The following is a 143,221-nucleotide window of genomic DNA, read 5'->3' as shown; positions in this document are numbered from 1 at the left end:
ATATTTTCTATTGCTGTCTTCAAATCTACTGATTTGTTCTTCAACAGTTTCAAACTGGTTGTTCAACTTTGTTTCCCCTCCTTTTTGATCATATGAAGCATACTTATAATAACTGTTTTAAAATCTTTGTTTTTCAAATTTTCCTAAATTTCTGGATCATCTATTTATGACCTTCTGGCATGAACCATATATTTCTATTTTCATTGCATGCCTGATTTTTAAAAAATGTAATGACACACATTGTGAAATTTTACATTGTTGGGTGTTGGATTGTGCTATGTTCATTTTAGCAGCACTGAAATTTGCCTGGGTATCCAGTTAGAGCAGTGGCTACCTCTGGGCAGTGATGAGATTAATGTTCATGGCATTTCAATGTATCTACATTGCTTGTTACATGGATATGAACTTGTTCCAAAATACATCAAAATGTGTACATATGGTGTGTACATTTAACTCTAAGTAAATTGCACTCAATAAAAACATTTAAAAATGTTATATATAACCATTTACAATTTTTGAAACAGTGCAATTATATAAAGAATAAAAGCTAAAGTTCTATTTACCCCTCCTAAGTTGTCTTCCTCTTCATTACTTCTTCTCTAGAATATCACCACTCATATAACCATTTAAACAATTCCTATATCACCTTTAGAACCTTTTGCTACAGATTTACACATATACCACCATGATTACAATCACTGACTCTAGAAACCAGATTACTTGGGACAGAATCATGGCTGTAGTACTTCGTAGATTTGTTTTGCCTAGCTTTGAACATCATATAAATGAACTTACAAAGTAGCTATTCCTATGTGTTTGACTTATTTTCCTCAATGGCATATTTTTTGAGATTCATCAATGCTGCTGCTTGTATCAATAATTTATTCCTTTTTGTTGTATTCACCATTCTACTGATCACAATTTTCTTATTCATTCTATGGTTGATAGACATTTATATTGTTTCCAGTTTGGACTATCAAGATAAAAGCTCCTAGGAATGTTCTTGTACAAGTCTTTAGTGGACACACATTTTCATTTCTCTTATAAATATTTAGAAGTGAACTTTCTGGGTCATATAGTATGTTAAATCTGGAAAAAATCTATTTTTGTTTAATTTAAGGTTCTCTTCAGCAAAATATGAGAGTTCCAGTTCCTTCACATTCTGATTGCACTCGGTATGGATTTTTTTTTTTAAAAAGACTGTATCCATACCAATGGGTATGTATTAATATCTTTTGTGGGTTTAATTTGTATTTTTGTGATGACTAATGATGTTAGACTTTTCATGTACTTTTTGAGCGTTTGTGTATCTTCTTTTGTGATGTATTAGTTGTTTGAGTTCTTCAACTACCAGTTTTATAATATATTGCAGTGTAACACAAATAGCCCCAAATTTGTCTTAAATAACAGTTCCTAATTTTGCTTACAAATCTTCCTTTGCGGCAGATCAGTTTGGACAGTTGATTTCTGCTCCACCTTGGCATCAGTGGGAGGCACTCAACCAGGGCTGGGGCTGTTACCTCCAATATGGTTCACCTGCACGCCTGCATGGTGCTGTTAGCTGGAAACTTGGCTGAGGTTGACAGCCACAGACCTTGGCTCCTCTTCATGTGCATCTGTCCATTATTATGCCTGTTTTTTTCAAAGCATGGGTGACTGGGTTCTAAGAACAATAGAACCCAGTATCTGTTCCAAGACAACAGAAGTGAATGTTGACAGTCTCTTTAGGTCTTGACCTGGAAAATGGGTTAGCATCAAGTCCATCATACTCCATTGGTCAAAGCAGCACAGCGCTCACCTAGATTCATGGGGGTTCTAATTTTTATGGGGATATGGAATCATATTACCTGCCATTTTACATTGGTGGTCAAACCGAGTGGTTGGAATGATTTGCGTTCATCTTGTAAAAAATAAACTCATTCCCTCTCAAGACCTAAAAAAGTTTCATTCCTTGCTTTCTGTCTCCCATACACTAAGAAAACTTGAAGCTCTTGAAAATACAGTTATGTGTGAATCTTACCTAATGATTTTTTTCTTTATTTCCAAGGTAGAACCTGCTCATTTTTGCCTGCTTCTAATGCTCTCCACTGACTTCCAGTAATTGTTTTTTATATTTTGTGGATACTTTGACATTGTTTTTGGAAATAAAAGTCTAATAAAAAGTACTCCACTATTGCTGGAAACAGAACTTCACTTAACAGCTGTGTATAGCATATAATATTTAAAGTGGTTAAAAATAAAAGTAACCCTAAACAATTTAATGTCAAATGTGAACATCAAATAAAGAAGTATTCACATGGGACATTATATATGGTCTAAAATAATTTATTGAGAATTTGATATTGGACAGCTATGATGCAGAGAATACTTTATATCTTTGAGAACTGTGGTTCTAGTCACTTTATAATTTAATGTGTTACTTGATCTCAATTTTGGCAAATACAAAGAAAACTTAAGAATTTATAATTTATATGGTCAGTGTGAAATCAGTAAATATAAAAAAGAAATTCTCTCAAACACTAAAATTCTGTTTTCAGATGGAGATTATAGTTCCTCTCTTCTCAAACAGGATTCATAAGCTCAAGGGTTAGGAAAGAATCACAGTAAGCAAGACCCATTTTCTCAGGGTATCAATTTTACCTAAGCAATTTTGGGTAACATCATATTCATTTTATATTAAACTTAGATACATTATGGTATAGAAAATAAAATCACATGAATATTTAAAATTAAAAATAAGAAAGTGACATTGTCTCTTGGAGAGAACCCCTAGGGCAACTCTCTCAGATGTTGGGAGATGAAGTCTTTCTGTCCTGGTATTTTGACAGAAAAAACTTAGGAAGTGTCATAAACTCACCGGCACCGTGTTGATCTTTGTGTAAGCTTTGCAACCATCATTGGATCTGCGCCATGTTTGTGATCTATTTACCCAGACATCTGCTGTATTTATTTAGCTTTAGCCACTGAATAGCATTTTTATCCTATATGAAGTGCTACTCTCAAAACTGTTGATCTGTTCTTCAATATGTTTTTGGTTAATGGAGTTTGGATGAAAGATCTGTTTCTCTGACCCTCTACCAAGGCAAAACATAGATGGCAGCCTGCCCTTCCTTCCCATATGTAGACAGAACTGAGATTGTCACAAACCATTCCTTCTAGCTGACTTCTGAACGGTACCCTAAGAATACTTTGCAATGTGATTTAGGAGTTCCTTCCACCATGAGCCATCATAGTGCCTAAAGCACTGATCCTCTGAGGTAGGACAGTAGCAATCTTGATAGGTCAATACTATGAGAGATGAGAGGAAAAGTGCTTCTTAAGCCATTTTCATTCACAAACACCAAGACAGTTAAGCCATAATTTTAATGTATTCTTAAACTCTTTAATACTTTTTATATCAAACAGTAGAATTTTATTTTCCCTTCCCATTAATATAGGTCAGCCATAGTGGCTTGCTTTTACCAAACACAGTTGGGCCATACTGACACTGACTTTTCAGTGTCTTTTCAGCTAGGATAGAGAAGGCAGCAGAACTTCTGCCTAGAGAACTCTTTCTCACTCTCAGTTATGCCTGTTGGGAGCCACAGAGACAACATATAAGGAATTCAGCTACTCTGAGTCAACATGTAAGCTATTCTAAAGCCACACATATTGGAAAGACCATGTAGAAGACTCAAGGACACAAAGAAAGATGCTTGTGGGCTCCTGATATTCAGCCCTCAGCTGTTTGGGACTCCCCAGTCCAACCCCTGGGATGTGATGCACGTGCTTTGAGATGATTCCAGTTTTCAAGCTGCTCCCGTGGTTGTCAAGTGGAGCAGAAAGCCGCCCCTACTGAGGCCTGCCCAAATTGCAGACTTATGAGCAAACAAGTGCTATTGCTGTTTTAAGGTATAGAAAAAAATGGGGCTTAAGTAGAGAACATTTCCATTGTAGACAAAGGAAAAAAGCAGAGAGAGTTCAGAATTCAGTGTACTAAAAGAGACAAAGGTTTGGAGGTCTGGAAACTTACTTTCACAGATATTGTTTGCAGTAAGTATGTGTGTCCACAGTACCTTGGTAGTTTTAAATTAGAAGGGATGTTAGGAATCATAACACTCAACTCATTTTTTAAAAAGTAAAGTTCAGGGAGTTAATTCATTTGATCAGGTTTCAGAACCAGAATACAGCCCAGTCATCCAACCCTCCAATGACTTTAGTGTCTCTTTTCTCAGGGCACATGTAATAAAACTCATCAATTTAGCAAACAAACAAAAATCCAAAACAAGAGCAAAATATAAGAAACAAAAATCAAAGCCATAACAACAAAATGCCACACAACCTGAGATTATTTCTTAAAGCAGTTGCCCTTGGTGTGCCTGAGCCTGCCTTTGTGGAACAAGTGTCCCCACCCTCAAGTCCTTAACAACGGAGTTGGAAAACTGGGGAAGAACTTGCAGTTCCAGTCCTTCAGACGGAGAAGATAACAAGTCTCAGATAACCTCAAGTTTTTTCAGCATGGACTATAGTACATTTGTGGAGGACTTACCAGGTGATAACAACTGTGCTAAGTACTTTATCTCATTTTATGCAGCTATGAATTTAATAAATCAAATTAATTGAGAATAATTTACATATACTAAAAAGCACTCACATTAAAGATAAGTCAGTGAGTTTTGACAGATGTGTACACCTCTGTAACAATGACCATATTCAAGATAGAACATTTCCACCCTCTGATTCCCAGAAAGTTTCTTTATGCTCTTTGTAGATAATCCTTCACCACTTACTTGTGCCCAAGTAACCCCTGATAGCTTCTCTGTCACTATAGATTCTTTGCCTGTTCTAGAATTTCATATAAATAGAATCACCCAATATGTAATCTTTTGTGTCTCATTTCTTTTGTTCAGCATAAGGTTTTTCAGATTCAAACATATAATTGTGACTTTATTGTTGAGTTGTATTCCTGTGCACAGACATACCACAATTTGCTTATCCACTCTCCAACTGATGGATATTGGGGTTGGTTCCAGCTTAGGGCCATTGTGAATAAAGTTGCAATGAACCTTCTTGTATGTCTTTGTGTAGACATATGCTTTTATTCTCTTAGACCAGTCTCTAAGTGTGGGTCATATGAGTGTATGCTTAATTCTGTATGAAACTGCCAAAGTACTTCCCAATGTGGCTGTCTCATCTACTTTCCTACCAGTGTTTACTCCTACTAAGCATTGTGGTTGCTCCACAGATTTGCCACTCTAGTGAGTGCCTGGTGGTGTCTCATTGAGGTATTAATTTGCATTTTCTGATGCTTAATGACAACAAGTAAGTTTTATGTCTTCATTTGCTGTACATATAGATATATATGTATATACATATATATATGATGTTTATTATTAAATACATCCCTTATTTTAAAGTTGACTTGTTTTTCCTCTTATTGTTGAATTGTAGATATTCTTTATATATTCTGGTCCTCTGTTAGATAGGTGTATTGTAAACTATAGATGCATGCATTGTAAAGGCCTATCACTTGCCTTTTCACCTTCTTTATTTTTTGTCATTGCTGGAGTTTGAATTTAGAGCCTCACATTTGCTCCACTACTTGTGTCATGTTTCTCACCTTTTTTTGTTTTTGAAATTATTTTTGGAATTGGGTCTTACATTTATCACTGGGCTGGCCTGGGCTGTGATTCTACTATTTATGCTTCTCGCCTAGTTGGAATGACAGGTGTGAACCACTACCCCAGCTTTTATTGCTTGAGATAGGATCTCACTGTCATTTTTTGCCAGGGCTGGCCTCGAACCACAATCCTCCTGATCTCTGCCTCTCGAGTAGGCTTTTTCACTTTCTTAATAGCATTGTTCAAAGAAAAGGGGTTTTTAATTTGATAAAGTCTTAATTGTCTTTTCTTTTGTGTATGATCCTCCTGGTGTCCTGTTATTTTAAATTTTTAAGTTGAACTATTGAGAGGAAAAAGAAGGCAATTTGAGCAGATAATCTGAAGAGAGCATGAGTTCTCAGTTCTGAGTACACATCAGATTATCAGGTAAGGTTGAAAAAACACATGCCTTGGAATTATCTCCAGAAATTCTGATTTAGTGTAAAACCTAATCACTGATCATTTTTAGAGGCTCCTTTGGTGATGGTAAAGTGATGCTAAGGGTGAGAATTACTGAAAAGGAGTTAATTATGTGCAGTATGTGAAATTTATTTCAGAGTCATAGGGCTTTAATGAATGGGATAACTGAAAATTCTAAAGAAATCACATGTCAAAGTATACATCTGAAACTTGGCACACAACAAACATTTATATTCACTTTTTGAGACAAAGTTGGCAGTAATACAACAAATGGTTAATATCCCAGACATCACAGTATCATGGTGTGTTTTGTGTAAATAGAGACATGCAAAGAAAAGTCCTATAAAGAGGGGCTGGGCTGTGGCTCAGTGGTAGAGTACTTGCCTAGCATACATGAGCCCCTGGGTTTGATCCCCAACACCAGAAGGAAAAAACAAAACAAAGAAGTCTCAGGAAGAGAATAAAGAAATGCTAAATAGGATAATTCCATAATCATCTTATGATGCCTTTTTAATCACTAGGGTTAAGAAGCCATGAAAAAGCATTTTTTAAAAAAAAGCTTTTTAACAGAAAATGTATAAAAATTGTTGTGAGAAAGAGTAAACAGAGTAAAAACTGCTGATACATGTCAAAGCAATTGACTTGAAAGGTTTATTTACAGGCAGAACTCTCTGTTGTAGCAAAGTGCAGAGTTTAGCAAATCTTTTTCCCTATAAACACAAGCATGAAACTGGAAATGCTAATAAAAATAACTGTTTCAGGGCTCTGAAAATCAACCAGAGACAAGTTGAGAAATGCTTATTCATGGAAAACTGCTGGAACATTCTTAACATGAGTTCTACGAAGGTCTTCTTTGGGACTTGTTTTCCTCTTTAGCCTTTCTGGAAACCAGATCAATGCAGGGCTGATGGTGAAGACCTGCAGTTTTATAACTAGAGGAACTACTTGATTTGGACTGGAGAACCAAAGCCCGTTACTGAAAGAAAGCATTATTGATGAAAGCTTTATTGATGAAAGAAAGGGTAGGAAATGAATTGGAGGGGAGGGGTGGAGTCCTCACAACTCGGATAATTGAGTTTTTAGTACCAGTTATAGAAAGTGACAGAGCAGTCAAAAACCTAACAGGGATGCCTGGAAACAAGAGTCAGCAGAAGGTGGAGGCTTTTAGGCCCCATTGTGGCTTTACCACAATCCTCATCTTAATCACTGACTTACCAGTGAGCTAGGCAGACACAAGGCAGCACAGAGAGAGCTAGACAAAAAAATAAAAATAAATAGGAACTTAAGAAAACTAAGCAAACACATCAGTAGCTGCACATCTGTAAAAATAAGTCCCTAGAAAATTAATGAAAACAATTACTGCCTTATGCCAAATACCATAATCCTCACTTGTTATAATATATGATCTAAAATGGCCTGTCTCCAATAAACTATCAGAGGAACAGGGAAAGGTGACCCATGCTGGTGGAGGGGGAGCCTATAGAAACTGACTCTAAGTCAATCCAAATCAAACCAAAACAAAAAAAATCAAAATATAGTTGGGCTCCATGGTGCTTGCCTGCAGTCCCAACTACTCTGGAGGTGGAGATAGGAGGACTGCATTTCAAGGTCATCTTGAGCAAAAAGTTAGCAAGACCCTATATCAAACAATAATATGGGTATGGTGTCACACACCTGTGTCCCAACTACATGGGAGACACTGGTGGAAGGATTGTGGTCTTAGGCTGGTCTGGGCAAAAAGTAAGACCCTCCCTGAAATGTAACTAAAGCAAAAAAGGGGTGGAGGTTGGGGGTGGCTAGAGTGATAGAGTACTTGCTTAGCAAGCATAAGGTCCTGAGTTCAAACCCCAGAACTGCCTCTTCAGAAAAAATCAAAACACACACATAAAGATTTAAAAGAAGATCATACATTTTAAAATTAAAGGAAAATATGATGGTAATGACACTCAAATAGGAGTTCTTCATAGAGAAACAGAAACAATAAAAAAGAACCAATGGAAATTCTAAAACTTTAAAGTACTGAACTAAAATAAAAAATTAAATGGACAGGTTTGAGATGGCAGAAGAAATAATCAGTGAACTTGAAATAAAATCATAGAAGTCAACCACTGAAGAAAAGAGAGAAAAGCAGATTGAGGAAAATGCACAGAGTCTTGGAGACCTTTGGGACCACATCAAATATACCAACTTACATGGAATTAGAGTTCCAGAAAGATAAGAGAAAGAAAAAAAGGCAGAAAAATTATTGAAGAAATAATGGCTGACGGCCCAATGGATTTGATGGAAAATGTTAATCTGCACATCCACAAAGCTCAACAAACCCTAAATCGGATAAATATAAAAATCCCCACCTATATTCATCATAGTAAAGATACTGGAAATGAAACCTGAGTAGAAAACCTTAATGGCAACAAGATAAAGACAACTTGGCCCACACTGAAGCGCAAGAAGCAGCGAATTCCTGAATTTTCATCTGAAACAATGGAGGCAAGATAGCAGTGGAGTGGCCATTGTGGAATGACAGCATAAATTCTATACTCAGCAAAACTACCCTCCAGATATTAAGGTGAAATGAATGAGAGGAATTATTGTCAGCAGACTGACTTCCAAAAAATTCTTTGAGAAACAACAGGAAATATACCATAAAGCAAATTCATAGGAGTACCAGAAATGGTAACTACATGGGTAAATATAAGACTGTATAAATATGTATTTTGTTTTTTAACTTTTTCTTAATAACAATCATATTGTGTAAAACAATTATAATCCTTTATTATTGGATTTCTACCATTATATAAATATATCTGACAATAATAACATGAAGGAGAGGAGAGGAAATTAAGCTATGTATAATATCATGCAATACTTTGCTGAAATAAAGTCAGTATTAACTTGAATTATATTAGCAAATTAAAATTTATATTTCAGTCTCTAGAGAAAACCTTAAGAAAATAACTTAAAATCAACAGAATAGGAAACAGGAGGATCACAAGCTTAACCCCAGCTAGCAGGGGATGGCCTCAAGCTTGCAAAGATAATGAGACTCTGTCTTAAGAACAAAATAGCTGGGTGTGGTTGCACACGTCTAGAATTCTAGCTGCTCAAGAGGAGATAGGAGGATCGTGACCCAATCCTGGCCCAGGTAAAAGTAAGAGACCATATATGAAAAATAAACTAAAAGCAAAAGGCCTGGGGGAACATGGCTCAAGCAGTAGAGCGCTTAGGTACTAGATCCTGAGTTCAGTCTCCAGTACTGAAGAAACAGGCAAACAAACTCAAAGGGCTACAGGTCTAGCTCACATTGTAAGTGCTGATGTAGCACGTCAAGGCCCTGGGTTTAATCCCTGGAACCACAGAAAGAAGGAAGGAAGGAAGGGAAGAAAGAAGGGAGGGAGGGAAGAAGGAAGGGGAAAAGGAAAAGGAAAGGAAAGAAATCAACAGAATAATTAAAATGATACGCCAAAATTTTGTTCAACGTAAGGGCAACCATAAAAGAGAAGAACAAAAAGATATGCACCATGTTGAAAACAAACAGAAAAATATCAGACATAAATATAGTCATATCAATAACCATATCAAATAGGCCATTAAATTGACTGAACACTGTAATGAAAATGTAGATTGTCAGATGAGATACAAAAGATTTATTTATGTGCTGGTTAAGAGACACTTTAGACTCAAAGATACAGCTGGATTGAAACAGATATGTATGTGACTAAATGAAACAAAACAGTTGGAGTGGATATATTAATACCAAAAAAGTCATTTAAAAAATAAATATTACTAGAAATAAATAGGAACTTTCATAATTCTATATAAAAGGGTCAATATATCAGGAAGATAGAATGATTTCAAATGCATATGTACCTAACAACAGGATTCTAAAATACACAAAAAAGTAACTGAGAGCATTGAAAGGCAGTACAGACAAGTTGTAACTGGAGTTCTAGATCACAGGTCCAACTCCAGGGGTTCCAATATGTCAGGTCCAGCCACTCACCCCAAAACACCCTATTAAAGAGAAGACTAGTGGTGAAGGTCAGAGAGAGAAGATTTATTATGCCATGTGGCTATGCACAAGAAGAGGAAAAGTAAGCATTTCAATCCATCTTTAGCATAAGGACATAAGTTTTAGTTTTAAATAGAGGAAGAATTGGGGCAGGAAGGTGAGAGGTATGTACAATTAAATAGTCCTGTCAAAATGTGGTCAAAGATGTGTTCTGGTTGATTACCATCTCAGGATTGGTCAGGTGGGGCCCTGTCAAGATAAGAAGGTTATTGGTGTCTGAGGGGTAGTTTTGACTTTTGCCACAAAATGTTTTCCATCAGTCCTGTGTACCTGAAATCCAGGGTGACCTTAGAAAACAATGGCTCAGAGCAAAGGACAAAGACACAAAATGGAGACTGAGATGCAGATTTTTTATCCAGTATCCTTTGAACACTTGTGGGTTCAAGTGAAGAGCAAAGTCAGTTTCTGAGTATCTGTTATATACTCAGTAATTACAGTTCCCAAATTCAAGACCCTTGGTATTGGTAAAACAAGTAGGCATAAAATTAGCAAAGATAGAAGATTACAAACACTGTTAACCAACATGATCTAGTTACCAGTCATAGAATAATCTGTAGCAGCATATTACATTCTTTCAAGTACATGGAACATTCTTCAGGATAGACTATAGAGCATATGGGAGTCCTTAAAACGTGTTTTAATAAATGTAGAAGGATAGGAGTCAAATCACAATGGACTTAAACTAGAAATCAGTAACAGAAAAGTTAAAACTACTCAAAAAATTAGATAAGTCAAAGAAGAAATTGCAAGGGAGATTAGAAAATATTTTGCCCCTAATGAAAGTGAAGAGGCAGGTAAAACTTTGTGGGTTGCAGCTAGTGCAGTGTTTAGAGGGGAAGTTACAGCTCTAGACTTGTATGTAAAAAGTTATATCTATTGCTTGGATAAGTCACTTTTACAAACTAGAAAAAGTTTTATTGTGTGAACAAATTTTAGACTTTGTTGATTTAGTGTTGGTAATGTTGTCAAAGTTTTCCAAAATTTTAAATACATATAAATGCATTTGATATATGTATGCATATAAATGTATAAAATATATTGTAAAATGCTTTATGTAAAAAATGTCTTGAAGATAATCACCATGTATTAAGCTTCTATTCACTTGTGAAGCACTGATCTTATTGAATATTCACAATAGTCTAATGCTGTATTTTTAAGAAAATCAGGTTTATGAAGTCTATAAATTTCCTATATTAAAATGTCAAATGTGTGGCAGAGCTGACTTCAAACCCAGTTCTCTCAGAAGTAGAGCTGGGGCTCTTAACTTCTGCTCTACCTACCTCCCTTTCCAATCTCAGTGTTTTGCCTAAATTCTCAACTCTCTACATTTTACATGTTTTTCTTCACCCATTAACACTAAGATGAGAAATCACTCTCTCTCATCTGTGGAATCTTTGATATAAGTTTTCAAAATCCCATGGGCTCTTGCCTTGCCAATTGTCCATTCTTCAACATACATAGTTTTGGATTACTCTGGGAGAGTATAAAACAGATTGTTTGCTCTACAAAGCTTGTACTACATTATGTATCCCTTTGTACCTTCCATTCAGATTTTCATGTATCCTAAAAAAGATATTTAAAAAAGTATCTAAGTCAGTATGCATGATACTGAGGCAATATCTTAGCATTCAGGTATTATCTGAAACAGAGGTTCATTTTTTAGTGTAGAAAACAATGGAACTATGCTATTCCGATTTGATAGGAAAATGATGTGTGACTAGTAGTTAACTAGCCATATTGATTAGGCACAAACATAGGACCAGATAATGTTATTTTGGACAATATAATGAAATCAGAGCCTCTTTCAGATTTTTGGGCTGAATGGAAGTCACAAACTTGTGTATGTGATGACTCTCAAATTGCTAGCATATATATAGTATTGCCATTGGTAAGAATAATTATTTTTCAAATGATGGAAAACATGGATTTGATTTTCTTTTTGATAAGTGAGAATAAAGACTACAGCAAAACTTATTTTATATTGTTTCCCTAGGCTATTCTTTGCTAGAAAAAGGGACTTTGGAAGGACTTTTCTCTCCAGTTCTCTAAGCTTACAGATAAAATGGAGGCCTAATGCAGAGTTCTCAAAAGCAAGAATAGGGTATTTTATTTATCCCTGTATTCTCTGCACCAGTAATGGAGCTGGCACCTAAGTTACCTCCTGAAGCAGGTGGAAGGAGTTATCAAAGAACATCCAGTTTAAACCTAGAATGAAAAACCAGTTCTCAGATTTCTCAGGCTAGTTTGAAACATTTACCTTAACAGATTGCATACATTTATTTTAGAAATAAAATTATTTTTAAGACCCTGAAGGCCTTTTGCCTCTGTGAGTGAAATGCTTGATTACACTGAGTAGAGACCCTAGGTTTTTCCACCTGGGTCTTCATTTGTAGTTTTAAATTCCCAGAGACAAGACAGAAGAGAAGCTGCAGTTGATACCATGTTCCTAATGGAGAAATAGAGGGTCTCCCTTCTCCTCTTTCTCTTGTCCAGGGTGACCTAAAACCAAGGTCGCTGAACAGTCCTTCTATTCACCCAGGCCCCTGATATTTCTTTTTGATTTCTTTTGAAAATAGCCACTTTCTAAGGGTGACTGTTCCAGAAATAGATACCTGGGAGGGGACAGGAGAACTGGGTGGTATCAAATTCCCAGCTTCTCTCTCTCTGGGTTCTCTTCCTTGTCCCTGTGGCTCTTTCTTCCCTCTCCTTCAGCTTGCTATTCTTGGCTACATCTAAGGCTGGAGTACTTTGCATTTATATGGCTTATCTGCACCTGAGAGTATTCATTTCTTCCCCTTTCTCACCTCCCAGAACACCTTTCTCTGCTGTTCCCTGATCATCTTTCTTTGACACAATTGACCCCCAAGGTCTCTCAGGTTATTCTAAGTCTGAGCCAAAATGCGAGAGGAATTTGTATGGCTATTTAGATGAAATCCCAGATTGTATGGGGCAAAAGGAAAGGCTGTGGAGCAGCATAGGAGGAAGCTGCTTCTGCCAGATAATTCATTTCTCCAGCCCATCTTGAGAATGCTGGGCAGTTACCCTGGTGCCCTTTACCTTGGGATGCTGGTGTGGAGTGGAGGGCTGTTTATGGTTATAATGCCCAACCCACGTCCACATACATTTTCTTGGTTGGTTTTCTCTGGGATACTCTTGAGAAGTCATTAGATTCTAAAGGAAGAAGAAAGATTATTATCTGAAGCAAGAACATCAAAATAGGTTGTGTTCAGGAAACTGGTGAGTTGTGAAGACCACGAATTAGAGGGAGCACGAAAACATAGACTTGCTGATGTGGATGAGGCAAGATAGTTGTGGTGGAGGTGGGGTAGGGAGAATGAGTCTAGGTGTCAAAGGCAAGTAAGAGGCAAGGATGGCAACAAAACAGGCCCCACTCTAGGGTTTCTACATGCCAGGTCTGGCCACTTGCCCAAACATGCCAAATAGACAAGTAATGGGGAAGGGCAGAGAAAGGAGGTTTATTAACATGACACTGGTGTTGAAGTCGCTGATGATTCTAATCAGAATATTTTGGTCCTTGTGCTCTGGTGAGGAAGAATCCAAGCAGAACACATGGATATGGTGAGAGAAATAGTGGAGTGGGAAAGAGATTATAGGTGGGATCTCTGCCAGGTAGAATGGAGGTGCTGTGTACAAGAAAAAAAGGAGGGGAGAATTATATTTTTGGCCATTTTATATTACCCTTAACTTGAAGGTGGGGAGAAAACCTTCATCACTTCCCATTTCCAGTAGCCTTCAGGTGCCAGGTTCCCCACCCCTTGGCCCGCCAGGCCCCAGCTCCGCGTGGGCCTGCTGCATCTCTGTTCCTCTGAGACCCCCACTCTACAGGCCCACCAGGCCCCTGCTGGATCTCCACTCCACCAACCCTGCCCAGCAGGCCCACCAGGACCCCTGCTCTGCAGGCTGCTCCACCAGGCCTCCACCCTGCAAGCCCGCTGGACTCCACCTGCCCGCCACCCGCCATGGGAGGGCTCCAAACCTGCCTAGGAGACACAGACAGGACTGGATGCTAAAGGAGTAACACTAGAACTACTAAGATTGTAATTCTACTGTTCCAGAACTGATTTTTTTTTTTTTTTTTGCCTTTCTTTAGGGGTTTGGCTGTCTAGTTTGCTGTTTGATCGTCTGTCTCTCCCTGTTGTTTTCTTTGGTTCTCCATTTTTTTTCTTTTCTTTTCTCTTTCTTTTTCTTTCTCTTTTTTCTCCTTTCTTGGTTTTGTTAGTATTAATGTTGTAACTCAGCTAATACTAAATTACACATAGTCCAGGGACAGAAATGGTACCTAGTGGAAATATGGGAGGACAAAAGAGGGATAGAAACCATTTTCCCCCCAAAAATAAGTTAGTACAGGATTCAGAGAGAAATGAAGAAAATGGATACCCAGATCCAGACTCTAACAAAACAAAGACAAATTATACCAAGGAACCCAACGAAGCCCAGAAGAACATCCTGAAAGAAGAAATCCACAGGTAATCAATGAGAATTTCATAGAGATGTTACTAGACATGGTCAACCAAAACATACAGGAGGCACTCAAGAAATTCCAAGACAGCAGAAATAAAGAATATGAGAAAACCAATGGCCTTCAGGCCAGGAGAAGGATCTGGTAGACACATGCATACGCCTATGCTAATTCTCAGATATCCTAAGCCCAGGTAGAAAGAAAGTTCCACTCTAATTTAACCTAACAAAGGATTTGCAATTGGAATGGAGATCTCTAGGCTCTGAAGAAATGGGTAAGGGAGGTGTGACTGAGGTGCTCTAAATCAGGCAGTGTGGTTTTTAAAAGTCCCAAACGTTCTCCAATGTCTAGTCTGGCTCACTGGCAGGAAGAGGCAAATTAAGCATTTCAGCCCATCTTCTGGGTACAAACATGAACTTTAGGATTAAATGGAAGAATTAGGGTAGGGGGTGAGAGGTAGGTATAATAACTAAATAGTCCTGGTCAAAGCATGGCCTGGTTTTGGTAGGGGTTCCAGAGAAGTTGTTATGCTGTCATCACTTGAGGGGAGCAATCTGGTAAAGATAAATAAGTCATTGTTGCCTTGTGGGTGGTCTGTCCTGTGGAGGCTCTGCTCTTTCTTTCCTTGGGGAGAATTTTCTCTGTCTCTCCTTGGAAAGATGTTATTGATCAGTCCTGTCCTTCCCGGATTCCAAGGTGGCTGCAAGGTGAATAGCTCAGAGCAAATACAGATACAAAAATGGAGATAGGGATGCCAAGTTTTTCTCCTGCTTTCCGCTAATTCATAGGCCTAAGTAAGGAGTCAGTATTTTTCAGAAAAAGCGGCTTAAGTACCTGTTACACGTATAGGTGAACACATGGCAAAGCCCCTAGTCAGAGGTCAGAGTCAGGACACATAGTGCTTTGAATCCTGGGCTGAGGTAAAAGGTCCAGAACTAGGTTCAAGTGCTGGAGGGCCTCCTTTACCTGGTGTCTGGGGTGCACAACAGCAAGGAAACCTTTATGGCTTATAGAATTAAATGGGCTCCTCTTCTTCCCTGCCCCCACACATGGGCTGCCCACGTATTGGGATCAAAGCAGATACCCGTGGTCTGAAGGAATTGGGCGAAGGTGCAGCTCAAGAAGTGAACCTGCCCCTTTGTTGGCAGGAAGACTGAGGCAGGAAGCCACTGGATCATCCAGCAAGATCTGATTAAGAGGGTTGACTGTGCATAGCTCAATAGTGTGTATCCTTGGGTTCTGGTTGAGTCTATTTGGTGCACTCACAACCTGGAACTTTTTGGAGGAATCACCCAGACTGGGAGTGGAAGGGAGGATAGGCAAAAGGAGGCAAGCATAAAGCCATCATGTTTGTCCCTCAGGCCTTCTGTGCAGCAAATACTGCTTGTCCTTCCTGCATCCTACACTGGAAAAAAGCTGGGATAAGAACAGAGTGAGTCAATAACACCACTTTTTGAGTAGGTTTTGGGGGAATATATCCTTCTCTATCTGCTCCAACGGAAAATGGTCAACTTTCTCTTTTGAAGTTTTTTTTTTTTGCAGTACTTGGGTTTGAACTTAGGGCAGGCACTCTACTGCTTGAGCCACTCTGCCAGCCCTTTTTTGTGTTGAGTATTTTCAAGATAGGGTCTTGGGAACTACTTGCCTGTGCCGTCTTGGAATCATGATTCTCCTGATCTCTGCCTTCTGTGCAGTTAGGACTACAGGCATAAACCACTGACACCCAGGTCATTGAAGGTTTTGGACAACTGAACCATCATGGGAGAAACAAAACACAAATGATGGGGTGGGAGAAGCTGGGATTTGACCCTTGGTTCCTTCAGTTACTGATGGGGAGAATGTGAAGCCCCCACAATTTTTTCAGGCCTGAGTTTTCTGTCATTTATAAAATTTGGTTAATAAATAACTCCACGAAGCTCTTGAACAAGACAATGAATGGAAATGTTATATGAAAATGTGCGGAAGTATCGGAAGACATGACTCCCTGATGTCCCTTGATTTACAGAGGATTTGGGGCTGATTCTTTCTCCTGTCTGTCCTAGCACTGTCGCAATTAACACCGGCCTGCATGCCGGGACCACCTGGCTTTGTGGGCACAAACCTCACTGAAGTGCCTTGACAGAGTTTCTGTTTTCACTCCTTCCAGATCCTTCTTCTCCAGGGCAACCACACACTCAATGTCATTGTGCAATTTATTTTCATTTTGCTGCAGAGAACCTTCCCTCTTCTTCCTGGCTTGGCTTCCATGGCCTGGCCATATTAGTCTTGGATGGCTCTGGGCTGTTTTGACCTTAGAGCTGGCATGGTCTTGTTATGCCAGCTGGAGAAGGACAACACACCTGCGGGTGTGCTAGGCTGGGTGTGCGAGGTGGCTGGGCAAGGGTCCTAATTACTGAAGGGTGACACAGACTCACCAGCATGACTTCATCCACTTCCTTTTCCCCAGGTCCTCTAAGCTCCAGGGACAAGCTGGGGTGTTTGTGCAGCTGCTCTAGTCCTTGTGGGAAGGGCCTATCTCACCTGTGGGTCACCCCTTCAAGCCGCCAGGTAGACATCTGTGCTCTAGCTCCAGTTCTGACCCTTCTCTGTTAGCTGGCTCATGGAACATTCATGATGCTGTCTTTTCCTGCAGCAAAAGTCACATAAAATAGCAAAAGGTGCTATTTTAAACAAGAAAACTTAAAAACAGCTGAATTGTGATTTCTAAACATCGCATGATCAAGAAGATGATAAAAAACCAGGAATCAACCCATCAGAGTCTTTGGGACAATGCTTAACATTTCTGACAAGGCTCCCAGTGAAGACAGAAAGGCCTCCAATGCCAGTTGGGGAAGAGCCACTGCTTCCTGCTAGATGCAGGTCTCCCTCCTGTCACTGCTCTTGCTGCAGCAGGACTTGGGACAGAGACTGACTAAGCCTCATGTGTTGTCTGCAGTATAGGAGAAGATGCTGACCCATTGTCTGGAATATGTCCTTGGGGTTGTTTTCCTGGGGTGGTACCAGGAATGCTGAGTCAGTAGGGGCCTCTCTTCCAGTTTTCCTGAGAGCCCCAGGCCCTTCTTTGGTATGGAAGGTTCAGTTGTCTGGGACAATGAAACACATCTTTCTCTGTGCAAAGTGGCTCTTTCCAAGGTCTGAATGTGCATTCCAAACACCATCACCTGCTTTAGAGAAAAAGGATGAAGTATTCCCAGTGGACTGAGCAGCTAAATGTGACATAAAGTAACATGCCAACATAGAACTGGGGACAGAACCCAAGAGACTGAATTCTGCTTCCACATTACGTCCAAACAAGAGATCTGGGTAGGAAGTAAGTCTTGTAACCACCAGAAAAACATATTTAGAGAGAACATAATATTAGTCATGGACATTTTCATCATAAAGTAAAACTTCTCCTAGTAACATGGATTTGCTGAGGACTCGGCATGTCTGCAGTTACTCTTAAGTGCTCTTTCCTTATAGATGCATGAAGCCTACAGGAGAGCACATTCTGGAATGTGGGCCTTTAGCATGGTATTTCCCAAAGCATGCACCATGAGCACTGGCCTTGGAAGTCATTTTTATAAGGAAAAAGTTCTATTGTTTATCATCAAGTAAGTTTGAAAATAAAAACCCTGGATTGTCTGCTTGCAGATTCACAGTGTACATTTGAGTCTCGGAATGTAGTGGAAGAGAACTCAGTTTATCCCTGTGTTTCTGTGTTACTCAGCTTTGTGTAACTACAGTGAAACACCCAAGGCAGCTAATTTACAAAGAGAACATTTCGTTTGGCTCACAGGTTGGAAGGTTCACGGGCATGGTGTCTGCACAGGCTCAGTTCTCAGCTGCATCACGTCATGGCGGGATGGCAAGGGCAGGAGCAAGCAAGTGATAACACTTTGGAATTAGGAGTGGACAGAAAGAGAGGGTGCATGAGGCCAGACTTACTCTTTTTATAACAATCCTCTCAGGAGAAGTACTTAAAATACCTCACATCCCCAATGTCCTTACACTCCCACTGAGCCCCACCTCTGGAAGCTTCCACCACCTCTAGCAACACCACCCGGGGACCAAGCTTTAAGTCAAAATGAAACCAAGGGAGATGCAAATAATATTCAAACCATTCCAGTTTCCCAAACTTATTGACAGAATGCTAATGTTGCAAAATATCTGCTAAGCATGATTTGATTTGGGGAGAGCTGTTTTCACAGAAAACATTCACCATGCCTCCAACTGACATGCCTCCCCAGGGATCATCACCTTGACTCATTTAAATGATGAGTGGTTCCTGCACTCCAGGCTGTGTTTGTAGGCTTCTCTTGCATACTAGAAATTAGTGTAACAGAGGCCATAAGATGGATGGAGAAGGAACATGGAATTATTACCAATAAAAATGAACTTTCTCATGTTGATGGTAAAAAAACTTTAGGACTACAAAAATGTTTTAATCGTGCTCTGAGACTAGAAGGTTAGTTCTGTTGGCAGTTTTCCATCAGGATCTGATTTTCTGGCATGGCTACTTAGGAAGTCTAGGTGGAGACAGGCTTTTAAACATCAGAGAGTCGAAGACCTTTTCTCCTATTGTTCCCCACTGTAACCCAAGCTTGTGGCTATACAAGGCACTGAGTCTGTATTTTCTGAATGGAATCCATGGGGCATAGTTTTATACATGGTCTTGGAACTTAGTGAGTGTGGAGTCCATAGTCTGGTTCATTCTGGATTTATTTTTCATGTGTTGGGTTTTCTATGCTCAAAAATGTATGACCTGAGGTTTGGAAATGCTTAGTCAGAGCCTTGAACCCTCTGCAGACTCCCTTTAGGCAGAATCCCTGGACTCACAGAGGTTTTTTAAGACCTTCAAATGGTATTCTTAATTCACCTGCTGTTCTTTGGATCATTGGTCCTGTGTGCTCTTTATTGTTCTGTTTTCCTCCTGGTCAAAGTTTTTCTGTGCCATAGTCACCTGCAGTACCGGCAGGACTCCAATCAGCTTCAAAACCCTCATTGTATAATTTTTTTAAAATTCATATGTGCATACAATGTTTGGGTCATTTCTCTCCCCTTCTCCCACCCCCTTCCTTACCCCCCCGCCCCCTCCTTCTCCCCCCCACCCCCTCCATACCCGGCAGAAACTATTTTGCCCTTATCTCTAATTTTGTTGAAGAGATAGTATACCTTATGCTTATAATTGACAGTGGGCCTTAGTGTTGGCTCAGATGCCTTTGTCACCTGCTCCAAGATGAGAAGTACCTAACTCACAACTCACCTTTTTCCTCCTCCAACCCTCTCCCCTCTCTAATATCTGGTATAAATTTGCTTTCAAAGGAAACCAGGTGAAAGGGGAAGGCAGAAGACCTTGCTGAGTTCTATGGTTGTTTCAGTTTCTTGGTCTGGTTAAATTTACCAAGTAAGAAAACATTCCCCCTGGAGCCATCTCTGCTGACCCTACCATGACTCCTCTGGGATTAGAGGGCAAATCAATGGTGCCTGAGGTCAAAAAAAGTCTGTCTTCAAAGGGAAAATGTCCAGCAGTGGTGCCTGTGTTGACTCTCATTCCCTCTCTGGTTTCTTTTGATTGATTCTTATGCACGAAAGGAGACAGAAGGGGACTATTCCCGTCACCCCCGACACAAGCTTGTAATTACAGTGCAATCCCTCGCTGTCTGTGTGGCAAATGTGCACTTGCTTTTAACTCTCTTCCTTGAAGGTCAGTGCCACTGTACGGAACAGTATTATGTGACTTGAAGGAAAAGCCATTTGACTGAGTCTGCGTTTACGTGATGTGAAAAAGAGAAACTTCATTCACTGTTTTGTCTACATCATGACAATTATTTGACTGAGTTTTATCCCCTGAAATTTCCAACTGGTTGGTGCAGTGGAGACCCAATCTGAATGTGCTCTCATGGACGGAATTAGTCCATCTATGAGAATTGTCTCTGCATTCATTTCTTAGATGAAATTTTTATCAAGTGACATTCCTCCAGTGTGCAGAAATGTCTCTAACCATTACTTACCAAGGACTGAGCTGGGATGGACTTAGGTGGTGCTTAAAAGCAATCACCCAACAGGAACTCTGCAAAAACCACAAGATAATTTGCAAAGCGCATAGAAAAACAGTTGCTTCAAATGTGCCCTTGGCACTCACACACATTTACACGGCTGGGGGAGTTTTGTTTCTTCCGTGATGAACTCCATATGTGTCTGTTTGACTTTCTTTTTTTTTTGCATGGGCCACTTTGTTCTGGACCCATCCTCTCTCCCTTTGTCCTGTTTTCATCTACAGATCACACATGCACACTACCTCTCTAGATGGCACCTGGAGAAACAGAAACCCACCCAGAAATAACATGGCAATGGTGAAGCAAGGGGAAGAGAGCTGCAGAACAGTGCCGGGGGCACTTAGGGGCATCTCTCAGCTTCTCAAAGCCCACATGCATGTATGGCTCTAAAATTCCAAATTTAGAAGCAAACAGGAAGTATAGCTCCGAGGTTCACACCTTCTTGTTAAAAACCTCTTTTCTCCTGCCTGATAACTTCCAACTTCAACATTGCCATGGGGGAGGTGAGTGTGAACAGAATTTTCAAATAATTGTGTAATCGACCACCTGGCTTTCATAGTATCTAGCCCTGCACTTTGTGTAAGACCTTAGGCAACTCTTTTAACCTGGGAGGTATCTACTTGGAAGGCAATTAAAATAAGGTGTTAGCTGGAGACACCTGGAAGTGAATTCTGACTCACTTTTAATGGCAGTCATGGCGGTCCAGGAGTATTTTACAGTGTTGCCTGTCGGGCCTGAGAGCTCATGGGGGATTTGATGGTGAACTGGCAGAATATAATAGCGACCACCTTTTTCAGAGAAAAGTAGTCCTTATCATGTTCCAAGCATAGAGTCTGATGGCATTTAAAAATTCAAACTCATAAGGACATTGCTGGAAGGAAAACAAGGGTGAGAGAAATGGAGTGTCCTGTCGCAGTGTTCCTACGAGGTTGCAGAGCTGCCCCTTGACCCTAGCAGAGACTGACCCAAAGCCCTTTGCTCATCTGTCTCCTAAATGCAACAGATAGCAGGGGAGGAAGTGGGCTGTCTGAAGTTCTTTGCATTACTGGTGTTGGGTCTTGGTTCTCCTTGCTGAGGTGGAACCTGGGCGAATTACCATGGTTGATAATGGTTGTGATTCTGACGGAGTCTGACTAGTTTTTAGATGGTAACACATACCTCAGAGGGTTGCTGTGGTTGAATGAACGCTGTTTACAAATGCCATGTACCCAGAAATAATGGCTCCTATGTAGATTTTTTTTTCCATCTGTGAAACTGTAGGTACTGGAAAGTATTTAAGCCATTTCACAATGGTGATCTCTATCATTTTCCCCTTTCACCTTCCCCAAATCATTTCTGTTTAAGATTGGAATTACTCTTTCATGTTTCTTACAGTTCAGTTTATGGAGTTCTTTTTTTCCAACAAGAATAATGTTCTTTATATGTGAAAATGATAATTTATATTAGGACATTTCCCATCTAAGTATTTGAGGGGGTAATTCCAAGTATCCATGGGGCAATAGTGATTATGATTGTAATGATAACTTCCACTTATTTAGTATCTGCTAAATTCTTTGATGTGTATTTTTCAATTACTCAAAAAATAATTCCATAAATATTATTTTACTTATGTTAAAGCTTAGCAATGTCATCTACTTTCTCTAAGCAGTCAGTCTGTTTTTTTCCTTGTCACAGTTTACTGTTGCATACCCCAAATCTGTGGGTATCACGACCCCCTTCTCCTTCTCTTTTGCAAGGAGCAGTGTATTTCCTGGCAATCATCAAACTCAGTATCTGCTGACCACAGGCAGTCTCCTAACTTCTCAGTTATCATGTGATATCAGTCTTTGTATCTGGGTGTCCTCAGACTCCCTCTACTCTTTGTTTTCCATAAAACAGTTTCCAGAATATCCCTCCCTCCACACTTCCTGTCTAGTGAGACTGCCTGTCCACAAACTCTCACACTCAAAAAGCATGTCCCCAAAAAGAAGAAAAGCCACAGGACATCATGGTGCAATGTTTTAGAAAGCCAGTTTTACTCCAAGATCTGACTAATAAAATGAAAAACTTTTAACCAGTCGTTTAACATTTTAAAAATTTAGAGCAAAGCATTCTACAGAGTAGAACACATATACATATCTTTTAAAAAATGATACAGTCTTGGAGTTGCATGGGTTCCCAAACATCACAGACACATATATGCTCAGTCACGTGCCTCTAGCAGGTCCTTTAGTGGAAAACACCAAGAAGTTATTGACTATGACCTTTCTTTTTTTTTTTTCTTTTATTATTTATATGTGCATACAAGGCTTGGTTCATTTCTCCCCCCTGCCCCCACCCCCTCCCTTACCACCCACTCCACCCCCTCCCGCTCCCCCCCCATTACCCAGCAGAAACTATTTTGCCCTTATCTCTAATTTTGTTGTAGAGAGAGTATAAGCAATAATAGGAAGGAACAAGGGGTTTTGCTGGTTGAGATAAGGATAGCTATACAGGGCATTGACTCACATTGATTTCCTGTGCGTGGGTGTTACCTTCTAGGTTAATTCTTTTTGATCTAACCTTTTCTCTAGTTCCTGGTCCCCTTTTCCTATTGGCCTCAGTTGCTTTAAGGTATCTGCTTTAGTTTCTCTGCATTAAGGGCAACAAATGCTAGCTAGTTTTTTAGGTGTCTTACCTATCCTCACCCCTCCCTTGTGTGCTCTCGCTTTTATCATGTGCTCATAGTCCAATCCCCTTGTTGTGTTTAACATATGTTTGTAGGCGATGCATGGTTTAGGACAAAGAATAAAGAGTATCTCTGAGCCTTGCCTAATAAGAGCTGCTGTAGTCACAGATGGCATATGTGTTAAAAACAAGTTAATTCTATGGGCAGCTGTATTTGTTTTCTGGGGTGTCCATAACAAAATACCACAGCTAACTGGCCTAGACAACAGAAATTTATTTTCTCATAGTTTCGGAGCACGGTTGTGTTCTCCTAAGGTTTGTCTCCTTTACTGGCAGAAGGTTGCCTTCTTGCTGGTCCTTACATAGCCTTTTTTTTGGGAAGCACACACTGAATCTCTATGTCTACATGCACTTTTCTTATAGGGACACCAGTCAGATTGGATTAGGGCTCACCCAACTGGTCTTTTAGCTTGATCACCTTTTTATAGGCCTATTTTTAACAGCAATCACACTTGGGGTTACTGAAGTTAGAGTTTCAACCTATGAATTTTGGAGCACACGATTCAATCCCTAAAGCCTCTAGGGCAGTCTCACCCATGAGGTGACACCTGCCTGGGCTCTGAAGGAATGCTAGGAGCTCACTGGTCCCACAGCAGGCGAAGGTGGGGTGGGATGGAGAAGGAGCCATTCCTGATGGCAGGAGCAGTGTGGACAACAGGCTCTAGAAAGTGCTGTGTGTCAGCAAGTCCCAGCGGCCTGTAGGAGGAAGTAGAAAGTGGGAGGAGGTGAAACTGGAGCCAGGACAGGGATCAAACCAGGTGGGTCACTGAATGTCGTGTCAGTAGCTGAGAGTGTATCCTGTGGAGAGACAGATGTGAGAGGCCCTAAGGAAGATAGTGACAGTCAGGTCTGCAGGTTAGAAAGATGATTCTGGAAGCTCTGTAGAGCATGTACTGGTGACAGCAAGGCTGGAGACAGGGAGAACTGTCAGAGAATGATGAGAGCCAGGAAAGGGAGGAGACTCAGTAGGTTTAATGATCTAACCCAATTTCCTTTCATGGTAGGTGATACCCTACTTTCTCCCCACCCAAAAAAAACATTAGCCAGTATTTTTTGCAGAGTTACTGTGCTCCAAGCAATGCTCTAAGCCTTTTGCCTGCATAGTCTCATTTAGTCTTCTCAGTGATTATCACCCTATTTTGCAGATAAGGAAATTGCGGCACATTGTGATTACCTAACCTCTCTAAGGTCATAGAACTAATGAGAGTAGAGTCCTAATGCACACTTAGATAGTTTGGCTCTAGATCCCATACTTTTACCTCATATTCTCTATATTGAGCGTCTGATAGCCATCTTTCACATAACTACTGAATCCAGGAAGGCTTGTGGCAATCTTTTTGTCTTGTCTGTTTCCAGGAAACAGTCTGTTCCAGAGGAATCCTGAGGTTTTATAATAGATATCATTAGATTAACTAAACATAGGTTTGAACCTTTCCCATCCTACTTGACTTCCTTTGTCAAACTGTGTACCGAATGTCCTCAGCATGCTGAACTTTTGGGGTGAGAGGTACATAGGACATATTTTCTGTCTTAAGAGGCTTATAGTCTAGACTGTCGGATGTCTAGAAAGAATTGAACTATCACTGTAGTGGGGATGAGAAATAAGTGGAACTCTCTCTATTAGAAGGCTGCATTCAGAGGAATAACATTGGGTGGGGGTAAAAAAGGGAAAATCTTTTCTACAGGGCTTCTTACCACATGCTTCCAAAAATAGCACCCCAGGGACATCATGGCAGAAGTGAGCATCCAATAGTTAGAGAACTTGTCCCTAGGAAGATATGGCTACTGTGTGCAGATGAGGGACATGGAAATGAGGGACAAGTGGGCACCTGACTCAGGGGAGATAGGATGGAATTCATCCATCCATTCATTCACTAATGACCTATGCCAGGCAGAATACTAAGTGATGGCTGAGCATCAAGTTAAGCCATACATCAGTAATTCACTTCACACCCTTCAGCTTGCAGTAGACAGCTTTTGTGACTGAGTACCAAAGTGCGTGTAGGCCTTAGCACTTATTTGAAAGACAGAAATCTTTTAACATACTTGAAATTTCATTTTTCTCCCGAGAGAGCCAGTGAGCCTTCTTAGTGCTACATTTGGTTAAAAAATCAAAGAGATATCATGAGGAAAAAACTCTCAAGCTGTCTTCCTGGAGGAGGGTGGAATATCATGTTACCTCATTACTTGTATTTAAACAGTACTGAAAGACAAAGTGCACAGAAGCAGATCATTGCTGTCCTCTTCTGAAATGCAATCACTTTTACATTCACCTAGACGTCAGAGTTTATTGTTAACAATATTTTATTTAGAATCATCACCGAAACACACTTTGGGAGGGTGTAATTTCTGGGAATCTTATACTCACCACTGGCCAGAGAATGTCTTCCGCATCTTTGTGTTTACAAGCTGAGGGAGGGAAAACTGAGGCAGATAAACGCCAAAAGGAAATGGACACAACGGAAGAGCAAACACTGGACAAACACAAATAGATAAGAGTAAACATTGGCTTTGTCTAGAAGCCAAGAGAGTGGTGCATTCCATCACATTTTACAGAATAGAAATTTGTTCCCATGGATAGAAAGCCATCGATTGTCCCAGACTCTTGGATTTGGCAGACTGAAAGTCTCTGGGATCTGGTGTGGGATGTACATGTTGGAAAGGTTAGCAGGTGTGAAAGGCTTCCAGGCCTTTGTGGAGAAGCTGTGAGAAGAGGGAAGAAGGGCAGGGAGGGCTGCTGGTTTCTCATCTGCCTGGAAAGGTGGCTCCTCCTGAGGCAGGGGGCTAGAATTGTCACTTGCAAAATCCCTCTTGTTCACTGGTCCTCTTATTGGCATTTTAACATACACCTTTTGCGATGGAGACAGAGTTCACTGACCTCACTTTCCCACTGCTCTGCCTTGGTGGGAAGGGATGATTAGGAATAACTGATTCACACATCCCCAGAGAGAAGGAGGTGCAGAAAAAGCTTGCCTCAGCCAAACATTCAGATGTCTACAAAGCAAAACATGTGGATATTTGGAAATATCTGGATAGCCAGTGGACCTGAGCCAGGTTTAATTCTCATGCAACAAGTGTATTTTGTACACAACACACCAAGTTTGTATTTAGAGTCAGGAGACACTAAGTTAGTAGCCAAAGGCCATAGGGCAAGTATATATACACGAGTATATGTTTGTGTGAGCATGTGTCAGTATGTGTGCACCAAGAAGTGTGAATGTGAATGAATATGTGGATGTGAAAGTCAGTGTGAGTTTATGAGTGTAGGAGTTTGTGGGTTTATATTATTATATGTGAGAGGGTGTGTGATTGCATGAGAGTGAATTTATGAATTCAAGTATAGGTGTATGAGTGTGAGTGTGCCAGTGTATGGGGGAATGTTGGGTTATGTGTATACGTGAATTAATGTGTGAGTGTAAATAGGTAAGTGTAGTGAAAATGTCAGTTTGTGACATGACCATGGGTGTGTGTGAGAACTTGTGGGTATGTGTACACACAAACACATGTGCATGTGTCTGAGTGCCCTTGGAACCTGGGTTCCAGCTGGTGACATGGGCAGCATTTCCTGAAATTGCTTCTGACTCACCAGTACTCCAAGACCAGAAAAAATAATGCAAGAACAATTCAACTATGTAGAAACTTGGGTTTGCTTTCTTTTGGTTTAGTTTACACAAGGGAAGTTGTTATTGGAGAAGGGATTTATTCAAAGGTTTCCTGAACACAGGAGAGGTGCAGGCTGTGTCCTGACTTGGTGTGACCTTTTGCTTCTCTTCCTTGCTGGGCTGTATCAGGCTGTATTTGTCAGCTGTAGTCTTATCCAACTTCATTCAAAGTTACAGGTTATGGAGCTATCTGCCTGACCTAGCTGTGGTTTTCATGCCACGGCATGAGTGTCTAATGGAAACCACACCAGGCTGGAAGTAATGCATGGTCCTATGATTCTGGGAGGTCAATGAAGCTGTCAGAGCCTAAATCTGCTCCCTAGCCAACCTGGGATCAGCATCATTGGTGTTTCTGACTCAGAGACTGATAGGGACAGATGAGGTGAGGATAGGAGGAGATGTAAAACAGCACTAACCCTATTACTTGGCAGTTACCTTTCGATCCTATGCAAGGAGTCAAGGGTCTCTGAAAGCCATCAGCTGTGGACTCTGATGTCCAGTCCTAATTGCCTAAGATTTCCATGGCTTCTTGCATTATAGCTATCTACAAAGAAAGAGAAAGGGAATATTCTCTCTTTTATCAACTGTCCTCATTCATCAATTAAAAAGAACTTTGTAAAGTAAAATCTGATTTTACAAATTCCCGAGCTTGTCTCTTTTGCTCCTACCTCAACCATCTTTTGTCCTGCTGGGAAGAGCTTGTCCTATACAGGCTTCCACTTGGCCTGCTTCCAGTCCCTTCCCCAGGGAGCAGGCTGCAGTCGCTCCCAAGGGCCTGAGGACAGCAGCACATGTCCGACCCCTGCTGGCCTCCATCCTGTGGTCTTGGCAGTTTTCTCCTTGGGAGAGAAAAGTGAGGCCAGGATCCAGGTAGATCTGGCAGACAAGAATTCCACAGTGAATAATGATTTAGACTTTCTTTCTCCAAAGGGTGCATTCTGTGGGCACAGATAATCTCTTTGGAAGGTCAAAGAAGAAAGAGTCAAAGATAAAAGTTTCTTCCTCGTGTCCATAATGAGAGCCTTTAGAGTCCTCCTGTCACTTCCCTGACTTTTCCTTTGTATCTTAGCTGTGTCCCTTTGGCCTGGGGATCCCTTCCCTCTATGTGATGACTGTGCATGGAGCTCCTCTCTATGCCAGCTGGTAGGTTTGGCGCTGGAGGATGTAGGCAACAAAAGAGATACCTGGGCCTACCTATATGGAGTCTCAGTGGAACAGAGAGAGTTCCAAACCAGTAACTACAGAAAAACATAACTCATTACAAAAGAAGGTGTGTAGGTAGCTTTGAGTGAGGAATACAAGGAGTCTTTTTTTTTTTTTTTTTTTTTTTCTGCTGTGACAAATACCTGACAGAAACAGTTTAAAGGAGGGGAGACTTGTTTTGGCTCATGGTTTCAGTCCATGCTACCTGGCTCTCTTGTTTATGGGCCTATGTTTCCATAAGAACATCATGGGGGAAGGTGTAATGAAGTAGAGATCATTGCCTCATGGGTGCCAGGAAACAGAAAGAGGAAGGGGGCAGGGCCAAGCTAAGCCCTTTAAGCCCTCCTGATGACCCACTTTCTCCAACGAGGCCCCACTCTACTTAGTTCTACCACTTCCCAATAATCTATTCAAATTTTGAATCCATCAAATGGATTAAGCCATTGGTTAGGTCAGTGCTTTCACAGACACACCCAGAGTTGTGCTTTACTAATCTCCTAGGTGCTTCTCAATCCAACAAATTGACAGTCAAGATTAACCATCACATCTGGGGTCAGGGAAACCATTGTTGCAAGATGACTTTAAGCTGAAATGTGGAAGGCTTAGAAGATGACCTGTATGAGGACCATCCCCAGAGGGTGCCTGGCATTGAAACTGTTCACTAAATACTTGTGGAAGGAATAACAGAGGAGACAACCCAGGGAGATGGTCTGTGGAGAATATTCCAGGCCAAGGGAATTTCATATCTGATGGTTGTGTGATCTGTTCAGTACAGCACAAGAGGCCCTCGTGGCTACATTCAAGAGAATAAAGGGAGACCCTCTAGGAGATGATGCCAAAGAGAGTGGTAAAGACCAGATGGTAGTGGCCCTTAAACCTTGTTAAGGAGTTTGGGCTAATTCTGGGGTCATGAGGAGTCCATGAAAGCTTTGAGGTGCTCAGATACTCAGAGGGGTGCTATGCACACTGAGTAAGTCCTTCTCAAACTCTAGTGTGCAATGGAATTGCTTGGGCATCTTATGAAAAAGGCAGGTTCTAAATCAGTAGGTGGAACCTGAGATTCTGCACCAGCTCCAAAGGGACCAGTGCAGCTGCCTCCAGGGACTCTACTGTGGGCAGTGAAGGCACAATATGTTGTGTCAATGTTGACTTACTGGTCCCATAACAACCACATCCTTCATGCCGGTGCATCTGTCAAGTTCTATTGTTTATTTTGGTGCCTAGGATAATTAATTATCAGAACTGGCAAGGATCTTAAATCTAAGATGCCTAGACTAAGGAACTAGCACATCAGACTGGGTCAGACACCTGTCCATGGTGTCCCAGTTTATTTATTAGCAGTAGTAGTGGGTCTGGAACTCAGGTGTCCCTGAATATCAGCTCAAGATTCTTTCCACTGTACTAAACTCTCTCTCTTTTCCACTTGTCCTTTCCCATACCGTGTCCCATCAGGCTATGGGTGGAGGCCGGCTGTGCCTAGAAACAGGCATTCGGCCCATACTGGAGAGGATTCTGGATACCATCCGAGTCCTGGAGGATTAACTGCAGTGCTCTGTGGCCTTGGAGTTGGGCCAGGCCCAGAAAGTTTCCCAAGCCCAGATTAGCCACGGCCTGAGATGTGCTCATGGTAAGTGTATGGGTTTTGTCTTTCCTGGCTTTCAATGAAGTCTGGTAATTTGTCCATCAGGTGATCTCTTCTTGGTGGATGTATAGCCAATGCTTCTGACCATCAGAGTTGGTCCTAGGAAAACTTGTAGTGATAGAAGAGTACCTGTGTAGAATCACAGAAGGGGCTATAGAAAATTCTACAACTAAAATTTCAACTAAAAATATTGTTTCATTGTTGCCCACCATTCCATCATTAATTATTCATTCTTTGGGCTCATCACTGCCTTATCTTCTGCCCCTTTCTAAATAAAACTCAAGAAGGTAAGCTATTAAGTCACCAACATCCATCAGTTCTTCCACAGACCAGAGAAGGCGTCCTGGATGAAGAAGGTCCTCAAGATGGCTATGGGGAGGAGGGAAAGGCAGAGAAAGGAGAGGCAGGAGATACCAGATGAAATCTGCTCACTTCACCATCTTGCCCAAGGTCAATTGCGGTCTTGCCCTCCAGATGCCTCCTATTTTTTATGGCACCTAATCAAAGTTGGTGGTGATGTAAGGAATTGGAGTAACACCAGGCTTTCAGATCCAGGGTGGAGTTTACAGTAAAGATATGAGTAATACCTGAAGCTTGCATGTGCCTTTCCGTACCACAGTTAGTGTGAATACCCCAAACCATGTATGTCTCTCTTCTAGGGTGGGGAGGGATGAACTTAAGGTCAAAGTCAAAAGGTATAGGATTTTTGAACAGACATGAAAAGGTACCTTGGTGAAACACATACCACAGTCCTTTCAAAGCACTGTCACATGTCTATCTGAACTTTATCTTAACAACTATCCACCAGGAGGGAAGATAAATATTCTACTATGGCATGAAGGTCACTAAGGGACTTGTTTAAAAATGCAGGTTTCTGGGCTGTGTACTGCAGAGTCTCATGCAATGGATTTGCAGGTGGCTTAAATCTGAATTTTTAAAATTATGTGGGATTAGATGGGCCACTGTTGACAAATCTGATTCCTTCATAACAGAGTTGGTCAGTTACATATAGATTGCTGGGTTATGATGTTGGGTGGAAATTGAGTCCCATTCATATCAGTGTCCTCCTTCAAGCCTAGCACAGTACTTTGTACATCTTATGTTCTTAACAAATGGCAAAAGTTTTAATGGTCAGGGAAATATTCACAGAAGTGGCATCTGAGATCTCTTTAGAGGACATAAAGTGCAAAGTCCAGAAGGAAGAACTATCAAAAATATCAAGGATATGGGGCATTCCAGGGACTGCCAAAAAAGCCCTATGATTGATTGAAACATAGACTATGAGTTGGGAACTATGACTAAGAAATGAAGTTAAGATCACATTGTGGAAGACCATGAATGTGAGGATTTGCACAGTTCAGAAGCAGTGGGGACATGCTAAATATCCACAACTTTGTGTATCAGAGGTACAAGATGGACAAATGCAGATGGGATTTATTTCTGCACCACAAAGCCACCTTCTAAATGTCAGAACAAAGCAATTCAGGAGGTTTTTATGCAGACTCATAACAACTCCTAAAAGCCTGAAGATTCTAAGGTTCTGGTCTGCAACCATCCCCAGGGGGAAGTCTGTACACTTACTACCTGAGGGATGCTGGGTCTGAAATTGTTTTCCTCAGCCCATTTCTCTTTGGGGTTCATGATTCCAGGTGCCATGAGACCTCCCCATAGATGTGCAATAAGCTCCTCAAATCCAGCATGCTACAATGCCTACCACTCCTTTTCCCCAACCTTCCTTTTGCATTTCCAGTTCTAGTATTGGAATTTACCTACTCTTCAAAATCTGAGACTAGAAGTCCTTTAAAATTTTGTTTACTTATTTATTTTACTTATTTACTTGCTTCGAGACAGGGTCTTGCTATGTAGCCTAGGCTGATCTCAAACTCACAATCCTTGTGCCTCAGCCTCCCAAGTTCTGGGATATGAGGCGTGTGCCACCACACCCAGCTGGAAGTCATTTTTTACTCACCTTTCACTCTCATGCATCAGAACAAAGAGGCTTGGCATTCTTTTGCTCAGCTATTTCCCCCTTTCACACCCTTGGAAAGTTTCAAATAATTTTTGTTTCTTTTTTTCACTTTTCCATGTATATGATTTGCCCCAGTTCAGCTAGCTATGAGCATCTACATCCAAAGTGACAGTGGGGAGGGAATTTTTATTATAACAGGAAAGTGGAGAAAGGGGTTCAATTTTTGTGATTTGGCTACCAAAATAGGCTTTCTAAGTTCTCTCTCTATCTCTCTCTCTCTCTCTCTCTCTCTCTCTCTCTCTCTCTCTCTCTCTATCTCTTGGAACTGGGGTTTGAACTAAGTGCTTGCACCTGTTAGGCAGGCACTCTACCACTTGAGCCATGTCCCTCAAAAGACTTTTTGAGTTCTTAATAAGTCTTCAAAGTGGGACTTTACTGGGAGAAATTCCTTTCTAAATATTGATTTTTTTTCACCTTCATAGGGGTATAATTGACAAATGGCAATTGAGTATATTTAAGGCATGCAATTTGATGTTTATTTGCACGTGCAACAATCACAATAATCGAGCTAACTCACACATCCGTTGCATTACATTGTTACCATTTTTTCTTTTTCTTTCTCACTTTTCTTTGTGGTGAGAGCACTTGCTTAGTAAATTTCAAGTTTACAAAACAATGTTATTAACTATAGTCACCATGTGTGCATGGAGTCTCCAGAACCTACATTTTGCATAACTACAACTTGGTACCCTTTGGCCAACATCTATCTCCCCATTTCTCTCTCCCTCTAGCCTCTGGCAATCACTGCTTTGCTCTGAACTTCTAGGAGTCCAGCTATCTTAGATTTTACAGATAAGTGAGATAAAACAGTAATTTTCTGAGTCTGTTTGTTTCACTAAGCATTACGTTCTCCAGGTTCATCTTTGTTGTTGCAAATGGCAGTTTCCTTTTTTTCCATACTGAGTAAAATCCCACTTTGGGGTATATATCTGAAGGAAATGAGGTGAGGATCTTGAAGAAATTCCTGTACTCCCATGTTCCATTGCAGCATTGTTCACAATAGTCAAGATATAGATGCAACCTAAATGTCCCTCGACAGATGACTGGCTACAGAAAATGTGACATATCCAAAAGTATTAAATTTACTATAAATCAAGTTTAAGAATACTCTAGGGATCCATATTCTAAAGGAAGACCCTAACCCCATGAGAGGAGAAAAAGCCCAGTCCTGTGGTCTAGCAAGGAATGAAGTGGGGAAGAGGTCCTGAGACCTGTGAGTCCTGATCTCTCTCCAGAAGGCAAAGGCATTGAAGCAGCTGAGGAAGAAGCACAAAGCAGTGCCTCAGCCCTGGGAGGAGGCAGCTGTAGCGAGGCCTTGTATCAGCATGGGGAGACATCACACAACGCTCCTGGGCTTCCCTTATTCCTGTGGGACAAGGAGTGATCCAGAAACCCCACATGCCATGGGAGGGTGCAGAGTACTATGATCTGGATATGGTTCTTTCCTGCCAAAGTGCACACTGAGGCTTGGTTCCCGGTGTAGCAATGTTGGGAGGTGGTGGGATCTTTAGCAGGCCCTTGGGGGTAATGAGGGATCCACCCTCATGAGTGGACTAATGTTTTTCTCGTGGGAATGGGTTCACTATCCCAGCAGTTCAGCCCCCTCATTCTGACTTTCATAGGCACTCTCATATGTGGTGCCATCTTGCCATGCTATGGTACCACAGGAGGCTCCTGCTGATGCAGCCCTCAGATCTTGAACTTTCCTGTCTCTGCAAATGTAAAGGAAATAAATATTTTTTCTTTATATGTTACCAATTCTAGGTACTCTGTTACAGTAACAGAAAATCGTTTAAGACACAGAGTCATCTGTGTGGAAAGATGGACAATGTGAGTGAGACTCAGACAGGTCAACAGAAGCCAAGAATTGGTCAGATGGGGATTCTCCAGGCCCCATCTGAGTCAAGTAAGAGGAGCAGAGAGTGGGACAGATGGCAACAGCGAAAGGCAAGCTGAGTGCCCAGGGTCCAGGTAGGTAACAAAGGCTACAGACCTGCCAGTCAATCCACAGACTTCCTGAACACCTAGACACCATCTCAGAAGAGGTGAGGAGATGAAGAGGAAACCCAGAAAGTTGCACAAAAGGCTGAATTGCCCCAGGGAGACTGCTGGAACCAGAGGAGACCACGGTACTCTTAGTTACAACTATTATTTAATTCTGAGAGGAATAAAGAGTTAACACATGCTACAGCCTGAAAAACCTTGAAAACATGCTCAGTGAAGAAGCAAGCCATTAAAAATTACATATCATGTGAGCCCATTTATATGAAATGTCAAGAATAGGCCAATTTATAAAGACAGAAAGTAGAGGGAAGAGCAGAAGAGGGTGTGACTGCTAACAGGTAAGGGGTTTCTTGTTCAGGTGATGAAAATGTTCTAGAATTGATAGTGGTAATGACTGAATGACTCTGAATATATTAAAATGTACTGAAAAAGTGTATTGAGTTGCATACCAATACATATAAGTAAGTGAATTGTACAGTATGTGAATTACATCTCAATAAAGCAGTTATTTAACAAAATTCTCAGTGTGCAGTTTAAGTGTTTTCCCCATCCCCAAGGTCAGGGGGAGAGTGAGGAGGATGAGCTCAGGAATACAATGCAGCATACAATGCAGAAGGAGGAGCTTTTCCCCATGCTGAGTGCACAGCCTTAATTTCTGATGCTCTGTCATTGCTCCTCTTCAGTTTACTGCCTTTAGTTGACTATTCAAGATGGCTGGAAGAAACAGCCCTTGAAATCTCTTTGTTTGCAGCAAGAACACAGAGGGAGACGTTATTATTTATATCACATGTCCTCCCTGTGTAGACTCTCAGGAGAGATTTGTTTTGGCTCAGATTTAGGGATCATTGTTCTTCCCAACAACTGCTTAACTTTCATCATCTAGGCATTGAGATGAGTAGAAAGGATTCTTCCTGTTGGTGCTGACTGTTAGGGAGCTGAGAGCCAATGTGTAACTCCTTCCTTGTTATCACATACACACACACATACTCGTGTGCATATACACACATTCATTTAATGTGCTACTTGCATTCCTGGCTCTATTTTATCTCTATCTTATCTTCATTTTCACTTTTGTCTAATTTAAGAATAAAATTTTCTTTTGTGGTGCAGGGAATGGAACCCAGGGTCTTCTGCATGCAAGGCAATCTTATAATCCAAAGGGAAAAATCTTGCTGTATTCTGTATATATTTGTATAAGAATTCTTTTTTGGGGGAGAAGTAGGAGATAAGGCAAACCTCCAGAACATGTCCCAAGTCTGCCCCTGCCCCTTTGCTCAGGTCTTCCATGCCTTACCTGAGTCATCAATAGGCTCCTGAGTGTTCTCCCAGACTCCTGTCTCAGGCCTCTACACATTCATTCTCTACATTCCTGCTAAACATATTTTTAAAAATCACCACCATTTATACATCCTTATGTTACCCCATTGCTTTTATTTTTTTTTTTAAATTTGTAAATTTTTTATTAGCATAAATTAATTATATACAGGGGTTTCCTTATGATATTTACATACACGCATATAATATACTTTGATCAAATTCACCCCATGGGATGTTACGGTTAAGAAAAGTTTTCAAATGTTTTTCAGAACTGACATAGTGTTGCTTTTTTTTTTTTTTTCATTTTTCTTTTATTATTCATATGTGCATACAAGGATTGGTTCATTTCTCCCCACTGCCCCCACCCCCTCCCTTACCACCCACTCCGCCCCCTCCCTCTCCCCTCCCCAATACCCAGCAGAAACTATTTTGCCCTTATTTCTAATTTTGTTGTAGAGAGAGTATAAGAAATAATAGGAAGGAACAAGGGTTTTTGCTGGTTGAGATAAGGATAGCTATACAGGGCATTGACTCACATTGATTTCCTGTGCGTGTACCCCATTGCTTTTAAAATGCAGTTTGAGTTTCCCTGTCAGGCACCTGAGCCTGGACTCTCTCCTCCATCAATTTCATGTTATAGCAAAGAAAATATTCCTTATCATTTAGATGAGATGTTTATGGGTGAGATAATACATTGTGAATTTACTTTAAAATACTTCAACCAAAACAAACAAACAAAATAAATTGTGAGCAAGGGGCAGAAAACAGGTGAAAATAATTTCCAAACATTTACAACTGTTGAACTGTGCAGTAATAGGTATCCAGAAGTTCAGTACGCTATTCCCTTGAATATTTGATATGTTTGATATGTTCCATAATAAACTTCAATAGAAAGGAATATTGAGTAGCTTAATCTCTAAATTGTCTACAAGCCAGGCTAGGAAGAAGTCAGGAATGACACCTCTAATGTCCACACGCTGAAGGCACTACTGCTACCCAACATTCACGCCAGTGACACCAGCCCATGAATGTGGCTAGCATCTCTACATCGGCTATATTGTTATGTCCAGAAACCAGAGGTAGTGGTTCCTTTTGTCCTCCTGCAGTCAGGATGGACATGGCACAGTCTCTCCTCTTCAGGTGATGGGGCAGGAGCATCTGGTGCTCAGCCTGGGTCACCACAGCCTAGCTCCATGCCCTGCACTGGGGATGCAACACTTGGCAGGTAGGAGGTGTATGTGCTTCATACTGTGAGGGATTCCTTCAACTTACGAAGGGGACTCACATCATATTTTGAAAGAAGGACAAATATCAACTGTAAGTAAAAATGGTTCTTGCAATACTTTGAAGTATGTTAAAATTTTTATTAGTTTTCTGCCAGGTGCCAGTGGCTCATGTTTGCAATCCTAGATACTTGTGAGGTTGAAATCAAGAGGATCATGGTTAGAGGGCAGCTCGCACAAATAGTTCTTGAGACCCCCATCTCCAACATAACCAAAGCGAAGTGGCCTGGAGGTGTGGCTCAAACAATAAAGTCCCTGCTTTGCAAGCACAAAGCCCTGAGTTCAAACCTCAGTGCTACCAAGAAAAAAAAATATTAGTTTTCACTGTGGTCTATAGCTATTTACAGTTGCATAGTTCTTTACAGTTTGCAAATGCTTTCACATACATTCTCATCTAATTTTAATATCTTATAGTTTACAAGGTTTTCTCACATATATCCCTTGTAACAACTTTCTAAGTCAGAATCCTCTTTATATCCCAGATAAGAAAATTATGGGAAAGAGAGGTAAAGTGACTCATACCCAAGATCCCCAAGCTTTTAAATGGTGGCCTCAAGATCGAAACCCAGAGACAATGGCTCCAAGACCAACCAGCCTGTGTCACTTCCATGGTGATGTCACCAAGATCAGTAATGACATCCATTCAGTTTCAGCATTTCTTCTTCTTTCTTTCAATCCAATAAAGAACCAAAACTTGGTAAGTGGTTTCTCTCCTTTGCTAACTTTTTTGGGTAGCTTTACTCAGGTTTTGAATTGCTCTAGGCAGACACAAGGGCACCAAAACTCTATCAACAATTCAGTTGTTTCCATGAAGCTGTGGACTTGTGTTCTAGGACTTTTAGGCAACCCAGTTCAAGTTAATTGTGGATGAGGTGTGTTGGTGGCTCCAAGAGAAGGATGGTGAGTTAACTGTCAAAGAATCTGAAATATGAAATAGTTTTAAAGGCAATTAAGCCAGGAAAGTAAGTTGGTGATGCAGTACACTATTGAGTCCCAAATGTAAAAAAACCAAGTGAGATGATTGCCTGAGACTCACTGCAGCCTCCCCAAGAAGTGTTTATACAAGGGCACCTGGAAAAGGGTGCAGATCTGCAAAGTGTCAGGGAGGAGCAGCTTCTCTGGATGCAAATAACTGGCCTCAGCACATTCCAAGGGCGAAAGTGGGAAAAAAAATATAAGTGTGACGCTATGTCAAAAGAAGGCCCAGGCCCAGCAAGCTCTCCCCTGCTGCTTAATACAGGAAATACCTCCCAAACATCTCCACTAATCCCCCACCAATACAATGAGAAAGGAGCACCTCTGGCAGCCAAGCAGTTATTAAGCCAGGACAAAAAAATATTCCCGCCCATAGCAACAGAGCCAAAGATAACAGCAGGGAGTAGCCAAGCTGCAGAGAAATGGCAGATAGAAAACATTCAATCCTGGGCGCCCTCCCAAAGCAGCTGACGTGTGAGAAAAAGCAAGGGCCGCATTTTTACCTAGGAAGCTCAGTAATATGTTGCAAAGTTCAGGACTTGGTGTAGAGCCCGGACCAGGCTGAACACAGCTTCATGAATGAGTCATAGGTTGTAGAAGTGACAGGCAGGACGAGGACGACCAGCATCCTGAGGCTTTCTAGTTTGGTTCCTGGTCTGTTAATGAAGCATACGTGAGAGGCAGAATATGGGCTGCACTCCCATTTCAACAGTCCTGAACACAGTGCTTCCGCAAAGACTCCATACACAGCAAGATATTTGTTTTCCAGCATATTCCTGCAAAGTGCTCACTCTCCCAGTGTTTTTCCAAGTTCTCTGTTTGTTCTAGGAGGGAGCCTTTCCTAGGCAGGCAAGCTCATCCCAACAATTTATGGCTACTGATTGTCCCCCATCCAAGGGAAGCAGTTCCACTCACTATTTAAAGAACGTGAGTACCTGGTTTGGACTTTGGTTGGTGCTAGCAACAACAGCTAGGGAGAGACAGCCAGACACCAGACACAGGGGAAAGACAGATGAACTTGCAAAAGTTCTTTAAAAATCACCCCCCACCCCCTTGTTTTTTGATGGTGGTACTGGGAATTGAACTCAGGACCTAGTGCTTGGTCTACTACTTGAGCCACATCTCCAGCCCTTTTTTGCTTTAGTTTGTTTTACAGATATGGTCTCCTTCTTTTGCTTGGGCTAGCCTCAGACCATGATTCTCCTTCTCCTTCCTCCACCTCCACATTAGCTGGGATTACCAAAATATACAACCACGCTCAGCTAAAAATACTTTTCAAACATGCTCTTTGCAACAAACTGATGAGTCATAGAATAGCACAACTGAAAAGACTTTAGAGCTAATACAATAGGTTTGTTTTACAGGTTGAAGGAAGTTTGAGGCCGAGAGTATTGGGACAGGCTTCAGCCTGTGCTTTTGCCTTCTGGGTCAGTGCACCTTCCCCTCCTTATATCATCCTACAGACTCCGCCTTGATCTAGGCAATATATAAACCAGTCTGCTTTTTATTGTGGAATTCTTTTAGGAAGAAAATAAAATATTTTTCCTTATCTTGGCAACAGTCTCAATTTCATAGCTTCCTTGATTCCTAGCAAAATTATCCAAGTTCCTTTAATTCATCTTTGCAAAATTTTAAGTTTTTATTAACTTTGATTAAAATAAAATTAAGTCACAGTAATTCTCGATGAAAGTGAAGTATCTACTGGTTACACTAATGCAAATCCACCCACTCCTATTTCAACATCAGCATGCTCCTCTCTCACTACCACTTTCACCCTCCTTCTCAAAGATTTGTCCCTAGGACGACACAGCCATAGGCTGGAAAGTCAAAGTCATATCAGTTGTTGACCAATTACTGTATGGCAATGACTGTATGTAGTGACGAGTATACCTAGACATAATGGGGAACACAGGTTCTGGAGTCAGACTACTCTCATCCATGAGCTAATTATCACTGGGCCTCAGTTGCCTCATCTGTACAGTAGAAGTCAAATAGTTCCTACTTCAAGGATAATGAAATATAAATGAGACTTTAATGAGAGAATCCATTTAAAGAGTTTTAGAAGACCGGTACATAGTAAATGCTAGCTATCATTCTTTGGACTATTAAAAGAGCCCCTGCTCTGTTCTTATCTTTTAAGAATGTTAGCTTATCTCAAATTGTTAGGGATAGTTTTACAGACATTGAATCAGTTGCTTTCCCTCAAGCTCCACTTTCAGTCTCATGTGCACAGGAAGGGAACACATGGGTATGTTGAGGATTCTCTCCTCCTACCTAAGTGCTGTGAACTCCCAGATTTCACTGATGCGTAGGAATAATAATAATAAAAAAAATCCTTAACCCTTCCTTAAGTCTAGGTTTAGCAAAGATCTTCATTAACATTTTCAAAAGGAAAACACACATAGAAATAATAGAGCAAAAGCAGCTCAGATTTCTCAAATTTCATAGGGTATAATCATGAACTATTACTTACAGCTTAGAAAGTACCCCCATCCTTACCTTTTGCTCTTGATATGACCTGGACAAATGATAGTCAAAGGCTTACAACACGCAAAAGATTTGGGTTGGTCCAGCTCCCCAGTTGGGTAAGAATTTGATCCTGTAGGTACTTTCTCTGCACCCTCTTCTCCAGCTGGGGGACTCCGGTCCATCATCTCTTCTGGACCTGGCCTGCCATGAGTTCCCTCTTCTGGTCCCTTAGGTAAGTGGAACACCTTCTGGGTATGACTGGGCTTTGAGCAAGCATCTTTCTTTACTTCTCTTCTGCAGTTTTGCATTGCTCCAGATTCTACCTCTTCTTTCGATTTTTCCCTCTCTGCCTGTTTTATTTCTGTGCAGTTGTTTGACTGAAGCACGTCCGCCAGTCAGAAATGAATGCTGGCTCTACCCTTCTCTACAGCTCCTATTTTCATCCATCATTTTAACATGGCAGCTGGATCTGGCCTCTATGACAGCCACATCTTTCTTTAAAGTCCGCCTGCCTTACATCACCTTCTTTCAAACCTTAAGCTTCCTTTAGGACCACCCTTTGGGTTCTTGTTTCCTATGACCTAATTTGTTGTGAGCTAATTTACTGGAAGTTGATTTGCTGAACCGAAATGACTGATAGCTCCTTTGTTCAATCACTGATCAAGTCTCTCCAGTTTTTCAGCACTACCCCCTTCCTCAAATTCCCTTTGTTGACTCACTCCTCTGGAGGCCATGGGATCTTCCAGAGAAATTCTGACATAAGTTTTACAGAGTCAAACATGTATGTATAATACTGTTTTCTACACATAGTAGATAGGAAAAGATACCATTTCCAACTAAAGAATCATTTTCCTTGTGGCTTGGTGAAACACTTGGGTAAAAAAAGAGGTGATTTATTTACTCCTCTGGTTTCTGAAGCAATAGATAGGAACTGTTATTTTCTTAGGTAATCCCAATTAATCTTTTGCTTCTAGTTGTAACCAGTTGCTGAAAGAGCCATAGGCAAGACTCCCAGTATTGTTCAGGTCATGGCATGTGTAAAAAGTCATAATTATGTTATGGCCCAGAGATGCAGATATGCTAACCCCCAGGCCTCTGTCTTCTCCAGACTCCATGCAGTCACCCTCAGAGCAGCTGGACTTGCTGAGAGCATCCTTAGCACTTCCTGCTAAGGCCCCATGCTGGGGAGGCTTTGCCTGAGATTTCTGGAGGAAGTACTTAATTTTATATTTGCATCACTGCTTCTCACACTTTCTCTAGCCATTCTTGTTTCTCTAGTCTGAAAAAAAATCCTCAGCAATATCTTTGCTTTCAGGCCTATCCTCATTTTCCATCTTATCAAAATCAAAATGTGACCATCCGTCCATTCCAAAGCTTCTCTCAGTCCCAACATTACTCAGAAACCCAGCTCAGCATGGGGAGTCTGTGATGTTTTTATCTCCTATTACATTTCCCCTGCTCTCTTACCCCAACCACTGCTCCCTGAGATGAGGGTAAAGGAAGGTGTTAGGGTAGAGCCCAAGGCTTAGTTGGCTGGTGCTGTTGTTCTTGGGGGTTGGTGCTTGTGTGTAGCAAACAGGCCAGCACCAGATCTTTGTGTCCTTGGGCAGCAGTGCACCTCACACCCTTTCTTATTTACCCCAAGCCCTGCTACCTTCTGTGCATACCCCCCAGTCACAGGGAGAACTTAATCATGTGGCCTCATCATGGGCATAAATGCACAGTGCTCCCCAGTCTTCCCATTCTCAGCCTTTGCGCCACAGGCGGCCCAGTACATCTTGGATTGGGGGTCACAGGATAAGCTGGTCCACTTATCACTTATAAGCTCACTCCAGGCCTGGGTAGCACCGGAGCTCTGCATTTCCTATTCTCAGAGCCCCTCAGCTGACTCACAGCCAGTCTCATACAGGAGGAGATCTCACAGGATGAACAGGAAAATCGGGGAATATATGAAAGCGGTCGCTCACAACTCTCAATGAGAGTATTTTTGCATTTAACTTTTAAGGATTAAAATCAAGCTTAACTTTTTAAACTATCAGCAGGTTGCAATTAATATTGATTGAAGTGAACAAACTACATTATTGCTTCTGACATCACTGTCCGAGTCTGTTTGGAATCCAGTGAATCTCTTTGTGATGTTTCGGGAGTACCCATGACTGTCTCCTTACATAAAACCTTTCCCAGAGTCCACGAGAGCCCTTTTACTACGATGTGTACCCTGGACGCTGCAGCCTGTCTTATAACACATCATCAGGGGCCCTCAGGACTCTCAAATGATTACATTTCAAATGAGAGAATTTTAATGCCTTCCAGGAAAATGTAGATGTTTTTGTTAAACATACTCAGCAAATCCCATGCCATATTTTAAATGATCTGCATGAAGATGTTTGGGCGGTGCATTTCCTCAGAGGGTCGGTCACCACATTCCTTACATATGAGCAGAGCTTTCTAGGTGGTATGAAGAGGTAATGCCCAGCCTTCTGCTTGCCACCTGCCGGTGCCAAATTTTCTCCTGTTGACGTTCTGCTCACAGCTGCTGAGAGCATGTGGAATTGGCACCCACTGTCACTAAAACAGAACTGATGCCAAGGTCAAGGGCATTGGTGGAGTGACTCTCTTCCCCTTTCTTAAGCTCTTGCAATGGGAGCATTTTGAAAACATTACAGAACCAGTTGTCCAATACATAAAGAAGCAAGAAAAATATAAAGCTGAAAATAAAAATTTACAGACAAAAAAGCGACACACCTCTGGCACCAGAAATAGAATAAATCCCTTCATCAAATTCTGCATCTTGATTGATATAAGAGTAGAATGTTCTACCAGAGGCCATTAAAGGCACTTAGAACAGCCTAGAAATGTAATCATGAAGTAAGTAACCTTATGAGACTGGCTTCTTTCATTCATTATAATGTCTCTGAGAGTCATGTGAGTCTTTGTATGTATTAATCTAGTTTATTCCTTATTTCTGGGCAGTATTCCATGGTATCCGTGCATCACAGTTTGTTTTTCCATTTACACATTGGGACATTAGGGTTAATTTCAGTTTTTGAATATTCAGCTTCATTCTGCAGAGAGCTACTATAAATATTATGTTACAGATTTTATGTTACACAGACTTTCATTTCTGTAGGAAAATGTTTCTTAGTCTTAGTTCCCCTCATATTTTGGACTGGATAATCCTTTGATGGGAGGGTGTTATTCTGTGCTTGTTGGGTGTTTAGCATTATCTCTGGCAAGTACAACTAGATGCCTGCAGCATCGACTCTCCCATTTGTATCAAAGAAAAAATATTTCTGGAAATAGCCCTGGGTGGGAGGCAAGGGGTGGGAGGGAATCACCTTCAGCTGAGATCAATCACTGTGCATCCGTGTAAATACCCAGGAATGGAATTGTTGAGCTATATAATAAGTATATGTTTAATTTCACAAGGAAGTACCAACTGTCTTTCAGAGTGTCTACTGTTTTATATCTCTGTCCACAATGAGACTTCCAGTTGTTCTATATCCTCTCCAATACTTGATGTTGCTCCAGAGCACCTTCCTCTGGGTCCTCAGAATGGAGGAAGAGGTGAGGTTTATTTGATCCTTGGCAACCAGGTCTTTATGGTATAATTCAGGACTTGGTCCTGGACTAACCCTCCCTCTCCCAACATTAGGTCACCCTGCATGGAGTCATCAGCCTTCAGAAGGAATCACCCTTCCCCTGGAGGTATGGATCAGCTTCTCTCCTCCAGAGCTTCCATGGAGGCCTGGTATCAGTTCTTTAGGGCCAAGGGGAGGTGATGCATGTCTTGGGGTTCCTAGGACTTTCTGGTGGGGAAAGATGAGTTACTGGAACAGAGCCTAGGAATCCAGGTGGCAACACCATCTGCTTGATCTTGTTGGAATAGCCTGGTTGTTTGATCAGTTCCTTTTGAGGGCTATTTGGGATACCCATGATGGAGGTAAAGTTCTCCTGGCCATTGATACCTCCTTTTCTAGGGTCCTGTGGGCTCTTACCAAATCCATGCTCCCTATAAGACTGGCCTAAACAAAAGGCAGTTTAGAGATACAGCCTTATCAGATGAGCGTCTGACCCCTCAGGCTCCAGGGTCTTAATATACAGAGCCTTATTCATGGAACATTCTTCATCTAGTGGAATGAACTTAGGAGTGTGGGATCATAGGACTCAGATCTGGTTTATGAAGATTTTTCTCATTTAGGAAGAATTTATTAAGGATCCCTTTCTCCCACTAAGCCTGAACGTATCACTTCTAACTACAGCTTCCAGAAGGGACAAGATGTAAGGGCAGAACCAGGGCTGGGCCTGTTCAAGCATTCTTTTCCACATTGCCAGGTGTCAAACTCTAGACCAATTTAGATGCATGTCAGTAACATAGTGTCTCTCACTTAGCTAGCTAGTCAAAGTCTTGATCTTATTCACATCTACTTGTTCAATTTCTTCAGGTTCAAAATACAAGTATTCTCTCAGTTTATCCCCATCTGTGTGTGTCATCTTCTTGCCTTTGACGGTCAGTTTTCTGGGCTCTCCAAGAATCTCCACTTGCTTTGAATTCAGATCCTTTGACTTCAAAGAAGCTGATTCCATGAGCTCTGGGACTTCCACAAGGGATGCTGGAGCCTCAAAAGGAGACATTAATTCAAGGGAAGGAGGTTTGGTTATGCTTGGTTCTGTGGTTCCTTCAAAGAGCTTAACTTGGCAGTTGGAAATGACAGTACCTCCTTAATTTTTATGCCTGAAGTAGGGACTGGAATGGAGCATCTAGAAATCTCAGCCCCTTCTCCATAGGTTGGAATGGAATAATCTTTGCTGTGGTGTCTTTGTTGGTGTCAGATGCTATGTTGAGTGGCTTATATTTTTTCTTTACTGAGGGAAAAGGTTAATCCTAGAGCAGCAGCAGATCATTGATGCTTAAGGAGAGTAGGTTTAGGGATGTACTTGTCAGAAACTACCATTGTTCCTGAATTTTTCTTCCCAGTCATCAAAGATAACATCTGCAGCTCTAGTCCAGTGGAACAGAGCTTGACACAACTGGGTTCAAAGAGACTCGGGCTTCTTTTTATCTGGGACTTCTTCAGTAAGTGTTGCTTATGATGAGGGACTTGATATTTTCCCCCTCTTCTTCACATCTCTTATCTTTATCAGTGAGCTGGGTACCACTGCTCTTGAGAGCAGACAACATCCATCTAGTTATTTTACTGTTTGGCTCTGCTACTCTGTTTGAGGTGGTCCACAATGAACAGAAGGTGCTGTAATATTGGTAAAATTTTCTGCAAGAGGGAAATGTTTATGACTGTGTGATGACTTTCCATTTATCTGTGTCTTCTTTAATTTCTGTAATCTACTCAGTACCTAATAGACCTTTTACTTGGTGAGTTTGATCTATTTATATTTGAAGTAATTATTTATATGTGAAAACTTACTATTGCCATTTAATCAACTAATTTCTTTCCTGTGTTGTGGTTTTATCCCTTTTTTACTCTCTTGCTTTCTTCCTTTGTTATTTGATGATTTAATTTATGTATTGCCATTGTAATGTCATATTGATCTGTATTTGTATGAATCCTTTTACCAATGATATTTATGCTTTCATATGCTGTTATGATACTGTTTAGCTTCAATTTGAAGAGCTCCTTAAGTGCTTTTTTGTAAAGCAGGTCTACTGGTGATAAACTTTCTCAGTTTTTCTTTGTCTTAGAAGTATTTATTATTCATTTTAAAGATAATTTTTCTGTTATATTGTTCTGTGTTTGTATGTGTGCATACATGTGTGCATGTGTGTGTGCTGGGGATTGAACCTAGCACATGCTAGGAATGTGCTCCACCCCTGAGCTTTATCTCCAGCCTGGTATTCTTGCTTAACAGGCTTATTTTTATAGTGATTTCAATATATTATACTTTCTTCTTGACTGAAGAAATGAGAAATATGGGGATTCCCTTATATATGATGGGTCTCTTTTTTTCTTTCTGCTTTCAAAATTATTTGTCCTTGACTTTTGATAATTTGATTATAATATCTCTTGGTATAATCTTATTTGAATTGATCCTCTTTGAAGATCTTTAAGTTTCATAAATCTGGATGTCCTTTTCAGTCCTTAGATCTGGGAAGTTTTTAACCATTATTTCTTCAAATTTTCTCCCTGAACCTTTTTCTCCTGTTACCCTTAGGCTCCCATAATGTGTATACTGGTTTGCTTGGGGGTGTTCAAAATATCCTACACATTTTGTTCACTTATTTTCATTCTTTTCTCCCCTCTGAATGCATAATTTCAAATAACCTATCTTTGAGTTCACAGTTTTTTTCTCTACTTTATTGAATGTACTGCTGAGGCTCTCTATTGCAGTTTCCATTTCACTCATCATAGTCTTTAGCTCCAGAACTTCTTTTTAGTTTTTTTGATATATATCTCTTTGCTGAACATTTCATTTTGTTCATATATTTTCCCCTGTTTTTCTGTGTTATCTATTTGTATAGTTTTCTGAATTTCTCTTTATCCTTCTTTTTTTTGGGGGGGCAGCACTGGGTTTGAACTCAGGGCCTCATATTTGCTAGGCAGGCATTCTTACCACTTGAGCCACTCTGTCAGCCCTAATTTTCTGAATTTCTTTAACACTATTTTAAATTTTTTATCAGGCAATTTTTAAAATTTCTGTTTCTTTGGGGCTGGTTATTGAGAAGTTATTGTATTCCTTTGGATGTGTCACATTTCCTTTGTTTGTTTGTTTGTTTGTGTGTGTGTATTTCTTATGGCATTTCATAGATGGCTATACATCTGAAGGAGCAGCCACCTCTTCCAGACTTTATGGAATGGCTTTGCTGGGGAAGGACCTTCATCTGTGGGTAGGTATGAGAACTCTGGCTGGGTGGGGTATGGCAGTTCTGGCTCTGGGGAAGGTGCAGTGGTTGCTTTTTCTCTAGGGTATGCAGTGCCACAGAGTTCAGTCAGCTTCATCAATGAGGTCACTGTTAACCAGGACTGTGGCAGTCCTTGGCAACTAAGGCTATAGATATCCACTGTGGTATTGAGTGTTTCTGGGATCTTCCTATTCTCTTTGTCCCTTATGGAAGGAAGTCATAGTTGAGGCAATGCCTGGTGACAGGTTCAGGTATGTGTTTGTAGTGGTGCTGGTGGGTGGAGGTGGATGTGGTCCTCAGAAAAGGAGGCAAACAGTAGCAACTCGTCCTCTGGAGGGACACAGTATTATGGACTCCAGACAGTTCTGTCAGCGGGGGTAGACATAATCAAGACTGTGTGAGTCCTTGGTTATGGAAGCTGAGGCTGTCTGTGGTGGTGCAAGGGCCACTGAGGTTTTGTGGAGTCTTTCTCCTCTCTTTACTTTATGTGTGAAGGTCATGACTAAAGGGATCACACTTGATACTGAGCTGAGCTGGACTAGAGGATGACAAGACATGTATAACATGCTTCCTATGCTTTTTTATGTGGCCATCATCAGTTTTTGAGCACCACTGAGTGGCCATAGCTTTTTAATTGTATTATAGATCTTTCCCAGAGTTATCTTAGTCATTAATTTGTTACTTGATCATTAGTTTTTGTGAGGAGGGAGAGCTGGAAATTCCTAATCTGCTATATTGGTAATATCACTCAGAAATGTCTTCTCTTGACTCATGGATTATTTGGAAGTGTATTGTTTAATTTCTAACTATTTGGAGATTCCTCTGTATTTTTAGATTGTGGACTTTGAGTTAATTTCATTAATATCTAAGGGCATTCTTTGTATGGTTAGAAATATTTAAAATGTTATTTTTGATTTATGATCCAGAATATAGTCAATCCTGGTAAATGTCCCATGTGCACTTGAAAATAATGAATATTCTGCTGTTATTGGATGGAATGTTGAATAAATATCAACTTAACAGTTGATTGATTATGTTATCCAGTTCTTATCTGCTTGTTTTATCTAATACTGAGAGAGCAGTACTGAGTTTCCTCAAGAGAAGACTTACCTCTACCTGTTTGGGATCATTAATAGTACTGTATCACCTGACCAATATCTCTATTGACTTGGGTTGCAGCTGAGATCTATTTTATTTGAAGCCTGTGATGCTGCTTTTTTTCCTCACTTTTAGGGTGAGGCTTTCCAGTATTCATCTCTTAACAACCTGTGTACTCTAATCTCTTTCTTCCCATCCTAATGAGTGTTAATAGAATGTTTTAACTTCTTCAACTTTTACATTGGGCAAGAGTGTCCATTAGGTAGATCTCACTTCATTGTTTCCTGTTTTCCCTGTATTCTTACTGGTAATTTTCCTAGTGTTTTTAATTCTTCAGTGCTTTCAAGCATATCCTTTTAAGTATTTTTTCCAGTTCTATAATTGATGTTAGCTTAAGGTCTATACTGAATTATTAATTCAGTGATCACTGGAAATGGAAATTTTGATTTTGGAATTAAAAGAAAATCATTAAGTTTCAAATTCTTTCTTAAAATGAATAATCAAGTGTGAAAAATCAAAGTTTAGAACTTATAATTCTAGTTTTGAAATTCATTTTAAAGCTATAATAATCAAGATCATGTAGTGTGGTAAAAATATAGAAAATTAGGTTAATGGAACAGACATGAGGATTCAAAAACAGGCCCATATGCATATTGCCAACTGATACTGGACAAATGGGCCAATGTAATTCAATGATGGAATGTGAATCTTTTCAACAAACAGTGCTGGAAAAAATAGTCATCTGTGGCTGGCAGAATTCTAAAGATGCCTCCCCTAGTTTCTGTATTCTGGCGATTCAATCAAACAGTAATATAGGTTCCATTACAAAACTGACTTTCCAAATCTAATTAAGGCTGTAGACATTAAGATATGGAAATTATCTATGATTATACACATGGGCCCAATTTAGTCATTCCGGTCTATAAAAGCAGAGAAATTTCTCTTGCTGGCATTAGAGAGATGTAATGGAAGTAGGCAAAAATAGGAGGCAGAGAGAGCTGAAGTGTAAGAAGGACACACCTGCTCTTACTGGCTTTGAAGGAAGCCATGGCCTAGGACATAAATGTAGCCTTTAGTATCTAAGATCAACTCCTGCTATAGACTGAATTTTGTCCCTGACCCATTTAAATTCATATGTCAAACTTCTAAACCCAAATGCAGTGGTATCAAGATAGTATAGTGTTAGCAAAAATATAGAAGGTAGGGTTTTTTGCAATTTTGTTATGGTATTACTCTTTTTAAAGAAATTACCTCAGAGAGCTCTCTCACCTCTTCTTTCATATAAGGACATAATGAGAAGATGACCATCTGTGCAGAAGCAAGCTGACCTCCAGCAGACATGAAGTCTGCTAGCACCTCAATTTTGGATTTCCTAACCTCTAGAACTATGATCAATAAATTTCTATTGGTTATAACAGTCCATGGTATTCTATAATAGCAATCTGAATGGAATAAGACAATTTCCAATAGTCAGCAAGGAAATAGGGACTCCAATCCTACAATTTAATGTACCTAAATTTTTCTAACAAACTGAATGGAAATCACATTTGTTCCTTGATCCTCCTCCTTGACTTTGGCCCTATGAGACTTGAAGGAAAGAACTAGTTAAAGCAAACTGTGGCTAAATTCTGACCCATAGAAACTATGAGATAATAAATGAACATTAACATTTGTAGTTATTTATTATGACAGAAACAGAAAATTAATGCATTATCCATCCCCTCAAAAGACCAGTGATTCTATCCTCCTACCATATATGATAATTAAGTCACAAGTCATAGATCTATATGTAAAACTTAAAACTTCCATAAGAAACCATTTGACCTTGAACTAAAAAAGACTTCTTAAATAAAGCACAAAACATAAACTATAAAACAAAAATCAAAAAATTGGACTTCACCAAAATTAACTCGTTCTTTTCAAAACATACTGTCATGATGTGAAAATGTAAGCTGTGAGCAAGAAGAAAATATTTGCTAGCCATATATCCAATGTATCTAGAACATGTAAAACTAAATAATAGGAAGCTGATAGCATATAGCCAAAAAATTTGAACAGATAATTCACCAAAAAAGATAGCATAAAGCCACATGAAAAGATACTCAGTATCATTGGAGAAAATGCAAATAAACTATAATGAGATACAATTGTAGAATGGCTGTAGAGCAATTGGAAATGACATATTACTGGTTGGAATTCAAATTATATTGTCACTGTGATAGTTAATTTTATGTGTCAATTTGGCTGGGCTACAGTGCCCTGGATATTCATTAAAGCACTATTCTGGATGTTTTCTAAGGGTATTTAGGATGAAATTTACATGTAAATTGATGGACTTAGAATAAGGAAGATTGCCCTCCATAACACGGGTGAACCTCACCCAATTAGTCAAAGGCTTAATTAGAACAAAAGACTATAACCTCTCTGTCCTGAGCATAAAAGAATTTTGCCAGGAGATGGTCTTTGGACTTGAACTGCAACATCAACTCTTTTCTTGGTGTGGTGGTGAATTTAATTTGTCAACTTGACTGGATCAGAGTGCCCAGATATGTGATTAAACATTATTCTGGGCATGTCTACTACTGGATGAGATTTGGATTGACAAAATGAGTAAGGCATATTACCCCCAAATGTGGGTGGTCCTTTTCTATTCTACTGAAGGCCTAAATAGAACAGAAGATAATGAGAGAGCATTCACTCTTCCTGACAGCCTTGAGCTGGGATATTGGTCTCTTTTGCCTTCAGACTCGAACTGGAACATACACCATTGGGTCTCCTAGTTCTCGGAGCTGAGGATCTTGGGACTTCTCAGCCTCCTCATAATCATGAAGGCAAATATCTATAACTATATAAATATCTATATTTATTTGGTACCACCTGTAGTATCAAAATCTGTATTAGTCAGAGCTATCCAGTGCAATAGAACAAATATATAGTTAGGAATGGGTCCAGAAACACAGAATATTAATGATAATTTTTCTGAATTACCCCTGGGGATTCTGAAATTGGCTCTCTTATCTGATTTAGATTTATAGATGCTGATAGCTCTATTTCCAGTAGTAAAGAGAGCACTCATAGTCCATGGTGCAAATTGGGGATAGATATATCCACAATATTACCATTGGATACTTTGAATCAACTACTTATAAGAACCAAGGAAATAGATGACTGTATATATGGTACATTTTTTGAAAAATAATTAATATAATGAGGTTGGGTTGCTTCTAATGTTGCTGGAAAAGGGTGTACAAAAAAAGGATGAGCCCAGGGACACAAATTCCTTTCTCAAGTAGTGCATAAATAACATTACCTGTTTCTATGTGTACTCTGAAGGAGGCCCCATCTCCTGTACCTGGAGGGATGAGAATGCAGAATCTCATCCTGCAACTGGTTAATTACAGTGCAAGTTGAACTCCTAGCCTCTCAGGGTGCTACACCTAGGTTGAGGATATTAATTGTGAAAGAAAGGGATCCTACAAATTGAGTGGAAAATGGCTAGGGTTATTGAGTCCCTAATTTTTTTTTTGAGACAGATTCTCACTATGTAGCCCAGGTTGGCCTTGAACTCATGGTTCTCCTGCCTCAGCTTTGCAAATGTTAGGATTTAAGGTGTGTGCAACCATGCCTGATCTAAGCTCCTAAATTTTCTTTCTTTTCTTCCTTCCTTCCTTTCTTTTTCTTTCTTTCCTTTCTTTCTTCCTTCCTTTTCTTTTCTTCCTTCCTTCTTCTTTCTTTCTCCTCCCATCTCTCCCTCCCTTGCCCCCTCGCTCCCTCCTTCTATCTTTCTCCTCCCCTTCCTCCTTCCTTCCCTCCCTCCCTCACCTCTCCCTCCTTTCCTTCCTCCTTCCTCTCTTTTTGATTTGTTCTTTCTGTGTCTATTTCTTTTCTTTCTCTCTCTTTCCTTCCTTCCTCTTCTTTGTTTCTTTCTTTCTCTTGCCCTCCCTCCCTCCTTCCTTCCTCTCCTCCCCCTCTCCCTCTTTTCCTTCCTTCTTCTCTCTTTATTTCTGTTCTTTCTGTCTATATTTCTTTTCTTCTTCTTTATTTCTTTCATTCATTCAGTGGTGCTGGGGTTTGAACTCAGGGCCTTACACTTGATAGGTATGTGCTCTATCACTTGAAACACATCCCCAGCCCTTTTTGCTTTTGGTTTGTTTTTCATATAGGGTCTCCTTCTTTTTCCTGGGCTGGCCATGAGCCATGATCCTCCTACTTCCACCTCCCAAATAGCTGGGATTACAGGCATGAACCACTACAACTAGCTTGTTTTGGAGATAAACTATTACTAACTTTTGCCTGGGTTGGTCTCAAACAATGATCCTCCCATCAACACCTCCCAGGTAGCTAGAATCACAGGTGTATACCACCATGCCCATCCCCATAGCCCCTAATTCTGATAAGTCTTGTTTACCAGTGGAAGAGGCATCCTTATCCCCCAGTGAAAGTGGTCTCCACACTGCCATCTGAAGGAATTAATTCTGCATTGTCTGAGGACAGTAATGACCTCAACTAAAAGAGCTGCCATGCAAAATAATGCTGATTTTCCCTAGGACCCACACCTCTTTTTTCTAGCACTATAATTAGACTCAGTCCCAGAAGAGCCCTAAAGTGAAGTACAAAGTGTGTCCCAGAATGAGGTGTACTACAGTCCAAAAGAACTACTTGATTTTTTCTAATTTATACATACAGAAAATTGAGATGTGTATGGGAGTCAATACTAAGAGTATGGGATAATACTCTTAGTAGAAGAGTTTAGTGGAAAAAACATAAAGTTGTATCAGGTTGAATTTATTGATATGGGCTCATGAAGCAAAGATGCTGAATTTAATGTTGCAGCAGCTTGGGGATTTAGGAGGGGTTCTCAAAGTTTATTTGATTGGTTGACTGAAATATGAACCAAAAGGAGGCCCACAGGGAAAAGATGGTAAATGCCAACCTGCTTTAATTTAATGTAGAGAAGGGATTCAAAGATTTGGGGAAATTGTAATGTTAGGATGAATTTGTAATTTAAAACCTACTCACCACATCAATAAATCCCAAAGACTTCCTTTCAGTCATACAGTGAGAAATAAAATTGTAAGGGAAGTTCCAGCATTATTGAAGAGCCTTCTCCATTCTTTATAGTGTGAACTGTGGCCACTAAATTGGGAAACCCAGATGCAGCAGGAGTATTGGATCCCATGGTGTCAGAGGGCAAGTGGCATCATCACTCTATTGCCAAGGTGGGTGTGGTCACTGTAAAGGACAATAGAGCCAGCAGTCAGAACAAATTGACTAGTGTATCCCTTGGTAGTTATGTTGATCATGGTGTTTTTAGAAGTGAAATAGTTAGGAAATCTACTAAATGTTAACTCGATCTGCAGGAGCAGAAGAGTTTTCTAGGTCAAGTGACCAAGTGAATCATAAAAACAGTCAAGACCCAAAATCAGTTCCCAGATTGATCTTGGTTATAGACCCAGAACCCCTTGGATAAAGAAGAGGCAGGGTCACTTTGAGAAAGGACTCAGGTACAGTGCTAAACATTTATACTGTTACTCTTTCTCCCAGCGTTCACAAAAGGGACTGATGGAGCCGGGTGGAACCGGGGCCTGCGGTGTGGCATGGGGATGGATGCGCAGGAGGTCATCTGGTGCAGGACCTCCTGACCCAGAACTGTGCTCTGCGCAGGGCGAGCAGGAGCTCACGGACCAGGTGCGGCGCCTGCTGTGCGAGAAAGCAAACCTGCTAGGGCAGGTGCCTGCACCTGTCCGCCTGGGCAGCTTTTCTCCCTCTAGACGTTTAATGGCTACAGAGCCGACTGTCAGGGTATTTGATCCAAGCGGCCTCTTACATAAACTTCTTCCAGGCCAGATTCTCCAGCGACACCCTGAAAGGTGGCGTTTCTAGTCAGCCGCCTGGTGGGGTCCACAGAGCAGTGGAAGGTCCCCTACATCAGGAGGGAGAGCCCCATCCTGGCTCAGGGAGGGTGTCGTGCACGCACTCAAGCGCGCCTTCAGTAGGGATGCATACAAAGCCGTCGGACCACACTTGCCCAGACAGGGACAGCAGGGACCCTGGCCTGCTTTGCTTGTCTTTCCTCCACAAATAGCTTCTCAGCTCCAAGCTGCTGGGCCCGACCCTGCTCACCCCTGTGCCTTTGCACCACTTTGCAACCCAGCTCTTGCCTGGGTGGGGACCTACCTGTAAGAAGTCGAAATGACCCAAAATCACCACCCGGGCGATCTCTGTCAACTGCTTCTGACCGCTTTGAAAATCAGAGCCAACTTAGGAAGGACCTGATGGTGTCTGTCACACAAACCATCTCTTGGACACTGATTGGAATAGCTCCGGCCCCCAGCTTCTAGGGTCAGTGTGCCGGGCAGCCAAAGGTTAACATTTTCCTCTCTGGAACTATGTATCGCTATACATTTCTTCCTTTCACAGCTGTCTCGCAGATTGTGCCTTTTGGTTCCAGAAGTCTAGGCACTAGACACTACCTGGGAAAAGTTTACTTTTATAATTTCAATATGTGTTTGTACATACGTATTTTTTATAATAACATACTTGGTGTTACAGAAGAAACAAAGACGATTAAGACAACATGTTTGTCTTCAAGTACACCATTATGATCTGAGAAAAAAAAATCCCAGGTGCATTTTTTGATGTCTGGTTGAATAATGCTTTTATGTGTAAATAATGAATATTTGATTCTTATTTTAGGGCCATTTTTATCTTTCACATCCCAGTTCTTTAGAAAATGTTAAAAGTATGTGCCTCTTAGCAAGGAAGACAGAAAACCCAACTTGAGCAGTTAGGTGTTAGCTGCTAAAGTATTCCTCTGGTGACAATGATGTATTTAAATTTGTGTCTTAACTCCTGCAAAAACAAAACAAACAAACAAACAAAAAACAGTGATAGTGGGTGGGGCAGTGTTTGATCTATGTCCACTTGATTTTATATCCTTGTACGAATTAGATTATTAGCTCCCTCTCTTTATGTAAGTCATTTTACAATTGGAAGCTGTAGTTTTTCTCTTCATTAAAGACTTTACTAGATGGTTAAAGTTTGGTTTGAAATTCTGTGATTCTCTTTTATGGGGCTAAAGAAGGCAAGAAAGAGGAGGATTTTGTACCCTTTGCTTAAACATAGTTTTTCTTGAAAGCCTCTAAGGAAAACCTGTAACTGAAATGTTACAGATTGAAATGTTCATGGGTTTGCCATTTATAGTCAATGTAGTCTCCTAGAATTGTGTTCTTGAATACCTATGTTAAGTTAAACTGATCACTACTTCCTTTGTGGACAATTTATGTACCTGAGAGGATCATGGGGGCAAATAAACACTATGTTTTTGCAAGAGTTAATTGAAAGGTAGGTTGTAGTAATTATTTTATACCCAGTTAGCATTTGGAATGTTCCAAAGAGTCTGAGCCCCTCAGCATGACCCTGTATGTGCCACACTTTTGCAGCACACATATTCTAGCAAAATAAATTGAATCTTGGTCTTACTTGCTGATAATTTCAAAATAGCATTAAAAAACACACCCCACCAAAAAAAGTACAGTAAACCTCATGAGCACATATCTGATAGAATACAAAGACTTTCCAATGAAAGATTGGTATCAACATTTAATAAGTCAAATATAGCATAGAAAAGATTAATTTAAAAAAAGGGACTGATAGCATTTTACTGGGTGACTTTCCCCAAGGAAAAGGAAATGACAAGACTTTTCTGGAGTTATTGAACACTTGTTCCAAACAGTCACAATTCATCCACCCAAAATGTTACTGTGATTCAATTGTCAGAGGAGGGGCTTATGGGGGCCAGGTGATCAATGGAATTTAGATCAGGTATGTATTACAGTGAGCCAGTGGAGTTCCTGAATTCATCCTGTGATTATCTGCCCAGTTTCACCTTGACATCAGATGGCAGAATCTTACTATTGATTCCTTGACTTGTGAAAGTTACTGTGACGGGAAATGCCAAGCAGAAGCTACTGGAACTACTTATAATTAAGAAAATAATAAAGCAAAACAGCAATATTGCATTCTAGAGAGATTGCAGAAACCAGTGCCCCCATCAAGCACTGGGAAGATGCAGGGGGGGGTGGTTCCCATCCATGTGCACACTCTACTCTCCAGCTTGGCCTGTGAAGAAGATAGAGATGCGCCTTGGAAAATAACAGTAGTTTTCAAAAATGTAACCAGGTATTCACCCCAATTTAAACTGCTGTACCAGATGTGGTTTCACTGCATGAGCAAATGTATACATCCCTTGGTACCTGCTATGCACCTAATCAGGAAAATGCCCTTTTGTCCATTCCTGTCCACAAGGCCCACCAGAATTCATTTGCTTTCAGCTGGGAAGGCCTGCAATATACTGTCACTGCTCTATCTCAGGGCTTTCCAGCTCTACTGAACTTTGTCATGATTTACTTCACAAGGATCTTGATCACCATTTTCTTCCCCAAGATATCACACTGATCCTCAACATGATGCATTATGCCAATTGGACCTTGTGACCGAGAGGAACCAATACTCTGGGATTTGCATTAATACATTTTCATGCCAGAGGGTGGACATTAAATTTGATGAAATTTGAAGGTCCTTCTACCTCAGTTAAATTTCTGGGGATCTACTGGTTTGGGGCATGTTAAGATATTCCTTCTGAGAAGTACAGGCCTGTCCCAATATAAAACAAAACAAAACAAAGCAAGACAAAAATCAAAACAAGAAAAAAGATATGCCTAGTGGGCTTTCTATGTTTCATTTGGCTGTGTTACTCCATCCCATTAATCTAGTGATCAAAAAGCTTCTAGTTCTGAGCAGGACCCAGAAGGCTCCGCAATTCTTTGTAAGTTGCTGTGAATCCAACACATCCAAGGTGCTTGGAGCATTGGTGACATGTAAGAATACTGTTTAGAGACTCTGGCAGGCACTCACAAGTGAACCGCAACATATATATCAAGATTTTGGAGCAAAGTCCTGCCATCCTCTGCAGATAACTATTCTCCCTTTGAGCAATAGCTTTTAGCCTAAGGCTATGTGGCTTTAGTAGAGACCAAACATTCAACCACTGGCCACCAAGTTACCTTGCTATCTGACCCAAGGTACAAGTAAGTTCGATGAAGAAGTGGGTCAAATGGCAAGGGTTTCCCAGCCTGCACCTATGGCATCATGGAATGATGCCCATGGTCATTTGAGAGATGAAGAGAAGACTCAGGCCAGGTTTACAGATGGTGCTATGTCGTACATAGGCACTACTCGAGAGTGGAGGCCAGCAGGGCATTCCTGAACAAGAGTTATGAAGGGAAACCCTCCCAGCAGGCAGAACTTTGAGCAGTGCATATGGCTTTGAAGGAGAAATGGACTAGATGTGAGATTATAACCAGTTCAGGGTCTGTCACCAATGGTTTGTCTGTATTGTCAGGGATGTGAAGGCATAATCACTGAGAAGAGGCATTACTTTGACCCCTCCACACCTCCAGCCGGTGCAGAGAATCTCCACTTCACATTAAACGGAGAAACAAGGAGGGCCCCTGGGCCGCCAATTGCCGGCGCCCAGATGGCTTGGGAAGACGCAGACCAGGTGAGCTTCACGGTATGCGGTACTCCCACAGACAAGCCTGGGACAGAGCAGCATAGCCCCCTGGACAGACCAACCTCCACCTGGGGAAAAAAGAGAAACTGAGTAATAAGCAATAAGAGCAATAAAGACACGCGGGAAAGAGGGTGGGGCGCACTGAGCGCCGAAGATTGGGGGAAGGGAATCCTTCCCGGGACTGTAAATAAACAAGCCGGGCGGGCCGAAGAGGCTCTGGTGGGAGCGGGGTGTGCCCAGCAACCAGGAGCAGGAAAGCTTGTGAGAGTGGCAGAGGGAGGAAAACTCCACAGGAGAGGAGGGAAGACCCACGTCCCATGTGAGCTGTAAACAAATGTGGCAGCTGGCAGAAGCAGCAGCACCTCCCAGTAATCAGGAGCAGGAAAGCTTGTGAAAGTGGCTGTGGGAGGAAAACTGCACAGGAGAGGGGGGAAGACCCACCTCCCACATGAACTGTAAATAAACACATAGGCCTGACAACGTGGGTGCAGTGTCAACTTTCCCAGTGCTTGGAAAGGGGAAAGCTTGTAGCAGAGACTCATGCACAGGAGAAATCTGAGTAAACAAGGCCTGCAGGGCCAGGTGAGTGCTAAGTTCACCCCTGAGATCTGCATAAATAACGCCTCCAGCAACAGCAGGCTGACAGCAGCGGGCAGGCAAGCCACAGCTGCAGATACCATTCTCAGAACTGTCTCCAGACTCTTTTTTTTTTTCTTTGTCTCACTACCTTTGATGAGAGAACAACCGAATTACACGTGCAAGCTGAAAAACTTACTGAAACTGTATTGCATTTGAACTTGGGACACTTGGTGGGGTTCTTTTTGTGCGTGTGTGTGTAGTTTTGTTCTACTTTATGCATCCTATTTGATGAGACAACTACAGAACAACATCTGAGGCACCATCTTCAGGATTGGAGACTGAGACGGACACCCAAATTATTAAGACTGAAACTTCATTGCATTTGAACTTGGAGGTCTTTTGGTTTTTTGGTTTTTTGGTTTTTTTAAATTTTCTATTTTTTCATTTTATTTTAATACATTTTTATATATGGATTTTTCTACAATTACTTATTTTTTATTTTTATTCTTATCTTTTTTTTTATTTTTGATTTTCAATCCTCTCTCTGTCTCTCTAATATCTGTTCAGCTTACTGTCCGATTAGTACACTAAAGCTCCCTGTTTATACCTTTGAAACCTTCTTGTCTGATATCTTGTTCTGTTTTCTCCTTCCAGTCTGTGTATTTATTTTTCCCATTTCTTTAACTTCTTGCTTTCCATCTCAGCTCACCCTTCCATTCTAAATATTACCATTGTTATTATTACAAGCTAGAAAATACTTAATTGCACATAGTACAGGGACAGTAACAACACCAAGGACAATGATGGGAAGACAGAAAAAACAGGGAAACCAGTTTCCCCACAGCAAAAAATTAGTACAGGAACCAGAGGGGAATGAAGAGAACAGAAACTCAGATCCAGACTCCAACAAAATGAAGATAAACTATGCTAAAGGACACAATGAAGCCCACAAGAATAATTTAAAAGGAAGACATACTACAGGTACTCAATGAGAATTTTATAGAGATGATACTGGATAGGGTCAACCAAAATGTACAGGAGACACTCAAGAAATTCCAAGAAAACAAAAATAGAGAATTTGAAAAAGCAAAAGAAGAAATAAAGGAAACCATAGAAGCACTGTATAAACACCAAAGTGAAAGAGAGAACACGATGAATAAATGGATAAATGAACTCAGGACAAAAATAGACAACATTAAAGAGGGAACCAGCCAGGATATGGAAAACCTCAGAAAAAAGAAGGAAACAGAACTGCAAAACAAAATGGAAGGCCAGTCCAGCAGAATAGACCAAACAGAAGACAGAATCTCAGAACTTGAAGATGAAATGGTAATTAAAGGAAAAACCAAAGAACTATTAATTAAACAACTCAAGACCTGTGAAAAGAAAATGCAAGAACTCACTGACTCCATCAAAAGACCAAACTTGAGAATCATGGGCATTGAAGAAGGAGAAGAGGTGCAAGCGAAGGGAATGTGTAATATATTTAACAAAATAATAACGAAAAACCTCCCAAATCTAGAGAAAGATATTCCCATACAGATGCAAGAGGTCTCCAGGACAGCAAACAGACCATATCAAAATAGAACTACCCCACGACATATCATCATTAAAACAATAAGTTCAGAAACTAGGGAAAGAATATTGAAGGCTGTAAGAGAGAACAAACAAGTAACATACAAAGGTAAACCCATCAAAATCACAGCAGACTTCTCAACAGAAACATTAAAAGCAAGAAGAGCGTGGGGTGAGATCTTCTGGGCACTGAATGAAAATAACTTCAACCCCAGGATACTCTACCCAGCAAAACTATTATTCAAAACAGATGGAGCAATAAAAGTCTTCCGTGATAAGCAGAAACTAAAACAATATGTGACCACAAAGCCACCACTACAAAAGATTCTTCAAGGGATTCTGCACACAGAAAGTGAAACCCAACTTAACCATGAAAAGACAGGCAGCACCAAACCACAGGAAAAGAAAAAGCAAGACGGTAGAGAGTAACCTCAACTTAGGTATACACAATAAAACCTTCAACAACTAAGACAACTAAATGACAGGAATCACCACATACCTATCAGTACTAACGCTTAATGTTAACGGACTTCATTCACTCATCAAAAGGCACCGCTTGGCGAAATGGATTAAAAAGGAAGATCCAAAAATTTGTTGCTTACAGGAGACCCATCTCACAGACAGAAATAAGCATAGGCTAAGGATGAAGGGCTGGAAGAAGATTTACCAAGCCAATGGCCCCCGAAAACAGGCAGGAGTAGCAATACTTATCTCTGACAAAGTAGACTTCAAACCTACATTGATCAAACGAGATAAAGAAGGACATTCCATACTAATGAAAAGGGAAATAGACCAAAAGGAGATAATAATCATCAACCTGTATGCACCCAATGTCAATGCACCCAATTTCATCAAACATACCCTGAAAGACCTAAAAGCATATATAAATGCCAACACAGTGGTTGTGGGAGACTTTAACACCCCATTATCATCAATAGATAGGTCATCCAAACAAAAAATCAATAAAGAAATCCAATATCTAAAATATGCTATAGATCAAATGGACCTAGTTGATGTCTACAGAACATTTCATCCAACTTCTACAAAATATACATTCTTCTCAGCAGCCCATGGAACCTTCTCCAAAATAGATCATATCCTAGGGCACAAAGCAAGTCTCAGCAAATATAAGAAAATAGAAATTATACCGTGCATACTATCTGATCACAATGCAGTAAAAGTAGAACTCAACAACAAAAGTAAAGACAAAAAACATGCAAACAGCTGGAAACTAAATAACTCATTACTTAATGAAGAATGGATCATCAATGAAATAAAAGAGGAAATTAAAAAGTTCCTAGAAGTCAATGAAAATGAAAACACAACCTACTGGAACCTATGGGACACAGCTAAGGCAGTCCTGAGAGGAAAGTTTATAGCCATGAGTGCATATATTAAAAAGACTGAAAGATCCCAAATCAATGACCTAATGATACATCTCAAACTCCTAGAAAAACAAGAACAAGCAAATCCCAAAACAAATAGAAGGAGAGAAATAATAAAAATAAAAACAAATAGAAGGAGAGAAATAGAAACCAAAAAAACATACAAAGAATTAATGAAAAAATAAACAAGATCGATAGACCCCTGGCAAAGAAAAAACCCAAATTAGTACAATCAGGAATGCAAAAGGGGAGATAACAACAAACACCATGGAAGTCCAGGAAATCATCAGAGACTACTTTGAGAACCTATATTCAAATACATTTGAAAATCTTAAAGAAATGGACAGATTTCTAGATACATATGACCATCCAAAACTGAACCAAGAGGATATTAATTAACTGAACAGATCTATAACACAAAATGAAATTGAAGCAGCAATCAAGAGTCTCCCCAAAAAGAAAAGTCCAGGACCTGATAGATTCTCTTCTGAATTCTATCAGACCTTTAAAGAACTGATACCAACCCTCCTTAAACTGTTCCAGGAAATAGAAAGGGAAGGAAAACTGCCAAACACATTTTATGAAGCCAGTATTACACTTATCCCAAAACCAGGCAAAGACACCTCCAAAAAGGAGAACTATAGGCCAATCTCCTTAATGAACATTGATGCAAAAATCCTCAACAAAATAATGGCAAACCGAATTCAGCAACACATCAAAAAGATTATTCACCATGACCAAGTAGGCTTCATCCCAGGGATGCAGGGGTGGTTCAACATATGAAAATCAATAAACGTAATAAACCACATTAACAGAAGCAAAGACAAAAACCACTTGATCATCTCAATAGATGCAGAAAAAAAGCCTTTAATAAGATCCAACACCATTTCATGATAAAAGCTCTAAGAAAACTAGGAATAGAAGGAAAATACCTCAACATTATAAAAGCTATATATGACAAACCTACAGCCAGCATTATACTTAATGGAGAAAAACTGAAACCATTCCCTCTAAAATCAGGAACCAGACAAGGATGCCCACTATCTCCACTCCTATTCAACATAGTACTGGAATTCCTATCCAGAGCAATTAGGCAAGAAGAAGGAAAACAAGGAATACAAATAGGTAAAGAAACTGTCAAAATATCCCTATTTGCAGATGACATGATCCTATACCTTAAAGACCCAAAACACTCTACTCAGAAGCTTCTAGACATCATCAATAGCTATAGCAAGGTAGCAGGATATAAAATCAACTTAGAAAAATCATTAGCATTTCTATACACTAACAATGAGAAAACTGAAAAAGAATGTATGAAAACAATTCCATTTATAATAGCCTCAAAAAAAATCAAATACCTAAGTGTAAACCTAACAAAAGATGTGAAAGACCTCTACAAGGAAAACTATACACTTCTGAAGAAAGAGATTGAGGAAGACTATAGAAAGTGGAGAGATCTCCCATGCTCATGGATTGGTAGAATCAACATAGTAAAAATGTCGATACTCCCAAAAGTAATCTACATGTTTAATGCAATTCCCATCAAAATTCCAATGACATTCATTAAAGAGATTGAAAAATCTACCATGAAATTTACATGGAAACACAGGAAGCCACGAATAGCCAAGGCAATACTCAGTCAAAAGAACAATGCAGGAGGTATCACAATACCTGACTTCAAACTATATTACAAAGCAATAACAATAAAAATAGCATGGTACTGGCACAAAAACAGACATGAAGACCAGTGGAACAGAATAGAGGACCCAGATATAAAGCCACACAACTATAACCAACTTGTCTTTGACAAAGGAGCTAAAAATATACGATGGAGAAATAGCAGCCTCTTCAACAAAAATTGCTGGGAAAACTGGTTAGCAGTCTGCAAAAAACTGAAACTAGATCCGTGTAAATCACCCTATACCAAGATTAACTCAAAATGGATCAAGGATCTTAATATCAGACCACAAACTCTAAAGTTGATACAGGAAAGAGTAGGAAATACTCTGGAGTTAGTAGGTATAGGTAAGAACTTTCTCAATGAAACCCCAGCAGCACAGCAACTGAGAGATAGCATAGATAAATGGGACCTCATAAAACTAAAAAGCTTCTGTTCATCAAAAGAAATGGTCTCTAAACTGAAGAGAACACCCACAGAGTGGGAGAAAATATTTGCTAGCTATACATCAGACAAAGGACTGATAACCAGAATATATAGGGAACTTAAAAAACTAAATTCTCCCAAAACTAATGAACCAATAAAGAAATGGGCAAGTGAACTAAACAGAACTTTCTCAAAAGAAGAAATTCAAATGACCAGAAAACACATGAAAAAATGCTCACCATCTCTAGCAACAAAGGAAATGCAAATTAAAACCACACTAAGATTCCACCTCACCCCTGTTAGAATAGCCAGCATTAGCAACACCACGAACAACAGGTGTTGGCGAGGATGTGGGGAAAAAGGAACCCTCTTACACTGTTGGTGGGAATGTAAACTAGTACAACCACTCTGGAAAAAAATTTGGAGGCTACTTAAAAAGCTGGACATCGACCTACCATTTGATCCAGCAATACCACTCTTGGGGATATACCCAAAAGACTGTGACACAGGTTACTCCAGAGGCACCTGCACACCATGTTTATTGCAGCACTATTCACAATAGCCAAGTTATGGAAACAGCCAAGATGCCCCACCACTGACGAATGGATTAAAAAAATGTGGTATCTACACACAATGGAATTTTATGCAGCCATGAAGAAGAATGAAATGTTATCATTCGCTGGTAAATGGATGGAATTGGAGAACATCATTCTGAGTGAAGTTAGCCTGGCCCAAAAGACCAAAAATCGTATGTTCTCCCTCATATGTGGACATTAGATCAAGGGCAAACACAACAAGGGGATTGGACTTTGAGCACATGATAAAAGCGAGAGCACACAAGGGAGGGGTGAGGATAGGTAAGACACCTAAAAAATTAGTTAGCATTTGTTGCCCTTAATGCAGAGAAACTGAAGCAGATACCTTAAATGCAACTGAGGCTAATAGGAAAAGGGGACCAGGAACTAGAGAAAAGGTGAGATCAAAAAGAATTAACCTAGAAGGTAACAAAAATGCACAGGAAATTAATGTGAGTCAACTCCCTATATAGCTATCCTTATCTCAACCAGCAAAAACCCTGTTCCTTCCTATTATTGCTTATACTCTCTCTACAACAAAATTAGAAATAAGGGCAAAATAGTTTCTGCTGGGTATTGAGGGGGCTGGGGGGAGAGGGAGGGGGCAGAGTGGGTGGTAAGGGAGGGGGTGGGGGTATGGGGGAGAAGTGACCCAAGCCTTGTATGCACATATGAATAATAAAATAAAATAAAAAAAGAAAACTGATGGTCATAATTTCCAGGAGGTAGGTGTGTGCATGGACTTTAGTGAAAGGGCAAAAAAAAAATGACAATATATTTGTACCATGTGACTGTTCACCAAAGGGTGACCTCAGCAGAGAAGGGTTCTTATTATCAAGTAGATAGGATTATACTTTCTGGATACTTAAGTCAGCCTGTTTCCCAGCCATCCTTGTCATTGCCCAGTGGGTTCCTAAAGAAAATGGCCATGGGAGCAGTGATAGATGGTACATATTGACTTGGCAACCTGGATTTCCACTTACCAACTCCAGTCCTGCCATATCTACTGATGAGTCAACCAAGACCAACACCCAGTCCCTGATATGACACCATTCTCCAGAGGGATCAGCCTGCTGCTTGATGGCAGGTTGATTACAGTGGATTTCTTACATCATAGAAGTGGCAGCATTTTGTTCTTACTAGGATAGGAACCTGTTATGGATACAGATTTGTCTTCCCTGCATGCAGTGCTTCTATCAGAACTATCATCCGTGGACTTAAGAATGGTTCATCTGTTGTCATGATATTCCATACAGCATTGCTTTTGGTCAAGGAACTCTCTTCACAGCAATTAAAGTCCTGCAATGGGTGCATGCTCATGGAATTCACTGTCTTACCATGTTCCTCATTGCCCAGAAGCATCTGGCTTGAAAGAAGAGTGGCATGGTCTTTTGGAGACTCAGATGCCACACCTATTATGTGACAGTACCTTGCAGGGATGGGGCAAAGAGAAGACTGAATCAGTGTTCAACGTAAGGTGCTATTTTTCCTGTAGTCAATATGCACGGGTTCAGAGATCAAGGGATGGAAATGGATGTGGTGTGGCACTACTTCCTAATACCCCTAATAACCCATGAACAAAACTTTTGTTCCCTGTTCCCATAGCTTTGGTCTCTGCTGACCTAAGAGATCTTAGTCCTAGAGGGAGGAAGGCTTCCATGGAAGAAATGACAATGATTCCTTTAATTGGAAGTTAAAAGTGCCACTAGTCCACTAGGACTCCTCATGCTTCTGAATCAGCAGATGAGGAAGGGAATTTTTACCATGATGGTCCCGAGTACCAGAGGAAATCAAACTGCTACTTCATAATGGAGGTAGGGAAGAATTTGTCTTTAGGGGAGTGCAGGAGATACCCTAAAGTGACTCTCAGTATTACCATGCTCTGTGATTAAGGTCAAGGGAAAACTGTACGAACCCCATTCAGGTAAGAATGACCCAGCAACTTTAGCAGTGAAGACTGTGTCACCCACCAGATAAAGAACTATGATCAAATGAAGTGCTAGCAGATAGCACAGAGAACATGGATTTGATAGCAGAAGAAGGTAGTTATAATATAAGCTATAACCTCATGATCAGTTAAGAACTGAGGATTTTGTTATGAATATTTCTTTTTATTTTGTTATGAATACATTTGTCTGTGTATTTTCTTCCTTCTCTTATCCCCTTATCATATAACACAAGATGTGTTGACTTTAGGTCATAATAGTTGAGTATTGCTAACTTTATATAAGTGTTTAAGGTAGGTCTATCGAGAAGAGCAAACATCAACCAAGGATCTTGCAACTGTTCTTGGGGAGTAGGTTTCTTACTACATTTTAATTTGTATGCATAATAGTTTTATCATGTTAAGTAGAATTGTGAACTGGTTATCACCTTTATTTGGAGATTAAATGCAGTTTAAAGAGATACACGAGAACCAGGGTGACAGGGGATAGACTTGTGATGATTAGTTTTAAATGTTGACTTGGCTGGGCCTTGGTGTCCAATATTTGTTCTATTAGACGCCTCTTTGAATGTGGTTTTGGGGTGAGCTTAACATTTAAATTGGTGTATTTTGAGTAGGGCAGATTATTTTGCAAAGTGTGGGTGTGCTTTGTCCATTAGTTAAAGGTCTTATGTTAAGTATATTTGTCCCCCCAAAATGCATTTGTTGAAACCTAACCCTCCATATGATGGTGTTGGGAGGTGAGAACTATGGAGAGTAATTAGGTTTACTTAAAGGCCTGAGAGAGGATCTCCCATTATAGAATTATAAGAGGAGGAAGCTGTCGTTCTTTCTTTGCTATGTAAGGACACAGCAAGAAGATAGTCATCTGTAACTAGGCACCTAGACAGAAGGCCCTTAGTAGAAGCTTCCCAGGCTGGCAACCTATCTTTCCAACTTCTTGACTTCAAGAACTGTAAGAAATAAATGTCTGTTATCTAAGCCAGCCTATGATACTTAGTTATAGAAGCTTGAGCTAACTAAGAAACTTGACTAGAAAAGACTGACCTCTCACAAGCAATAAGGAATTTGCCAGCAGACAGCCTTGGGCTTGAACCACAATATCAGCTTTGGCCTGGGTCCCTTGCCTGTCTACCCTGAAGGTTCTAGACCTGCCAACCTCCTGGATTGCATGAGCCAATACTTAAAAACTGCCCCCACATCTCTCTCTCTCTCTCTCTCTCTCCTCGGCCACCACAGACACATGCATATATGCATGCACACACCCTGTTGGCTCTGGTTCTCTGGAGAATTCTGATTAATGTTGTCAATTTGCTGGCTCACTTATCAAACAACCTAGCCATTCCATTTGCCTGAGAGAAATTAACCATATGTTCATAAAAGAACTTATCCATGCATGCTTATAGAATCTTTTTTTTCTGATCGCCCCAAACTGGAAACACCTATAATATTCATTAGTAGGTGAATTAATAAATTCTGGTATATATGTGGAACCCAACAATATGGAAGAAGAACTACTGATACAGCAATGTGATGAATCTCACTGATTATGCCAAGTGAAGGAAGAGTAACAAGAGAACTGATGGTATGGTTTCTATTACACAAAGTTCTAGAAAATTCAAACTTATTTGTAGCATCAGAAGGTAGGTTGATGGTTGCCTAGAGATGTGAGTGAGGCCAGAGATTATAAAGGAGGATAAGGAAACTTTTGGAAGTGATGGATATGTTTATTATCTTATAACAATAATTTACAATGTCAAAGCACATCAAATTGTATCTTTTAAATATGCGCAGATTATTGAATGTCAGTTATACCTCAATAAGCTGTAAATTCCCCAAACAACAATAACAACAAATAGATATATACCATACTTCATGGTGCTCACTTTTTAGTGGGATAATAATTGCTAATATTTACAGTGTAATCCATGGCCCGGCAGTGTCTTACATGTGATATAGGTCATTTTTAATGCACAGGCAGTATTATTACCTCACACTTATGGAAGAAGGTAAATTTCAGGTAACTTGTCTTAACCTTTCTAATCAGAGAGTCTCTGACTCCATTGGCATTCTCACAAAGGGCACAGTACAGGGGGAGAGTCAAGTGTGAGGAGAGACAGGAGCACAAGGGAACCTAGAGATGGAAGAAGAGCCTTGTACTCCATATTCAGGAGCAAACCATCTTGCAGGTCTGAGGATTTGTCAAAGTTTGTCATCCACCAGTCAGATAAGATAAGAATCAGCAGAAATGCATCAAAATGAAAGGAAGATGGGGGCAAGGGAAAGAAGAAAGGAAAGAGAGAGGAAGGAAGGGAGGGATGGAAGCGAGGGAGGGAGGATGAGGGATATTTTGTTTTTTCCTTCAAATAAATAACAACCCAGGTAAATCCACTTTAAAGCAGCAGCGCATTATGCTTGCTTAACTTGTGGCTTACCAGAATGTTAAATGTTAACCTTGCCCTTTACCTTATCTATAGTTAATAGAGAAAGATGTGAACCCTGACTCCTACTAATCAGAAAAGGGGGCAGTGTTGTCTCAGGGATAAAAACCCCAGTGGACTTCCCATTTGGTGTGCTTGCTTATCAGACCTATGTCGATGGCACACCCTTCTGCAGAAGTAAAACTTTTAATCATGTTGACTGTTTCCTGAGTCTTATTTCTAATAAAACTCAACCTAAATCTGCACAAATATCAAATCATAATGTCAGGGTGAACAAAAGGAAGTCATGTTAGAACTTGACCCCCACACACACCTTGAAAGTGACTTACTGGAAACTCTCCACTCAGCTCTAAAGAAAAACAAACTTCCACATTTAGCTATTTACTAGAAACTCCCCACCTGGCCTAGAAGAAATGACCTACCCTTAAGCCATTATCTCAGAGGGCCATTGAGAATTTTCCTGCCCAGTGCCCTTCCCGAGACTTCTCCCCCCACCTCCTATACCTATTCAAGTCTGTAAGTGGCTGTGGGCACAAGTTCTCTTGCTGGGGACCCCTCCACAGGGCTTCTTCTCCAGATAAACCCTGAGCTGACATTTGAGCTGTCTCTCCACCTATCCATTCTGTGCCTTTTTCAGTCTAACAGAAGCTATACAAGAAAATGAGTTCTGGATTTTAGAGGTGCTTTCTTGTTGTTAGAATTGTTGCAAATTTCATAAGAATTTTGAAGTCAGAGTGGTATATTTGGCTCATTTCCCAGTATTTTACATGAAGCAGTTGGACTGCCATTCTGAGAAGGAAAATGGTATCGTTAGCTCTGTTAGGCAAGTAAAAAGTGTCCTCTGAATATTGTTTAGTCTGACTAATAATAACAATTAATAACCTAAATGAGATATTGTCTCTGCTTTAAAGCTTCTTTCAAAAAAATAATTCCTTGAAATGTGTTATTTTTTTTTACCATGACTTTATGATAATTATTCAGTCAATTCCATAAATATTTATTGAGTAATCCCAGGCATTTGGGGTAGCTAGCAGAGGCGCATGAGAGAGGGGCAAGGCGTTAGGGAGAGTTAGGAATGTAATGATCAATAAGAACCTCATGGATCCTAAAAACTAGTATCTTTCCATGTGTTCTAAGAGGCAAATGCTCAACGCTAAACTACACACCCAGCTCTCTCCTTTGTTTATAAGAAGCACACTTGTCTTCGCTGTGTTTTTTCCAATACTCAAAGTAGAAATGAGATCAAAGAAGCTGCACTAGAGTAGTAGAAGCACTGGCCCCCAGTGTTGCCACTCCCCATTTGGTACAGGCCCCAAAACTGCTATGGCTGGAGTTTGGATATTTGGTTGTCCATGAGAAAATGAGCATTTGTTGCACTGAGTCCCCAAAACAAAAATGCCCTGTGCTACTGCAGGAGATAAGATCCACAGAAGACGGGAAGTTAAAATCAACTAACCAGAGTGCTGCAGACTGCTCACATTAGCCATGTGAAAGCCAGAGGAACAGCCAGTCATTTAGCTTTTAATTTGGATGGGGATGCTGCTGATTTGGAAGGGCAGATGACTGAGTGACAAGTGCTAATCAGCCCAGGAAAAGGTGTGAAGGAAGCCACAGGGATGCCAGGAAATGCAAATCACTTGGACAAACAACTGAATTGGAGCAGAAGGAGGAAAATGGAATTTTTAGATTGAGTTCTTTTTTAAAAAACAAACAGCAATAAACTATATTTTTACAGATGCCGTCTTCATTTTGAAAGATTTCTAAGTCCTCCTTCAGTTTATTCTTAAAAAAGAAGGGATAGGGCTTCTGGGACATGATACAAATGAGAACTGCCTAGGTGAACATGGTGAGTAACATCCCCACATCTCAGAAATCATTGGCTCGTTTCCTATGTTGCATTAAATATATAGACATGGTATAATTTTCTAAACCCAAATACAGGCCATCGGAAGTAGTCAATCAATTAAAACCTATTTCTAGTATGTTGGGATTAAAAAAAGAAGAAGAAATATTCATTCCCTGCCATTTGGAAAAGAATGATCAAGGAGATGAGTCATACCATTTTAAATATTAAAATTTTTCATTTTGAAACTATTTGCGGAATGAATGTACAAATGAAACTATGAACTGAATGAATATGCAAATGAAACTATTTCTTGAATAAGTGTATGAATGAAACTGTTTGTAGAACAAATGTGTGAATGAATGGAATGGATTATGCATTTGTATTTGGCACTGGATGCTGAAAGTAATTCCCTAATGACATGGTAACGTAAGTTTCACAGCAATGCAATCATACAAGGATGCCCTTGAGGCTTAAATGTGAATTGAGACCACACTTTCACTTATGGTGTCTGTCCTCACCCATGGAGTTGGAAATATTGGAGCAATTCTAAATGGTCAGTGGTATCAGCCAGTGGGCACTGAGGAGTCTGCTGAGAGAGCGCTGCCTAAGTGTGAATGATCATACACACCTAAATTTTGCTGCAATCTTTACATCACCTCCACCTCTGCCTTCATCTTTACATGAGGCTCCCCATGTGCTCATGTCTGTGCTCAAATCCCCCTTCTTACAAGGACACCAGTCATATTGGATTAGGGCCCACCCTCACCCTGTAAGATCTCATGTTGACATAATTATAGGAGAGAAAAAAATAAATCCTCCCCCCTGGTTCTGAGTTCTGAATCAGGACCCCTATAATAAAAGACAAATTGATAAGAGAAAAAAATCAGTTTATCAACTATATATTTCCTTTGTACAAGGGAGAAAACTCAGGGAATTAGTAATTCTCCAGAAAGTGACTTAGGGACTGGCGGAGAGGCTCAAGTGATAGAGCATCAAATGCTAAAGTTCAAATCCCAGTACCACCAAAAAAAAAAAATCCCTACAGAAGGTGACTTACAGCTCTAGTATATATGCCACCTTCAACAAAAAATCAGAATTTTTAGAGAAATGATGGTTTCTAAGGACAGGTGTTTTAGAGGAGACTATGGGAGAGGTAAAGAAGAAAAGAATGATAGAGACTGAATAATATTGAAACTCATCACATCTGTGTGAGAACAAGACACAACAAAATATACTGAAAACTACTGAATAATACAGGCTTGGGGGGAAGGGTAAAAATATAAATATATTTATAGGTAAAATACCATGGCAAAATCCCACTGAGCAATGAACAGAGACTAAACAACGGAGGACAGGAATGTAAAATAGGTCATGTTAAGGGGCGGGGAGGACTGAGAGGGGGAGGGTAAATGAAGAGGGTAAAGGAGGGTGAATATGGTTGATATGTTCTACACATGTGAAAATGGCACGTTGAAACCTATTGAAGTCATTTTAAGAAGGGGAGTTGGGGAAGAGGGAGAACAATGGCAAGGATGAACCAAATTGGCATATAATGTATGCGTGTGTGGAAATGTCACAATGGACCCCCACATAATGCTAATACAATATTTTAAGAAGTAAATAAAGTTGACTTCAGTGACCAGCCTTTGTCCTTTGCTGGTAGAGAGGAGTGGAACACCCACCTTCATATGTTTATGGCAAATATGGGATGGGCAGAGAGCTTGTCTTGTGTCTGCTTCTCCTCAATGTCATCAGCTCAAGACAATCCTCTGGCCAATGTGGCATATTTTGAAGGTGCCAGAATGCTACCTTCACAGTCTAACCCACAGGACAGGAAGAGACTGGTGGGAGCTGGAGCAGGAGAAGCAGGAATGAGAAGCATCAGATTTAACTGGAAGGACATGTTTTTGAGTTCCTATGAGGAAAACCCATGGAAATTCCCAGAAACCTTGGTGCAGGTCTTGTGAGTGGTGGGAAGTCACACCAATAGAGCCAAGGGACTGAAAAATACTATTGTATTTCCTGAAAAATTAAAATACTGTTGCTATTAAGGAAACATGATTCATATGTGACTCTGTTTGCCTCTAGTTCTTCATATATCTTTAGGTTTAACCCTCTGAACAGTGTCAACCTCACTGCAGTACATAGAGTAAATATAAATCTAGGGCCAGGTGTGATGACTCACATCTGTAATCCCAGCTACTTCTGAAGCAGAGAGTGAGAGAATCACAGTTCAAGTCTAGTCTGGGCAAAAAGTTAGCATGAGCCCATGTCAACAAAATAAACCAGGGGTGTGGTGGTACACACCTGTAATCCCAGCTATGCAGAAGGCATAAGGAGGCTGATTGCTGTCCAGGCTGGCCTGGGTAAAAATATGAGACCCTAATTCAAAAATAATGAAAGCAGAAAGGGCTGGGTATTTAGATTATCTGCCTAGCAAGTGTCAGGCATTAAGTTCAAATCCCAAAACTGCCAAAAAATTGACTTGATATGTGAGTCTTTATTGTAAGCAAACATGAATTCTCAAATCAAAATGTCAACCAAATCCATCCACACCTTCCGCCTGAGACTACCAAAGAATCTGCTCCAAGAAACAGCAAATTAGAAAATACCATTTTGATAGAACTCAGTTAGTACCCAATATTCTTAGTGTAGCCCTGTGATGAAGCATGCATCTAGGGTCTTCCCACTGTTGGGGCTCAGAAGACAATACCCCCAAAATGTGGTGCTTTGACATGCTGAGCTGGAGAAACAGTGTGGGAACCAAGGTTTCTGGGACCCTCCTTTATCCCCAGTCTGTATCATCTTTGATCCTTTCTCTCCTGAAGTTCCCTTATTTGACTACACAAATTTCCTCCCTAGAAGGAAGGTAATTGCTGTGAAATGTCATTTACAGAAGAATTAACTGCTTTCAGAAGAGACTGAAACTCAAACACCACACCTAGAGCCCAGAGGTCTTTGTATGGTCTTTGGGCCCATACATTTCCCCTAAAAATCATTCCCCACCTCTCTAAAAATGTCTACACCCCTTATTTCCTTCTCCCTTTATGAAGACTGCATTGAAGCCTCAACCATGTGGCCCTTCTTCACATTTCATATCTTATGTAGTTCCCCTGCTCATACATATGTTATTAATTTGTATGTTTTTTCTCCTGTTGATCTGTCTATTGTCAGTTTATTTCTGCAGCCCCTATGTGACCAAAAGCCTGTACCCAAATTTTCAGAAAATATCATTCTCTCGCCAGATGCAACACACAGCAAAACAAGGATCTGCACCTTTAGATGTTTGTACAGAGAAGAAAGAGATGTGGCAGGTGTGAGTACACTTAGCATCCAGAACACAGGAAGCTCAGATGAGGCAGGAGGCAGAGGGAGGCCAGTTAAGAGCAGAATTACCCAGTTGTCACACAGTTCCTGCTTTATCTTGCATTCATTCTATGAAAAATCAGTTATATTCTCCTGGTCAATTTGTCTTCCTTTAACCCAATTCTATCATATTTTGATTTATGTTCTAAAAGGATTTGATATGATAGAATGTATATTTAATGCAAACATATATGTATTTATGGATTTATATTCAGCCTTGTAGATCTCTGGGTGACTAGCAAATTATCAAACTATTTTCTATTGTTACAACTTCAATTGATAATGCATCAATGATGCATAAACCTATGCACTATGTTTAGTTGAGAATTACTGTGTTTTTTGTTTAAAATTCTCAACTTGGAGCAGTCCATCTGTTCAGCTATTCTTGTTTTATTTTAGGATTTTATTATTTTCTTAAATGTATGTTTTGAGCTAGCTCAGTAATTCAATGTTTGCACACACGAAAACAGACTCTTGTTATTATATGTTTTAGTATTCCATAATGTATGTACAAATAAAGATAAATCTTACAGTGTGTTTCACGTACACAAGTAGGAGAAATTATTGCTTCTGATAATTTTTATGGTAGTATTGGAGTTTGAATTCAGGGCTTCACTTGCTAGGCAGGTGCTCTACCACTTGAGCCATGCCTCCAGTCCTTTTTGCCTTAATTATTTTTTGAATAGGATTACACATTTCTACCAGGGCAGGCCAAGACCACAATTCTCCTTTTTAGGCCTCCTGAGTAGCTGAGAAGGTAGGCATGTGCCACCACACCCAGCTTAATTGCTTGAGATGAGGTCTCACTAACTTTTTGTCTGGGCTGGCCTCACAGTGATTCTACCAATCCAAATAGCTGGGATTATAGGCGTGAGCCATCACACCCAACTCCTCTTGTAATTTTTGATAGATTCCTTTGAATTTTCCAATGATAGGCTATTAAAACTGGCAAAAAGTAAAATATTTATTTATCTCTTTTATTTGTTATTGTTTTTTCCTTCTCGACTATCATCAGAATTTTTTAACTATCTCTGGGGCTTTACTTTTCTAATCATTAGACTATCTCTAATACTAAATGAAGCAATTTCCATTTCTACAAATCTTAATATATGCTGCTTTTAAGATCAAAATAGAAGGAAGAATATATAATCAAGAAATTCAAATGCTATATATAATTTTACTTCTGTATTCAGTGAGACCCCACCATTTCCCTGAAGACTGTCCTCTAACCCTCTGCTTAAAGCAGTTGCAAGAAGATTCACCCCACTAAAACTAGGATTGATTTTGTTGTTCTGTCATGGGCGAATGTAGAGGAACTCGCCCTTGCCCCTTAAGGAGTGTGGTGGGAAAATGATATGCCAGTCGCCCAGTGGATGAGGAAGCCAGGGCTGAAATGCTGCAAAGAGCACTTGAAATGTTCCCACTTGCTCGAAATTCAATCCGTGGTCTGAAAAAGAAACACCAATCAACAAGGCCCATGAGAAAGGAACAACTATCAGCGAAATCCCAAGTAAAGTCAATAAAAGTCTGTCTGTCCCCACACCGATTTCAGCACAGCAATAGCAACATTTCTCTTGCTGCCTACCTTTCTCTTAACAGTATGATAAAACCATCTCTGCATTTCTTACAAAAAAAAGGGGGGGGGGGCGGCGGCGCAGAGAGACCTTGAAGAGGGCTGAGGTGGATGGGCTGCTGTTCATGGTGGGGGTGGGGGTGGGGGTGGGGGGACATATATACTCACGGGGTATCAGAAGGCCCCACGGCAACTTCAGCAATCCTGGAGAAGAATGGAAGGAAAAAAGCTGATTGGACCGAGAGCTGCTCTGAGGGGAAGGGGGTACCTCGGCGGTACCATGAGATCAGAAGCTGGGAAGTAGGAGATGAGACTAGATCTGGCTGGGAGGGGTCAGATACACTATCAGGATCAGGAACTCTCCAAGGAAGGAGTGTGTGTGGGTGAAGAGGGGCTGTCTGGAGGGCTGGATGGGGGATACCCTGGAGGTGATTCTACACTTTGAAAGTATGGGACAGCACTGTGTGGAGTCAGGGAAGGGACTTTATAGTGATGTGCTGTCCCCTGCTGCCTGCCCCTCACCCACCTCCTGAACCCTGGGGTCCGAGGGTCTGAGCAGCAGCAGGAGGGCGGCGTCCGTCTTAGGTCCTCCAGATAACTATAATTTTGTAATGGACACCCAGCAAGAACCAGGCCTGCCCCACCCCCCAAGTGGGTGGTGTTGGTCATTGTTATTACACTTGTCCCTCAGGGCTAGCACGGGAGCTGACCACACCCCTTTCCCTTTCATCTTTCTCAGTGGCCAATGGGATGGGAGCGTTTAGGCCACGCCCACGTTCCAGGTTGCCTGGCATCCAGGGATCTGCGTCCTCTGGCTCACAATGCTGTGAGTGATCGTTGGAGGTAGTCGCAGTGCTTGCTCGATCCGATTATCGTAGTGATATGGTCCCCCCACCTTCCCAGTCCCCTCCCCGTGATGTCAGAAGAGACCCGACAGCACAAATTGGCTGTAGGCAAGAAAATACTTCTCGAACACCAGCAAAAGAGAAATCCTGGAGCGAAGAAAAAGAATAAAAGTCAAAATGGCAGTAAAACAACCACGGCCAAGGATTGTCATTCATTTGAGGACATCCTTAAGGTCCCAGTGTCTGACCTTAATGAGGCAGCGCTCCCCTCACTGGAAAGTGGAAGGCGCCCAAAGACTACTCGACCACTGCACCATCTGCAGATGGTGTCATCTATGTCATCTACCAGTGTCATGACATCTCAGAAATATGCTGACAATGGCCCTAATATTGAAGACAAAACCAAAACTTTTTCGACAGCCGAGAGCCTCCTACAACTTTCTCGTGGGTCAGCATCTATACCCAGTGCCAACCAGAAGGGCCTCACATCTGATGTAAAGAATCTGGAGAGCCAGTACCACCGGTTAGTTACTGCCCTGGACTCCAGCCATTTAACGAATAACCAACTCAGGAAAGAACTAGAAGAGTTGAAAAAGGAACATCAAGAGATAGTTAATCAGCTAAAAAAGGAGAAGAAACAATGCCAGCAGGCGCTGGAAGAAGAACGAAGAACTCTGAAGCAACAGCTGCAGGACCATGTTCGAACTATTGGAATCTTGGTAGCTGAGAAAGCTAATTTTCAAACAGCTCTGGCCCATGCGCAACAGACAGTGAGGCAGAAAGAGGCGGAGTGTGAAGATCTCACCCGCCGCCTGCGGCCTTCTGAACCGCTCATGGATGAAATGAAGAGCCAGCTGCCTCCACAGCCTCCAGCAGGACCATCCGAGGCCGACCAGCTGCTGCAGGCGGAGGCCCAGCAGTCACCAAAAGAGCTGGAGGACCTAACAGCACAACTGCGGGCCGAGCAGCAGGAAAACGAGCGCTTAAGTCGCCTCAATCAAGAACAAGGAGAGCGGCTGAGGGCGCTGGAGCGGGAGGCCGAAGTATGGAACCAACAGGCCGAGAATCGGAAAAAGATTCTCGAAACCATAGACAAGGACCTTACCAACACTAGCCGCGCGCTCCTGCAGAACAGCCAGCTGAAGGAGCAGCTGGCTGAGCTGCAGGGTGGATTCAATGCGCTTACCAACAAGAACACTGAACTCACCAGCGCCCTGCACGGGGAACAGCATATCAATACCCAACTGACTAAGCAGGTGGGCCAGCTGCAGGACGTGCTTGGCAAACTAAAGGACATGGTGGAGGGGAAGACACAAGAAGCTAGGGGACTGCAGCAGCAGAAAGACCAGTGCCTGGCCCACCTGCAACAGTGCGCGGCCGCATATCAGCAGCACCTGGGGGCGTACCAACAGCTGACATCCGACAAGGAGGACCTGCACAGGCAGCTGCTAAAACACACCCAGCTCCTGGAACAACTGCAGCAGGGAGAGATCCAAGGCAAGATGGCCTTGGAGATGGCCCTGCGGGAATTAAAGGAGACCCAGGAGCGGCTGGAAGTCACCAGTCTGCAAAATCAGCAGCTACAGGCCCAGCTGAGCCTCGTGGCTCAACCTGAAGAAGAAGATGAAGTAGTGGAGCAAAATGATGAGGCAGCGTCTAAGTCCACTTTAGCTACCCCACAGGACCTAGACAGTGCCTTGGCCCCTGGGAGCAGGGGTGACTATCTTTTTGTAAAACGCCACCAGATCACACAGGTGGCCATGGACAAGCTTCAGAAGTGCTTCCTGAAAGTAATGCAGGAAAAAGTAGACCTCAAGGAACGTGTTAAAGAATTAGAGCATAAGTGTGTCTTGCTCTCGGGGGAGACAGACACGATTGGAGATTACATAGCCCTGTATCACAGGCAGAGGGCAGTGCTAAGAAAACGATATGAGCAGAAAGAGGAATATGTTCGCCAGCTGACCCAAGACAAGGAAGACCTGAAATTGAAATTAGTGGAGCTGCAGGAGCAAGTCATCCGGCTTGAAGGCAAGCATAATAAAGGAGAGGGAACACTCCTGACAGCTGCTGAGTCGACCTCAGGCCCCTGGGAACTTGAAGATACCACGGAACAGGATAGCTTTCTAGAGGTAAGCCTGGATGTTAGCGTGCAGAGGAGGTTGGGGTGACTTTGCCCCACAAGAACCTCACTGAGCAGCACATCGTGGAGCCGTTGTGTGCTACACAGCAGAATGCAGAAAACAACCTTTGCATCCCCTTTTTCTACGGGGCCCACAAAAATGGTGACAAGATGAAGATCACAATTATTTAAAGAGATACGCAAAGCCTGAAGAAGAGGGGCAAGGCAGGGACAGGGTGGCAGGGATGGAGGGATGATGGGGACAGGGATGGCAGGGTGAGGGATGGCAGGGACAGGGATGGTGGAGACAAGGGGTCAGGGTGAAGGATGGTGGGCTCAGGGTGTCAGAGTCAGGTGGAGAGGGAAAGGGTAGCAGGGATAGGGATAGTGGGGACATTGTGGCAGGGTGAGGGCTGGCAGTGACTGGGTGGCAGGGTCAGGTTGGCAGGGTGAGGGATGGCAGGGACAGGGTGGCATAAAGCAGAGGAAGGAGGCAAGGACAGGGATGTGGCACCCTGGTGATGTAACTTTTTATCTTTCTATTGTGAAATAGAAATATTTTGTCATAAATGAAAAGGAAATTTAAAAGCTAGATAGAACAGATTTTCATTACTTTTAATGAGTTGCAAAAACATCTCTAGAGAATAGAGGGGAACCCTCAGGAGTCATCAACTTTTGGGGGCCATTACTTGCTTTCACTTTTCCTAAAATTTTCAGGAAAAATACAAGCCTATAAGTAATGAGTTAGGGGAAGCCAGGGGAGGGGAGGGGATTATATGGTCATGGTTGATTTGTCCAGCAAAAGGGAATGTGGCAGAAAGTCGCCTTCCCGACTCCAACTCCAATGCCTGTGAGTTTTTCACAGTTCATGGTCACCTGGTAAAGAAATGGAATCTGGCTTGTAGCATAAGTGCTTGAAAAACATATCTTCCTTAAAATTATTATTTTTTAAATTATTTTAAAAAATCATTCAAAAAATTCCAGGGCCAGGAGTGGAGGTACATGCTTGTAATCTCAGCAACATAGAAGGTGGAGGTACAAGGATTTTGATCAGAGGCCCACCTGGGGCAAAAACACTAGACCCTATCTGAAAACAAATTAAAGCAAAAAGGGCTGAGAACACAGTTCAAGTGTTAGAGTGCTTGTCTAGCAAGTTCAAGGCCCTGAGGTCAAGCCCCAATGCCACCAAAAATAAAAATAAAAAATCCAACATCAGGTATTTGCAGCAGACACAAAATGAGTATCCACTCCATCCACACGAGTTTTCTAAGGGCCTTGTTTCCATCTCCCTCCTTGGCCACAGATGTGCACACCTGAGCCAAACTGGACCAATCACAACACTTGAACCTTGGCCAGAGGAAACAGTTGCATAACCCAAGCCAGGACATTCAAAATCTTTCCCTACCATGCTTCAAAATGGAGCTGCACAGGAAGAACTGCATCCTCTCTGTGGCAGAGCTATTAGGAGCTCAGCCTACCCCACCAGCAGCTGCATGCCCAGAAACAGAGAATGGTTTGACAGGGTGGGATGGGAGAGCAAAGGACAAGAGGAAGTCCTGGTGACATGCACGTATCTGATTCCTGTCATTCCTGGGGTCAGCTTGAGCCTCAGCCTTCCCAAAGTTCATATTTGCAGGCAATAAAGTCTCCATCTGCTTAAACAAACTTGTAAATTCTTTCCCTATAGTCCAAAGAGTCCTGAATTTACAACCAAGAGTCAAGTTTTAACTCAACTGTTTCTGCATTCTTTCTCAGCTATCTGGATTCCACTGGGATAGCTCTGACTAACCAGTGGTGATTGCACTGTCCTTAAGGTCAGCTACAATTTCTCATTTCTCGTAGAATTGCTAGGTAACAGTGGCTAAATGCATAGACACTGGAGTCAAAAGGCCCATGTCAAATCCCAGCCTGAGCACTTTAGCTGGAAGATAAAAGCCTAGTGAGGCACCTGGAGAAAGTGGACTGTATAAATGGATCCTATAGAGTCAGGCTGCTTTAGGTTGCATATCACACAAACATCCACACTGTCGGGGCCATAGTTCTTTACCATTTTCTCCCTTCCCTGTTCTATTACAAAATAATTCAAGAAACTAAAACCCAAAGATGGAATAACACAGAAGCAGCCACCAGCCTAAAGAAGACACACGTGGAGAGGATTAAGAGGAGAAGCTATGAATTCTAGACACTCAGAGCTTTCAAGGAGAGAAATGTGTCCATTGTTTTCTGCTAATTAAGTACCTGTTTTATGTTTACCCTAATATTGGCCTAGGAGCTTTCAGAGGAGACCATAATTCATGAGATTCTGCCAAACTCTGGAAATGAAGAATTCTCTGGTGAGCCAAGGGTTGCCATGCTAAGGTTTACAGATGAGAGAGGGCTGTCAGTGACTGACAGCAGGGGCTGCCTGTCAGGACACAGTGTCAGGATGGTCCCTGACAATGCTGCTTGTTTATTACATGTGAGTTTTCCAGGGCTCCATCTAAGATGAAATGTTTCACAATCATAGCTATGCTAGGACTTACCAAATCACTGTCATTAAGGTTTATGACACCTGAGACATTTCTTAGGCAGGGGACACCTTGGGCCTAAGTAAAGGTCACTTGTTAAAGTCCTGGAGTTGTGTTTAACATCCATTTCAAACAAATTCCCCACACAGAATCAGGTGATCACACCTATTATCCTAGCCACTTGGGAGGCTGAGATCGGGAGGATCAAGGTTTGAGGCCAGTCCAGGCAAATAGTTCACAAGACCTCATATCAAAAATAACCAGAGCAAAATGGACTGGAGGTGTGGTTCAAGCAATAAAGGACCTTCTTTCAAGTGAGAAGCCCTGAATTCAAACCTCAGTCCTACCAAAAAACAAATTCTCATGACAGATTAGATATCCTAATTGTAGGTTTTGGAAAATATGTTTTAAAATACAGTCACTTTAAAAATTCAAAAGGAAAATGTTGTTGTTCCTCCTTTCTCTTTCTCCTGTCCATGCCCTTTCTAAGCACCCTGGGATTCTGTGTGTACACATGTGTGTGTGGACAATTAAAAGAAAGGACCTAAAGATAACCTTTTGGAAACTTCTGTGGCCATTAGCTGTGGGACAAAGGCTTATAGGATTTTGGAGCCTGGATCCTGGCCTTAGAACTTAGGAAGGTCAAAGACAGAAGCAGAGCTGAGGAAAGACACTTGGTTCAAGGACTAGTTCTGAGATTGACAGGACAAATAAATCACATAACCAAGCAAAATTGTTCAGTGTGGGGAACTCCTTGGTAGGCTCTAACTGCCAGGCGTTCATCACTGTTCCCATACCTAACCACATCATTTCCTTTCTTCTCATTATGAAGATACAGGTTTGATTTGTTTTGGTTCTGCTTGATCTCACTGTGAAGATCTCCATGTAAGATCTGTACAAGTTCTACTGAAAGAGTAGATAAATTGTCCCATCTCCCACCCCTAAGACATGACTGGCCCTCAGTGAGGTCGCCTGCCCTGCCTGGGACACCAGACAAATGTGGTAGAGGAGAAAGAAAAAACAATAGCATTTATCTCAAAATGATAAAGAAGGATTACATAGAGCCTCAACTTCAGTACTGTGTCCCCTTTCCCATCCAAAAAATCATTAGTTCCCTTCTATCTCTAGGGGATCTCTGAAGGATGATCTCTAAGATTCCCCCAAGTTAATGCTCTATCCAACTTCAGTGGTCTGTGCCCACCTCCCAGGCTAAAGGGAAGAAAATTCCATGAGTGTTTTATTATATTTTTGCAAACAGCTTTTCCTACCCATGTGCAAGTTCTGAAGACTGCTTCCTGTAACCAGTACAGGAACAAGCCCCTCATTTCTTCTATGTAATAAGTTCATATTATAGAAAGTGTCCAGTCTAATGACTTTGGCAGTCAGATTTGACTTCAGTGGTAAAATTTGATTTTATGTAAGATTCCAGATGACTAAGGATTGCCAAAGACAAGTGTCTCTCCTGACTCAGTCCATGTTCTTATTTAAATATGATCAGTGATACTCAGGATAATCTAAATACAGCCCTATTCTTTCCAGGGTCTACAGGGTAGTTACGTGATTGGAAAAAATGCAGGAACTTGAGGCCATTTTGAGCCCTTAGGTTAAATAGTGTTTACTCTCTCCCTAATACTTAAGAAAGCATATTAACTCAATTTCCACAGGCACCAATTGACTCAAAAGAGGGAAAGGAAGAATATATGTATTCCCTAAGTATTAGGGAATGATTTTTGCCTATGAAATGTGGTATTGTTAAATCCTATGCAAAATGTGAAATTTTTAACTTGAAACCACACATTATTAAATACATTAATAAAGTCTGGATGTACAAAATCATAATGCTGTGAAAAATCTCTCATTTAAATTCTTCAACAATCTCATCATTTTAAAGCTATTTTTGTCCATATGAATTGAAAACTGATTTTATTGTAAACATAAGGCAGTACAGCTCTAGCTGGTTTCCAGAAATACCCTTTGTTCCCATCAGTCAAAACTGGACAAAACAAATAGCAACACAAAATTACCACTATAGGCCTCACTAACAGTTCACTACCTTAAGGGGCATGGGACCACAGCTGGTATGGGAAGATTCTGCCAGGCCCCTCATTCAATGGGATCAAGACATTCCCTTGAAGGCACCTTGTCTCTCTGTTAAAGGACACTGACAACTGTTGAATTATACCCACTAGTTAATTACTGCCTGGAACACATATCTTAAATAACCACAGGGACCATGGAAAAAGAACCAAAGGAAGACTCCCGGTGCAGGTAGCACAGCAGGTACTGGGTCATGACAGGCTGAGATGGGCCCTCTTCCCCTCTCACTTTAAGGACAATGATGTGGAGTTCTTATGTAATGGAAAAAGAGGAATGATTTGCTAATGATATTAGAATGCTAAGTAAACTGTTATATGCTCCTGTCATAACCTTCAGAAACAACTACAAAACAAAAATCCACGTACTTTCAAAAGCTTAAAGCCTAAGCTGGGTACCAGTGGCTCACTTCTGCAATCCTAGCTACTTGTGAGGCTGAGATGGGGAAGACTGAGGTTCGAGGCCAGCCTGGGCAAATAGTTTGTGAGACTTCATTTCCAAAAATAATAACAATAAGCAGCGCAAAATGGACTGGAGGTGAGGCTCAAGTGGTAGAGCACCTGCTTTGCAAGTGTGAAACCCTGAGTTCAAATTCCATTTCCACCAAAATGAAAAAGTTTAAAGTCTGAAGTAGATAATAAAAATGTGGATCCAATGTAGTTACATGATATTAATGACTATCATCTTACTACGGTGTGTGTGTTTATACATACTCATTCCTTTGTCCTTATGATAAATTCTTAATATGATTATGTTCGTATACAAAATTGGAGGGTTTTTCCTTTATAAAATTCTCAAAAATTTATCTCAGTCTCAATTTGGAAACTTCTCTGTATGGAGCAGTGATAGCTTGCCCATAATTTGGTAGTGTTGATTATCCAATAACTTCACTCTAAGAGACTAGCAGGGTAGTAGAACAGATGCTCATGACTCTGAGCAGAAAACAATGGTGAGATCAGCCTTCACAGGGCTGAATTTTCTTAACCAGATTTTTATTGCAAACCACCAAAACCATGTATTGTAAGGAAAAGCACATATGCAATTGTTTTTGCTAATCTGACTCTGATTAAAAAACTACTTTAAACTCATCTCCCTCCCCTTCTCCCAGTTCACTGAGAATAATCTTTTCCTCTACAATTCCTCCTTTTGCTTTCTACCCTGCTCATGGCTCATTCTTCCCATTTTCTCTTCTAGCAATAGCAGTTCTTACAGAGCTCATGCGGTGCCAGGCACCTTACACATACTATGAAATTTAATTCTGGCAAGAACATTACAAGGTAAGTATTTTTACTTCTCATTATAGAGATGAAGAAAGGCAGAAATAGATTAAGTAACATCCAAATTCCCACAACTGGTAAGTACATGGCTGCAATTTGAACGCAGGCCTTATGCTCTAGAGTCTGTGCTCTTAAACACTGGCTTGGGGGAAACATTTTTTTCTTATGTTTTTAAGATGACTTGTTGCAACTTCCTTTTATTAGGGTGACCACACTTACAGGTTTTCCTGAGATAAGCAAAGCCTGTTGTCTATAGTCATTTTTTATTAATAATTTTTATTGGCACAAATTAATTGTACAAAGGACTTTCATTGTGATATTCATAACATGTATATAATGTACTTTGATAAAACTCACCCCTTCTATATTACTCTTTCTTTTTTTTTTTTTTTCATTTTTCTTTTATTATTCATATGTGCATACAAGGCTTGGTTCATTTCTCCGCCCTGCCCCCACCCCCTCCCTTACCACCCACTCCGCCCCCTCCCTCTCCCCCCCAATACCCAGTAGAAACTATTTTGCCCTTATTTCTAATTTTGTTGTAGAGAGAGTATAAGCAATAATAGGAAGGAGCAAGGGTTTTTGCTGGTTGAGATAAGGATAGCTATACAGGGCATTGACTCACATTGATTTCCTGTGCGTGGGTGTTACCTTCTAGGTTAATTCTTTTTGATCTAACCTTTTCTCTAGTTCCTGTTCCCCTTTTCCTATTGGCCTCAGTTGCTTTAAGGTATCTGCTTTAGTTTCTCTGCGTTAAGGGCAACAAATGCTAGCTAGTTTTTTAGGTGTCTTACCTATCCTCACCCCTTCCTTGTGTGCTCTCGCTTTTATCATGTGCTCATAGGCCAATCCCCTTGTTGTGTTTGCCCTTGATCTAATGTCCACATATGAGGGAGAACATACGATTTTTGGTCTTTTGGGTCAGGCTAACTTCACTCAGAATGATGTTCTCCAATTCCATCCATTTACCAGCGAATGATAACATTTCGTTCTTCTTCATGGCTGCATAGAATTCCATTGTGTATAGATACCACATTTTCTTAATCCATTCATCAGTGGTGGGGCATCTTGGCTGTTTCCATAACTTGGCTATTGTGAATAGTGCCGCAATAAACATGGATGTGCAGGTGCCTCTGGAGTAACCTGTGTCACAGTCTTTTGGGTATATCCCCAAGAGTGGTATTGCTGGATCAAATGGTAGATCGATGTCCAGCTTTTTAAGTAGCCTCCAAATTTTTTTCCAGAGTGGTTGTACTAGTTTACATTCCCACCAACAGTGTAAGAGGGTTCCTTTTTCCCCACATCCTCGCCAACACCTGTTGTTGGTGGTGTTACTGATGATGGCTATTCTAACAGGGGTGAGGTGGAATCTTAGCGTGGTTTTAATTTGCATTTCCTTTATTGCTAGAGATGGTGAGCATTTTTTCATGTGTTTTCTGGCCATTTGATATATTACTCTTTCTTAATCATATTCCTTCTTCCGCCAACATTTTAACAGCTTCTGGTAGGTTCCACTGTGCTATTTTCATACATGTATATAATGTCTTTCTATAATATCCACTACCCATCACCCTCTTCCTCCCCCCTGATCCAACCCACTGGTTCCCCAGCTCCCAAACCATCCTCCTTTTACAATCATGACTTATTATTATTTTTTAGGTCTAGATTATACATCCACAGTCACATTGACAGCACTCTTTTCACCTTCAAATCTTTCCCTTTTAATGTAAAATTATATCACACTTTTTAAATTGCCTGCTATTCATAGCTACCATTTGTTGAGTGCCTCGTATATACCAAAAATTTTTACTTATCTTATTAAACTTCATAAGAATTTTATGATGTAATGATTCTTGCCCTCTGTTTTATAGTGGGAAAAATTGAGGCTCACAGACATTAGAGAACTTGCTCCTAATTGTGTAACGGTAATGACTGAGCCAGAACTCAAGGCCAGATCTAGCTGATAGAATAATTCATGGTCTTAGCAGCTGCCTTATATTTGGCAAGTAGCCATAAAAACTCAATTCACTGGGTAAAAATCTACCATAACTTCCTGCACAGAGTTCAGTTAGGGAAGTTGTCCACAAATGGTAGTCCATAGACCTGTAACCTTGAGATCCACTCACAGGGCTATTGAGATGAGAAATATTTTCATACTAACACTAAGATACTGTGGGTCTCTTTACTGTGTTGATATTTGAACTAATTGTGTAAAAGTAATGATGATCCCATGATGAGAGACCACTTTACGCCAAAGAGGATGGTTATGAATTTCTTTAAAATGGAATGTAACGAGTATTGGCAATGATATGGAGAAAGCAGAACCCTCATACATTGCTGGTAGGAATATAAAATGGTGCAGCTGCTTGGAAAATAGTTGAAGTTTCTGTAAAAGTTAATGACAGAATTATCACATGATCCAGCAATTCCGCTCCTGGCTATGTAGCAGAATACTGTGAATAACAATGTACACAGAAATTCAATGACTTAGAGGAAATTGGTCAATTTCTTGAAAAACTCATGCAATATTAAATAGACAATTTGACCAGCCCTGTAACTTAAGGAAATTGAATCCACAATTTAAAAACTATCCCAAAAGAAATTCCAGGCCCAAATCATTCCACTTGTTAGTCTACTATCAAGTTATTAGATTACACTAATTCTACACAATCTCTTCAAGAAAATACAAGAGGAAGAAATATTCCCCAATTCATTTTTATGATGCTAACAGTACCCAGAGGCCAAAGCTAGACATTGGCATCAAATAAAAATGCTACAGATGGATATCTCTGATGAGTATGGATGCAAAAAAAATCTTTTATAAAAAATTACAGAGTCTAGACCTTAAAAAAATAAATGACATGAATACAAAATGGGGAATACTTGGAGAAACCCCAGAAGGTAGGGAGGGTAAATATGACCGATGTACTGTATGCATATGAAAATATAATAATGAGACTCATTACAATTTTTAAAAAGGGGGGAATAAGAAAGAGGAATAGAAGGGGTGGATTTGATCAAACTAAATTGCATACATGTATGAAAACATCACAATGAAACCCCTTTGTACAATTAATATATGCTAATAAAATGCATGAAATGGAAGTAGAACTTAAAACTGCTTTGAAACAATCAAGTTTATAAAATAATCTTGGCCTGGCACCTGTGGCTCATGCCTATAAACCTAGCTACTTGGGAGGCTAAGATTAGGAGGATCATGGTTCAAGGCCAGCCTGGGCAAATAGTTTGTGAGACCCCATCTCCAAAGTAACCAGAGCAAAATGGACTAGGGTCCAAAGCAGAGTGCCTGCTTTGCAAGCATGAAGACCTGAGTTCAAACCCCAGTGCCACAAAATAAACCTTTAACAAATTATAAACAATTAGAATACACTATATATAAACATAATTATAAAAACAATCATACAACATGATCAAGCATGCTCTATTTTTAGGAATGTAAGGCTGATTCAATATTCAGAAGCAGTCAATGTAATCCACAATATTGGCAGACTAAAGGAGAAAAAATTTTCATGAACATATAGGCAGATGTTGAAAAAGAACTTGAAAAAATTCTCTACTCATTCATGATGTAAAAAAAAAACTTCCAGGAAAATAAAAACAGAGGGAAACTTCCTCAACTTGTTGAGAAGAATGTACAAAAACCCTACAGATGACAACATATGTAATGATGAAAGACTGACTATTTTTCTCACTCTATTCAATTTAGTACTGGAAGTTCTAGTCAGTCCAATAAGGCAAGAAAAATAAGTGAGAAGCATACAGGTAGAAAAGTAAAGTTCCCTATTTGCAGATGGCATGACTGTACAACAAGGTAACAAAACACAAGCTCAACAAACAAAAACCAGTGACATTTCTATATCCTGGTAGTAAATACATGGGCACAAAAATTAAAAACACAATGCCAGCTATAATAGTTCTTCCCCAATGAGATCAATTCCCCATACATGAAAAACATACATACAAAATTAGATATATGATCTAATCAAATATACACATAGCTTGCATCCTGAGACCTACAACACTAATGAAAGAAATAAAAAAGGTCCTAAGAACAGAAAGGCATACTATGTTCATAGCTTGGGAGACTTCAACATAGAAAAGATGTTAATTCTCCCCAAACTGACAGATTTAATTCAATTTGTGCTAAAATCCCAGCAAATTTTTTGTAGATACAGACAAGATTATTCTAAAATTTACCACGAAAGCCAAAAGAACCAGTGTAACTAGTAAAACCATTTTGAAAAAGAAAGAAAAACTAAGAGGAATTAGTTTACCCAATTTCAAAATTTACCATATAGTCACAATTTACATAAAATAGCCAAGACTAGCTAATATTGACAGAGGAAAGCTGTATAGTAATGACAGAGGAACAGACAGCTCAATAAATAAGAATAGAGAACTCAGAAATAGATGCAAAAACATTTCAGTGGAGGAAAGGTTTGATTGTAACAAATAGTGCTGGGACAATTGGTCACCCATTAGCCAAAAAAAGGAAATTCAACCCAAATCTCACACTTCAAATCAAAATTAACTCGACATGAGTGACAGATTTAAATGTGAAACATGAAATTACAAAATGTGTTTTAAAAATAGAAAATCTTTCTAATGTATGGCTAGGAAGAGTTCTTAAACTTGCTATCAAAATCAAAATCCATTCATAGGAAAAATTGATAAATTGGATTTTACCTAAAGTTTTACTTTATGTAACCCAATCCTCACATACACACAATCCTCCTGCCTCAAACTCCCCAGAGCTAGGATTATAGACCACCATGCTCAACTTAGTGAAAATATATTTCTAAACCACATATCTGACAAAAGGATAGTATGTAGAGTATAAAGAATTCTCACAACAGTTAAGAACAAAACATGCAATTCAAGTGTCCTTAAAAGACACAAAGAGATATTTCACATAGAGATGGCCAAAAAAAAAAAAAAAAAACCCTGGGAAGGGAAGAAACTGCAAATTAAAGGCACAATGAGGCTTCACTTCACACAACAGAAAGGTGAAAACAAAAAATAGTGCCAATAAACTGGGGTTGTATCTCAAGTGGTAGAATGCCTAACTAGCAAGTGCAAGGGCCTCAGTTCAAGCCTCAATTGTTGTAAAAATGAAAAAAAAAACAATTTGGAAAGTCTTACATATGATTCCAACTATATGACATTCTAGAAAAGGCAAAATTGTGAAAAGCAAAAGGGTCAGAAGTTGCCAAGGGTTAGAAGACAGGGAAGGATGAATAGGCAGAGCACAGAGGATTTCAGAGCAGTGAAACTGTTGTGCATGATGCTATAATAGTGGATATATGTCATTATAGATTTTTCAAAACCCATAGAAATGTACAACACCAAAAGCGAATGCAATGTAAGTGATGGACTTTGGGTGATATCCATATGTCAGTGTAGGTTTAATTGTAACCAAGTTACCACACTGGTGCAGATTGATAGTGTGGGAGGCTGTGTGTATGTGAGGATGGGTATACATATCTTCTGCTCAGTTTTGCTGAAAATCTAAAACTTTTCTTAAAAATGAAGTCTACACACAGAGGGTGGTAATACACATCTATCATCTCAGTACCTGGGAGGCTAAGGCAGGCTGATCTCCAATTCAAAACCAGCCTGGGCTACATAGCAATACCCTGTCTCGAACAAAACAAAACAAAACTGCAAAACCATACACAAACATTTACAACATCTTTATCTGTAATAGTGAAATCTTAGAAACAACCCACAGGTCCTTCAACAAATGAATGATTAAACAAGGTATGGTACATCCATATAATGGAGTGTTACTCACTAATAAAAAGGAACAAACCACCGATACACACAATAGCCTGGATGAATCTATAAACAATTATGCAGAGGGTGGAAGGGGGGAGAGTCAATCCCAAAAGGTTCCATCCTGTGTGATTGTATTAATAGAACATTTGTACATGGCAGTATTACAGAAATAGAGAACATATACATGGTTATCAGAGAATAGATAAGAGGTGGCTCTATATAGGCAGCTTTATATAGGGATTCTGTTGGATGGAACTGTTCTGTAACTTGACCGCATCAGTGCCACCATCCTGATTGTGCTACTGTACCCCTAGGAAGATGTTGGTAAAGGGCACATGGGGTCTCGTTGTATTACTTCTTGCAATTGCATATGACTTACAATTAACTCTGAATAAAATTGTATTTTAAAAGTTAAATGAAGTGACTCTTAAGTTACACATAAGACAGCTGGACAGAGTGGCTCATGCCTGCAACCTCTGCACTCAGGAGGCTGGGGCAGAAGGATCACGAATTCAAGGCCAGCTTGGGCTACATAATGAGACACTGTCTCAAAAAAAAAGTAAGACAGTATTTATTAGCAATGGTAAAATTTAAGCTTTCAAGCAAAAATTAGAATTTTTGAAAATTTGTTCCTGCTACAATGAGCATAACAAGTTCCCAAAACTTAATGACTTTTTAAATGAGGTCAGTACAGAGTACAAAAGTTTGTCCACATGGTTTCAGATTCTGGTTGCCACTGACCTTTAAGAAATTACCATTTGCCAGACTGGGGTGTGGCTCAGTGGAAGAGAGCTTGGCTAGTAAGCACAAGGCCCTGAGTTCAAACCCCAGGATTGAAAAAAAATGACCATTTATCAACTTTTAATAGCTCACATTACCAAGCTCACATATCCAAAGGATTATGTGAGAACATAAGAAAGTAGCCAGTTTTAGAGAGAGGCATATGTCAAGGAGTGGGGGTAGCTGTCCCACTGTCTTCCCTATCTTGGGACGGGACAACCCTGAAACTGCTGAGATTCCACAGGGAGGGTCATTCCCTTGGAGTGCTTTCTGTGGGTTTTGGGGGAATCCCCGTGAGGCTATTGTACTAAGCCCCAAATAGAAGGATAAGTAATAAAGCCGTCTCTAATTGTTGCTCCCTTTCATTGGCAACATTACACATCCATAGGAGACTGAATTGCTTTCTCTTGAGAGAGAGCGAGAGAATTTCACCAATTTGACTTTGATCAAAATAATGATTCAGCGTACATTCAGCTGTTTACAGAGAAGATCCATTTTTAGAAGAATGAGCTGGTTGTAGCATAGCTTAGGTGAAATCCATGATAAAAATCCTTTTTAATTTCATTTGCTGGCTGTATTATTGAGTTAATCTTCAAAAAATATATTGCTAAAAGGGGAAAGAACCATTGATGACTTAATTTCTAAATTTAAAAATTGTCATTTAAATGAATCACAATGAAGCAGTCTAATTTTTAAGTGAAGTCCCATCGGCGGTCTCCTGGCATCCCTCCCAACTGGCAAGTGGTGCCTGCTGGCCTCCAGAATGATGCCCTGGCCTTTCAGGCCTGTCTTTTTCAGATGCTAAAACATCAGAATGAGCACAAATGGACCTCAAAACAAGGGGCATTCTGATTTAAGATCTAAAGTAGATCTGAAAGGTACGTTATCAAGTAAATTGACTGGAGAAATGCCAAGACTAGGGAAAATGTCAGTCAAATTCCTTGCCCTTGGGAATGGATTTAAATGACCCAGAGACAAAACAGTTCGGTTGTGATACTATAAAGATTATGTGTGTAAATGCATGTGTGTTTTCCTGAGAGTTTCCCTACTCTACTGACTTAGCCTACTTCTCCTTCTTTGTTGCTCTCCTCTGTTTTTAATTATTTTTCTTTAATTCCTTCCAATGTGTACTTTTCTAAGTTTGTGAAGTACTCAATCTATTGCCTGATGGTTAGCTTCAAACATCTTCCTGATATCGAAGAAATAGGACAATAGCAAATGAGAATACAATTATTTGCAAAAAAAAAAAAAAACCAAATGGTGCTTAATACCAGGTTGTTGTCCACTTAAAAAAAATCCTAAACTCAAAATATAGAGTAGTCTTGAATGATAGTATTCTATAAAAAGATACTCTTGCTTTAGCTAACTGCAATATTTTATTTTCAGAGGTATTCTAATAAGACTTTTAAAAATTTTTTTCATTTATTTCTCAACAAGTTTTAGGGATTCTAATTTGAATAGAACTTTTAAACTTCACTTTTAAGTGATGTTTACATGGGATACCATTTTCTTTATGCTCTTTTGTCAGAGTATGAGTCTCCCTATGGCACTCTGCTCTCTACTGTGGGCTATCTACTGGATCCTAGGCTGCATTGCTCAGTTCCACCTTTAAAACAAAGGCTTTGATGCAAGAAATGCCCCCCATAAAGGCTCTTTCATCTTGCCCAATGCAATGACTGTTGATGTGGTGAGTACAAAGGCCTGGTCCCCTTCCTTTAAATCAGGATGTGACTAAGGAGTTTCTCTGGCTTCTGAGCACCCTAGAGGATGGGCTGATGCCTAGCACTCCCCAATAAGCCACCTGTCCCAAAATATGCACTTAAGGAAACTGATCTGACACTGGATAGTTTCAAGAGCCTATTGCCATTTAGAGATTTCCTGACGTAAACTCTAATGTCTTGCCTTAGAGTTAGTTACTTCACATGAAACCAGAATTCACCACTACCATCTTTAATGGAGAACCAGAATTCACCACTACCATCTTTAATGGAGAAGCATCCCTAAGCACACCTCCAACTCTACCCTACAGGCCTGAGATCAGTCACCACTATAAGACATTCAGAAAGAAAACATTTGTAAGCCACCTCCTCTCCTCTTTACCAGGCAGGTGGGAACTTGTAGGCAAAACCAGCTTTGTCTTTCGGGTGGTCTGTGACCACTTACATGCCCCCCCCCCACCAAAAGTGCACAACCAAACATAATTTAGATACAACTCCAGGAGCATAATGAACTCCCCCAAGAACCCTTCATGGACTCCAAATTTCAGAGCCATTAATTTATAATGAAAGTAATAAACTCAAATCATAGTCTCAAATCAGTTGTCCTCATGTGGGAAACAAAACAAAATTAAAAAATATATATAAAATGTCCTAATTCTTCTCCATATGGTCTCATTAATAAGTTTTGAAAAACCAAATAGCAGACTTAACAGGTTTTCCATACTCGTATATGCTGTATTTGAACTTGTCTTTTTACAATATTTCCTCCTCATACAATAGACACTGACAAGGGTGACTATCAGCATCAAGCTGAACACTGTGGCAGTGGAAAAAGCAACAATGACAATAGATCCTCTCTTCTCACACCTTTCTCCCATGTACCACCAGTCTTTCTTTGTGGGACACCTACACATGGGAACATGAGTTGGAGTTAAGCATTGACATTATCTCCAACATAGGTGCTGATCACCTATGATGTTTGGGATCACCAGTAAGTCATTGATATATGGAACAATTTCACCCACTCTGGACTGGAGGAAGATGTCAGACTGGCACCAGGGATCAGGCTGGGTCAATACAAAAGAAAAAAAAATTAATACTTATAATAATCTGATATTAAAATGGCAGCTCCAAGATAGAGTAACAAGAGAACATTTAGTTCTCCACCTGCCAACTTTACACCTTGGCCAAGGTCTTCTCACAATTTCACCATCTTCATATAGAAAATGGGGACAGCTGTATTCAAAAGGACAGCGCTATTGTGAGGATTTAATAAGACATGTAACTTGTGAGAACTTTTTTTGGGCAATTAATATGTAATGTGCTATGTTTCATAAATCATTCCATTTAAATAATTCCATTTCTTTGTAAGTTATCTGAAGTCCCAAATGTAGTGCAAAAAAATAAATATTGTATGTGTGGTTTTAAGATAAGAACTGGCTAATTTCATTCATATGAACTATTATCTTTTAATCCTAGATTAGAATAATAAAATATCCAACAAAAGAATGGGGTGACCTTTCCAGAGTGACCCCTTACCTTCACTCAGCTTTGTCATTTTGAACAGTGCAGATGTCGCCATTCTCACATGTGACTTCTGAGCAGAGATCATTAACACCAGAGGTTGGGACTGGATGCATTTGTGTAGAATTGAGGTGAGATATGTATAAGCAGAGTAGGAGGAGAGCATGAAAGAATCAGCTTTTTCAGGTCTGCAAAATCAAGACCTTTAGGTTTCAAACAAGAATATATTCAGGGCTCTGGTTTTTGAGAAATGTAGATGATCTTAACACATGGTCCAGCAGCCATTCATGGCAGTGAAATAAGAAATATGGCAGGGGAAGTTGAGCCAGGCTGCTGGGGCTATAATATATCCACATGCTTGCCTGGGCTGTTGGAGCTCTGAGGGGCACAAGCCCTTGATACCAACTCTCTAAAGACAGGTAAGGAAACCAAATCTCAAATATATAATGCCACAAACAACGTTGCTCAGGGTCATAGGTCTCTTGCCTGGTGAAGTAAGATGGCAGAGATTTCAAGCAACATACTTGGTGGTCTGAAAACTAATGCCATGTTTTCTGCATTGTTTTTTGTTTCCTCTGATGTGATATGGCCAAAGAAAGTTGATGAATATGTGACTTTCTCTCTACCATATAAAGTGGTTTCTCTCTTGACTAGAGTTATTTCCAAGTAACATTTTCTAAGAAGTATCATCTAGATTTACCCAAAAATTTTGACAGTAGTCAAAATTTCATGAGTTTTAATTATACCACCTCTCATCACAGCAAGGATTCTGCTCTACTGAGTTGCAAGTGGGTCTTTAATAGCAGATGAGTTAAACCTTACCACATAAAACATGGAAACCACCAGATTGACTACCATTGATATGCCATTTTAAAAGGTAATATTACTGCCAAGATATGTGTGTGTGCATTCATTTGTATATATGCATGTATGTGTACTTAAAACAGATGATAAAACAGTCCATTTCCAGTTTAATTTGGTGTGCTCCTGTGGTATTGTTATTTTTTGGAATCCTAAAATATAATCCTAGGGTCTCATGAACTTTCTTGCCAGCTTTTTTGAGCTCTGTTCTCCTGACCTAACTGGGGGCTACTGGAGATGCAGAAAGGACAAAAGATAGAAGACAGACATGAAGAAAGTTGGGGCCAGGTGTCCTGGGTGCTTGGATGGAGACGTGCAACAGCCTCGTTACTTCTTTTTTCTATTAACTCTTTTACTTTGCTTCTTTTCTTCTCTATTCTTTAAGGCCTTATTTCTTTACTATTCTTTAAAATCTTGCTTCTTTTGTATTCTTTAAAGTCTCTTTCCGTAGACTCTCCCTGTCCCATGTTTTCTTTAATCTCTCTTAAAGTCTTGGCCCTCAGACTTGCACTGTCCCATGTTCCCTTTAAAAGTATCTGTCCTCAGACCCACAGACACACAACTGAGTTAGCACAACTCTTAAAGTCTCGGTCGTTAGACTTGCACTGTCCCATGTTCTCTTTAGCTTTTCTTCAGTTTAGCTTTTTTAATGCCTATATATAAAGTTCTCAGTGCAGAAAGCTGCTCTGGTGGAAACACACAACGGCCAACAGTAGCAGCAGCAGCCACATAAGCAGCCCACAGGCAGCCAATCAAAAAATCTCATCAAATCCCCCTTCAGCAACTCTTTTTTATCCTGTGGTAAACAAGGAGGTGGAGCAACAGTTCTCTGGGAGGGGTGTGACATTGTAACAAGAGAAACCTACATTCCTACTTCTTTCTGTGAATGTAAATAATTTAGGAAAAGCAGCTGTGCTGCATTTTGCCTTCCCCCCTCCCTTCTGCCACTGGGCCCATGCCAAATTCAACCTGTAGATCATTGAGCACAACTGTGCTTATGTCAAGTTCTCATAGCCTTCTCATAATCCACTTCCTACACTAGGGAAAATTAGCTATATTGTAACTTATTTCTAAATGCCCAGTCTAAATGTTTCCATGTGGGAAACTTTTACTGTTTCAAATTAAATTATTTTCATAATGCTAATGATTCATACCAAAAGACCCCTCACTCATGCCCATTTCCTTCCATATCTTATAATATACCTAAACATGAAAGCCAGAATGTAAGAAATTATGGCCCTTGTTCATAAGGGGAGTCACTGGGGACCACAAGCCATGTGCAATGTTGTCTTAAGAACTTATGGATGTTTCTTATCCCCTTATAGGATGCTTTATAGGATCCCTGACTTAGGAAACTACACATCAAATTTTTTTAAAAACTATATACTGACTATTTCAACTACTCTGCTCTCTCTTAGACTAAAAGACCTTCCTGCCCAAACTCCCCCTCCTCAGTTTAACAGCTATCCTCCAGTCCAGGAGATTACGTCCTAATCAAAACCTGGAAGGAGGAGAAGCTTCAGCTGAGCTGGGAAGCACCCTACCAAGTGTTCCTAACCACCTGGATTGTGATACACACAGCCAAGAAAGGCTGGATTCACTACACCAGGGTTAAAAGTCTACCAAAGCCCTCTACCACTGCAACTCCTGCCCTTCCACCTCTGCCCATGATGACTGTTACTGAACCACTGGTAGCTGCTTCTTGCCATGTAATGTACTGTGGGGGTCTAACTTGGTTAAGATATTATTACCTATGTCCCGTCAACTATACCTCCTGTCTCTCACCACTGGGGGTTGGGGTGGGGAGCAGTGCACTAACTTTTTGGAAAATCTGTCCAGATATGTACAAGGCCATATGTCTGTGGAAACTAATCACTGCATTAAGCCTACTCTGAGCTGATGTCTGGTGGAATTGTGGAGAGGGAACATTACTGGTGACTTCCTGAGTAATTGGAACAGAACTTGCACGTTCATGCAACTGGTCATCCCTTTTACCTAGCATTTCATAACTCCATCCACTGGGGCAGAAAATAAATGCTCTGATCAAAAAGAGAGATATGGGGGGTGGGGGTCCTTTGACGACAGCAAGTCAATTGCAGAGCAGTTAGATGCAGAAAAGGTCTGACTTCTCTAACCAATAAACTGGCTGAGAATTCAGGGGTTAATCACCCACCCACAACATGGATGGAAAGAATGGTTTGGGAAATGGAAAGGAGTTATAACTTCAGTCCTCACTTGATTAGTTATTGTGTTAGGGGTCCTAACTACTGTTAGATATTGTGTAATCCCTTGCGTCCAGGGCCTAGTCTAAAGGTTAATGGAAACAGCCCTTACCAAACAGAACCTAGTATCTTACCAACAAAATAACCTCCTCTTCCTGGATACCATTGAACAAGAAAGTCAGTTAATGTTAACCAAATTCAAAGAAAAGAATGAACAAAAAGAAAAGGGGGAAATTGTGGTGGATAACTTGTCTTTTCCTTCAAAGAACTAGAAATATGTACTCAACCCAGGTAAATCCACTTTAAAGCAGCTGCCCGTTATGCCTGCTTAACTCATGGCTTCCCAGAATGTTAATCAAAAAGACTGAGTCCTTGACCTCATTTATAGTCAATCAAGAAAGACTATAAACCCTGACTCCTACCAACAGGAGATGGGGGCAGTGTTGCATCAGGGATAAAAATCCCCAGTGGACTTCCCGCTTATCAGAACTATGTCAATGGCACACCCTTCTGCAGAAGAAAACTTTTTGCCTTGCTGACTGACTCCTGAGTCTTATTTCTAACATGAGGGAGGGAGGAAGAGAGAGAGGGAAGGGAAAAGAAGCCAGGCCCTACTTACAAGGACTTAAGACAATTGTCGAAACAGAAGAAAGCACAGTTCTGATAGTTGGGCAGGAGTGAGCAGACATAGCCATCTGAAGGCATGCAGCCAGGATAGATGAGGCTGACTAGGGGTCAGGGTCAGCTGGCTAAGTTTCATCCTCATACACTGCCTATTTACCAGTTAGATCCTCCCAGTTTCCACATCTGAGTGACAGTTGGGGAAATTCTCTCTAATTATAGACTGAGTCAGGACTGGCTTACCATCATGGAGGTAGATGGGCAGAGTGGGAGGATAGAAGCGAAATCAGTTGTCTTCTTGGAATTTCCCTGGAGCTGCTGAGTGATACCTTGGGAAGAAAACTCTGGGCACCGTGGCTGTAACAATTACCACTCAGATGCTGACCCACAATGAGTAATTCCAGAGACTGACGGTAAGGTTAGTCATGTAGGGGCAACACAGAAATTATATCTCCATCATGGAGTTTTATGACTTTTATAAATTATAAGTGTACTTTGTTTATTAAAAGGGTGATGCTAGGGCCCCCAAAAGGAATTCTATACTTTCAGAAAAAAGTGAATTTTTTTTCTGAAAAGATGAAGAAATGCAATCTGAGCCATTGACTTAAGATAGAATGTGTGATGGTGTTTTTTATGAGGCCTTCAGAGATAAATAGATCACAAGTCCCTGGGCCCTCATGGTGGGATCAGTAACCCCATAAGAAGAGACAGCAGACAGCTTGCTTACTGTCTCCTTGGTGTGAAGACACAGGGAGAAGGTGACCATATGTGAGCTAGCAAGAGGACCCTCACCAGGAACCACATCTTTCGGCACCTTGATCTTGGACTCAGTCTCCAGAACTGCGAGAATAAATGTGTAAGCCTCCCAGTCTGTGGCATTGTGGGATTGTAGCCCAAGAAAAGAAGACACAGGACTGCTGCAATTCATTCTGAGAAGGATGCAAAGGAATCGTGTCCACACATTGCAGCCTGATGGAGCTGCAGAAGGACAGGTGACAAGGAGATCAGGGTTCTAGTTTTAACTCTCCAACACCATCACACTGGAGGCCAAGACCTCAGAATATGGATTTGGGGGACATAAACATTCAGGCCATAACATTCTATCTTAAGTCAATAGGTGATGTTAGATAAAGCTTTAGTTTCTGACTTTTATTGTCCTCAGCTGTAAAAGACAGGTTGCACTTCAAAGCCTTGTGCCCCTTCAAGCTCCTAGGTGCTCAATCAGATTTTGTCTCATTGTATTGTTGGTTGAGTTTTTATGAACAATGTCTCTACCCAACTGAAATAGGTGAGAGATTTTAATTCCCTATTTCTGGAAGGTTCTTAGCTGTCTGCAAGCTTTAAGTTTTTTTTACTTCAAAAACAGTTTTTCCTAAGCTTGGGTCAGATTGGAAGAGGTTCCTGGGCCTTGGAGCAGCAGCACTTCATGGTTGCTTAGGGCAAGCATCTTCAGTTGCTAAAGAACTGAAACTAGGACTAGTCCAGCCATACCTGTCATGTGCCCTGTGAGTTAGAGCTATTTGGGGTAATCTGGTGCCAGCAACAGGTGTTAAGGCCTGGGCTGCCCTCCCAGGTCGGTGGACGAGTCCAGTTAGGCAGTGTGGAAACCATTAGCATATGTGGTTATCCCGGCCTGCTTTGAGCAGCTGGCCATGAAAGGGATCAATGGACATCAGAGGGTCTGGCTGTCTGAGTGGTGGAGGAAGATGGGGGTGTTTCATGGAATTTCACAGCCCCCTTGGCAGGCATAACCAGAGTCATTAGACTGATCTCATCCATCTCGATGTTGTTTCCCTCAGCAAGAAATAACCTCTGACTCCTATGACTTGTCATTTCAGTAAGTGGGGAACGAATTCCCTCATTGAGTGAAGGTGTCCAATTGGAAGCAGGAAAAAAAGACTTTAGCCTATAAAGAGATTTTGTCATCAGGGAGTGGCCAAAATCTGGGAGAGTCCCATGGATAATGGTCACTTCAGATGTTAACATGAGCCAGAGGAGCAATGAGTCAGTCAGGCAGACATTCTTATAGCCAACCCTTATTAAGCATCTGCTGTGTACTGGACCTATTCTAAATGGCTGAGAAATTGGAGATGCTTGTTTTCAAGGAAGTCACATATTAGCAAGAGAGCTGAAAGCATAAACTATGAAACTTAATTACCATAGCTTTGCACATATTCAACCACCTTGGTCCATAAAAAAACAACAGTTTCATGTGGTTCAACCTGGTGCTGTTATGTCTTAAGTGTAACATGCTGTGCGGACACAGAGGAGTGAGTGATCAATTTAAATGTTGGCTCACTGTCAAACAGGGTACTGAGGAAATGACATTAAACTTTGGCCTAAAAGGGAGAAGATGATTTTTGAAAATCTTTTAAAAGGAGAGGTAAAAAGGAAAGAAATTGCATTTGTTTTATAAGTATTTGTTAAGCATCTACTTTGTTCAGGATGGTATAATATATTTGAGATATGGTGTTAAGCCTGTATAGTTGATAGTTTCTGTCCTGAAATATTCATTCCAAATAAGGGAGGCAGATCCTGAAAATGAATTCCAAATTAGTCATGGTACTCCAAAGAAGCAAAATCCATTAGGAGAGAATTCAGCTGGGAGCCTGACTTGGTTTGTAGGGCCAGGACAAACTTTAGCTGGCTGCTTGGGGATAAGATGGAGATATGGGGAGCATTCAACACAGATAAATTAGCAAGTGCAAAGGTTCAGTGGCAAGCCAACAGAGCAACATTTTTCCTTTTTCAAATTTTAATAGTTCAAAGAGTATGCTTATCTCTGATATATGGTCATATTTCTAGGGGTTCTGATTCTCACTCACTCTCTTACATAGTAGGAGAACTGGGTTCTAAGATTTAGCCAAACAACCAAGTAGGTGACTTGGGTGAAGATATTTAATCAAGGAGTCACTAGTCACAAAATCACTTAAATTGAGCACTCCTCCCCAGCTATTAATTATACAGATAACTTTATAAGTAGATGTTCAAGGAAGAGTTGCTCCAAATACCTGGATAGGGTTTGCATTTCAAATCCAGACACAAGTGGATTTTCTTTGTGTTACTTAGCTCAACTCAGCACTGGAAAGCATTTTCAGGAACACTTGTAGTTAGATTTCCTTGTCTGATGGTGTGACTAGTTCTCCTAAGTCCTGTTCCATAATACAATCTAACCATCATCTTGGTGTCTTCTGAGGGCTCCCGCATGTTGACCATTGGTCTTTCAAAGACCTCCAGAAACATTTGTTGATCAGGAAGAGCCAAGCTTATTATCTCTCTTCTGTGAGGGAGAACATGAAATTTACATCTTGGATATATCAGATAGAGAAGTTGTAGAGAGCTATGACGTGTCAGGACCTGGGCAGCTGTGTCAGGACCATATCTCAAAAAGCAGAAAACCGGTTGAACAATAACCAGAGCTCTCTCACTTTTCCTTCTTTCTTTAATATACCAAACCTTTTTCATTTGCTTTTATTTGGCAGTGCTGGGGATGGAACCCAGGGCCTTGTGCCTGCTCTATTCCCAGCCCAGGGACAGGCTTGATATTGGGTAGAGTCAATGATGATGTCAATGATGGGAGGGCTGTGAGTCTTAGTGAATAGCAATTAATTTTTATAAGTAATCTATTTTATTGATTTACAGTCTTATCTTCCAGGAACAAATATTCCCTAGAGCAAATAGTTGAGGTATTTTTGCCTAGATCCAGCATTGTTTATCAGTAAAACAAGAAAGTATATTTGGTCCCAGAATTGTTTAGCACAGGTATGAGAAAGTACGTTGATTTTAATTCTCATGTTCACCCAGCTAAAGAGGACACATAGATCTGTATAGAAGGATTTAAAAAAAAAATTAAGAGTCAAAGCAGAATAAGTAATCAGGATATTGAGTTTTTTTCCAATTGTTTTGGAATTGTCACAACTCTTTTCAGATTCTTAATTCTCCTTAGGCCTTAAGCCCAGGAAACTCTAGAGAGAAGAGCTGGAAAGCCTACTGGGAGCTTTTATCTGAACACATATCTGAGTCGTGAGGGTTGTGGGGCAAAGGCCCTTTGCAAGCGTCTCCCCCTTTAGTCATGTGTGGGGTCACCTTTGGAAGGTTCCATATGTGCAAGAGTGCTCAGGATCACCAATGAGGTCTATGAGAGAGGCTCCACTGCTGGGGTTGGGATGAGAGGAGTAGACAGGAGACCGGGGTTGGGAACTGGTGTACCTGAAGGTCTCTGTGACTCTCCTTCATGTCTGGCACCTGTGCCATTCCCTGAGGGATAATGCTATATCCTTAGATGTGAGGTGGTTATACGCTCTCCATCCTCCTGTGGATCATGGGGCTGAGGCTTATATGTTCCAAACAGTTGTCCTCCACAGTTGGGATCAGAGTATGGGAGGTTCCATTTAAAAAAATACTACACATGGATTCATTTAACATCAACAATTCAGTCATTAGCTAAGTCACTCTATTTTGTATCTAGCAAATATACTATTACATATACAATTACTTTATTGTATGCTTAAATATATTATTTGCCAAAAAAATTATTAGTAGATTTAGCTCATTATGAACAAGAGCCTCCATATAACCAATCAGCCAAATTCAACAATTCCTGTTAGAAAAAAAATCTGACCTCATTTTGACCTCAAATACATGGCCTTGAATCCTGTGGCAATTGTCTTACTTCTGAATCCAGATAAGGTATAAGCAGCCTTTGTCTGAGCTTGTCACTTACCTGAAGTTTTATGCCTACACCTCCAGTTTTTTCTAAGGGTGCTTATCTTATATCCTCGTCAGGGGTATTCCTTCAGCAGAGATGTGTTCTAGAACTGTCTCTGTCTGTGGTGCTCAGTGGAAGTGTGTACCCTGGTGAGACTCAGAAGAGGTGAGAAGCATGCAGGATTTGTTTTTTGGTTTTTTTTTGCTGTTGTTGTTTTTAGTAGGACAGAAGGACATTGGCTGGACAAGAAAGAGTTGGGGAATGGGAGAGGCAGGTATATGGTTAGGCAGAAAAGACAATCATCTAAGTGGCAATTATGGAAATTAATTCCTTTAAAACTGTCCACACCTGAATTAGCCCTGGGGGGATGATGTTCATGTACTCTGTTTAAAGAATACTGATTTTAAAGCAACTCTGACTTGCAAGCTTAGCCCTGGATTCATTTGTATACAGACTGTAGAATTCCTTTACCTTCCACATTTGTGCCCCTCACATCTCTCAAGCACATGCATTTAGCTCAGAGTGGCCTGCTGCCAAGATGCCAAAGCCCACGGGGCTACCCAGATTCCCCACATAGCTTCCCTCACCTGAGCTGCACAGACTTCAAACAAGAGGAACTTGGCCTCTGGGTCAGCCCTCCGGGGGAGTCCTGAGGCTAATGGAGCTCTAGGCTGTCTCCTTGACAACAAAACAAATGCTGTGTTTTATACATTCATGGTTTTGCTGCAGCTGAAAGAATTTCAACGTGTCCATCACATATTTTATAGGTACAGAAACTGAAGCCAGATAGATGGGTGATTGATATTCCCCAAATGTCATAGCTTGTAAGTGACAGAACTAGAGCTGTGAGTCAAGATTCCTTTCCCCTCCTCCTTTTCCAAACCAGGCCTGTATCTGCATCACACAGAGAAACCAAATGGCTTGAGTAAGCATAGTTTTTACTTTTCACCTGGCTGCTGTGGTGTCTCTTAGACATGATTCTGATCTCTGCCTCTGGAAAGGCAGATGGATTTGTACCTCTCAAGGATATTTGGAGGACCCACAGGTAGAGATGACTGGAAAAGTTTTTCACTATGACTTTCCTAAGAATAAGTTTGTCAGAGCTTTGAGCATCCCTTTAGAAGCCACAGGGTTCCCAGGATTCCTACTGGACTTGGGGTGGACAGGGCTTCTAAGTGTTCCAAATTGCAGGTGCTTCAACATAAGAATCTTGAGCAAATCAGACTCATCTCAGGGGCTTTCTCATGTAATCCAGACTTGGCTGCTCATTCCCCACTTTGCACTTGCTGGAAATTCCAGAGGATCAGAGCAGGTCATCCATGACCTTCTCCCAAATACAGACCCCAGCTGGCTGCACTTGACTCAGACGTGAAATAGCCTTCTGTGATTCTGGGACAGGCTAACATAAATATGTGTTGTGTCGATCTATTCAGACTTCTGTAACAAAATGCCTAAAACTGGGAAACTTACAAGTAGCACAAATTTATTGCTTGCAGTTCTGGAGGCTGGGGGGCTCAGGATCAAGGTGCTGACGGGTTCAGTGTCAGGTAGGGCCTGGTCTGGTTTCCAAGATGGCAGCATCCTGACAGAAAGGCAGAAAGAGCCTGGCTAGTTACCGCCAGCCCTCTTCTAAGGTCACTAATCCCGTCCATGAAGCCTCTGCTCTCATCGTTTAATCACCTCCTAAAGGGCCCTGTCTCTAAATACTATCACATTGGGGTTAAGTTCCAACATGAAGTTTGGTGGGTACACAAAATTCAAACCATAGCACCTGTGCTGAGTGGGACTTCAGAGGGAGAGAACCATATATTTTTTGCTTGGACGTCATCACTTCCTTTCCTCTATCTGATATAATCCTGGGATGTGTCTGCAGAAGCTGAGCATCCATTAGGGGTGCAAATAAATCAAGTCTACAGAGCTAGAGAAAAGCAGAGCAATGAACAACTGGTGACTTCAGAGAAATCAGCAGTGTAATTAGAAACAGTTTTAACATCCAAATTAGCAATCTCATTCCCTGGATTCATTGGGTGATTATGTCTCTTCATTTTAGAAATGCCTATAAATTAGTATCTTTTAAAAATAAATTCAAGTAACTTTGCAGAAAAATCAGAATCCAAATTAATATGAAACGTAATTATAGAGCATCTAAAAATATCAGTACAGGTGAGATGTTTAGCGATCATCTGTAAAATGCAGATAATATACATATCACTTAGAATTTGGTGGAGACGAAAGTTATGATAAGTGTGGCACACTTAGCCAGAGCCTTGTATATACTTTGATAATTTTGTAGACAAAGAACCTGAGTCTCAGAAAGATGGAGTTGTCTAGGAAAACTGACAATGAACACAGCTGATGTTCAGCTGATGACCTGTATAGAATCTTTTATGCTTAATACCCTTCCAATATTCAGCAAGTTTAAATCAACAGTTTAACTCATCCATCCAAATTAAAAAAAACAATGAGAGAAATGACACTTTCTCAAAGACCTTTGCAACATTCAGCCACTAAAAATCTCTTGAGGTCACTGAAATCACTTGGAAGCCGTTATTTCCATTAGAGACTTAAGCCATCATGTTGGTTAGGGAGCTGTGCAGAAGAGTCTCTTGGTAGGAGAATTGGGAAGAAGTAGGTAAAGATTGATATGACAGGTGATGATTTCAAAAAGGAAGCCATGGAGCCTTTTCTCTTTTACCCCAAATTTCCAGGAACATCATCTATTGTGGATATGTATAGGTGATGATAGTTACAGCTTCTTGGAATCAAAGACTGTTTCATATCAAAATTAAGAAGAGCATACTGGACGGATAACAGTAATAGGCAAAGCATGGTGATAACTAGTCAGTCCATCCTGCTGATGGGGGTCTTCAAATGGAAGAAGAAGCAGAGGTAGATCATTGCACTCTTGCACCCAATTTTGCATAATAATACATTAGTCCTTGAAAATGGTCATTATATATCCTTGTTAATCCAATGTATGTTTTTCCTAAATATAAATACATTGTAAATGCAATTTTCAAATTTACTCACTTATTCAGATATCTATTGGTATACAGGATCCCTCTTACTCACTGGATTTGGCTATTTTCATAACTTTATACCCTTTCTATTCTACTTTATATTTAGCTGCTTTATTTTTAAATCCTTTATTCTTCTATGCTAGGTCTTTTCCCATCCAGTGATACAGTTCTGGATTTTAAAGAACATACTTATTTGTGGGGAGGAGAGGGAAGGCTAAAGCACATGTTAGCTCTGTGATATGATTAGATAATAACCACGAACATTCATTCTTCACAACATTCCATTCCCTCCTCCCATGTGTGTGTCTATTACATAAAAGCTGGGATATGTTAGGTTTTGAAAAGTGATAAATGATGTGATTTGATTTTTCATTCTGCATTTTTGTTTCGTAGATGTCAGCAGAAATGTTTGCCTCTCTCAAGATTAGGCAAACTGAGCAGGGACTTCCCAAGTCTGTTGCCAGTGGATTTCCAATATTTCTCTGAATTTCTGGGGAGGCACAGAATGGAACTTTTTTTGTGTGATACTGGGGTTTGAAATCAGGGCCTAAACCTTAAGTCACTCCACCAGCCCTTTTTTGTGATGAGTTTTTTCAAGATAGGTCTCTCAAACTGTTTGCCTAGGCTGGCTTTGAACTATGATCCTCCTGATCTCTGCCTCCTGAGTAGCTAGAATTATAGGTGTAAGCCACCAGTGTCCAGCTGGAGCTTGTATTCTTAAGACCTCTTCTTTCTGGGCTACTAATTTCCTGTTTGTCACTTTGGTTTGATTTATATCACATACAGCTTTTTTATTCTATGAACAAAAAAGACCAAACCAAGCCAACAAACCAACCAAACAAAAAATACCCAGCCCCTTCTATTTATAAAACATAATGATGACCACCAGATAAGATGCTATGATTTTACTGTATTTTCTCCAAAAATTCATGTGTTGGAAACTTAATCCCCAAATTCATATGATAATATTTTTGGAGGTGGGGCTTGGGGAGATAATTAAGATTAGAGTTCATGAAGGCGGGGCACCCAGAATAACATTAGGGGCTTTGTAAGAAGAGGAAGAGAGGCTGAGCTGGACACTTGCCCTCCTTCACCTCGTGATGCTTTCTGCGTGTTTTGATGCAGACAAGGCCCTCACAAGATGCTGAGCGTACACTAGTGCCATGCTCTTCGAATTCCCAGCCTCCAGAACTGTGAGCTAAATAAGCCTCTGTGGGGAGATTATGAGAAACCTATGAGAATGTGACTAAGCACATTTGTGCTCAATGATCCACAGGCTGAGTTTGGCACTGCCCCAGCTGCAGAAGGGGATGAAAACAAAATGTAGCTCAGCTGCTTTTCCTAAGTTGTTTACATTGAGAGAAGTAGGATCACAGGTTTCTCTTGTTACAATGTCATGCCCCTCATTGAGAACTGTTGCTCCACCTCCTTGTTTACCCCTGGCTATAAAAGACTTGCTGAAGGAGGACGGGATGAATTGATTGGTTGAGGATGGGTTGAGGGATTTAATTGGCTGGCTGCTGCTGCTGTGGCTGGCTGTTGTGTGTTTCCACCAGAGCAGCTTTCTGCACTGAGAACTTTATATATAGGCTTTAAAAAAGCTATGATAAAGTAAGCTAAAGAAACCATGGGACAGTGCAAGTCTAAGGAGCAAGACTTTAAGAGTTATGCTAATGCAGTTTTTAGACACGGCTGCTGTTGTGTGTCTGAGAGTCTAAGGACTGAGACTTTAAAGAAGAACATGGGACAGTGCAAGTCTGAGGAGCAAGACTTTAAGAAAGATTAAAGAAAACATGGGTCAGAGCAAGTCTAAAGAAAGAGACTTTAAAGAATAGAAAAGAAAAATTTTGGTAATAAGGTTTTAAAGAATAGAGAAAAGAAGCAAAGTAAGAGAAAAGAATAATAGAAAAAAGAAGTAACAAGGCTGTTGTGCGTCTCCATCTGAGCTCCCAGCACACCTGATCCCAACTTTCTGCGTGTTTGTCTTTTATCCTTTGTCCTTTCTGCATCTCCAGTCACCCCCAGTTAGGTCAGGAGGAGCAGAGCTTGAGAAAGCTCTCAAGAAACCTCTATTCTTTATAAATTTTCTGGTTTCAGGCATTTTGTTATAGTGACAGGAAATGGACTGAGAAGACATTTCTGAAGTTTTTAGGGAGGAGGAAAGAGGGGATACTGAAATGTATCTGTAATATAGAAGCACAAAGCACCCCAAATGAAAGAGTGGGCCTCACTATTCCTAAAATGTGCATCCCCAGAAAATTCCACTGGCTTTCACTGTAATACAAACCTTTTGCCATCTTCTTGACTCTTCTCTTTCCCTTTAAGAACAAGAACTTAAAAAAATCCCTCTCCTAATTTCATACAGAGCATCTTTCTCCTTTCTCTGGAATGTTAGTTTTAACAAGGAGTCTTATAAAGGGTTTTGTCACCTTTAAATATAGACAGTTCTCTACCCAAAGGGGTGCCATCCCTGTGAAGGTAGCTTCATCACAACTAATATTACATCTTATATTTATTTTCTATTCAGTCCACATATTGGGTCCCTTACATATAAAGCACATACTGTGTATGTACAGAATAGCTGACATCATTGAGTCCCTTTGGACTCAAGGTTATTCTTCCAGTTATCTGGTAGGTGTCCATGAATGTCTACCTGTCTTCTCTAAGCCCCACACGAAACACAGTAGGCCTCTTGTGGTGTCTGGAAAGCTTGGAATTGGCAGGATTCAGGTCCATAGAACTACAAGTGAGGATTTCCCCACACATGATCAAGAACAGAAAGAGCCCAATCGTGGGTTTGAGTAGATAGTTCTTGCAGAGTACCAAGGAAACCAAGATTCATTGATAAATCCAAATATGGATGGAGTTTAAAAATAAAACAAAAGATGCACATGCATGTGTCTTGGGAAGGATTGGGAGACAATGTGAGGATTGGAGTCAGGCAGGATGGAATGTAATGGAAGGATGTGGGAGCATCAACAACGTGCCTTTTTGGCAAGGCCCTCACAAGATGCTGATCATATACAAGTGCCATGCTCTTAGAATTCCCAGCCTCCAGGACTGTGAACTAAATAAGCCTCTATTCTTTGTGAATTTTCTGATCTCGGGCATTTTGTTGCTGCTGCTACTTTCAGAATTCAGTGCTGTCAGGACTCCCTAGTATCCTGTTCCTTCCTCACTGTAGGAGTATTAAATTTTTGGAGTCTCCCTAGAGACTGTCATGAAGAATCAGTTGTATTTTAATCCTATAGAATGTATTCTGACTTGAAGGTTAACTGCAAAAGCACTTTTGACCCAATAGATGTCTCTTGTCATATAGAATAATTAATTCATTACTGTAAAATTTGCAATCACAGAGCACATTTATTAGCTTCTACCTGAACCCTTATATCCAGTCATTTCTTAGAAGATTCTCTTCATCTTATATTTTAATTAAGGAGTTCTTATATGTTTAAAATATTTATATTTTTCTGACTGCAAAGGTAATAAATGTTCATACACATTCAAATAATACAAAAAATGGATAACTTAAAAGTTGAGGACGAGGGGTGTGGCTCAAGTAGTAGAGTGCTGCCTAATAAGTGGGAGACCCTGAGTTCAAACCCCAGTACCACCCAAAAAGAAAGTTGAAATTCCTGTATAATACAATACTTAGAGACTATATGCATATTAGACATCTACACATAATGCTAAATAGACATAACTCGTCCCATGAGTAGTTTCATGGTCTTCCATTGTGTGATAATTTTAACCATAAATTAACTATAATTTTATGTTCAGTTCATTTTTATTGAATGGATATTCAATATTACATAAAATCTTGCATTAAATATATTGTCAGCCACTCATGGTACATTGATGAAGTATTTCCAAAGAGAAAACAGAATTGTTGGGTTAACAAGTATACACTTTTAAAATCTTAAGGGCTACTAAAAAACTACTCTACAAAATGCTTCCTCAGCAGGCACTGTCACTGAATGTTTGCTTCCTCACCTGCCACCAGCATGAACTGTTATTCAACTGTAATCCTCTGCCAATCTGATATCCAAAATGTGGGATGCTTTAAAATTTCCATTTCTTTTATTATAATGAAAATATATATCTTTTTATATGTTTAACTTGAACCATGCTTCCATGAATTACTTTTATTCTATGAATTTCCTGTGTATATACTTTGCTTATATTTCTATTGGGACTTCTGTCCTTTTTATAGGTATTTGTGAGAGTCTTTTTATTGTCATAGATACTCACCTATCCACAAATACAAAGATTCTATTATGTTCCAGACATTATGATAATTTCTGGGATACACTGTGGTGAATAAAATACCCATGGTTCCTGACTGCATAAAAGAAGAATCAGACTTTAGGCAAATGAACAAATACATACCTAGTTATGAAGTGTGATTTAGTCATTCATCCAATAAAGTATGGAGTGTCTGTCTAGTGGTGGTACAGTAGGGAACAAGAAACTGAATTCTTTCCATTAGTTAATAGGGCCATAGTGATTAATTCTACACAGTGATACTGAGAACATTTGCTAGAAAGAGTTGAACAATGTTGGGAAACCAAGAGCATACCTCTGGTAATAATTATAGTTAAGCTGAGAAATCAAGAGTAATAACCATTTGGGAGGAGGAGGCAGCATGTACAAAGGTCTTGTGCCAGGAAGGAGCACAGAATATTTAAGGTCAGTATAGTTGAAGCACAGTAATTAAAAAAGAGAGCAGCCTGAGAGAAGATCGAGTGTGACTTGGTAAAGTTTGTAAGTAGGCGAGTCATATAACCTGACTTATAATCTTTAAAATGCTATCTTCTTGAACAAGAATGGATTATTTGGAGCCAAAAGTGCATGCAAAGAGCAATTAGGAAGATTTTAGAATTGTCCAGGAGAGTAATAACTATGGCTTAGACCAGAATCTCCTTCCTGAATATCCTCTTCTCTTGACCCCTGTGCCAACCCTGTCTTCTAGTTTTCTTCCATCTCATGACTACTGCTTTATTCTCAGAAAAAAGCTTGGAAGTGACCACTGAGAAACTGCAGTGACTTTGTGAATGTCCCCAAATCTGACTGGTTTGGTTGGACAATTCCCAGTTAAAATGGGGCCAGTGATGGGGACAACCCATGGAAGAAGGTTGATTTCTCCAAGTCTACTTCTGGGACCTCCCCTTCCTATCCACATGATCCTGGGTGTCAAAACTCCAAAAAGAAGGAGGGTACATGAAAATCAGAGCCTTCCTTCCAGTCACTTTGGAGAAGATAAGGAGAAAGAGACCATTGTCTCTGATGCCTCTCCATCCTCCCCTAAGAGTCAGGTCCTAAAAACCTTAGAACTCCCTGTAGGGTCTATTAAGCAATTCTTTTTTTTTTTGGTGCCAATATTAAGAAATATGGTATGTAAATGTGAAAATTGTATCAGTGAGAGATGGCATCAGTAAATGGCTATTTAAATAGAGTGAATGTAGTGCAGGGAATGGCTCAAAGGGGCTGGATGAGCCGAGGAGCCAAATTTGTGGTCAATGCCATAATCCAGAGATTAACAGCAGCTGGAAACTACTACCAGTCCTGGAGTTGGAGGCATAAAAGAGGAGGTGATATTCCTAGATCTCAGGGCAGTCACCTCATCAATGCTGGAACTGCAAGGACCTGAGCCAGAGATGCTGACAAAGGCAGCGAGGGGGAGAAGACCCCACCTCTTTCTCTACTCCCACCTCAATCCCCTACCACTGTCCACAGGGCCAGCCCAGCCAGAACCCAGCTGCCAAGGGAGTTTGAGCACTGCAGCCTGCCTGGCTCAGCCCTGGGAAACAGGGCAAATGGGGAGTGGGGGACAAGTAGGAATGAACTGGAGGATAAATCGGGGGAGAGCATTGGCCCCCTCCAGAAAGCCTGTGCTCAAGATACCACAGCCTAGGGATGCTGTCTCAGGAAATGAACCAAATGCAGGTCAGGAAGGAAAGAGATACAGGCAGAGGAGACTCAATGAAAACTAAAGAAGGGCCTCATCTTTCTTTTCCTAGGGTTGCAATGCTTTCTGCTCTTCCCTTACCCCCTCTATGCAACAAAAACCCAAAGATGGAAACCAAATGGGCACACACATACAATCTTTGACCTTACCATGTGGACACACATACACATACACACACAATATCTTTGACCTTACTGTGGACTTCCTCCTCTCTCAGGGGAACCTGCATTTAAAGTGACATCTCAACTTATGAAATATTAAGGAAATATTAGATGTTAAGAGTGCTCCCTGTCTCGAAGCACGTCAGTTCCTGCCTGCTTGTCTGCAGGACAGGTCCTGACTTGGTGGAGGTCAGCTGGCCCGATAGGGTGGCTGTCGGGGTTGAGTGTCAAGCAGGAAGGAACGCGCTCACGAATTGCATGCTTGTGATGAATTTTAGGTGACATCTTGGCTGGGTTAATGAATACCCAGATAGCAGGTAATCTCTGGGTACATCTATTAGGGTGATTCCAGAAAAGACTGGCATGTGAACCAGTGGGTGAAGTAAGGAAGTCTGGCCTTGCCAGTGTGGGTGGCACTGTCTGATCAACTGCAGGCCTGGACAGAATTTTCCTGTCTCTGTCTCTGTCTCCCTGTCTTTCTTTCTCATACTCTCTTCTCTCTCCCTGTCTCTCCTGCAGCTGGGGGACTCTTCTTTTCCTGCCTTTAGACATCAGAATTCCAGGCTGTCTGGTCTAGAATTATAGGACTTATACCAGTGGCTCGCCAGGTTCTCAGGCTTTTTGACCGAGTTATACCATCAACTTCCCTGGTTCTGTACTTGGACTGAGGCAGGCTAATGACTACCCAGGTTCTACAGCTTGCAGATGGTATATTGTGGGACCTCTCAGCTCCATGATCATGTGAGCCAATTCCTGTATAAGCCCCCTCTTATCTGACTATCTATCTACTTATCATCTATCTATCCCATCAGTCCTGTGTCCCTGGAGAAACTCTGACTAATGTAGCACCCCCCTCTCTCTGGTCTCTTGGGTTGTAAATAGGATCTCTTAAGATATGAACATCTGTGTGGACTAGGATTTCTGCACTGCCTAAGAAAAAGAGGTCATAAAGCCCCTTAATATGACTTATCAGAGGAAGCTCGGGTGGAGAGAAGCTAGAAACCATTTGACTTAGAGCTGCCCAGCAAGCTGAGATCTGCCCTGCAGAGCCAGAGCAGGCTTAAAGCCAAGAATGGCAGAGGGAAAAGAAAGAAAGGTCACTAAGTGATAAGGTTATATAAAGAAAAATAGAAGGGAAAACACCAACTAATCCAAAAAGAACACACTTACATTTTTATTTCATGTAATAGGCTTCCTGATCTCCAAGGAGAATTCCATACCTTCTCATGCTATGTGATACCAGGCAGGGATAAGTCCCTGAGGTCTGGTCAGAACGGCCTCAGGAAAACATCTGTATGGGTTTGCTGACTTTCCCTAACAGAAGGGCCAGCTCAGCGCCTTCAGGGCTTTGTGCAGCCAAGTTGTTGACAGGCTCTGCACGGAATCTTAGGAAAGTTCTCCTTCTATTACAAATGGGCTCTGTTTTTCAGCTCAGGGCTGCTGTGAGAATGTAACAGTAGTTCAGGTTAGGAGTGAGGAGCTTGAGTGGTAAAGACTTTGAACTGGACCCTTCCCTGGAGAGAGAGATCCCTGAAGCACCAAGGGTCCACTCCACTCCTGGGAAAGTGGTCCAGGCAGTTCTTTCTGTAGAAGGCAGCTAAAGGAGTTGATAGAGGAAGTTGGTAAGGCCAAGTTTGCTCTCTGGGTCACAGTCTGATTAAAAAACAAATTCTGCTGAACGTGAGCAACAGAAAAGTGATGAAATAAACCAATTAAATGATCTCTTAGGAATTTAGAACTTGTGAAGCACCTGGAGAGAGAGAATCTGTCAGACACCAACTCTGTCCCTTACATCACTGGGTCATTCTTCAGTTCCCCATGTGGTATGCTGCTCAGCCTCTACATGGAAGAGCTGGATCCTGGAGGATTGCTCAGATGCTCAGAGGCCATCTCCTGCTGCCCCCACTCCCTCTCTGTCCAGAGGCATTCTTGCAATTCAGTGTCCACTGATAAGAGTTTCCTTCTTACATTTCCACTGTGAAGTGGTGATCAGACACTCTAGCCTCTTGCAATCATCCTCCCTTCTCCATGTACATCTGCCTAACTTGTTAATGTATCTATATCAGCTTCTAAAACACCATCTTAGCCTAAACATCCTATATGCTTTCTTAGATGTACCAACTATGAGGATCTGGAGCAGAAATTTGGTGAAACATTCGAAACCATCCTCTCCAATTGCCCGTATGTTTCAGAGAGCCACATTTTTTCAACATGGAACCCTTAACCACTAAATGCATGGCCCAGCCTGCTCAGTCTAGAGTGAGAGGCTAAGCAAATCTGCCCCCTTGGCCTGACATCATCCTTCTCCATGGCAGTGAGCAAGTAAGTGGATGTGGCATTCTAGAATGAAGGGGGCGCTATTTCCAGCGCTCCCTCCCTTGCTGGAGCGAGGTTTTCTCTCTTGCTCCTTGGTTACTACTGGACCTAACTGGCTTAACTGGGGGGGTGGGGGGGCACTGGAGATTTTAGAAAAGACACAGGATAGATAGGTTGACAGAAATTTGGGGCCAAGTGTGTTGTATGCTCAGTTGGAGACGCACAACCCTCATTGCTTCTCTTCTCTATCTTGATTCTTCAAGGCCTTGCTCCTTGCAGTTCTTTAAAACCTGGCTTAAAACCTCTTTCCTTAAGCTCACACTATCCCATATTTGCTCTTAGCTTATCTTTAGTTTAATTGCTCTTAAAGGTCTTTCATCCCCAGCTTGCACTGTCCCATCTCTCTTTAGTTCCCTCCAAGCCTGGGTGCTCAGACTTGCAAACAGCCACGCCTACAACCTGCATATGGATAGCTCTTATTAGACTTGAACTGTGCACTGTCCGATGTTCTCTTTGGCTTTGCTTTAGCTTTCATAAGGCTATGTATGAAGTTTTTTCAGCTTTGCTTTCTGAAGCCTATGTTAAAGTTTTGGATGCAGACTTCCTATCAATCCCTCTTTAGCATTTTCCCTTCAACAATTTTCCCCTTCAATAATTCTTTTCCCTTCCAAAAGCTTCTGACACCAAAAAGCCCAAAGTAAAGCCCCAAAAGGCAAAAGGCCCTCTTCCTCCTTCAGGGGTCTTTTACAGCAGCAAACAGAGTGGAGCCACAGAGAGGGGAGTGACATTGCAATAGGAGAAACCTGCAATCCTGCTTCTCCGAACACAAGCTTAGGAGACACAGCTGTTCTGCCTTTCCCTGTTTTGTGGCTGAGGGCTGTGACTATCTTGGCCTACAGATAAAAGCAATTAACCACATCTCAGCTTGCTTGTGTCCAGTTCTTATAGGCTTTAATCTGCTCCCCACACTGGAGGAACTAGATACTTGTCATCTTGGCCTACGCTTACCTTGATATGCCTTAGCCACACATGCTTTGGGAAAAAAAGTGAGAAAGCCAGCAATGGGAATTAGAGGCTTTTAACCCAAAAATGTGTCTGCTGTGATCTGTTGCTAGCTCCCAGCCGATCTGGAGCTCTTCTATTCTCGTGCTTACTCCTCTTATTTCCATCACAGAAGAAAATTGGCCATATTGTGTCTCATACGAATCACATTTGAAGAAATAATTCTAGTTCATATGATTAGAAGATTAGTAACAGCAAAGAAATGCCAAGTCAGCATGGATAGTAGGTTAGAGACATGATTACGAGCTGGGCTCCTGAAGATCATTCCATACCTTTCCCTACCTCTACCTGTGGCAGGATTTCTGAGGGGGAAGGGAGGAGGAGGGAGAAAGAGAAAAAGAAAAAGGAAGGGAAGGAAGGAGAGATTGGAAGCAAGCATATTGTTCTTAAATGACAACTTTTAAAATGAATCCAATTTTCTGGAAGTCTTATTGGTTAGATTTTAAAGGAAGGATTTATGTTCGCATGAATTGTGCAGAAAGGAATTTTAATAACAGGGAGGTAGTGTGAGACAATGTAGGCCGAGGTCATAACTCAGAGTCAAAAAGGCTTTCCAGGAGGGATTAGCATAGACTCAAACTCCCTGTCACAAGAAAGCTCTTCTTTGCCCTGGAATTCTTTGGCAAATACACTTACAGGCATTGATTCACAGTTAATCAATACCCCATTGCTTGCCTTTCATTGATAGTAGCAGAGATGTGAAGTACCATGACACCACGCCTTGCTGGGTTCCATCTTGGCAGTGTGGAGCAGGATTTCTCAACTAAATCCTCAGCACTGAGACTATTTTGAGCTGGATCATTTATTGTCAGGGTGGGGACAAAGAAACTGTCCTGTGCACTGTAGGGTGCTGAACAGTGTCCCTGGAGTCTAACCATGAGATTCCACGAGCACCCCTTCCCTGACAACTGAAACTGCTTCCAGACATGGCCGAATGTATCCTCTTGGGACAATCCCCTCCTCTCCCTGGGTTGAGAACCACCGATGTAGAGGCATGACATCTTCATGTCTAACATGAAGTTAGCTCTTGGAGAATTGTACAGAGGTGATGACATCATTCCCAGTAATGCTCATCACAGCCGACTAATGGGAGTGGAGAGTGCTAACCATGTGCCTGCCCTGAATTAGTGATTCCAGTCTGGACAGGAGGGATAGAGGTCACTATGACAGCAGTCAGTCCCACTCCCATCCCAAGCACCTGGGTTTCTCATGAGCAGCCCTGATCAAATGCTGAGTGGCCAGATCCTGTTGAAGCTGAGAAAATATGAATTCTGGATTGAAAACATTAAAACACAGGCAGTGTTTTGGCAACAGGCAGTGGCTAGAGCACAGATGAATAATGACCCTGGCTCCTTAGCTGAATCCCTCTTATTTTTGTAGGAAAGAAGTCTATGTGGTGCAGCAAAGGGGGGAACTGATGTCTACATATACAATGCGCTCCAAACATACAATGTTTCCCCAAGAGTTCTGAACAGAGGAATAGAACATCAAAACAAACAAAATCTTTCTTGGCTCTTTAAACATAGCTGATGCTTGCTCGACATTTACAAAAGAAAAAAAATGCTTCTGTAGTCAGTAACATCTGAATGCTGTTGGATGAGGTAAGCCTGGGGTTGCCATAGAAACATTTTTCTAGCAGTGCCTGCATCATGAAACTGCACAGAGTTGCTTCCCATCTGCAACTGAATGCCCAGCTATAGAGGGAAGAGAGTATGCACAAGCCAGGACACACCCCTGAAGAGAACAAAGTTGTTGCAAAAGGAAGACTCCCCAAGTTCTCAAAGGTCATTTGTACCATTATGTGAGGACAGTGGTGATTTCTCAGCATGCAGCAAAGGTAAGACAGAGACAGGGTAAAGTGGAATGTGCATGAAAACCGGCTTGCAAGTCTCCCCGCACTGCTCTCAGATCCAAAGAGGCGTCTGCTTTGAACACTTCCTTTGAAGTGGAAGCTGGACCCCATGCTCTGCCATGCATTCTGGGATCACAAAAGCAGAGACATTTCTGTGGCCACAAATAGACTAGAAAATACTTTTGAGGATAATATTTGGCTGCATTCATGGAGTCTGAATTCCGCTGCAATAAGTTTCAGAAGCCATCAGACCATGAAACAAAACCCATAAATATCATGCCAATTATGATAGGATCCAATATGGATGTTTCTTGTAAGGAAAAATATGTAAGTGGCCAAGGACAGGTGCCTACGTATTGTGAGATGAAACTTAGGCTGCCATTCCCAATGACTTTCTCTCTAAGAATTAACTCATGTCCAGAAGAGGCTGGAGTCAGTCTTCAACAAGTGATGCCTTATGGTTGATATATCTGTTTCCAATAAGCCAAGTTTTATAGTCTGTTGGTAAGTTGACTGCAAAGTTATAAAAGTTGATCTCATAAAAGAAAAACATGAGTGGTTGACACATCACATTGTATCTGTGTCATTCTGTGCTCTGGCAGCTGAATTGGCCCTCCTTTAGAGCAAAGGAGGTGTCATAAAAACAGAATAATTGGATTTCAATGATAATGGGGATTTTTTTCACACCCTGGGGTTGGAGAACTGGGACTATTGTGTGACTTCTGGTTTCCAGAGAAATACATTTTCTCATGCTACTGCTGAGATACATTGGTAAATGCTCCCAAAAGAAACAGTGCAGAATAAAATGGCTTTTGACTTCTTTAATAACCACTGTGAAAAATGACAAAATATTAGAAAGAAGAAATAATTGCAGCAATAAATTGGCTTCAAACTAATATTTTTTAAGCTCTCAAGACTTCAGCAAATCATAGGATTTGTTTGAGAATGGCATGGTTTCAGTTTCTACTTTATGGTATGTATACATAACTGTTCGGACAGGAGGAGAAAGAACAGCTCATTTTGAGAATAATCCACTTCATGAATACACAACCCATTTGGGTCCTACTCTACTTTGCAACCTGGCCAAAATATACTCCCATCCCTGGTTGCCCTGTTTCTTTTCAAGAGTTTGATCCCACCAAATTTCTCATCAGGAATGCAAGCGAGAAAATCTCCCATCACCTGATTCAGGGAACAAAGACATCTCTTGCTTGATACAAAGACAAAAACATTCAGAACCTGAGGCAAAGGAGAATTCCTTGTAACTGCTATGTGGATGGGAAAGGGTCAGGATTCCAGGCAGCCCAAAGGTCTGTCTCCTCTGGGCGTGTTTCTCTCTTGCCATCTGCTCCCTCTCCTCGCTCTTCCAGGAGGTGCTTCCACCCTCAACCTCCACGTGGTCAATTGTGACTTTGGCTGCCCTGGCTGTGACTGAACATCAATGTGCCCTTTATTTTTACCTCTGCCACCCAAACCTCAGTCTCCCTGATTCCACAACCCCAGACTACTACACTCCAGGCTCACCTTCTCAGAAGATGGAAGCTTAGCCTTGGCTTCTGAGGATCCTTTGCATGCCATTCTGTCAAGTTTATGGTGAGGACACTGCAGATGAAAGGAACATGCTGTCACAGCAGGGTCTCGCTTTTTGTCCAAGTTGGCCTGGCCTGCAGTCCTCCTGTTTTACACTTCCTGCAATTTGCTGAGATGATTGGAGCAGACTACCACACCCAGATTTTTGTTGAAATGGGGTCTCAAAACTTTTTTTCTGGGGGCTGGCCTGGAAATGCAGTCCTCTGGATCTCAACCCCCCAAGTAGCTAGAATTATAGGTGTGAGCCACCAGCACCTGGGTAGCTCATTGGTTCTTAAAGACAACACTCTATCCCCTTTTCAACTCAGTTCTAAAATACTTCTCTGTTATGGTTTGGATCCCAAATGTCCTCTAAAGGCTTATGTGTTGAAGGCTTGGTCCCCAGCCTGTGGTGCTATTGGGAGGTACAACCTTTAGTAAGTAGAAGTAAGTTAGTTTATTTGGGGCATGCCTTTAAAGTGAATATAGAGATTCCCTCAGGCCCTTCCTCCCTGTCCCTTATCCCCTCTCTTCTCTCCCTCTCTCTTTCTCCCTCTGTCTCCATAATGACTAAAGCAAAAAAGGCTAGAAGCTAGGTAGAGCATTCACCTAGCAAATGAGAATCCTGAGTTCAAAAACAATGGGCTGCTAAGAGGTTGGCCTTAGTCTGCATGGGCACGGCCCTGCCAAGAGGCTGCTCCATATACATGGCTGCTGTGACAGCATGTTCCTTTCATCTGCACTGTCCTCACCATAAACTTGACAGAATGGCATGCAAAGGATCCTCAGAAGCCAAGGCCAAGCTTCCATCTTCTGAGAAGGTGAGCCTGGAGTAGTAGTCTGGGGTTGTGGAATCAGGGAGACTGAGGTTTGGGTGGCAGAGGTAAAAATAAAGGGCACATTGATGTTCAGTCACACCCAGGGCAGCCAAAGTCACAGTCAAATTGACCATGTGGAGGTTGAGGGTGGAAGCACCTCCTGGAAGAGCGAGGAGAGGGAGCAGATGGCAAGAGAGAAACACGCCCAGAGGAGACAGACCTTTGGGCTGCCTGGAATCCTGACCCTTTCCCATCCACATAGCAGTTACAAGGAATTCTCCTTTGCCTCAGGTTCTGAATGTTTTTGTCTTTGTATCAAGCAAGAGATGTCTTTGTTCCCTGAATCAGGTGATGGGAGATTTTCTCACTTGCATTCCTGATGAGAAATTTGGTGGGATCAAACTCTTGAAAAGAAACAGGGCAACCAGGGATGGGAGTATATTTTGGCCAGGTTGCAAAGTAGAGTAGAACCCAAATGGGTTGTGTATTCATGAAGTGGATTATTCTCAAAATGAGCTGTTCTTTCTCTTCCTCTCTCCCAATTTCTACTTACGCAGCATCTAGTTGAACCCTGTCATAGAAAACAGCCTTCCTAAGTTTTCATGGAGTAAATTGGTTAATGACAACCAACATGGAAAAGTGGTATAGAATACAGGTGTTAGAATTTTGGTTTAAAATCCCAGTTCTACTACTTATTAACTGTGGCATCCTTGGAAAACAATGAAACCATTTCATTTTGCCTCAGTTTCCTCATCTATAAAATGGCCATCATAGTACAACCTACATCAAAGAATTGCAATAAGGATTACATGAGTTGATGTAAATCATTTGCTAAATATAAACAAACAAGAGGCACTAAAGGCTGCCTCCAGTTCCCTGCAGGTCAAGACTTTGTTCATGGTCCTCTCCATTCTCTGTTTCCACTAAAGGCCATCTTCTGCCTCATCTACTGAGCAAGAATCTAATCACAACCAACTAATCTAATAATGTAACAAAAAGAAAGATGGCAGACTCTTGGGGTTCCTCTCTCACTTTGAAGCAGGGAGAAGTTTAAAAGGGAATTTCAGGAGACAATGAGTAGAAATCCTTTGGAACCAGTTGGACTGAGCTGTGGGTGCTTGTTCTAACACTTAATTCTCAAGTGACCCTGGCACAATTATGATGCTACTCTAAGTCTCCATTTCTTTATCATAAGGTGGAGGTAACAATATCTACCTCACAGGCTTGATCTGAGGCATTAGTAGGCATAGCTCAACAAATAACAATTAACATTAACCCTCTTTTCCTCCCCCTATTATTTTAGATACTCCCATCTCACTATGGTGGTCTGTCTGAAGGACACACTGATGTCAGAGATATCTGCCAAAGTCCCCATTACAAATTCAGCTAAATTTAGGACTGCCTGGAAATACCTTCATGTTATGTGAGCTCAGTTTTGCAATGACTGTTGAGTTACACATCCATATATGGTGGCCATTTGAACATATAGCTGTAAAACAGGATTGTAGCACACAACCAGGCCTCCTTTGTCTGGGGATTGCTATGAGCTGTGAACCTGCACATGACTCTGAAGGGGAGCAGGAAAGAGGATGGTGCTAAGAGGACAGGGTTGATGCAGACTCTTGACTTAATCTTCTAAATATTTTACCAATCTGCCTAATTGCTCCCATCACTTTTCGAACTCCTGTCATTTCTTACCTACACAACTGCTTTAGCCTCCACTTTGGGAGATAAGCAGAATTCAGGACCCACAAGGTCTGTGCTGGTCACTTGTTGAGGCAGGAGTAATTCTAGGGATAGGCAGAATGGTAAAAAAGGAAAGGCCATACAGGGCGTGCAACTAATGTCACCCTTTCGGGTCCCTGGGTCCTATGTGGGATGTTCTGAGGAGTGTGTGGAAGACTGCTCACTGCTATCCCTTATGCATTGCTTTTCAGCTCTCATTCCCCCCTGTCTGAGGGTTGTTCCTGGAAGTAAGAATTTCCCTTCATGCCCAGATTATTTCTGTATATGACCAAAAGAGCTCCCCAGCATCGCTGTGATTGGAAGTCATGAAGAGGGTTACATTTGTGGCCGGGGCTGTTGGTGTGAGGTGGGCAAGTTCCACCTGAAGTGTATGCCATGGTTATGGCTAGATTCAAAGGTCGGGGGAAGGGGACAGTAGCTGGAGAACAAGCCTGGGAGAATGACACCTTTTCGCTGCACACCTCTGGGATCTTTGGGTATTTATGTCACTTTCTCATCAGCTAAAAATATTAGACCATTATAAGCAATCCAAACTAATAAGACATGTGCAAAAATCTGAAATAGCTGAGCTTTCTTCTTACTTACTCCTTGTAGATCTCTCCTGTCCCAGATCTCTTCCTCTTCTGTGTTTCTTCTCCACTGAGCTGATCTCTCACTTTCTGTGGGACCTGTCTTACTCTCTTCCTGAGACTAGATGGGCTCAGGAGAACTTCTCAGCCTGTCTCTGTGAGTATGTGTATTGCCCTTCATTCACCATTTGTCCTCCACCACTTCCTAAGGCTGTGAGATGGTAAGAGCCATTGGGAAGTCATGTTGAGACACAATTTATAGGAGTTTCACAAAGAACCAGAGGTAGATATTCCAGTCACCTGATTTGAAAAGATCACAAATCTTGACTTTCAAGCTCTCTGTCAAGTAAGATACCCTTCTCCCAAAAAGGGAGGTGGGAAGAAGAAGTTCTCTTATTTGGAGAAAACACAACTAAGACTAACTGAGTTTCATAGGTTCAGGAAAAGCTGCCTATTTCAAATATTCTTTCAAAAGATGCTGCCTTTTTTCCTACTACTCCATCCCTTTCTTTCTCACACATTCTTGTTTCTACTCTTTGTCACCATAAAGATGTCCCACTTCTTGTTTTTCGTATCTGCTTTTGGTGTGCTCCTCTCTTCTCTTTCCTGATCCCTTCCTCCTTTTCTCCACTTTTTCTTCTCTCCATTCTGTCTTCTCTCCCCTCTCCTTGGGGCTGTCAGTCCCCTTTAGAACCTCTCTCTGAGTCTCACATACCTTTCACAAGTGTGTTGGTCAGCTGTCACTATGATAAAATACCTGAGACACTCAATTTTTAAAAAGGAAAGGTTTATTTTGCTCAGGGTTTCAGCTCATGATTGCTCTTGGGTGTGTGGCAGCAGAGTATATCGTGTGGCAGAAAAGGCCTGTTCATCACATGGGGGCTGGGAAGCAAAGAAGGAGGGGAAGAGGGGCATGGATCTCAATACCCCCTTCAAGGACGTGGTCTCAATGACCTAATTTTCTCTAACTAGGCCCTGCCTCTTAAAGGTTCCACCTCCCAATAACAACAATCTGAAGACCAAACCTTTAACACATGGGCTTTTGGAGGCCATTCCAGATCTAAACTATAGCAACAGGCTTCCTATTGCTTTAGCTTTCTCCACCCCAAACCCTTTCAGCCACTGGAAAGACTTAAAAGACTATAAGAGAACTCAGCTGTGATGAAGCATGCCTCTCTCTCTCTCCCCTCCCTGGTTGTTTTCCCCAAGGGACTTCAGGCCCCAGTTTGCAGTCTCTCTCTTCTCCCTCTCTCCCTCCGCCCCTTTCTCCACATCCTCCTCTTTCTCCTCCTAATTGTCCGCTGTCACAGAAGAATTACTCTCCAAGGCAGATTTCCCTCTCAGCCTGCATGGGGGAGGGAGGCATCCATCCTTTTCTCCCTACCCCACATTGCTGTGGTGCCAGTCACCTCCCAGCTCCTAGCAGCACACCTGAGGGCCACAGCGAATGTCCAGTTCCCTGCAGAGTCCAGGGCAAGTGTGGGATCTCCTGCCCCTGCACTAAGCTTCAGACAACTGCTGCCCATCAAGAATGCAACTGGTGGAGCCCCTCCCTGGGAAATCAGTCTTGGCTGGGGCTCTAGGTAGAGAAGTCACTTGACTACAGTTTAAATATCTTTGGCAGCAATAAAGCACAAAGGTCTTTTAAAGAAAGTCATTCCCTCTCTATCAGGAGAGTGGAGACTGTGGTTAATATTTTATTATCATTTATCTCCAGGGTGGGGTAGAGAAGGGAGTTATTTTCCATGTGTGAGATAGACACAGTCCTGAGGCTGGCAGAGTTTATATACCACTGGTTGCCAGAGTTCCTTTCTCTTCTTGCTCTAGAGGGGAAAAATAAAAAATTAAACTGCCCATTTACAGATCAGTTGCATCTTATGTTGTATAGCAACATATGGTCCGGGGTGGAAAGCCATTGAGCCAGGCTCCATTCTTAGAGACCCCTGTGAAATTGGAGGCAGTCCAGGCAGCCCCCAGTCCCACCTTCCATGGGAGGGATATTTGTTCAGTCATGGGACGACCATGAGCACTTGTTTGGGTGCTCCCCCAAATCAGTCCAGAGCCAAAGGCTATCAGCAAGTGCCTCAAACTAAAACCTTCCAGCAGTGTTTCTTCTTGCTTAGCTTTCCTTGGAATTTTCATGCCAAAGGCATATCCTGGGACTTTCATAAATAAAACCTGGGTTGGGAGCTTGGGAGAGATGGGGAAGGAGAAAGAGGAAATGAGAAGAGGTGAGTGTGGGTGTGAAGAGAAGTGACATCAATTTAACAGACCCATGAAGAATGGAAGCCGGGTGGTCGTGTAGTTGCAGGCAGAACTTAACCTCAAAGTCTGGTGTGTTTGATTTAGACAGGTTCTGGGATGTGGTTGGGGTTTTAGTGCATTTGAGGCCATACTTTTCAATCCATAGAAACGTCTATCTCTAGTTTGCTTTCCTTCCTTCCTGGCCTGTGCTTCATGACAGCTAGAGGGGACACAGTAGTATAAGAAAAGGCATGTTTGTTTCTTCTCTTGGAGCTCCAGGTGTGGTACCAGCCACTCAACGTCTGAGTACCAGTGAGTCTGTCTAGTAGAAACTGACTCTACACCATGGTCTGAGGGCACCTTCAGCACAGACTAGCCAGTTTTGAGGGGTGTGTGTGTGTATCTATTCACACAATTACTGTGGGACACAATGGAAAATAAGGAGGGGTTTGCTGGAGAAGGCAGAGCTGCATAACTGTGGCCCTGCCAAAACCTGCCTTAAATGGAAGAGATCCAGGCAGCCAACTTCTTATGAAATTATGTTGTTTGACAAATCAACAAATCTAGCCAGCAGAAGATCCGGCATGGGGTGGGCAGGGCATGGTACAGCCATCTTCAAAGACCTGAAGGAGGTCATATGGGGGAAGGGGCTGATGTGCTTAGTATGGCTCCAGTGGATACATTTACAATGCTGGCTGGAAGCTCTAGAAAAGTTAATTTGGGCTTCATGTAAAGAAAATAGAGCTGTCCAGAAATGTAGAGCAGCCCCCTGCAGGTAATGAGCCTCCTGTCCTTGGAAGCAGAGGAGCAGCCTCTGCACTGGGTAGCTTATGATGATTCGAAGAGATTTCTGTACCGGATGGAAGGTGTGCCCCCCTGCTCTCCAACATCCCTTCTAATTTTAAGACACCTTGATTCTGTGAAGCATGGAGAAACTTTATTTTTAAATCTAACAGCTACCTATTTTTAATTTAGGGGCTCCTTTCTCATATGACTTTTTGTAAAATGGGGGAACATTTTCAAGACCCTTTTCTTCTTTGCTTGCTCTGTAAAACCATCTTCCAGGGCACCTTTTCCCTTGAGTTTTTCACCCTAGACGCTCTGAGCCAACCAGGCTCAGCACCTCATAAATGTACAGAAATTGCCCGTGCTTTTCTGGAAAGCCCATAGTGCCTGGTCTTCCATTTATTGTTCATTTTTGGAAGAGTTCTGAGGTCTTATTTCTTATTTCCCTTTTTCAGTGGGCAGATGCAGGACTTAAATGCCAGAAGTTCATTGCAACATGATGGCATGACCTTGTATGTGGGAAAAGCATGTGAATCAGAGGGGAGGCTAAAATTACTCAGATCACATGGAGCAAGGTAGGGGAAGCCTGGGATAGCAGTTCTAGCCACAGTGGGCCTAATGTGCTGGAGCTCCCTCTTTCTGCTGCCCCTGTAGACCATAGCCTCAGAGCCCCTCTGTGGGCATGCTATCTGTCTTAGGCAGTCATGGCCCATGGATCTGACCTCTGACTGTCCTAGGTAGCAGGATGGATGGGTGGCAAGGTGGGAAACCCTACTGGCTGTCAACGTGGTTTGATGAGGTGCAGGTCTGTAGGTCTGTGGCTGGGGGGTGGGTCAACTCACACACTACACAGAGCTGCCACCTCCTGGAAACTGCTGTCCCCAGTCCCCGGAGAAGCTCCCAGATTCTAAGCCTTTGTAATGATGGCAAGAATGGGGGAACTGCAAGAAAGGGAGAGGACGACTTGAGATCCTGCTCTCTCCTTTGGGAGCACAAGGCTGGAGATAGTGGTTGCAGGTTCGAGTGACTGGGGATTCATGTCAGTGAGCATTACCTTGGTACAGACTGGCTTCTTTACCAGAATAAACTTGAACAACTTTCAGGTTTACAAATTAAGGCTGATTTCAGGAAAGGGAGGGTCCTTCCTTTCCCCTTTGAATGATCACACCCTCATTCTCACACACACCATACCCCAAGTTGCTAAAACCACTGCCATTTTATCCAGCAGCATTTTCTCTCTGTATCAGAGTCTGGTGCTGTTACAGGCTGTTGGGAGCACATGCTCCAGACAGAAGAACTCCATGCCCTAGCAGCTCTGTGATATAGGCACCCAACAGGACCATGAAGAAACCCTCAAAACACAGGTCCTTTCTCAAGACTCCCAGGAACTCAAGAACCAAAAGTGACCAGTGGAACTGACAGGCCCTCTTCAACTTGTATCTCCAAAGTGCACTGAAATAACATTCCCCCAAGGAAGGAAAGACAGCTGTTGGTCAACATTCTTTGATAGTGTTAATAGCCTTTGCTGGCAGGCTCGAAACATGTTCCAGAAGGACTTCCACACTTCCTGGGCCTTCTCTGTGTCTCATCACCCTGGCACTCAGGTTCCTTCTAAGTCTGTTTGCTGAACTTGACTGGAGCCTTAGCACCAAACTCTTGATGCAATCCTAACTGACTTTCGCCCATTTATAGCACTCGGTCAAAGCCTCTGAGACCCCAGAATGATCAGGTTTTAGACTAAACGCCAGGCATCATCCACCCTGCCCCCCTAAATCCCGAGGGAAATATAGTCAGGAAGTCTCTAAAATGCCAAATGGCCTATTTGCAAGTGGGTGGTGGAGGCCAAGGGTGACCTTGCTGGCTGGGCTTGGCTGAGCGGGCTGTAGTGGTGCAGGGTGTCCATTGCTCCACTGTTTGACCTGGTCCACATTTGGCCAGGGACTGGAGCCCAGGCAGTTGGACAAACTCAGCTGTGACCTCTGGCCTCCACACAAGGTCTTTGTCATGAAGCTTGGCAAAGTGCTACTTAGTCCTTTCTGTTACTTCAGGGTAATGGTCAGGGAAGGACGGAGTTCTCACTTGCCTGTCAGGAAGCAGGTTGAGGCTTAACATGTATGATTTCAGTAGTTGTGGGATCAGATGTGCATGCAGGAAAAGCCCGGGAGGCAGGGGGCTGCAGATGGTCTGGCTGCAACACAGAAATTAAAAGACTCAAAAGTATATACAGAAGTTAAAGAATTTAGTCTGGAAATAAATCTTTTTTTTTTTCATGCTGGGGATCAAATCAGGGCCTCACACCTTCTAGGCAAGGGCTCTACTATTGAGCTACATTCTCAGACCTGGAGACACTCTTAAGTCTTTGACATGTTTAAGGACAGTGACCACATCAACTATTTATTTGCATTTTCTCACATAACCCAGCAGAGTATTTTGCACAGTCCACAGTCTAGCACGATGGTGGAAAGGACTGAGTTCAACCCCTGCTCTGTGATTTAGCTTTGTGACTTGAGGAAATTCATTACTCTCTCTGTAACCCATCCAACTGTGCTCCTTTGTAAAATAGGGATAATAAATAGTGCCTGCCTTCTAAGATTTCTGCAAGGGTTAAATGACATGATAGGCACATGTTAGCATCTGACACATTTGCGTTGTTTTTATGCACACACAGGTATTGGTTGAATAAATGACTACAATTAAGATGGAATTGTAGGATGGCTAAGTTCTTAGATTTGGGGCCATGTATTTGTCACCTGTTTTATATGCTGGGATGCTTTAGAATTGTTTAATGCATGAACATTCTTCCACCTCTAGGCAGTAAGCTAGATGCAGGCACACTGCTGCCATGTTCTTCTTATAATTTGATAGCTCAGGGGCCAAAACCTGCAGTTCTTTGCAGTTGGTGGAGCTCCCAGCAGTGCTGGATATACTGTTCAGCCCCACATTGCATCTGACGTCTCTTGTGACCAGAGGCTGACATGCAACCCATGGATTGTCAGGGTCAGGGCAGCCACACTGAGACACAGACCAGAATGCTGTTGACTTATCTCCTTAGAAATTTTCATTTAGCCCTCGGGTTTGCAGGCTCTCTGCTCTGGCCACCTGAGAAAGCTGGCCATAGACAACAGGAACTCAGGGCCAATGTCACAGGTCAGGTATCCAGGGGAGGGCCACCTGAGTGGAGGAAGGGGGAGGATACCCTAGCAGAAAAGCCAGTCCTCAGCTTGAACTCAAAGCACCTACTAACACCCAGCATAGCAGATGGACTTGCTGGCCTGCCTCACTACTTCCTCTCTGTACTCAGCTCCTTTGTGGTGCAGGTGCTGGCCTCTCAGCAACTCTGCCAAGTCCCTTGGCTTTCTCCAGCTGCCTGTGGAATCTGACCAGGATGATCAATGGCCCAGCTGTTAGGAATTATTTTGAGGATGAAAACAATTAAGCTGGGCAAGAAGCCCATTGTTCTCCTTGACCCTGTTCCTAGTCACCTTTCCATCCATCCACAGCCTGGCTGCTGAGAACATGGGCCAATAGTCCACCAGCTCCAAAAGCACCATTCAGCCCTGTGCGTTGAAGACCTTAGGTGCTGGGGGAAGGGATAATTGGTCTGGAAGATTTTACCCTGGTAGGCTAGGCTAGACACTAGCCCAAGTGCCAGTTATCTGTGCAACAGTGTCCAACAGTAAGCTTCCTGGACCTGTCCTCCTGTCTATGCGTTCAGCAGAACTCTTGGTGCTGGGGCAATAGGGGTGGAAACTAAGGCACAGCTAAGGAAGGCTATGACCAGCTCGGCCATCTACCTCAGGCAGCCTGAGGGAGCTTGGTATTGCATCTGTAGTAATTCTTCACACAGTCTGGAGGAGGAATTGAACTAGAGGGGATCCTGCAGCTCTGGACTCCAGCCAGGAAACCTGGCCAAGGGTTGACAGAGACATCTTTGATTTCTTTTGGTACTGGTACTCCACATTGCTCCCGAAGTCCTCTGGGCAGTGTGTCTCCTCTATCTCCAGCCCTGACTTCCTGATGCTGTGCCCCTGGTGTCTAGAGCAGTGCCTGGCACACAGTGGCTTCTCAGCAAATTCACCTTACCTGATTGCCTGACCTATGATGGTACCTACCTTCACGTGGCCAGAGCAGGCATTTCTGGGCTCTCCTGAGCTATCTGATCCAGTTCTAGAATAAGGGCCCTCTGACTGGGGCTGGGACCTGAACTGTGAGTACGGTTCACCCCACATTGCTTGGCCTCCCACCTACTATCTCTGCTGGCCTCTACTCCACCTGCTTACCCAACCCCTGACTATCCTGTACTATACCTGCTGACTTCCCTCTCCTTTTCCATGGTAAGATGTTCATATCCCTTCTTCACCTGGGTTTTTTGCCTCAAGTATCAAAGTCTCAAGCTACAGAAACAAAACTCTCAGATGGCTGACTTCAGGCACCCACCAGAGATAGGAGGGCCCATGTTGTGGAGGGAGCAACAGTGGGGACGTCCAGGGACACAAAGAGGCCTGGGAGACCCATATCCCCATCTAGCCCTCAGAACTCCCCTTGTTATTTCTGCAGCCCTGGGGAGGAGACCCAGAGGTCAAGACATGGTTCTCAGTGAGGCCAAGGCTGAGGGTGAAGGCTGATGACAGGCATGCAGGGAACTGACAAATGTATCACGTCCCTCATAAATATGTATTCACAATTTCTACGTGTTAAAAATTTTTAAAAAGATTTAAGGCAATAAATGGCAATATTAACTACCCTGATTTGATCATTGCACATTGTCTACATGTATTGAATTATCACCCTGTAGCTCATCTATGTGCACAATTAAAATAATAATCATTGACTAAAAGAGAAAAGAAAAGCAGCTAAGCAAATTTGTTCTCAGCATATCACCTTACCACAGCACTGGTTCCACCCTCTCAGAGAGGGCAGCTAGAGGTCCCTCCTACCTTCACAGCTGCCTGGGTGTGGCTGGGATTTGGGAGGCGGGACTGTAGAACAGATGATTTCAATTTAAGGCAGCATTTGAGGAGAATACTCTTCCACTTGCTCATTTTCCTTAGTCCTCTCCCACCCCTGAAACGTGATTTGACCAGTGGTGGATGAGAAAGGCCTGTTTCCGTAACAACTCCACCATGAGAGAGAAAAATCAGAACATACAGCAGGCTCAGTTTTTATCTGGAAGAGGCACTTGGGTGGATAAAGAAATGGAGGCCTAGAAAATACTCAGATAGACTATGAACCAGCCAGATGCCCTGAGGACCCACCAGTCCTCCCAGGGTGGCTCCTTGGATCCCATAGAAAGCACAGAGCATGGGGCAGCACTAAAGATGGTTATGCCCGGGAAAACACACCTGCTCATTGCCTGTTTTCCATTAAGCCAGCCCAGTCTCTCTGGGCTCTAAGCCTGCTGGCCTATGTTTATCTTCATGGCTGATGTAACCCAATCAGACTGATACATCTGGATCTTTCTTTTGTGCAACGTTTTGTGTTTAGTTGAACGTGCTCAATATTTTGTGTAAATTCATTTCCCGTCTGATGTTTCCAAAGAGGACTGTGGTCACTCTTTCATCTTCCAAGCCCAATGATCATGAACCCAAACTTCTAGATCAGTAGATAGAAAGCCTGGCTTGGACATTGTTCACAAATGTTTGATCCAAAGGGAGGAGATTTTTGGGAAAGAATAAGCATTTCAGTTCAACTTCTATACCCTTTTGGAGTTGTGGAAGCTGAGTTTCTAAGGAGAAATTATTGGCTGCACTTGGTGTCCCAGCCCATGGCCAGAATGATGTTCAGGAAAGGTGCCTGTAGAAGGCATGGTGTTTTTGGGAGGCATGTTGCTTGGAAATTTTCCAAGTCTCAGCTTGGGGATTTGGGATGGAGTAACCCTTACACCTCACCGAGGTTCTCACTCTTCTGGTTTCCTTGGAGATCCGTATCTTGGCCCATCTCTGGACCTGGCCAGGACTAATGGCCCTGGGTTTGGAAAAATCCCCAAATGTGATCTCCTCCAAGGGTTTTGCCCTTCACTCAGAACTCCACTGAGCCTTTTAAAGTAGATTGAATCCATATGTTTCTGATTCATTTACACTTAACTCATCAGAGTGTTCCTTTTTTTATGAGTGATTTGTTGTCTTAAGATGCCTTAGCAGTCTTGTTTATAAGTGGCTCTTTACCCCTTAGAAATAAGATAACATGTCTTGTCAAGGCATGCGTTGGGGGAGGAAGGAGAAGGCACTTTCTGCTTCAAGTCTGCGGCTTGTTTTGGTTCACAAGAGGAAATGTAATGTTTCTGAAGACGTTCTCGGTCTGATTGTCAAAAGATATTTCTGAGCATGGTATTGGGAGCAGATACCCACATTGCTCTTAGGTTGAAAACCCGTTTAATCTCTTTGGTCCTCCAACCCTTCCTTTGTAAAATGGGGGTGCTGATACTCTTTACCTCACAGGGCTGTTGTAGTAATAACCTGTTTGATGTTGTTACTAAAGCATGAGTCACAGGATTAGCTGAAGTTCCTTTTCACAAGTCCAATCCCTTGCACTGCTCTATTCTTTCCTTCACCTACCATCATTTCAGTCCACTTACTCCAATTGCTCAGCTTAAACCTCACCTATTCTAAGACTTTCCCTAATCGCTGGCCTTGACACCTCCCCCAACAGTCCATCAGTTTCTTCTTTTTCTGTGATAACTTATGAATGTCTCTGTTCTCAGACTCATTGCTTATTGGCTCTTTGCTTCTATCACCCTTCTTCCCTTTTATACAACTGAGGGCTCTTTGAGGGCAAGAAATCCATATTCATCTTCATATTTCCAGAGCCCTTCACAGAGTCTGACTCATGCAGGTACTAAACAATAATTTGAAATTAGGGAGAAAAAGCCAAAGAGATACAATGCTGCCTATTCTTTCTGAATTCAGAATGAAATTAGTGAAGTCCACCTAGTTGTGTAAGTGAAGCAGAGCTGAAACTGATGGGTTAGGTTTCTCTTTTTGCTCTGAGCACTTGTTAACACACATTGGAGACCAATTTCCAAAAACCAGCATAATACACTTCTTCACTATCAGTCCCTTTAGTCACTCTCAACATTTTGAAATCAAATAGGAAATTCAATGCATAGGACTAGACATAATGGTAAATATCAAAGTCCTACAGTAGAGTTCCAAGCTATTCCTCTTAAGGTTTATCAGGAATAACAGAAAAGCAGAGAGCCCTTTCCCACTTTATGGAGGATTTCATTGTCAACACTGAGCCTCTCTCAATCCATATGCTATGAGCACAGGCTTAAGGAAATGAAAGGTAAATCTGTACAGATTTGGCATTCAGAGTCATTGACTGTTGGCTATGTGGATGGTAAGTTGGGACTGTAGGTGTTGGGATAACAAAAAGAAAAAAGTCATTGCATTGAGGATTGATTGCAGAAACAAGATTAATATGCACAACTAACTACATGAAAAAGAAGATTGTGACCATTGCTAAAACACAGGAACAGTATGGGTACAGATGAGGAAAAAATGACTAGTGTAATCTGGGAACTCTTCCCAGAGCAGAGGGAGTAGCCCTTGACATGAACTTTGAAATACAGCTAGGACTTGCAAGATGATGATAGAGAAGGCTGCCAGACAAAAAGAACAACCTGAGCATAGTTCATGAGGTAGACATGGGCAGAAAATATTTTATGAATATCAAATGGACTACTGTGGCCAGACCATACAGTGTCTGGCAAGAACATAGTAAGAATTAAGACTAGGAAGATAGGCCTGAGCTTGAAAGAATTAAGATTTTATTCTTCATGCAATGGGAACCACTATTTTTGAGCATGAAATGAATTTATTAGAGCTAAGACATAGAAAGATAACTCAGACCACAATGTAATATTGATAGTCAACCTTTATTGAACACCTGCTATATATTCAATCAACTATTCTAACTGATTTACATGAATTAATTCATTTCCTTGTCATGTGAATCCATGAGGTGGGGACAAATACAGTCCATTTTATAACAGAGTAAACTGAGGACCAGATAGGCTAGATGGCCCACCCAAGTTCAAACAGCAGTAGTCAATAGAACCAGGATTAGGTCTTATTTTTTTTTTTTGACTCCAGAGTTGATGCTGACACTCTTATGGGAAAGAAGCAGGAAGAAGGCTAAGAAAGAAGCTATTTAAGCATTCAGTGAAAAGTCCTGAGGGCTGAATGGAAGTAAAAGAAAGGAAGAGAAATGGGAGGGATGAAAGAACAAGTAATAGAAAGGAGAGAGATGCAAGCAACTGCAGAGGCACTGTCCCCAATTGGGTGTGGGGTCAAGGGTGGACAAGGTGAGAAAGAAGAAGTGAAATATTTGCTCCTTGGAATTTGAACCATAAAAGGCAAAGCAAGTTTCATGGGGGAGGTGAAGAGTCCAGTTTGGGACATGTGGGATACGACATTCATGGGAAATATCCCACTAGAAGCTGAGAGTGTGAACTGGAGAAAGTCTGGAGCTACAGAAGTTGAAATCATGAGGGGATTGTTGAAGCCATAGACTAGGGAAGGGAAGCGTGGTCTATATGAAACCTTGATTTCCCGTTTGGTTTTCTGATTACTTAAGGTGTAACATTTGGTTGCTGATTTGGGATTTTTTTCTTTCCTAATTATAAATGTTCACAGCTATGTCTCCCTCCTGGCACTGCTTTTACTGCATCCCTTAACTTTCATTTTATCCCAAGGTATTTTCTAATTTCTCTGTGATTCCTTTTTTGAGCCATTGGTTAAGAGTATGTTATTTAATTTCCACATAATTGAACATTGTTTTTTCTGCTCTTGGTTTCTAGTTTTAAAGATAATTTGATTTGTGTTATTTTAAATTGAATAAGACTTGTTCTGTGGCCTAAAATATGGTCTACAGTGAATAATATTCCACGCACATTTGATAAAAAGAATAATCTGGTATTGGGTGGCACGTTCTATGGATGCCTATGAGATCCAATTGATTTGTGGTGTTCTTCAAGTCCTCTTTTTCTATTTTTTCTTTCTGGTAGTACTGGGGGTTGAGCTAAGGGCTTCACACTTGCTGGGCAGACACTGTATTGCTTGAGCCACACCCCCAGTCCTCTACTGCTGTTCAAGTCCTCTTTCCTTATTGATCTTCTGTTTGGTTGTGTCATCAATTATTAAATGTATAGTATTGGAATATACTGTATTGTACAGCTATTTTTGTCTTTACATCTGTTAACATTTGCTTCATTTGTTTTGGATCTCTGACACCTGGTACAGACATATTTATGCTTGTTATATCTCCTTGGCAAGTTGACTCTTTTATCAATATAATGCCTTTTCTCTGTTGTGTGGACTTAAAGTATATCTTGCTTGGTATTAGCATAGTAACTCAGCTCTTGTTGGTTACTGTTTGCATTGACAGCCCTTACCACCAACCTTTGGCTGTGTGTATCCTTAGGTCTAATGTGTCTCCAGTGTGCAGCGTGTAATTGGATCCTGTTTTTAAAAATCCATACTGCCAGTTAGTGCCTTTAGTTTGGGGAATTTAAACCACTTACTTTTATTTTTTTTCCCTTAAATTATTTATATGTGCATACAAGGCTTGGTTCATTTCTCCCTCCTGCCCCCACCCCCTCCCTTACCACCCACTCCACCCCCTCCCCCTCCCCCCCACCCCCTCAATACCCAGCAGAAACTATTTTGCCCTTATTTCTAATTTTGTTGTAGAGAGAGTATAAGCCATAATAGGAAGGAACAAGGGTTTTTGCTGGTTGAGATAAGGATAGCTATACAGGGCATTGACTCACATTGATTTCCTGTGTGTGGGTGTTACCTTCTAGGTTAATTCTTTTTGATCTAACCTTTTCTCTAGTACCTGTTCCCCTTTTCCTATTGGCCTCAGTTGCTTTTAAGGTATCTGCTTTAGTTTCTCTGCGTTAAGGGCAACAAATGCTAACTAATTTTTTAGGTGTCTTACCTATCCTCACCCCTCCCTTGTGTGCTCTCGCTTTTATCATGTGCTCATAGTCTAATCCCATTGTTGTGTTTGCCCTTGATCTAATGTCCACATATGAGGGAGAACATACGATTTTTGGTCTTTTGGGCCAGGCTAACCTCACTCAGAATGATGTTCTCCAATTCCATCCATTTACCAGCGAATGATAACATTTCATTCTTCTTCATGGCTGCATAGAATTCCATTGTGTATAGATACCACATTTTCTTAATCCATTCATCAGTGGTGGGGCATCTTGGCTGTTTCCATAACTTGGCTATTGTGAATAGTGCTGCAATAAACATGGGTGTGCAGGTGCCTCTGGAGTAACCTGAGTCACAGTCTTTTGGGTATATCCCTAAGAGTGTAAACCACTTACTTTTAAAGTAATTAGTAACAGAGCAGGGCTTTCTTATGTCAATTTTTGTCTTCTATATGTCTTATAGCTTTTTTTTGTCTCATTTTCTCCAATACTGTTGTCCTCTGTGTTTAGATGATTTTTGGAGTGACATGTTTTTATTCCTTTTTCACTTCATTTTGTGAATATTCTGTGAATATTTTCTTTGTGATTAGCATGAGGATTACATGTAGCATCTTAAAATTGTAACATTCTATTTTGAATTGATTCAACTGCATACAAATCTATGCTACTTTACAACTCCCTCCACTTTGTTATTAAATTCACAAACTGAATCTTCTATTTTAGATAGAAAAATATTTATTAATCTTTTTAATATATTGTGTGCACATAGCTTTTTCAAAAGGTAATCTTTTGTAGTGAACATATATGCAAATTATAACTTTATATATTAGGTACACATTAACATATATTTACAATTATTTTATGTGTGTATCTTTTAAATCCTGTAGGAACTAAAAAGTGATGCTATAAGCCAAAATTATAATAATATTCTTTTTACTTTTTTCTTTTTTGGCACTGTGATGTCTGATTTAGGGTCTTGAGCTTGCTAGTCAGGTCCTCTACCACTTGACCCATGCCTTGGACCTCTTTGCTTTAGCTATTTTTCTAATAGGGTCTCAAGTTTATGCCTGGGAAGTCCTGGACCATGATCCTCCTTTTTATGTTTCTCTCATAGCTGGGATCATAGGTGTGTACTACCACCCCCAGCTTTTATTGGGGTCATGGGAACTTTTTGCCTGAGCTGACCTCAAACCATGATTCTCCCAATCTCTGCCACCTGAGTAGCTGAGATTATAGATGTGAGCCTCTGTACCTGGCAAATAATACTGTTTTAAAAAAATATTTGTCTATATATTTGTCATTACCAGAGATGTTTATCTCTCTATATAGCTTAAGTTACTTTATAGCATTCTTTCATTTCAATGTGAAGGACTTTTGTTAGTATGTGTTATAGGACAGAACTAGTGACAATGTGCTCCTCAGTTCTTATTTATCTGGGAATTTTATAATTCTTCTTCCTCTTTCTTTCTTTTTCCATTTTTTTTGGAGACAGGGTTTCAAAAGGAAGGACAAAGTATGCCCTGGAATGGTATATCTTATTCTTCTCTCCTTCTCACTCTCCCTGCTTCCTGGCCACCACGAAGTGAGCAGCTTTCTTGTGTCATGATATACAGGCCTAGCGGCATAAAGTCAAGTAGACATGGACTGAAATGTGAGCCACAATAAATCTTTCCTCCTTTGTTATTTGATAGGGTATTTTATCACACTGACAGGCAATCTACACAGTAACATAGTTAGAGTTTGGCGGTTTCAGACATGAAGTTTGGATGTATATGGGGGTGTCATTCTTTAGCCTCCTATAGACATGGGGTGAAGGAAGGTTTTCTTCAGAATATATTATGACAGAGAGCGAAAGACTTGACATTACCCTGGGGAAAAACTATAAATCCATACTGTTGCCTCTTCCACGTGAATGAGAGTTGTTTGAAAAGAATGCATTTGCCAAATTCATGGCCACCCACTCTATACCTGACGTTGTAATAATTGGTTCTAGCAAAGAGACCTTATCTTGTTTTCTGTCATTTATAGCCATCCTCCAGGATCCATCAACTTTCTCAGGGACTACACCAATTAACTGGACAGAGGCCTGATGGGAACCATCAACTCTTGAGTTTCTATAACCTTAGGGGTGCCACAAATCTCCCCAGACCCTTTTCTGTGCAATATTGTTTTTGGTTTGCTATCTTGCCTAAGGATTGAGAGAGAATTTCAGAAACTTCCAATTGAATTTTATCACCCTAGAAAGATCTTATTCCAGAAGCCAAGAACTTGAGGTAAGGGTGAATTTAAAAGGAAGAACAGAAGAGTACAGGAATAATATCGACCTTCTCCCTAAAAAAAGAAGAAAATAAAGTATAGATCTTTTGTGAGAAATGGGATGTTTATAGAATAGACAGAGATCTCTCATGTGAAAAGAAGCACTCTCAATAGAGCTGGTTTTTTTTTTTTTTAATACTAGAAGGGACAAATCATGGCCAAAATATGGAAAATAAATACTTTTCAGAAGAAAAAATAAGTTGAGGTAAGGCTCATCATAACAAATAAAATCATATTTTATGCATGAGATGAAAAAAGGAAAAAAACATACAAGTTTAGAGTTATAGGAAGATAAGAAATTACCTGACTTGTTTGTATACTTTTATTCATTGTGCTTTGCTATGAGTTCTTTGGTATTATACAGATTAAATAAAGCACTTGGCTGTTGATTGTTGAAGGTGTAGGAATTACCTTGACTTCCTCCTGTTTAAGAATCTTTCCTGTTTATCCTTCTGTGGACACGAGAGGTGTTTTACGAAGTCAGAATAAAGAGATTACTCAGTGATTTTCAATTCTTACCTTCCCATCAGAATCATGTGAGGAACTTTTTAAAAAATATATTTTTGGGAGCCACTGAAGAAGATCCAGAAAACAAGGGACCAGCTACAGGTGCTTTGGATTTCTTTGTGCTTCTTAAATTTGTAGACTTATGCTTTTCTTGAATTTGAGTTTTTGGTCAGTGTTTCTCTGAGTAATCTATCTCATCCTTTTGCCCTTTCCCTTCTTTGGCTATCATATGGCATACACTTTTGATGATATCTTAAAAGTTCTTTAGGCTTTTTTTTTCACTTTTCTTTTATCCCCTCTTCTCCTCAGACTTGATTACTTCCAAAGAAGATGATTTCTTATGTTTGAGTTCACTGATACTTTTTTGTCCATTCAAATCTCCTGTGTAGTCACTCTAATTTTTCAGTTAAGTTACTGTGTTCTTCAATTCTAGCATTTCTTTTTGGTACTTTTATAATTTTTTACCTCTGTTGATATTTCATTTGTATATTGTTTTCCTTAGTCTTAGTTCTTTTTTTGAGATACTAGGGTTTTGAATTCGGGGCCTCTTGCTTGCTAGACAAGTGCTCTACCATTCAAACCATGTCCCCAGCCCTCTTTGATTTAGTTACTTTTCAGATAGGGGCTTATGTTTTTGCTGGGCTGACCTCAGACTCTGATCTTCCTACTTATGCTTCTTGTGTAGTTAGGAATACAACCATGTTCCCACCGCACCTGGCTTGTTTGTTGAGATGGGATCTCACTAACATTTTTTGCCTGGGCTGGCCTTGAAATGTGATCCTCCTGATCTCTGCCTCCTAAGTAACTAGGTTTACAGGCATGTACCACTACCCCTGGTTTCATTCTTAGTTCTTGATTCATGTTTTCCTTTAGCTCTCTAAGCATATTTATGTCAGTTGTTTTAAAATCTTTGACTTGTGTCTGATGCTAGTGTTTCTCCACAGACTTTTGCCACTTTATTTTCTTCCCTTGATTAGGTCATGTTATCCTATTTCTGTGCCTTATGAGTTTTTTGTTGTTGTTGAAAATTAGGCATTTGAAAAAGAGCAACCACTTTTCCCAGTCTTTGCAGATTGGCTTTGTGCCAGGGAAGTTCTCATCTAATTTTCCAGGCTTGTTCTGAGTCTTTGGCTCAGCCTGCTCAGTTTAAGTTCCTCTCAGGTCTTCTCTGAGCATGCATCTTGCCTGAGTTTGTGTCTGGCTTTTACCCCCAACCCACAGTTGCATATGAAAGTCTTAATTCCCCAGAGTGTCACCACAACATCTTCTCCTCAGAGCCTTAGATAGTCTATTGTGTGTCTCCATCAGTAATTCCTTGTCCCATGCATCTGTGAGTCTTTGTCTTCATAGCTTTCCCAAGCAGCTCACTGACTTTCTCTGCCTCATATCTGACTTAGGTGAAGCAGAAGTCAGTCTTTAGGTATCCTCCAAATAGATTAGAACAAGTAGGGTACCTTCCGCTCTCTCTAATTCAAGGGAGAGGATTAGGACCTGCCACCTGCTCCAAACCATGATGGTGCCACGTCTGAAAAAAGGCAGGAAAAGGCTGAGCAAAAACAACACAGAGCTTCCTACCACTTTGAATTTGGCTCTTTCTTGATTGTTTACTTGGCTGCTATAGTTCTTTGACTATTTTCTGTAGCTCATGTAATACTACTTTTATCTATATTTTTACTATCTCTATGAGGGAACAAGGATATGGAGCTTCCCAGTCTGTCATTTTGTGATGTCACTCTCCATTATCACTTTAATGATTCTTTCAATAGCCTCTGGCTGCTATATATACAGACCAAAAGGAAGGCAGACAAAAAGGTAAAAGACTGTGTTCTCTTCTCCATTATAACAGATGGGCTTCTCCCATGAGCAGTACCTATACTGCTTAGAAGCAGCATATCATGCATAATGAGCATATTTGAACAGAGGCCTTGGGAGGGCCAATTCTTCCAATATCAACCACCATTCTAAAACATAAAATAACACTACCCTGGTATAACTTTGTCCTGGACTCAGAGGTTATTTTGCCATGGTTGGTTCCAAATCATGTCTTTTTCTGGACTGACAGTTATGAGAGAACTAATTGTCTTAACTTGAAGTGCCCTGAAAGTAGAATTTGCACAGGGGGAGTTATGTAGGTACTTTACTTGGGAGGTAGTTTCAAGTTTCAGAAATAAAGAATGGGAAGGAGTGAGAAACAGAATAGAGGAATGCTATATTGCTATTGCTGCTGCTGCTGCTTCTATGAACATCAGCAGTTGATTCTGCTGGTCTCCCTAAGATGCATACAAATCATCAACCCCTAGGAACTGCCCACCAAAAAGATAAAAAGTCAAAAGATTTGTTAATTATGAAGGGTTGACTGGGGGACATTAATTTCTCCTCTGACCCTTCTAAGCTGATATGTTCTTTTTTTCTCTCTCTCTCTTTTTTATTATTCATATGTGCATACAAGGCTTGGGTCATTTCTCCCCCCTGCCCCCACCCCCTCCCTTACCACCCACTCTGCCCCCTCTCTCTCCCCCCTACCCCCTCAATACCCAGCAGAAACTATTTTGCCCTTATTTCTAATTTTGTTGTAGAGAGAGTATAAGCAATAATAGGAAGGAACAAGGGTTTTTGTTGGTTGAGATAAGGATAACTATACAGGGAGTTGACTCACATTAATTTCCTGTGCGTGGGTGTTACCTTCTAGGATAATTCTTTTTGATCTCACCTTTTCTCTAGTTCCTGGTCCCCTTTTCCTATTGGCCTCAGTTGCTTTTAAGGTATCTGCTTTAGTTTCTCTGCGTTAAGGGCAACAAATGCTAACTAATTTTTTAGGTGTCTTACCTATCCTCACCCCTCCCTTGTGTGCTCTCGCTTTTATCATGTGCTCAAAGTCCAATCCCCTTGTTGTGTTTGCCCTTGATCTAATGTCTGCATATGAGGGAGAACATATGATTTTTGGTCTTTTGGGCCAGGCTAACCTCACTCAGAATGATGTTCTCCAATTCCATCCATTTACCAGCGAATGATAACATTTCATTCTTCTTCATGGCTGCATAAAATTCCATTGTGTGTAGATACCACATTTTCTTAATCCATTCATCAGTGGTGGGGCATCTTGGCTGTTTCCATAACTTGGCTATTGTGAACAGTGCTGCAATAAACATGGTGTGCAGGTGCCTCTGGAGTAACCTGTGTCACAGACTTTTGGGTATATCCCCAAGAGTGGTATTGCTGGATCAAATGGTAGATCGATGTCCAGCTTTTTAAGTAGCCTCCAAATTTTTTTCCAGAGTGGTTGTACTAGTCTACATTCCCACCAACAGTGTAAGAGGGTTCCTTTTTCCCTGCATCCTCGCCAACACCTGTTGTTCGTGGTGTTGCTGATGATGGCTATTCTAACAGGGGTGAGGTGGAATCTTAGCGTGGTTTTAATTTGCATTTCCTTTATTGCTAGAGATGGTGAGCATTTTTTCATGTGTTTTCTGGCCATTTGAATTTCTTCTTTTGAGAAAGTTCTGTTTAGTTCACTTGCCCATTTCTTTATTGGTTCATTAGTTTTGGGAGAATTTAGTTTTTTAAGTTCCCTATATATTCTGGTTATCAGTCCTTTGTCTGATGTATAGTTGGCAAATATTTTCTCCCACTCTGTGGGTGTTCTCTTCAGTTTAGAGACCATTTCTTTTGATGAACAGAAGCTTTTTAATTTTATGAGGTCCCATTTATCTATGCTATCTCTTAGTTGCTGTGCTGCTGGGGTTTCATTGAGAAAGTTCTTACCTATACCTACTAACTCCAGAGTATTTCCTCCTCTTTCCTGTATCAACTTTAGAGTTTGGGGTCTGATATTAAGATCCTTGATCCATTTTGAGTTAATCTTGGTATAGGGCGATATACATGGATCTAGTTTCAGTTTTTTGCAGACTGCTAACCAGTTTTCCCAGCAGTTTTTGTTGAAGAGGCTGCTATTTCTCCATTGTATATTTTTAGCTCCTTTGTCAAAGACAAGTTGGTTATAGTTTTGTGGCTGCATATGTTCTTAAGTAGAGTGAGTTCTTGTCTGTCCCTTCAGGTAGGGCAGTGATAAACTCTGTCATTGGTCAGAGACCTGGCTAAAGAAGTGGTGTTTCTGGTAACTGGGATGCAGATGTGTGCTGAGTAGAGTCAAAGGTATTCACTTAAAAGCAGTTATGCTACAGCCTCCTAAGTACAGATGTGGCGCTCTACAAAACAGAACCCAACAGTATAAATGTAGAATCACATCTCTTCTCTTCTTCCTATTTTCCTTATCTCCTTTTTTTTGTCAAATTTCATCCATTTGAAAAGAATCTTAGCACTATACTGATACAGAAGTGAATCCCATGCTTTTCTGAGCCACTGCTATTATATAAATTGTCTCCTTGTTTTCCTACTGGTTGGTAATCACAGACACATATCTCAATCCCAGAAAGAAGTCCTGAGCATATTCTCTGGCTTTTCATGATAACTGCATCTTAAGAAAGCAGGAAATCAGGGGCCCCCCAAAGCTATGGGTTTGACTGGTGAATTGCACTGGTTTGCATCAGCCTCTGTATGGAAAATAAAATACAAAGGAGGTGCCCGGCAACCCTGCACATGACATGCAGCCCTTCACTCTGACTCTTTTTCCCTGAGGATTCATTGGCTGAACAGCAAGCTCTCTGGGCTTTGCAACTAGAGAACATCTCTAATGTAACATAAACGTTGGGCAGCTGCTGGGAGCTGGAGATGGCTCAGCAGAAGCAGCTGTGCAAGTCTTGACCTTGGAGAAAAGCAACACCAAATCCCTCTGCCATAGAGGGATTTCTATTTGGAATTAGTGCAAATGAGGCATAATAATAATTAAACAGATGCACTTGAAGGGGAAGGACATTAAAAAGCATTTCATTTGTGTAAAGAGTGAGGATTAGAAGGAGGACTGTTAGATATGTCAGCAAAGAGAATCTATTTTAGAACTGATAGAGTTATAAAGTACTATAATCTGTTAGCTTTATGAGAAAAGGGGCTTTCACTTGTTCTTTATGTGACTCTTTATAGCTTAAGTAAATTTTCTGACCACAAATGTTTCCTACTTTTCTGACCCACTCCCTTAGAATATAGAAAGCCCCTGGGGCTTTGTAAAAGGAATCAAGATGAGTATTATTTTTTGGTGGTACTGGGGTTTGAATTCAGGGCTTTGAGCTAGGCAGACACTCCACCATTTGAGCCAAGCTCCAGTCCTTCTTTACTCAGGTTATTTTGGAGATAGGGTCTCACTTTTTGCCCAGGCCAGCCTGGACCACAATCCTCCTATTTTAGGGTTCTCACAGTTCCTGGGATGATAGGCATGTGCCATCACACCAACCTGTTTTTCTGTTGAGCTAGGGGTCTTGCAAACTTTTTTGCCTGGGTCAACCTTGATCCATCATCTTCTTAATATCAGCCTCCCAAGTAGCTACGATTATAGGCATGAGCCACTGGTGCCTGGCTAGAGGATTGAATCCTTTTTTTTTATTGACATATAATAGTTGTCAGAGGGATACATTGACATATTTAAATACGTGCTTAAAATATATCTTAGTTAAATTTACCCTTTCCATCATTCTTCCTCTTCTCTCTTCTCCCCTCCTTAGAACAATTTTAACAGGCTTCATTCTTCTATTTTCATACATGAATACAAAGTACATCCATCATATTCACACTCATTCAGCCTTTCCTTGTACACACACCCCTTGAAAAGACCTATTTTACCTACCTGTCCTTCATTTTTTGAAGTGTGTATTGATAGTTCAAGGGGCCTTGGTACTTCAAGCTGCATATATCATGCTTTTAAACCCTTCTTAGTTACTCTTTCTCTATTATCATGCTTCCCTAATATTTGACCACTTGCAGCACAGTATATTATATTATATTCATATAAAGATGCATTGTTATAATATTTTTCATTCTTAGAGTACTATATTCTTAAGACATGGGCAAGAGAATTTGGAATGCTTCCAGAATAGAGTATTCAGTGGTAAACATCTTAGCTCAGAAGACCTGGGTAAAATTGTGAGGACTTGGGACTTTAAATCTTGAGAGATGACTTTTGTAAGGTCACTTAAAATTCCCTAGAAACTGCTTATATCACTATAATAAAAAGAACAAAAAATATGTGAAAACATTAATCATAGGAGGTTGGAAAGGCAAAGACATTTGTGGCTGTGGACAATTGCAAATAAATTTTGGTTGCCTTTCTTAAGCAATGCCAGCTGTGGGTCTGCTTTCTCAAACCAAGACAGACTGTATGAGAAAAAGGGGGAGGAAAGGTTCCCCCCCAAAGGCTCAAGTATGTCTGGGTTAAGGCAGTTATATCCTGTTATTTTCCTGTTCCTCAAATCACTGCTGTAGTGTGGGGCTCATAGAGCGACATGCTCAATGTTTGTTTAACTACATAT

General features: G+C 41.1%; 1 pseudogene; it reads left to right on the top strand.

The window, feature by feature from the left end:
• The first annotated feature begins 53,452 nt into the window (after positions 1 to 53,452).
• Positions 53,453 to 77,866, top strand: LOC109676531 (golgin subfamily A member 2 pseudogene; annotated as a pseudogene).
• Positions 77,867 to 143,221: the final 65,355 nt, after the last annotated feature.

Source organism: Castor canadensis, chromosome 2 (genome assembly GCF_047511655.1).
Source record: "Castor canadensis chromosome 2, mCasCan1.hap1v2, whole genome shotgun sequence".
NCBI lineage: Eukaryota > Metazoa > Chordata > Mammalia > Rodentia > Castoridae > Castor > Castor canadensis.
This window is presented reverse-complemented; position numbering and strand designations above follow the sequence as displayed.